Source organism: Parasteatoda tepidariorum, chromosome 2 (genome assembly GCF_982258835.1).
Source record: "Parasteatoda tepidariorum strain Cologne lab strain chromosome 2, Ptep-v5.0, whole genome shotgun sequence".
In the NCBI taxonomy this organism is placed as follows: Eukaryota; Metazoa; Arthropoda; class Arachnida; order Araneae; family Theridiidae; genus Parasteatoda; species Parasteatoda tepidariorum.
The window spans coordinates 19,643,074-19,787,252 of record NC_141756.1 but is presented as its reverse complement, the minus strand read 5'-3'; the positions used below and the strand labels follow the sequence as shown (position 1 = coordinate 19,787,252).

The 144,179-nt window shown below is 27.0% G+C and overlaps 5 protein-coding genes and 6 long non-coding RNA genes across 12 annotated transcripts in view; 3 read left to right on the top strand and 8 right to left on the bottom strand.

Annotated features, from left to right (window-relative positions):
• Positions 1 to 15,359: 15,359 nt before the first annotated feature.
• On the bottom strand, positions 15,360 to 20,151 carry LOC147814597 (uncharacterized). Of its 2 annotated transcripts, none has more exons than XR_015430742.1 (4): positions 20,081 to 20,151; positions 18,530 to 18,577; positions 17,426 to 17,494; positions 15,360 to 15,570 (listed from the first exon to the last, which is right to left on the bottom strand). It is a non-coding gene; the product is annotated as an uncharacterized LOC147814597 (long non-coding RNA). The 2 variants fall into 2 exon arrangements; XR_015430741.1 differs by lacking the exon at positions 20,081 to 20,151 and adding an exon at positions 19,587 to 19,655.
• A 10,744-nt stretch (positions 20,152 to 30,895) lies between these two features.
• LOC147814596 (uncharacterized) lies at positions 30,896 to 31,966 on the bottom strand. Its single transcript, XR_015430740.1, has 3 exons — positions 31,897 to 31,966; positions 31,398 to 31,466; positions 30,896 to 30,968 (listed from the first exon to the last, which is right to left on the bottom strand). It is a non-coding gene; the product is annotated as an uncharacterized LOC147814596 (long non-coding RNA).
• A 307-nt stretch (positions 31,967 to 32,273) lies between these two features.
• On the bottom strand, positions 32,274 to 34,669 carry LOC147814595 (uncharacterized). The gene is made up of 4 exons (XR_015430739.1): positions 34,628 to 34,669; positions 33,779 to 33,835; positions 32,908 to 32,973; positions 32,274 to 32,461 (listed from the first exon to the last, which is right to left on the bottom strand). It is a non-coding gene; the product is annotated as an uncharacterized LOC147814595 (long non-coding RNA).
• A 2,057-nt stretch (positions 34,670 to 36,726) lies between these two features.
• LOC147814594 (uncharacterized) lies at positions 36,727 to 41,564 on the bottom strand. The gene is made up of 3 exons (XR_015430734.1): positions 41,437 to 41,564; positions 38,424 to 38,483; positions 36,727 to 36,787 (listed from the first exon to the last, which is right to left on the bottom strand). It is a non-coding gene; the product is annotated as an uncharacterized LOC147814594 (long non-coding RNA).
• A 10,733-nt stretch (positions 41,565 to 52,297) lies between these two features.
• LOC147814593 (uncharacterized) lies at positions 52,298 to 61,376 on the top strand. Its single transcript, XM_087156495.1, has 7 exons — positions 52,298 to 52,446; positions 55,854 to 55,937; positions 57,055 to 57,102; positions 57,317 to 57,358; positions 58,821 to 58,868; positions 60,808 to 60,870; positions 61,359 to 61,376. Exons 1-7 carry the CDS (start codon positions 52,435 to 52,437, stop codon positions 61,374 to 61,376), a joined length of 315 nt encoding a protein of 104 aa, XP_087012621.1. The 5' UTR covers positions 52,298 to 52,434.
• A 1,433-nt stretch (positions 61,377 to 62,809) lies between these two features.
• Positions 62,810 to 69,968, top strand: LOC147814592 (uncharacterized). Its single transcript, XR_015430732.1, has 7 exons — positions 62,810 to 62,901; positions 62,996 to 63,043; positions 63,195 to 63,251; positions 64,163 to 64,228; positions 64,796 to 64,843; positions 66,946 to 67,017; positions 69,707 to 69,968. It is a non-coding gene; the product is annotated as an uncharacterized LOC147814592 (long non-coding RNA).
• Positions 69,969 to 76,976: 7,008 nt separating this feature from the next.
• On the bottom strand, positions 76,977 to 80,342 carry LOC147814591 (uncharacterized). The gene is made up of 3 exons (XR_015430743.1): positions 80,225 to 80,342; positions 79,162 to 79,230; positions 76,977 to 77,333 (listed from the first exon to the last, which is right to left on the bottom strand). It is a non-coding gene; the product is annotated as an uncharacterized LOC147814591 (long non-coding RNA).
• A 1,383-nt stretch (positions 80,343 to 81,725) lies between these two features.
• LOC147814590 (uncharacterized) lies at positions 81,726 to 95,261 on the bottom strand. Its single transcript, XM_087156494.1, has 12 exons — positions 94,954 to 95,261; positions 92,430 to 92,489; positions 91,499 to 91,546; positions 90,724 to 90,780; positions 89,130 to 89,177; positions 88,985 to 89,032; positions 88,146 to 88,202; positions 87,277 to 87,342; positions 86,774 to 86,819; positions 84,638 to 84,675; positions 83,748 to 83,816; positions 81,726 to 81,803 (listed from the first exon to the last, which is right to left on the bottom strand). The coding sequence occupies exons 1-12, from the start codon at positions 94,972 to 94,974 to the stop codon at positions 81,726 to 81,728; spliced, it is 636 nt and encodes a 211-aa protein (XP_087012620.1). The 5' UTR covers positions 94,975 to 95,261.
• A 9,621-nt stretch (positions 95,262 to 104,882) lies between these two features.
• LOC147814589 (uncharacterized) lies at positions 104,883 to 122,055 on the top strand. The gene is made up of 13 exons (XM_087156493.1): positions 104,883 to 104,947; positions 110,851 to 110,934; positions 112,007 to 112,054; positions 112,267 to 112,308; positions 113,763 to 113,810; positions 116,073 to 116,135; positions 116,620 to 116,664; positions 117,884 to 117,931; positions 118,026 to 118,073; positions 118,233 to 118,289; positions 119,196 to 119,261; positions 119,806 to 119,853; positions 121,969 to 122,055. The coding sequence occupies exons 1-13, from the start codon at positions 104,936 to 104,938 to the stop codon at positions 122,038 to 122,040; spliced, it is 681 nt and encodes a 226-aa protein (XP_087012619.1). The 5' UTR covers positions 104,883 to 104,935; the 3' UTR covers positions 122,041 to 122,055.
• Positions 122,056 to 134,604: 12,549 nt separating this feature from the next.
• LOC147814588 (uncharacterized) lies at positions 134,605 to 138,562 on the bottom strand. Its single transcript, XM_087155681.1, has 4 exons — positions 138,493 to 138,562; positions 137,862 to 137,909; positions 136,785 to 136,853; positions 134,605 to 134,944 (listed from the first exon to the last, which is right to left on the bottom strand). Exons 1-4 carry the CDS (start codon positions 138,513 to 138,515, stop codon positions 134,737 to 134,739), a joined length of 348 nt encoding a protein of 115 aa, XP_087011807.1. The 5' UTR covers positions 138,516 to 138,562; the 3' UTR covers positions 134,605 to 134,736.
• An 816-nt stretch (positions 138,563 to 139,378) lies between these two features.
• The window catches only part of LOC147814587 (uncharacterized), a 10,860-nt gene continuing 6,059 nt past the window's right edge, over positions 139,379 to 144,179 (bottom strand). Inside the window, exons 5-11 of the mRNA XM_087156492.1 lie at positions 143,785 to 143,832; positions 143,640 to 143,687; positions 142,802 to 142,858; positions 141,934 to 141,999; positions 141,401 to 141,478; positions 139,483 to 139,551; positions 139,379 to 139,414 (exon numbers count right to left, since the gene is read on the bottom strand). Coding sequence (XP_087012618.1) covers positions 139,379 to 139,414; positions 139,483 to 139,551; positions 141,401 to 141,478; positions 141,934 to 141,999; positions 142,802 to 142,858; positions 143,640 to 143,687; positions 143,785 to 143,832 — 402 coding nt within the window. The remainder of the gene's footprint in view (positions 139,415 to 139,482; positions 139,552 to 141,400; positions 141,479 to 141,933; positions 142,000 to 142,801; positions 142,859 to 143,639; positions 143,688 to 143,784; positions 143,833 to 144,179) is intronic.

Genomic DNA, 144,179 nt, shown 5'->3' with positions numbered 1-144,179 from the left:
TGAAATGGAGCAGATTTGAACTCAGAAATTATATTATTTATTTTATTGGAAGCAAAATTATTTGTTTGAAAATATCGCCTTTCAAAATAAGCTGCAGACAGCAGCTGGTAGGAAAAAAAAACACGAATGAAACATTTTAGATTTTTAAAATAATAAGAAAAAAAAATAGCAGCCGAGCTTTATGTAACGATGAACTAAACACATTCTTTAATTTATTTTTGGAATTTTAGCTGCATAGATGAAACCAATTTCGTTTCCATGACAAAATGGGTTAAAGAAAAGGAGCCAGGACGAGGATAATGTCGCAGTCACAAGTAGCAAGTCAACTGTTCAATGGGGAATCCATCGAAGTAGGCGTTTTCAAATCGAAGGGAAAGTTTCTGTCAAGGGAGGATGAGGTGGAGGGTTGAGGTAGAGGTGGTGGATGCTCAGCTCAAACTTTACGTAGCCTCGCGTTGATTGCGGTTGAAGCTCGGTCTGTAACTGCAAGTTACGGTGACTGTAGCACCCGGAGTAGATGTTCGGCTTCTACGTTGCAATGCGGTAGCATCCGTAGGGGTGGGGTGTATGCTAAGCTAAACGTTACGTAATCTCGCATCGATTGCGGTTGAAGCCTGGTCTGTAACTGTAAGTTACGGTGACTGTAGTGCCCGGAGAAGAAGCTCGGCTTGTACGTTGCAACGCTGTTGCGTCTGTGGGGGAGGGGGTGAATCCTAAGCTCAAAAGTTGCGAAGCCTCGCATTGATTGCTTGCTGTTTGCTCAGCCTGTTGAAGTCTTTGCGAGGCTACGTAATGCTTGAGTCGAGCATTCACCACCTCTACCACGGGTGTTACAGAATTGTAATGTACAAGCCGATCATCAACTCCGGGCTCCACAGTAGTCGATACGAGGCTACGCTGACTGTTGCTTCCATAGCTGAAGCTTGGCTTTTACGTTGCAATGCGGTAGCATCCGTGGGGGTGGGGTGTATGCTCAGCTAAACGTTACGTAGTCTCGCATCGATTGCGGTTGATGCCTGGTCTGTAACTGTAAGTTACGGTGACTGTAGCGCCCGGAGAAGAAGCTCGGCTTGTACGTTGCAACGCTGTTGCGTCTGTGGGGGAGGGGGTGAATGCTAAGCTCAAAAGTTGCGTAGCCTCGCATTGATTGCTTGCTGTTTGCTCAGCCTGTTGAAGTCTTTGCGAGGCTACGTAATGCTTGAGTCGAGCATCCACCGCCTCTACCACGGGTGCTACAGAATTGTAACGTACAAGCCGATCATCAACTCCGGGCTCCACAGCTCCCTTCACTTACAGTTACAGGCCGAGCTTCAACTGTAGTCGATACGAGGCTACGCTGGCTGTTGCTTCCATAGCTGAAGCTTGGCTTTTACGTTGCAATGCTGTAGCTTCCGTGGGGGGGGGGTGTATGCTCAGCTAAACGTTACGTAGTCTCCCATCGATTGCGGTTGATGCCTGGTCTGTAACTGTAAGTTACGGTGACAGTAGCGCCCGGAGAAGAAGCTCGGCTTGTAATTTGCAACGCTGTTGCGTCTGTGGGGGAGGGGGTGAATGCTAAGCTCAAACGTTGCGTAGCCTCGCATTGATTGCTTGCTGTTTGCTCAGCCTGTTGAAGTCTTTGCGAGGCTACGTAATGCTTGAGTCGAGCATTCACCACCTCTACCACGGGTGTTACAGAATTGTAATGTACAAGCCGATCATCAACTCCGGGCTCCACAGCCCCCTTCACTTACAGTTACAGGCCGAGCTTCGACAGTAGTCGATACGAGGCTACGCTGGCTGTTGCTTCCATAGCTGAAGCTTGGCTTTTACGTTGCAATGTGGTAGCATCCGTGGGGGTGGGGTGTATGCTCAGCTAAACGTTACGTAGTCTCGCATCGATTGCGGTTGATGCCTGGTCTGTAACTGTAAGTTACGGTGACTGTAGCGCCCGGAGAAGAAGCTCGGCTTGTACGTTGCAACGCTGTTGCGTCTGTGGGGGAGGGGGTGAATGCTAAGCTCAAAAGTTGTGTAGCCTCGCATTGATTGCTTGCTGTTTGATCAGCCTGTTGAAGTCTTTGCGAGGCTACGTAATGCTTGAGTCGAGCATCCACCGCCTCTACCACGGGTGTTACAGAATTGTAACGCACAAGCCGATCATCAACTCCGGGCTCCACAGCCCCCTTCACTTACAGTTACAGGCCGAGCTTCAACTGTAGTCGATACGAGGCTACGCTGGCTGTTGCTTCCATAGCTGAAGTTTGGCTTTTACGTTGCAATGCTGTAGCTTCCGTGGGGGGGGGGGGGTGTATGCTCAGCTAAACGTTACGTAGTCTCCCATCGATTGCGGTTGATGCCTGGTCTGTAACTGTAAGTTACGGTGACTGTAGCGCCCGGAGAAGAAGCTCGGCTTGTACGTTGCAACGCTGTTGCGTCTGTGGGGGAGGGGGTGAATGCTAAGCTCAAACGTTGCGTAGCCTCGCATTGATTGCTTGCTGTTTGCTCAGCCTGCTGAAGTCTTTGCGAGGCTACGTAATGCTTGAGTCGAGCATCCACCACCTCTACCACGGGTGTTACAGAATTGTAACGTACAAGCCGATCATCAACTCCGGGCTCCACAGCCCCCTTCACTTACAGTTACAGGCCGAGCTTCGACAGTAGTCGATACGAGGCTACGCTGGCTGTTGCTTCCATAGCTGAAGCTTGGCTTTTACGTTGCAATGCGGTAGCATCCGTGGGGGTGGGGTGTATGCTCAGCTAAACGTTACGTAGTCTCGCATCGATTGCGGTTGATGCCTGGTCTGTAACTGTAAGTTACGGTGACTGTAGCGCCCGGAGAAGAAGCTCGGCTTGTACGTTGCAACGCTGTTGCGTCTGTGGGGGAGGGGGTGAATGCTAAGCTCAAAAGTTGTGTAGCCTCGCATTGATTGCTTGCTGTTTGCTCAGCCTGTTGAAGTCTTTGCGAGGCTACGTAATGCTTGAGTCGAGCATCCACCGCCTCTACCACGGGTGTTACAGAATTGTAACGCACAAGCCGATCATCAACTCCGGGCTCCACAGCCCCCTTCACTTACAGTTACAGGCCGAGCTTCAACTGTAGTCGATACGAGGCTACGCTGGCTGTTGCTTCCATAGCTGAAGTTTGGCTTTTACGTTGCAATGCTGTAGCTTCCGTGGGGGGGGGTGTATGCTCAGCTAAACGTTACGTAGTCTCCCATCGATTGCGGTTGAGGCCTGGTCTGTAACTGTAAGTTACGGTGACTGTAGCGCCCGGAGAAGAAGCTCGGCTTGTACGTTGCAACGCTGTTGCGTCTGTGGGGGAGGGGGTGAATGCTAAGCTCAAACGTTGCGTAGCCTCGCATTGATTGCTTGCTGTTTGCTCAGCCTGTTGAAGTCTTTGCGAGGCTACGTAATGCTTGAGTCGAGCATCCACCACCTCTACCACGGGTGTTACAGAATTGTAACGTACAAGCCGATCATCAACTCCGGGCTCCACAGTCCCCTTCACTTACAGTTACAGGCCGAGCTTCGACAGTAGTCGATACGAGGCTACGCTGGCTGTTGCTTCCATAGCTGAAGCTTGGGTTTTACGTTGCAATGCGGTAGCATCCATGGGGGTGGGGTGTATGCTAAGCTAAACGTTACGTAGTCTCGCATCGATTGCGGTTGAAGCCTGGTCTGTAACTGTAAGTTACGGTGAGTGTAGCGCCCGGAGAAGAAGCTCGGCTTGTGCGTTGCAACGCTGTTGCGTCTGTGGGGGAGGGGGTGAATGCTAAGCTCAAGCGTTGCGTAGCCTCGCATTGATTGCTTGCTGTTTGCTCAGCCTGTTGAAGTCTTTGCGAGGCTACGTAACGCTTGAGTCGAGCATCCACCACCTCTACCACGGGTGTTACAGAATTGTAACGCACAAGCCGATCATCAACTCCGGGCTCCACAGTCCCCTTCACTTACAGTTACAGGCCGAGCTTCAACGGTAGTAAATACGAGGCTACGCTGGCTGTTGCTTCCATAGCTGAAGCTTGGCTTTTACGTTGCAATGCTGTAGCATCCGTGGGGGGGAGTATGCTCAGCTAAACATTACGTAATCTCGCAACGATTGCGGTTGATGCCTGGTCTGTAACTGTAAGTTACGGTGACTGTAGCGCCCGGAGAAGAAGCTCGGCTTGTACGTTGCAACGCTGTTGCGTCTGTGGGGGAGGGGGTGAATGCTAAGCTCAAACGTTGCGTAGCCTCGCATTGATTGCTTGCTGTTTCTCAGCCTGTTGAAGTCTTTGCGAGGCTACGTAAGGCTTGAGTCGAGCATCCACCACCTCTACCACGGGTGTTACAGAATTGTTACGTACAAGCCGATCATCAACTCCGGGCTCCACAGCTCCTTCACTTGCAGTTATATGCTGAGCTTCAACCGCAGTCGGTATGAGGCTTCACAGGCTGTAGCTTCCAGGGGTGAAGCTTGGCTTTTACGTTTCAATGCGGTAGAATCTGTGGGGGTGGGGTATATGCTAAGCTAAACGTTACGTAGTCTCGCATCGATTGCGGTTGAAGCCTGGTCTGTAACTGTAAGTTACGGTGACTGTAGCGCCCGGTGAAGAAGCTCGGCTTGTGCGTTGCAACGCTGTTGCGTCTGTGGGGGAGGGGGTGAATGCTAAGCTTAAGCGTTGCGTAGCCTCGCATTGATTGCTTGCTGTTTCTCAGCCTGTTGAAGTCTTTGCGAGGCTACGTAAGGCTTGAGTCGAGCATCCACCACCTCTACCACGGGTGTTACAGAATTGTTACGTGCAAGCCGATCACACTGGTATCCACAGCGAAGTCTGTTGAGCTAATGCTTCCTGAAGAGTTTAAAGTTTTACAAGTGCCCAGTACCCAAGTGAATTATGAAACCCAAGTGTTGGATATAACTCAAGGGAATGACAAACCTCAAGGGGATGAGGAACTTCAAGTGTTGAATGAAGTCCAAGTGCCTTATGATGAAACAGAAGTGTTGGATATGCCTCAAGTGTTGGTTGAATCAGAAGTGTTGAATATGCCTCAAGTGTTGGTTGAATCAATAGTCTTTGATATGCCTCAAGTGTTGGTTGAATCTCAAGAGCCCCTAGGCGTGTGTTTTAACGTGGAATTTTTCACTCATTGCACCAAAGGAGGATAAAGAATGGGATACATTTGATACTTTTTAAGCAATTTTTCGGAATCTTTGAAGGCATTGGATTTACGAGTAGTTGTGAAACACTGTAGGAAAAGACAGTATCCATTTAATCCAGAAACACCATTGGATTTATCAGCAAAAAACAATCAAACCAACAAAGGAAACGCATATGTAATGTAAATGTTGTATAGTATTGATGGTATTATATTGTATTGTAAATTTGAATGTATTGTATCATAATATAAGTAAATAAAATCCTCTGGGGTAAATTTTTTTCACAACTGTTTGTTATTCTTTAAGATTTCATTTCTTGTGACATGGCCAAACAGAATGTCATAACACTTTGTGGACAATCAGAATGCCGCACGCCTTAACACTTCCTCCTTTTTCGCGTACAAAAGGGGATTCAGAGCCAATCCATTTCATATTCCCCATGAGGAGTTTTTTATTAAAATCTACTGAGATTTTTTTCCCCTTCAAGATCGCAGAAATACAATAGCGATAGCTGTGTGAAACATAAGGTTTATTTTTTAACCGTCGTTGAACAGCAGACCCAATTTTATTGGTTTATGATCATATATGGCAACGTTACTTTAAAAAAGTAACGAGTAAAAGTACAAGTATTTTTAAAAAAAGGAATGAGTAAAACAGTTCTTATTTTAAAAAGTAACGAGTAAAGAGTACAAGCAAAAGTACAAGTACTAAACAAAAAAAGTAACTATTTAAAAGTGCATTTCTAGGAAATCGAAGATTCAAAGTAACCTATAATTTTATTGAATATTATTCTTATGCTCTTTAATGTTTTTGCAAAATTGTTGTTATTTATTTAATTATTTTTAATTTTGAAAGTTGTGGACATTAATTTATTTTGAAATTCGGACGAATATTATAATATAATTTTTTAATATAATCGTATAGTATAATTTTAAAATCAAATATAATTTTATTATCAAATTTTTTTGGATTTGCACGAAAAAGAAATTTTAACTATTGATTTTAATTTTTAGTTTATTATTTTTATTTATTCAAATTACCATTGATTTAAAATTGTTTTACTCTATAGAAACGCGTTTTAAAAGCACAAACATAAACAAAGCAAACATGGGATTTCATATAGCTTTGTGATCTTTGAGCTAGTAAAAAATAATTGCATGTGCAGTATAAGTTGAAACAGAACAGTCTACAATTTTATTTGTAACAATGACTAATGCTGAAGTCATGCGAGAAAATCATTTTCCGAACATTTCTGCCTAACGGAATAATTAAAATTTGTAAACGAATTTTAGTATCAGCGGCTAAATTAATACCTTCGAGTTTTCAAGAGTTGAAATAGTAATTATAATAGTTTTCAATAGCACAAATAGTTCTGAAGTTCTTAGAGATTTGACTGGGCTTTGTTTGACAATGTCGGGCATAAACATAATTTTAGTAAAAAATGTACTAGGTAAAAACGTATTTAGTAAAAAATGCATTAAGACAAAAATGCATTATTAGTGAGTTCAAACGAAAATTGAAAAACGTAATAACAAAGTCCAACATTTTTTATTTAAAATGTATTAAATAAATGCATAAAACTCGAAAATGAATGAAAATGGCTTGCTAATTAATATTTTTATTCATTTTGCAAAATAATTGCATTTCGAAAGTGGTGTCACTGAGTCTGCTGCGAGAATTTCTCAGAACGTGCTTAGCCACGCTGAATAAGCGCTCCACGGGAGCACTAGAAGGTACTGTAGTATTATACTTCACATATAATTTTTTTGCGATCGGATATCGATTCAAAATTGATATGCTTTCCGTTTCGACATTTGAGCTCATGTATGCCATAAATTCTTCTGTCGCTGGTGATTGGCATGATGTTTTCAGCTTTAGAAAATTTGAATTCCCTGGTTTTTTTTTCCTGTTACGTTATTAGTTATAGCAGGGTGTTCAGCTTGGACAATTCTTTCCAATTTTTTTTGTAGCCTCCTCCCTAGCTTATTCTTCCGACCAATTAAATTTGATGCAAAGTACCAGTCCTGCAGCGACCAATAAATCGTACTGCGATTTCACATCGCGAAACCTTTCGCAGTTCAAAAGAGCCGTCTTTTCCCCTTCAGGAGTGACAATTTTCAAAGGTCAAGGTATTTAAACACGAAGTTAGCAGTGAATACATATATATTGCACATTAATTTTATAAATTAAAAAAAACATAATCATTTATTTTTAATTTAATCTTTTTTTTATTTTTAGAAAGCTTACCGAGTTTTAGAAAAAAGTAACGATTTCATTGGACATTTCCGTTACATATACTTGTACTTTTTCCTTAAAAAAGTAACGAAAGTACAAGTAAAAGTACTAAATTTAAAAAGTAACGAAGTACAAGTAAAAGTAAGTACTTTTTACTTGTTCCGGCGGTACAAGTAACGAAAGTAAAAGTACTGCCATATATGCTTAGGAGTCACCATTGATAAAAATGAGACAGCAGGCGATTTTCAATTTTCTAATATTTTAATGATTTTATTAGCGATATTTATTAGCGATATTTATTAACTTTTCTCATTAAAAAGAAGTTTTTTGCACTGAATTTTATGCTTAATTGTTTTTTATTTTTTATGTCTTACAAACTCATTGCTCAGCATTGTCACGATAGAATTGGTCAATTACGGAACAAATTTTGGCACATCTAGCATTATGGTAATTGGTGCAGTTTTAACAGGTACCAAATATAGCAATATAGATATAATGAATAATATTAGTACACTTGATGACTATTAAAACTGCAAAAATATTATGAAGCTTTATTATAGATAGTGTGAAAAGAGGTTTTTAACGGGTTTTCTTTTAAAGGGTTAAGTACCAGAGGAAATCGCTAAAAATGTTCTTTTTTTAATCAAAGTTTATTTTCAACTTAAAGGTTTTAACTTCGATTGCTCAAAGGTGTCATTTATGTTTCTTAATATTTTAGCTGATTCTTGATATTTTTTTAAAAATAATTTTTATTCAATGCTTATATTTTCATTTCAAAGATAAAAATTAACGTTTCAGAATTAAAAGAATTGTGTTTAAAAAAAGAAAGAAAAAAGAGAAAAAAAGTTTAAAAATTTAGTAAAAAAAAAAGTCTTTTATTAGAGCTGATTAAAATAAATGTCTTGAAATCAAATTTTTGTTTGAATAATAAGAATAAGAATAAACATATTTATTATTAAAAATACGAGTAACTGCTAACTGTAATTTCTCCAATATTTGATAACTAAGGCCTTCAAGTTGGTAATTAATATTTTTCTACGAGATTTGATATGCAATTATCTTTTTTAAAATTATAAATATGCATGCATAATGAATAAATAAAGCATTTAAAAGTGAACAATTTAACGTTGAGAAAAGCAAAACATTTTAAAACGTTAAAGTAAGTAAATAGTAGTTAATAAAGAAAGTGTCCTGAGTGAGTCAGTAAAGCTGCTCAAAATATATTAGAGTAAGTTTAATCAGCAAGAATGGGGTTTCCACTATGGATTTTTATTTAATCAATATAACGCGCTATCTACTATTCATAGGAAAGTGGTGATTACTCTAAAGCCACAGCAAAAAAATTTGTAAATTGCTGAAAAAGAAGTATTAATATGTGAACAATTTAACGTTGAGAAAAATAAGACATTGCAAAGCTTTAAAATAAATAAAAAGCAATTAGAAATTAGAGTGTCCAGTGTGAATCAGTGAAGCTACATAAAATATATTGGATTAAGATTAATCAGGACGAATGAGGTTTTGGATTTTTATGGAAAAAGAAGCATTAATATGAAAACAATTTAACGTTGAGAAAAATGAGACATTGCAAAGCTTTAAAATAAATAAAAAGCAATTAGAAATTAGAGTGTCCAGTGTGAATCAGTGAAGCTAAATAAAATATATTGGATTAAGATTAATCAGCAAGGATGAGGTTTTCGATTTTTATTTGATCGATATTATTTGCTTTCTTCTATTCATAGGAGAGTGGTGATTACTCTAAGGCCACAGCATAAAAATTTGTTAATTGCGGAAAAAGAAGCATTAATATGTAAACAATTTAACGTTGAGAAAACTAAGACATTGGAGAGCTTTAAAATAAATAAAAAGCAATTACAAATTAGAGTGTCCAGTGTGAATCAGTGAAGCTACATAAAATATATTGGATTAAGATTAATTAGCAAGAATGAGGTTTTGGATTTTTATTTGATCGATATTATTTGTTTTCTACTATTCATAGGAGAGTGGTGATTACTCTAAAGCCACAGCATAAAAATTTGTAAATTCCGGAAAAAGAAGCATTAATATGTAAGCAATTTAACGTTGAGAAAAATAAGACATTCCAAAGCTTTAAAATAAATAAAAAGCAATTAGAAATTAGAATGTCCAGTGTGAATCAGTGAAGCTACATAAAATATATTTAATTAAGATTAATCAGCACGAATGAGGTTTTGGATTTTTATGGAGAAAGAAGCATTAATATGTAAACAATTTAACATTGAGAAAAATAAGACATTGCGAAGCTTTAAAATAAATAAAAAGCAATTACAAATTAGAGTGTCCAGTGTGAATCAGTGAAGCTACATAAAATATATTGGATTAAGATTAATCAGCAAGAATGAGGTTTTGGATTTTTAATTGATCGATATTATTTGTTTTCTACTATTCATAGGAGAGTGGTGATTACTCTAAAGCCACAGCATAAAAATTTGTAAATTCCGGAAAAAGAAGCGTTAATATGCAAACAATTTAACGTTGAGAAAAATAGGACATTGCAAAGCTTTAAAATAAATAAAAAGCAATTAGAAATTAGAATGTCCAGTGTGAATCAGTGAAGCTAAATAAAATATATTGGATTAAGATTAATCAGCAAGAATGAGGTTTTGGATTTTTATTTGATCGATATTATTTACTTTCTTCTATTCATAGGAGAGTGGTGATTACTCTAAAGCCACAGCATAAAAATTTGTAAATTGCGGAAAAAGAAACATTAATATGTAAACAATTTAACGTTGAGAAAAATAAGACATTGCAAATCTTTAAAATAAATATAAAGCAATTGGAAATTAGAGTGACCAGTGTGAATTAGTTAAGCTACATAAAATATATTGGATTATTCCAATATATTTCGATAATCGATATTCGATAATCGATATTCGATATTCGATAATCGATATTCGATAATCGATATTCGATAATCGATAATCGATAATCGATATTCGATATTCGATAATCGATATTCGATAATCGATATTCGATAATCGATATTCGATAATCGATATTCGATAATCGATATTCGATAATCGATATTCGATATTCGATAATCGATAATCGATAATCGATATTCGATAATCGATATTCGATAATCGATATTCGATAATCGATATTCGATAATCGATGTTCGATAATCGATATTATTTGCTATCTATAATTTATAGGCGAGTGGTAATTACTCAAAAACCACTTCATGAAAATTTGTAAAAAATTTTGGAAAAAATTTGTAAAAGCAAAAATTGCAAAACGTTAAAATAAATAAATAGCAATTACAAATGAAAGCGTGTCCAATGTGAACTATAATATATTTATTTACTCATTAATATTTTTTTCTTCCTAAAATCGCATTTAACTTAAAATATTTTTTCTTCTTTTTTTAATCTAACTATTAAATGAAATAAAGATGTATTCTAACTTAAATAGTTTCCCAGAAATACAAAATCCATGCAAATAACATATTTGATTCAAAACATCTTGATCTTTTACATTTAATTTTTCAATTATATTTATAGTAAGAATAACAATTTATAATAAGAATTTATAATAATGCAATTGCTCAGTTTAATCAGTTAAAAATTTTGAAAGTAGGTTCTGAAAATGCATGAGGGAAGGAAGTCCTTAACAAACCTTTTCCCACAAATTTCAATTCCTTTTTTTTATTTATTTATTTTTATTTATTTATCTCTACGTATTGTTGTCATTTTATAATTATATTTATTTTTTAAAATAGTAGAGCATAGTTCGGAGAAGGGAGAATAAACTAATTAATTTCATAAATTTAGATTTTTCAATTTTTTTGCGAATTTTACTTATTATTTTTTTCTTTTTTTTTAATTCAAGAACAAAATGGTTCCTCGTGCACCACTTAAAAAGCACAACACGAGGTTTACAGACGTAAGTATGGTAGCAAACAATGCAGGATATTTAAACAGAAATACATACTCATGTAAAATTTAGAAACGAAAAATAATAATAAAAAATAAATAAAAACATTTACAAAAAGGATGAGAAAAACGAAAAATTTAAAATAGTACGCAAAACAAAGTGATTTATAAATTTGCATTAAAAACTGAATCAATGAATTCGCAGAAAAGTTTGAAAGCGGTTTTGCTTCCCACAAAAGTGCGAAGAGGGGGAGGAAAGTTAATATTGTGTGACCTTAAGGCAATTATTAAGTTTTTTCTATTTTTCTCAAACTGTGAGCATTTTACAATAAAATGCTCAACGTCTTATGTTCCTCCAATATTGCAATCACACAGATCACTGGAAGTTAAGCCAAATCTTTTTAAATATGCCTTGAAGTTGCCGTGTCCAGTGAGAAATTGCGTCACATGAAAGTTGCAGAAAAATGTTGGTTTTCAAGTCTTTGATTAACAGATGGATTTTATTTGGCTAGTTTACTTCCTAGTAAAATTTGTTTATTAATTTTATTTGGCTAGTTTGCATCATAGTAAAATTCATCAAAATAAATAGAAATATTTAGGAAAGAAACAGAATATTTTTGAAGTAAGAATTATTTTACGTTGAAATAAGTTTATGTCCGTAGAAAGTATGTGTATGAACTGGACTACCCCCCCCCCCCACCTCAAATATCCTCCTTCACAAATTTAAAAATTGTTTGCAAATTTAAACTGGTTGCAAATTTAAAAGTTCACACGCACTTCCTTTGTTCATTTTGTGCATGAACACTTATTAGCTTCGTTATCAGTTCTTATTCAAATTCTTAAAATGTTTTGCTATTCATTAAATCAATTTGGTGTTTTGAAGAGCTAAATATTTTATCATGAGTATATATTTTTAAAGTATTATTATTATCATTATTTAAACGAAGTGGGGTTTATTCATTAAGTCTATTGTTTGGTTCTAAAACACAAAACAACTTGAATTTCTGGTTCTCCTGCAGTTACCTGCCACTAATCAAAAATAATTAATATAATAATAAAAAAGAGAATAGGTGCTTAGGTATTTTATAAATTTATTTCAAGGATATTCATAAAGTTAAAACATTAAGTTCTATTATTCGTAAAGTAAAGTAAACCATTCATAAAGCTTCATGCAAAAATCTATTTAAGAGAGGATTAATCAGGGAGGAAGGGATTATCTGCAAGGATTAATCTTCTCTTATCAAAAGATTAAAAGTATCTCTTTTGACTGGCTTATGATTTTATTTTCATTGATTTTATGATGATTTGTTGCATAAATTAATGATAACAATAAATTTATAAGAAATTAATTTCATAAATTACATTATTTATTGAAATGCTATTTAATTAATTATTTTCTATGTTTACTATCAAATTATATTGATAATTTCAGTTGGTGTTGATATTGTTTTGTAATAGTATTGACGCAATTACACTAAGAGGATTGTTAACGCATATATTTCTTTAATACACCATAAGCTCGCTGGTTTTGTGCCGTTTCATTTTTTTTTCCTTTCCCTCTTTTTTTATCCTTTATTATTTTCTTTTTCTTTTCTTTTTGTAGCTTTTTAAGTCATGAATTGCTATTTTTCACTTTCTAAAACCTTCGTAAGCTTACAGAATTAACATTTATAATATATAATTATATTTAAAAGAGGAAAAAAATATCTGTTCGTGAAAGATTGTTTTTATCTGCCCGATATCCTCTCATGAAGAAAATCCTCATATGAAGGGTTTTTTCTACTGAAGAGATAATATATTCTCTAATTAAATGTTTATTAAAACTATCAATTATAGAGACAAAAAAAATTAATTCTAATAATTTTTTTCACGCATTAGATTTTTCTCTTCCTAGTATTTTTTTCAAAGAGAAAATTTTTTTATTTTTATGAAAGGATTTTTCTAGATAACTGAAGAGCTTTTACTTACTTTTCCTGAGGGATTTTTTATTCAATTTGCTAAGAAAACGCATTTCTTCTAGTTTCATAATTGTGTGAAGTATGTAATGAAAAAAAAAGTTAACAAAATTGCTAATATATATATATATATATATATATATATATATATATATATATATATATATATATATATATATATATATATATATATATATATATATATATATATATATATATATATATATATATATATATATATATATATATATATATATATATATATATATATATATATATATATAAATATATATATATATACTATTTTTTATTTATTTATTTATTTTTTTGAGAGAGAAAAAGTTAACTTAAAATTTAACCCTGCAGAAATACTTTGATTTTTGAATTTTTGACGGCAATGAATATTTTTTAAAAATTCTGATACCTGAAAGTTTTTTTTTTCGTGAAGCTGATTAATTTTTGCTTGCAATGGATTTAATTTAACTGATTTAATTGATTCTAAAATTTCGGAAAGGGAAAAAATCAATGATTGAGATTACAATCCTCATTAAAAAAATATCTATTATAACTATAAAATAACACGTTTTTATGATTATAATATCACTCGTTTTTTTATGGTTTTCGTTTCTCTATCATGAGTGTTAAAGCTGAAATATGTCGTGTAAAAGTAACACACGTAACAATAGAGTTGCCCTATTATTTTTTATATATTGATTGTATGTTAAGATTGTAATTTTTATTCACTCAATTTAATTGTGCTTCTAGCATAAGAAAAGTTTTGCAAACAGATAATTTTTTTTCTTAAAATTTTAGTTGGTAATTACATTTTTTCGGAAGTGAAGATGTGACATAAAATGCTTGAATTAATCTTTTCATGTTATTTCCTTTCTGTAAACTTTTTCTTAATTTATTATTCTTAACAAAACGCTCTTTCTCACACTTTAGTATTCAAATCCAATCTTTTAATCTATTTTTGACTTCAAGTTATCTATTAATTAACACTTTAGCTATATTTCCTTTATTGACTCGAGAGAAAGACTTTTTGTTTTGACCTATTTAGTAGACTAATTATAATTATTAAGATTTCTCTTATACCTTAAAACGAAATATTTTACGGATTTATTTGGCAAATTTTTACCTAACTTTTGTTGAGGAGCACCTCGACTTTTTGTCACTGGAATAATTCTTCTCTGTTTTTATCCTTCCTCTGGGCAATCTCTCTCTCTCTCTCTCTCTTTATATATATATATATATATATATATATATATATATATATATATATATATATATATATATATATATATATATATATATATATATATTGTTTGCTTGGGTTTTAGACGCAAGAGTCAGTCTATATCGCGCCTCCAACTAGGTAGATATTTTACAGCTAGGTTCACAATTCTGCTTAATAAACAATATCAAGTAAATTTTATTATATAAATATATATATAATGAAATTTATTTGATACTGTTTCTGTTAAGGTGAACTGAAATATCGCATTCAATTTTCGGAAGTACAATAATATGGTTCAAATTACTGTCAAAGATTGCATCAATTTTTAATTCTATCAACAATGAATCAACAAGATTCTAATTTAGCAGTACAATATTATTAGAGTTAAAAATAATAGCCCAACTAAAGCAAAAGATAATTTTAATTTTCCCACTTTAATTATAGTAAGTTTGGATCATAGATAAGTTTCATAAGATTTAAAATTCTAGGGTGATACTTGTATGAAATACTATGGTGATGTTTGTATTCTTAAATTGATAACTATAATTATACAGAGTATCTTAAATGAAAATCTAAACACGCCATTTTTAGAGAGTTGTAGATTTGTTACGTTTGCCAATTTTTTAGTATTTCAAATAAAATTTATAATGATTTTTAACAAAAATCTGAATCTAAGTGAGACAAAAAAGAAAAAAAAAGTATGACACAAGCAAGGCAAGCAATAAAATACAAAAAATTTTATTAAAATTAATTTCAAAACTCCTTCAAATTGACATATAATTTTCGTCGTTTTCATCTCACTCTAATTGTGATTAAATTGAACATTGAATAGGATGAGCATGAAAAATATTAAAAGTGAAATAATGAAGTCATTTTAATTATAATAATAACATAAAATCATTTACAAATAAACTGCATAGTGTATAATTCAGTGACATGTTCACTAAAGATCTTGTCCACGAAATTAAAAAACATAATAGTGTTTTTACTGAATCCAAAGATCGAAATTTCTTTTTCTATCTTAATCCTTCTTTTTCCATTTTTTTGTCTATGATGTAAGTATGATCTCGATCAGACATTTACTGATCTCGCATAAAAGATCTCAATCAAAATCTGAAAATAAACAAATAAAAAATTAGAAATGAAAATTAAATACAACTTGTCACCTCAACATTTAGAGAGGTTTATTTCAGCAATTAGAGAGGTTTTAGGAACAAGTTTTAATTTATTTGCGCAATAAATAATGTAGAAAAATATTTAAATCTTGCGTGATCAACAATATTTTATACACATAAGTTTTGTAAAAAAGAATTTCAGAAACTTATCTGGCACAAAGTTTCTGAACAGAAACCTTTTCCCACCCTTTAACTATCAATTGGAGGACCATCTCATAAATCGAGATACTGTTTTGGTATGAACGCCATTCCCAGATTGGAATAGATGCTCATAAATTAAATTATTTCGAAAAGTCCTTTAAATTATTTTCGAAAATTAATGCGAATTAATAAAAGTAATTTTTGCAATTAAATAGTAATTTTTGTCTTGAGCGAAAAATTCGCGCTGACAGATAAGAAATTTTTCCTTGTTAAAAAACTCAGAAAAAGATACTGAGAACGCCGTGCATCAAACAAGATTTAAACAGAACATGGTTTGAACAGTACAAATAAAAAAGAGGAAGAAAATTATACAGCTTTTAATGTGTTATTCAGATTTTCGAGTATTAATATGTAATTCACTAGCATTACGATATTTAAAGTTAAGAGTATCAGTCCCAAAAATGTAATTCATTTGAATAAAAATGCCTTTTTTCCCGCCCAATTTTGATTTCAGGAATTCGGTTAGATGACAGGTCAACTTTTTGGACCCCTTAACATTAATATTACACGGTCGTTAAGAGGTCGTACTTTAAGTTTTAGTTCTCAAGCACCATTCGACTAACTTTTTTCAAATTTTCGACTTTGTCATAAAAGAGTTCAAAAAGTTTTTGACGTAATTTTTTCAGTACAAATGTCTTTTGTTAAACAAATTTTACGTTCATGTGGAAAATATTTGAAAATCATATTGCTAATTCTAGAGAGATGGTGAAATAAGCAAAAAGATAAGTTAACAATCAGTCTCCTAGCCAAACTAGTGAGAAGACCATATATTTTCAAATTGCTGAACTCCCCCCCCCCCCTCTTATATATTTTTGTAGGTTCTAAAATCCAAAGATTTCAACAAAAAAGAAGCCTATTGATTAAGATAAAGTGCTTTTTTGTGTTACATTTCATTTTCTTCACCAAATTATTCACCAAATTTAATTCGAGTAACCAATGAATCTTTTAATCCATTTACATTGTTTTTCGCGAAAATTCAATCACTGGAACAAGGGTTTTCTGGGTGTCCTGTTACTAATTTTACGAATTGTACATAGAATAAGGGAGCAAAGCAGTAATTTATTTAAAGCTTTGATGAAAACATTTTGCTGTCTTCGTACTTGACATTATACACACTTAATTACGCAGAAATCTGTACCTGTGAGCTGTTCAGCAACACGTTTGGCGCAAGAGGAATATGCTTGCACAATTGGCACCCAACCATTCACCTGTTTGACTAAATTTAAGACTTAAGAGAAAATATTTTGCAGCATTATTTATGTTTCATAAATTTTTAAATTTTTATTTTAAAAATGGTGTATTGTCACTTAAGACTCACTACCATACTTTTTTTTATTGATAGATATCTCTGAATAAATTTTATTCTAAAATAGCTTTTTTTTTATTCAAATATATTCTACTCAAAATTAACTTTTTGTAATTTTTTCAGAATGCTCTTGCGTAAAATGTGTCTTAAAATTTATTTTGTTTATAATTTATCAATTAGTACTTATATGGCTCATAGTTTGACATGAAATGTCTTGATTACAAAAAATATGAAAAAAGAAAAAAAAAAGAATAGTATTAATGCATGAAACATAAAACCAACTTACTCATTTTCGGCAACTTCTTTTGTGAGATTTAGTCCGCTCGGAAATAGAGATAAAATATGATGCAAAATCCTAAAAAAAAAATACAAAAATTCCATTATTTATTTTCAGAATCACTCAAAGTAGAGAATTATTTTCGTTAATCTGATCATACAAAAAAAGAAAAATAATAAATAAATAAATAAATAAAAATAACTATTGGTATACTCTTTTTTTCTTCTTTTTCTTTCTGTAAACAAGAAAATTAAAAACTTTCAATTTTTTTCAATTATTGAATTTTTATTTGTTAAAAGTAATCATAATAGTTCAAAAGGGTGATCTCAACGTAATAATCAATTAACAATAAATATTGATTTAGTAATAGTATTAGACCAAAATTTTATTTTCCTAACTATTAAGACAGAGAAATGCGGTGTTGTTTGGTGTTGTTTTTGTAATTGATTATGTGCTTATATGCTTTATAGTAAACAAAACGTATAATTGAACTAAATTCAGATAATCTAGAAAAAAAAAATTAAGAAAAGAATATGTAAAAATTATGATTTTTTTAAAAATTGTTTTTATCATTGCTGATTTTTTTCCCTTTCTTTATGGAAAACTTCCTGATGAGTTTCTATTTAATGACAGTGAAAAAATAATTTATACATAACTAAATATTTTGTATGCATAATTATCCTTTCGATTTTACTTTATCCATTAATTTGGGAATAAAAAATACTTCTGTAATAAAATCTGAGTAATAAATTTACAAGTTCTCTTATAAAAATACTCAAGAAAAAAGTTGTTAAAGTTGTTTTTAGAAGGAAAGCATCATCTATTTCGTACTAAAGGCCTATTTATTTCGAGAACGAGTTGTGCTAATTTAGTACTAAAAGACACTTTCAAATACAAATGAATGTCTGGTCATTCTCATAAAACTAAGAAAATTTATAAACAATCCTCTTCATTGTTTGAAAACTTTAATTTATTCCCGGAACTGTCAAGTACAGGCAAAACTATTTTAAAATTAAAGTTAATATAACGAAACAAGCTAAATAACTGGGGCAATTGAATGTGTCGTTGATTTAATAAAATAATTAACTAATTGATTAAAAAATAATGTCTTACGTTTTCTTTTTCATCTGCCCGTTTTCGTTTACGTTGACGTTTACTAGCCTGAAAGAAAAACAAATGTTAAGTTGCAATTACACAAGATTTTTTTCAAAGAATAAGTAATTTTAAATATAAAGCACTTTTTTTTCCAAATATTTTCAAGGTATTATTGAAACTGGTTTTTAAAAAATAGGATCAAAAGTATATATATTTATTTAAAAAGGTATTATAATTATTTTTTGAAATTATTTCAATTTTTATGTGTAAAATATTTTAATATATTTTCAAGAAAGAAGTTTTAAATGAATTACACTAGGGAACTAATTTTTTGTACCATTTAAACAAATACTTCATCTTTACTGATTTTGGTGTGGGGTTTCCTAATTTGAAACTTGATTTGCTTTTAAAGCAAAATTTTTAATGACATTTTCAGCCTACTTTTGTCGACGTGTACAAAATTGAAAACGTTACAATTAACGTGGGGTAACATCAATGTTCAGCAAACTTCCGGGAGTGTTATCAGGGTAAAAACTGAATAAAAGTCCATTCCTGAAAAAGGTCATGGTATGCTGCTAGAGGCTCATCCCCTATAATTATCTGTTCAGGAGCATACGATGAAACAGTACTTATTAGAGAAACCGCCCCTAGCAGCACATGATGACATTTCCGGGCATGTGTTTGTATTATGTAATTTTAATCCTGATAATGGGCCCTAAACCTCCTAGAAATTCATATAAACCCTTGTTACATATAGCGCTTTAAAACTTGAACGCTGTGACAGATGTTCTTAAAGTATGTAATAAAGATCAAGGACTATCTTGCATGTAAAAACAAAATGGATAAGTCTTTTCTATCATTATTATTTGAAATGCATGTCTTAATTGCTGAATTGTACTTTCCAAACACAATCAGATTCTCTTTAAATTTATGTACAGTAATGTTATCATTTTAAATTCAGTTCTATACAGTTATCTTTTGACAATTCTTACAAAACCAAAACCTAACTATAAAAAATTATATAATCATCTCATGCACTTACATTAAAAAATATGAAATAATTTTTTTAACTTACCGATTTAGTCGACTCTTCAGCATTTGGTTGGCTGGTCAGCTCAAATACTTCCGGTTTTTCAGCAAATTTTTAAAAAAAAAAAAGTTAATACACATTATTAACATATTTATATTATTTTATGTACATATTTACATTTTATCATCAGTATTAAAGCACTTTTTTTTTTAATTTATGACTTCAATGCGTCTTTAACGCTGTGACAGATGTTCTTAAACTATGTAGTAAAGATCAAGGACTATCTTGCATGTAAAAACAAAATGGATAAGTCTTTTCTATCATTATTATTTGAAATGCATGTCTTAATTGCTGAATTGTACTTTCCAAACACAATCAGATTCTCTTTAAATTTATGTACAGTAATGTTATCATTTTAAATTCAGTTCTATACAGTTATCTTTTGACAATTCTTACAAAACCAAAACCTAACTATAAAAAATTATATAATCATCTCATGCACTTACATTAAAAAATATGAAATAATTTTTTTAACTTACCGATTTAGTCGACTCTTCAGCATTTGGTTGGCTGGTCAGCTCAAATACTTCCGGTTTTTCAGCAAATTTCTAAAAAAAAAAGTTAATACACATTATTAACATATTTATATTATTTTATGTACATATTTACATTTTATCATCAGTATTAAAGCACATTTTTTTTAAATTTGTGACTTCAATGCGTCTTTAACGCTGTGACAGATGTTCTTAAAGTATGTAATAAAGATCAAGGACTATCTTGCATGTAAAAACAAAATGGATAAGTCTTTTCTATCATTATTATTTGAAATGCATGTGTTAATTGCTGAATTGTACTTTCCAAACACAATCAGATTCTCTTTAAATTTATGTACAGTAATGTTATCATTTTAAATTCAGTTCTATACAGTTATCGTTTGACAATTCTTACAAAACCAAAATATAACTATAAAAAATTATATAATCATCTCATGCACTTACATCAAAAATATGAAATAATTTTTTTAACTTACCGATTTAGTCGACTCTTCAGCATTTGGTTGGCTGGTCAGCTCAAATACTTCCGGTTTTTCAGCAAATTTCTAAAAAAAAAAGTTAATACACATTATTAACATATTTATATTATTTTATGTACATATTTACATTTTATCATCAGTATTAAAGCACATTTTTTTTAAATTTGTGACTTCAATGCGTCTTTAACGCTGTGACAGATGTTCCTAAAGTATGTAATAAAGATCAAGGACTATCTTTCATGTAAAAACAAAATGGATAAGTCTTTTCTATCATTATTATTTGAAATGCATGTCTTAATTGCTGAATTGTACTTTCCAAACACAATCAGATTCTCTTTAAATTTATGTACAGTAATGTTATCATTTTAAATTCAGTTCTATACAGTTATCTTTTGACAATTCTTACAAAACCAAAACCTAACTATAAAAAATTATATAATCATCTCATGCACTTACATTAAAAAATATGAAATAATTTTTTTAACTTACCGATTTAGTCGACTCTTCAGCATTTGGTTGGCTGGTCAGCTCAAATACTTCCGGTTTTTCAGCAAATTTCTAAAAAAAAAGTTAATGCACATTATTAACATATTTATATTATTTTATGTACATATTTACATTTTATCATCAGTATTAAAGCACTTTTTTTTAAATTTATGACTTCAATGCGTTTTTAACGCTGTGACAGATGTTCTTAAACTATGTAGTAAAGATCAAGGACTATCTTGCATGTAAAAACAAAATGGATAAGTCTTTTCTATCATTATTATTTGAAATGCATGTCTTAATTGCTGAATTGTACTTTCCAAACACAATCAGATTCTCTTTAAATTTATGTACAGTAATGTTATCATTTTAAATTCAGTTCTATACAGTTATCTTTTGACAATTCTTACAAAACCAAAACCTAACTATAAAAAATTATATAATCATCTCATGCACTTACATTAAAAAATATGAAATAATTTTTTTAACTTACCGATTTAGTCGACTCTTCAGCATTTGGTTGGCTGGTCAGCTCAAATACTTCCGGTTTTTCAGCAAATTTCTAAAAAAAAAAAGTTAATACACATTATTAACATATTTATATTATTTTATGTACATATTTACATTTTATCATCAGTATTAAAGCACATTTTTTTTAAATTTGTGACTTCAATGCGTCTTTAACGCTGTGACAGATGTTCTTAAAGTATGTAATAAAGATCAAGGACTATCTTGCATGTAAAAACAAAATGGATAAGTCTTTTCTATCATTATTATTTGAAATGCATGTGTTAATTGCTGAATTGTACTTTCCAAACACAATCAGATTCTCTTTAAATTTATGTACAGTAATGTTATCATTTTAAATTCAGTTCTATACAGTTATCGTTTGACAATTCTTACAAAACCAAAATATAACTATAAAAAATTATATAATTATCTCATGCACTTACATCAAAAATATGAAATAATTTTTTTAACTTACCGATTTAGTCGACTCTTCAGCATTTGGTTGGCTGGTCAGCTCAAATACTTCCGGTTTTTCAGCAAATTTCTAAAAAAAAAAGTTAATACACATTATTAACATATTTATATTATTTTATGTACATATTTACATTTTATCATCAGTATTAAAGCACATTTTTTTTAAATTTGTGACTTCAATGCGTCTTTAACGCTGTGACAGATGTTCCTAAAGTATGTAATAAAGATCAAGGACTATCTTTCATGTAAAAACAAAATGGATAAGTCTTTTCTATCATTATTATTTGAAATGCATGTCTTAATTGCTGAATTGTACTTTCCAAACACAATCAGATTCTCTTTAAATTTATGTACAGTAATGTTATCATTTTAAATTCAGTTCTATACAGTTATCTTTTGACAATTCTTACAAAACCAAAACCTAACTATAAAAAATTATATAATCATCTCATGCACTTACATTAAAAAATATGAAATAATTTTTTTAACTTACCGATTTAGTCGACTCTTCAGCATTTGGTTGGCTGGTCAGCTCAAATACTTCCGGTTTTTCAGCAAATTTCTAAAAAAAAAAGTTAATACACATTATTAACATATTTATATTATTTTATGTACATATTTACATTTTATCATCAGTATTAAGGCACATTTTTTTTAAATTTGTGACTTCAATGCGTCTTTAACGCTGTGACAGATGTTCTTAAAGTATGTAATAAAGATCAAGGACTATCTTGCATGTAAAAACAAAATGGATAAGTCTTTTCTATCATTATTATTTGAAATGCATGTGTTAATTGCTGAATTGTACTTTCCAAACACAATCAGATTCTCTTTAAATTTATGTACAGTAATGTTATCATTTTAAATTCAGTTCTATACAGTTATCGTTTGACAATTCTTACAAAACCAAAATATAACTATAAAAAATTATATAATCATCTCATGCACTTACATCAAAAATATGAAATAATTTTTTTAACTTACCGATTTAGTCGACTCTTCAGCATTTGGTTGGCTGGTCAGCTCAAATACTTCCGGTTTTTCAGCAAATTTCTAAAAAAAAAAGTTAATACACATTATTAACATATTTATATTATTTTATGTACATATTTACATTTTATCATCAGTATTAAAGCACATTTTTTTTAAATTTGTGACTTCAATGCGTCTTTAACGCTGTGACAGATGTTTCTAAAGTATGTAATAAAGATCAAGGACTATCTTTCATGTAAAAACAAAATGGATAAGTCTTTTCTATCATTATTATTTGAAATGCATGTGTTAATTGCTGAATTGTACTTTCCAAACACAATCAGATTCTCTTTAAATTTATGTACAGTAATGTTATCATTTTAAATTCAGTTCTATACAGTTATCTTTTGACAATTCTTACAAAACCAAAACCTAACTATAAAAAATTATATAATCATCTCATGCACTTACATTAAAAAATATGAAATAATTTTTTTAACTTACCGATTTAGTCGACTCTTCAGCATTTGGTTGGCTGGTCAGCTCAAATACTTCCGGTTTTTCAGCAAATTTCTAAAAAAAAAGTTAATGCACATTATTAACATATTTATATTATTTTATGTACATATTTACATTTTATCATCAGTATTAAAGCACTTTTTTTTAAATTTATGACTTCAATGCGTCTTTAACGCTGTGACAGATGTTCTTAAACTATGTAGTAAAGATCAAGGACTATCTTGCATGTAAAAACAAAATGGATAAGTCTTTTCTATCATTATTATTTGAAATGCATGTCTTAATTGCTGAATTGTACTTTCCAAACACAATCAGATTCTCTTTAAATTTATGTACAGTAATGTTATCATTTTAAATTCAGTTCTATACAGTTATCTTTTGACAATTCTTACAAAACCAAAACCTAACTATAAAAAATTATATAATCATCTCATGCACTTACATTAAAAAATATGAAATAATTTTTTTAACTTACCGATTTAGTCGACTCTTCAGCATTTGGTTGGCTGGTCAGCTCAAATACTTCCGGTTTTTCAGCAAATTTCTAAAAAAAAAAAAGTTAATACACATTATTAACATATTTATATTATTTTATGTACATATTTACATTTTATCATCAGTATTAAAGCACTTTTTTTTTTAATTTATGACTTCAATGCGTCTTTAACGCTGTGACAGATGTTCTTAAACTATGTAGTAAAGATCAAGGACTATCTTGCATGTAAAAACAAAATGGATAAGTCTTTTCTATCATTATTATTTGAAATGCATGTCTTAATTGCTGAATTGTACTTTCCAAACACAATCAGATTCTCTTTAAATTTATGTACAGTAATGTTATCATTTTAAATTCAGTTCTATACAGTTATCTTTTGACAATTCTTACAAAACCAAAACCTAACTATAAAAAATTATATAATCATCTCATGCACTTACATTAAAAAATATGAAATAATTTTTTTAACTTACCGATTTAGTCGACTCTTCAGCATTTGGTTGGCTGGTCAGCTCAAATACTTCCGGTTTTTCAGCAAATTTCTAAAAAAAAAAGTTAATACACATTATTAACATATTTATATTATTTTATGTACATATTTACATTTTATCATCAGTATTAAAGCACATTTTTTTTAAATTTGTGACTTCAATGCGTCTTTAACGCTGTGACAGATGTTCTTAAAGTATGTAATAAAGATCAAGGACTATCTTGCATGTAAAAACAAAATGGATAAGTCTTTTCTATCATTATTATTTGAAATGCATGTGTTAATTGCTGAATTGTACTTTCCAAACACAATCAGATTCTCTTTAAATTTATGTACAGTAATGTTATCATTTTAAATTCAGTTCTATACAGTTATCGTTTGACAATTCTTACAAAACCAAAATATAACTATAAAAAATTATATAATCATCTCATGCACTTACATCAAAAATATGAAATAATTTTTTTAACTTACCGATTTAGTCGACTCTTCAGCATTTGGTTGGCTGGTTAGCTCAAATACTTCCGGTTTTTCAGCAAATTTCTAAAAAAAAAAGTTAATACACATTATTAACATATTTATATTATTTTATGTACATATTTACATTTTATCATCAGTATTAAAGCACATTTTTTTTAAATTTGTGACTTCAATGCGTCTTTAACGCTGTGACAGATGTTCCTAAAGTATGTAATAAAGATCAAGGACTATCTTTCATGTAAAAACAAAATGGATAAGTCTTTTCTATCATTATTATTTGAAATGCATGTCTTAATTGCTGAATTGTACTTTCCAAACACAATCAGATTCTCTTTAAATTTATGTACAGTAATGTTATCATTTTAAATTCAGTTCTATACAGTTATCTTTTGACAATTCTTACAAAACCAAAACCTAACTATAAAAAATTATATAATCATCTCATGCACTTACATTAAAAAATATGAAATAATTTTTTTAACTTACCGATTTAGTCGACTCTTCAGCATTTGGTTGGCTGGTCAGCTCAAATACTTCCGGTTTTTCAGCAAATTTCTAAAAAAAAAGTTAATGCACATTATTAACATATTTATATTATTTTATGTACATATTTACATTTTATCATCAGTATTAAAGCACTTTTTTTTAAATTTATGACTTCAATGCGTTTTTAACGCTGTGACAGATGTTCTTAAACTATGTAGTAAAGATCAAGGACTATCTTGCATGTAAAAACAAAATGGATAAGTCTTTTCTATCATTATTATTTGAAATGCATGTCTTAATTGCTGAATTGTACTTTCCAAACACAATCAGATTCTCTTTAAATTTATGTACAGTAATGTTATCATTTTAAATTCAGTTCTATACAGTTATCTTTTGACAATTCTTACAAAACCAAAACCTAACTATAAAAAATTATATAATCATCTCATGCACTTACATTAAAAAATATGAAATAATTTTTTTAACTTACCGATTTAGTCGACTCTTCAGCATTTGGTTGGCTGGTCAGCTCAAATACTTCCGGTTTTTCAGCAAATTTCTAAAAAAAAAGTTAATACACATTATTAACATATTTATATTATTTTATGTACATATTTACATTTTATCATCAGTATTAAAGCACATTTTTTTTAAATTTGTGACTTCAATGCGTCTTTAACGCTGTGACAGATGTTCTTAAAGTATGTAATAAAGATCAAGGACTATCTTGCATGTAAAAACAAAATGGATAAGTCTTTTCTATCATTATTATTTGAAATGCATGTGTTAATTGCTGAATTGTACTTTCCAAACACAATCAGATTCTCTTTAAATTTATGTACAGTAATGTTATCATTTTAAATTCAGTTCTATACAGTTATCGTTTGACAATTCTTACAAAACCAAAATATAACTATAAAAAATTATATAATCATCTCATGCACTTACATCAAAAATATGAAATAATTTTTTTAACTTACCGATTTAGTCGACTCTTCAGCATTTGGTTGGCTGGTCAGCTCAAATACTTCCGGTTTTTCAGCAAATTTCTAAAAAAAAAAGTTAATGCACATTATTAACATATTTATATTATTTTATGTACATATTTACATTTTATCATCAGTATTAAAGCACTTTTTTTTAAATTTATGACTTCAATGCGTCTTTAACGCTGTGACAGATGTTCTTAAACTATGTAGTAAAGATCAAGGACTATCTTGCATGTAAAAACAAAATGGATAAGTCTTTTCTATCATTATTATTTGAAATGCATGTCTTAATTGCTGAATTGTACTTTCCAAACACAATCAGATTCTCTTTAAATTTATGTACAGTAATGTTATCATTTTAAATTCAGTTCTATACAGTTATCTTTTGACAATTCTTACAAAACCAAAACCTAACTATAAAAAATTATATAATCATCTCATGCACTTACATTAAAAAATATGAAATAATTTTTTTAACTTACCGATTTAGTCGACTCTTCAGCATTTGGTTGGCTGGTCAGCTCAAATACTTCCGGTTTTTCAGCAAATTTCTAAAAAAAAAAAGTTAATACACATTATTAACATATTTATATTATTTTATGTACATATTTACATTTTATCATCAGTATTAAAGCACATTTTTTTTAAATTTGTGACTTCAATGCGTCTTTAACGCTGTGACAGATGTTCTTAAAGTATGTAGTAAAGATCAAGGACTATCTTGCATGTAAAAACAAAATGGATAAGTCTTTTCTATCATTATTATTTGAAATGCATGTCTTAATTGCTGAATTGTACTTTCCAAACACAATCAGATTCTCTTTAAATTTATGTACAGTAATGTTATCATTTTAAATTGAGTTCTATACAGTTATCTTTTGACAATTCTTACAAAACCAAAACCTAACTATAAAAAATTATATAATCATCTCATGCACTTACATTAAAAAATATGAAATAATTTTTTTAACTTACCGATTTAGTCGACTCTTCAGCATTTGGTTGGCTGGTCAGCTCAAATACTTCCGGTTTTTCAGCAAATTTCTAAAAAAAAAAAGTTAATACACATTATTAACATATTTATATTATTTTATGTACATATTTACATTTTATCATCAGTATTAAAGCACATTTTTTTTAAATTTGTGACTTCAATGCGTCTTTAACGCTGTAACAGATGTTCTTAAACTATGTAGTAAAGATCAAGGACTATCTTGCATGTAAAAACAAAATGGATAAGTCTTTTCTATCATTATTATTTGAAATGCATGTCTTAATTGCTGAATTGTACTTTCCAAACACAATCAGATTCTCTTTAAATTTATGTACAGTAATGTTATCATTTTAAATTCAGTTCTATACAGTTATCTTTTGACAATTCTTACAAAACCAAAACCTAACTATAAAAAATTATATAATCATCTCATGCACTTACATTAAAAAATATGAAATAATTTTTTTAACTTACCGATTTAGTCGACTCTTCAGCATTTGGTTGGCTGGTCAGCTCAAATACTTCCGGTTTTTCAGCAAATTTCTAAAAAAAAAAGTTAATGCACATTATTAACATATTTATATTATTTTATGTACATATTTACATTTTATCATCAGTATTAAAGCACTTTTTTTTAAATTTATGACTTCAATGCGTCTTTAACGCTGTGACAGATGTTCTTAAACTATGTAGTAAAGATCAAGGACTATCTTGCATGTAAAAACAAAATGGATAAGTCTTTTCTATCATTATTATTTGAAATGCATGTGTTAATTGCTGAATTGTACTTTCCAAACCCAATCAGATTCTCTTTAAATTTATGTACAGTAATGTTATCATTTTAAATTCAGTTCTATACAGTTATCGTTTGACAATTCTTACAAAACCAAAATATAACTATAAAAAATTATATAATTATCTCATGCACTTACATCAAAAATATGAAATAATTTTTTTAACTTACCGATTTAGTCGACTCTTCAGCATTTGGTTGGCTGGTCAGCTCAAATACTTCCGGTTTTTCAGCAAATTTCTAAAAAAAAAAAGAAAAGTTAATACGCATTAGTAACATATTTATATTTTTTTATATACATATTTACATTTTATCATCAGTATTAAAACACTTTTTTTTTTAAATTTGTGACTTCAATGCGTCTTTAACACTGTGACAGGTGTTCTTAAAGTATGTAATAACGATCAAGGATTATCTTGCATGCAAAAACAAAATGGATAAGTCTTTCTATTATTATTATTTGAAATGCATGTCTTAATTGCTGAATTGTACTTTCCAAACATAATCAGATTCACTTAAAATTTATGCGCAGTAATGTTATCATTTTAAATTCAGTTCTATACAATTATCTTTTGCAATTCTTACAAAACCAAAATATAACTATAAAAAATTATATAATCATCTCATGCACGTACATAAAAAAAATATGAAATAATTTTTTTAACTTACCGATTTGGTCGACTGTTCAGCATTTGGTTGGCTGGTCCGCTCAAGTACTTCCAGTTTTTCAGCAAATTTCTAAAAAAAAAAAAAAGTTTATACATATTATTAACATATTTATATTTTTTTTATATACATATTTACATTTTATCATCAGTATTAAAGCACATTTTTTTTAAATTTGTGACTTCAATGCGTCTTTAACGCTGTGACAGATGTTCTTAAAGTATGTAATAAAGATCAAGGACTATCTTGCATGTAAAAACAAAATGGATAAGTCTTTTCTATCATTATTATTTGAAATGCATGTGTTAATTGCTGAATTGTACTTTCCAAACACAATCAGATTCTCTTTAAATTTATGTACAGTAATGTTATCATTTTAAATTCAGTTCTATACAGTTATCGTTTGACAATTCTTACAAAACCAAAATATAACTATAAAAAATTATATAATCATCTCATGCACTTACATCAAAAATATGAAATAATTTTTTTAACTTACCGATTTAGTCGACTCTTCAGCATTTGGTTGGCTGGTCAGCTCAAATACTTCCGGTTTTTCAGCAAATTTCTAAAAAAAAAAGTTAATGCACATTATTAACATATTTATATTATTTTATGTACATATTTACATTTTATCATCAGTATTAAAGCACTTTTTTTTAAATTTATGACTTCAATGCGTCTTTAACGCTGTGACAGATGTTCTTAAACTATGTAGTAAAGATCAAGGACTATCTTGCATGTAAAAACAAAATGGATAAGTCTTTTCTATCATTATTATTTGAAATGCATGTCTTAATTGCTGAATTGTACTTTCCAAACACAATCAGATTCTCTTTAAATTTATGTACAGTAATGTTATCATTTTAAATTCAGTTCTATACAGTTATCTTTTGACAATTCTTACAAAACCAAAACCTAACTATAAAAAATTATATAATCATCTCATGCACTTACATTAAAAAATATGAAATAATTTTTTTAACTTACCGATTTAGTCGACTCTTCAGCATTTGGTTGGCTGGTCAGCTCAAATACTTCCGGTTTTTCAGCAAATTTCTAAAAAAAAAAAGTTAATACACATTATTAACATATTTATATTATTTTATGTACATATTTACATTTTATCATCAGTATTAAAGCACATTTTTTTTAAATTTGTGACTTCAATGCGTCTTTAACGCTGTGACAGATGTTCTTAAAGTATGTAGTAAAGATCAAGGACTATCTTGCATGTAAAAACAAAATGGATAAGTCTTTTCTATCATTATTATTTGAAATGCATGTCTTAATTGCTGAATTGTACTTTCCAAACACAATCAGATTCTCTTTAAATTTATGTACAGTAATGTTATCATTTTAAATTCAGTTCTATACAGTTATCTTTTGACAATTCTTACAAAACCAAAACCTAACTATAAAAAATTATATAATCATCTCATGCACTTACATTAAAAAATATGAAATAATTTTTTTAACTTACCGATTTAGTCGACTCTTCAGCATTTGGTTGGCTGGTCAGCTCAAATACTTCCGGTTTTTCAGCAAATTTCTAAAAAAAAAAGTTAATGCACATTATTAACATATTTATATTATTTTATGTACATATTTACATTTTATCATCAGTATTAAAGCACTTTTTTTTAAATTTATGACTTCAATGCGTCTTTAACGCTGTGACAGATGTTCTTAAACTATGTAGTAAAGATCAAGGACTATCTTGCATGTAAAAACAAAATGGATAAGTCTTTTCTATCATTATTTGAAATGCATGTGTTAATTGCTGAATTGTACTTTCCAAACACAATCAGATTCTCTTTAAATTTATGTACAGTAATGTTATCATTTTAAATTCAGTTCTATACAGTTATCGTTTGACAATTCTTACAAAACCAAAATATAACTATAAAAAATTATATAATTATCTCATGCACTTACATCAAAAATATGAAATAATTTTTTTAACTTACCGATTTAGTCGACTCTTCAGCATTTGGTTGGCTGGTCAGCTCAAATACTTCCGGTTTTTCAGCAAATTTCTAAAAAAAAAAAGAAAAGTTAATACGCATTAGTAACATATTTATATTTTTTTATATACATATTTACATTTTATCATCAGTATTAAAACACTTTTTTTTTTAAATTTGTGACTTCAATGCGTCTTTAACACTGTGACAGGTGTTCTTAAAGTATGTAATAACGATCAAGGATTATCTTGCATGCAAAAACAAAATGGATAAGTCTTTCTATTATTATTATTTGAAATGCATGTCTTAATTGCTGAATTGTACTTTCCAAACATAATCAGATTCACTTAAAATTTATGCGCAGTAATGTTATCATTTTAAATTCAGTTCTATACAATTATCTTTTGCAATTCTTACAAAACCAAAATATAACTATAAAAAATTATATAATCATCTCATGCACGTACATAAAAAAAATATGAAATAATTTTTTTAACTTACCGATTTGGTCGACTGTTCAGCATTTGGTTGGCTGGTCCGCTCAAGTACTTCCAGTTTTTCAGCAAATTTCTAAAAAAAAAAAAAAGTTTATACATATTATTAACATATTTATATTTTTTTTTATATACATATTAACATTTTATCATCATTATTAAAACACTTTTTTTAAAAAATTTGTGACTCCAATGCGTCTTTAAAGCTGTGACAGCTGTTCTTAAAGTATGTAAAAAAGATCAAGGACTATCTTGCATGTAAAAACAAAATGGATAAGTCTTTTCTATTATTAGTATTTGAAATGCGTGTCTTGATTGCTGAATTGTACTTTCCAAACACAATCAGATTTACTTAAAATTTATGTACAGTAATGTTACCATTTTAAATTCAGTTCTATACAGATATCTTTTGACAATTCTTACAAAACCAAAACATAACTATGAAAAATTATATAATCATCTCATGCACTTACATTAAAAAATATGAAATAATTTTTTTAACTTACCGATTTGGTCGACTGTTCAGCATTTGGTCGGCTGGTCAGCTCACACACTTCCGGTTTTTCAGCAAATTTCTAAAAAAATGAAAAGTTAATACATATTATTAACATATTTATATTTTTTTATATACATATTAACATTTTATCATCAGTATTAGAACGCATTTTTTTTAAAATTTGTGACTCCAATGCGTTTTTAATGCTGTGACTGGTATTCTTAAAGTATGTAATAAAGATCAAGGACTATCTTGCATGTAAAAACAAAATGGATAAGTCTTTTCTATTATTATTATTTAAAATACACATTTCAATTGCTGAATTGTACTTTCCAAATATAATCAGATTCATTTAAAATTTGACCAGATAAAGAATAATCGCTAAAATTTCGAAACCATGTTTAGTTCATTATTCAAAATTAAAAATTCCGTGCAAGACGTCTTAAGCACAGAGGAACTTCAACAAATGCTTAAAAAGAGAGAGAAATGATGCTCACCTTCTCATTGCTGTTTACCTCGATTTCCATGCCAACATCCATGAAATTAAAAAGCACTTCGTCCGATGGAAAATCAACCTATCAAAGAGTTAAATAAAATGTATTCTTGTTTAATAAATAGACAGCTTGTTGAACCAAAGTTTTAGGCTCTAAAGGTGCATTTTGTTTTACTTTTTTAGACTTATATTAAACTTATCAAGTTTTCAATATGAGGTACAGTTTTTTTTAATGCTTGTTGACCAATTCATTGTCAGTAATGTTATCATGTTAAAATTAGTTTAAAAACTAATCTCTTGACAATTCTTATGAAACCAAACTATAAAAAGTATACCAAAATCTCATGCCTTTTTACATTATTAAATCTGAGGGATTTTTTTTCCTTCTAAATATCTCAGCGTTTAAAAATCTTTGATTAAATATGTGTTGGGAATAATTGAAAAAATCATTAGAAATACGTTTGTACCTTCGCACATTTCAATTAAATAAATAAGAGAAATTATGCCCATAATATATTTTAAACTTACCGTCTTGGTGGGCATCTCAGTATCCGTTAACTTCTTTAAAAGAGCTTCTTGTTCCGTTACTAGTTTCTAAATAAAGAAAAAATATTTATCAGATGATAATCGGCACTTTCAAAATAAAAAATAATAAAAAAATGTTCATACAAAAATTAAAATATCTCACTCAATTCAAGTAATATTGAAGTATTTAGAGTTGAATAAAAGATTCAAATTAATTCAATTCAATATTATTCTAAAAATACATTAATATTGAATTACATAGAGTTTAATAAAGGATTTAAAATGCCTTATGATTTTATTCTATTTAGAAACTTTGAATATTAAAACTAAAACATCCCCATCCATTCGAAATGTTTTGAAATATTTAGAACTTAATAGAAGATTTAAATCGCGTTAAAATATTATTTACGTTTCTATTAGAATTTTTACATGCTAATTCCAGAGAAAGACAGTAAGTATAACAATATTTAATTTTATTTCATAATCGCCGTCAAACAGCCGACCCACTTTTTAGGTTTACGACTACTAATGTTCCACTCCGAAGACTACGAGAAGCTTCCACAGTTAGCCTGACGGCAAAGAAATTCTAACCCATTCCGTCTAACACTGAGGATATTTCATGTCAGCACTGTGGTCGGTGCAAGCTGGATGCGGAATTGGTATTGACAACCATCGATGGGATTCGAACCCGTGTCACCTCATTTGAAGGCGAAAGCTCAGCCCCTCAGTAATAGTGGCTCAAGTATGACAATATTGCCAAAAATAGGGAAGAGTAAAATAATCTAATTTTATTCATTTTTAAATGAAAAGTAGAAAAATAACTAAATTTTGCTAAATAGCAGCATTGTTTTTAAAATTTATTGACTAAAGGTACCTCTCGATCATTTCGTATTCTGCACAGCTCTGAATAAAGCGGATCTTTCAAAACTTCCTATAAAAAGATAAACATATTTATAAATATAGACCAATTAATAAAAAATAAATAAAATAGCAATTTAAAAGAAATGTTTTTTTTTTTCTTTTTTAAGAAAACTAAAAAATAATTGTATTTGTGCCAGATAAAATTTTAAAACAGTAGGAAAATTCAGTTTCCTAACTTTCAAAAATAAAAAAAGTTTCTGATTGATAGTACATTCAATTGATCGGAAACAGGATATTAAAAGAAGTTTTTTCTTTCTAATGTATGTATTTTATTTAGTGATAATCATGCCGATATGTTTTCCCTGTAAGAAATTCAGGATCAAATTACGGTAAAATGTATCGATAATTAGATTACCGGTGATTTTTACCATGGCATTCATTTTTGCAGAAACAGGTTACGGAAAAAAATCTGATAATCCGTAATTACTAACAGCCATAATCATCGTAAAATAGCTGAATAACTGTAATAAAATAAAAATTACAGTAAAATTTACGATATAAATGGATCTTGTGATAGAAAAATTTTACGGATGATGTATCCAAAGTGCTGAAACTATAGCCATAGTTTCATCTCAAATATCTTACAGTGTTGCTGCAGTGGCCCGGGAAGACTAAAACTTTCATTGTCACTGGACAAGTAAAGATTTGAGAACTCTAGCTAGTTGTGAAATGTTCGAAACTTTGAGTTCTTGATTTCACTTTCCAAATAGGAATATATACAATAATAACAAAACTTTCAAACAAGACAATATATTTTAAATATTAAAATTTCGTGAAAAAAGTTTTTTGAAACAATACTTACATAATACTTGTCTGATTTCCTCATTTTCTTTTGAATTTCAGTTAGAATCTGTAAAATATGCGTTAATATTCGTATTAATAATTAATTAGGAAATAAAATAAAGTGAATAGTAAGTCTTTCAGAATATAAAATAAATAATACTTACGTAATTTTCTGTACTGTTATAAAGATCCCCTTCCATGCGATTAATTTCCTAAATAAGCACATAAAAATAAAAAATAAAGTAAATTACTCAATGTTATTGTTAATTCAAGATAATAAATATATATCATTTAACGGATAAAATTTTAAGTAAATGAATTTAGTTTGTGAAACTCATTTTTTTATAGCCTATTGAAAATCGAAATATATTCTTAACAGTCCTCTTTACCGTCGATCGAACTCAACTGTCAAAGAGGTAGAGACGGAGAGGAAAAATTCTAAACAAAAATTTAGTAAAACAATTGTTGAAAAATTGTTAAATAATAAACACTTATATATTTTAAAATTTTTTATAAATATATTTGCTTTGAACAATTTAAGTTAAAAGAATTTTTCAGCTGCAACAAGCCGCTTTTAATCTGTTTAAACTGTGAAAAAAATTAATTTTCTAAAAATCTAAAAACCGACAATTGTATAGTTTTAAGCTACAGACTAAACACCACAAATTTTATATTTTTATTGTTTTAAAGTTTTGTGGAAAGTTCTATAAAAGTTTTGAAAATTATAAAGCGCTATTTCTTCTAATCCAATAAAGCAACCCTTTCATTTTACACCGTTTTGAAAGGTCGAATAATAAGTACTATGTTAAGCACAAAAGAATGCCAAGAAAACAAAAATTAAAAATTTAGCCTAAATTTCAAGATGGCGTTGGTTTCTTAACCTCAACATCTGATTCAAAATTTATTTTTTTCTTTTGAATTAACGTTTAATTTTGAAGAAAGAGTTTAAGTTTTACACGGATATGGCTATGTCATGTTTACTGCAACATAAGGAATATTCAGAAATCTATCAAAAACTATATATATATATATATATATATATATATATATATATATATATATATATATATATATATATATATATATATATATATATATATATATATATATATATATATATATATATATATATATATATATATATATATATATATATATATATATATATATATATATATATTTCAAAACACCAGAAGTTTCATCCAACCTATGGTTAATGTTTTCAATATAGTTATAGTAATATAGTAAATAACAAGTATCTCCAGCTCTTGACTTGCTTGACTTCCGGTTAGAAAGTTAGCAGCTCCTTACTACAGCTTATTCTGTGAGACTATAATTTCAAATAGATAATTTTGTTTTCAATAAAAAGAAATGAATTATATGATTTCTGAACACAAATCAACTTTTTTTCATAAGTTATTAAAAATATTAAGTAATTCTGGAGAGTTAAATATGAAAATTTTTATTAGTTATTTACGGATATACTATTAAAAAATATGCCATGGTTGCTAGATTTGGAATGAACTCGCTTTTTTTACGGCAGTCCTGATTTGATCTTTTTTAACTACCTGTTCGCTTTTTTTTAACTGCCTGTTTCTTAACTGCCTGTGTTTTATTACTGCCTGTTCGCGTTGCAAGACGCGTACTATCTTACATTTGTGTTAGCATATCGTTCCAGATGCGAGACTAAGCTCATTTTGCAAATTATCATTTATGTTGAAATTTTTAAAGTTGGTATAATGGTGACAAGGTAATAAGTGCTTTAAAACGATTCTTTTTTTCAAATGATAATTCTTCAAATGTTAAGGTACACAGCAAGAGGCAATTCAAGTTTAAGACTTAGTACTCTCTGTAAACACAAATTATAAATTATGTAACAAGTACTATGTATGCAAGAAATACTACGCAAGAAAGTCTCAAAGCACAATGATTATGTTGTGAGCCAAATGCTCTCAAAATACACCAGGAAATTTACCCGAAAGTATAGGCAGTAAAGAGCCTGCAGCTCTCCCTAGTGTAGAAAGCACCATCCATCCCCACCTCCTTTACTGGATTAATCACTTATTAACAACAACCACCACAACATAATTACATATTTATATTTCAAAAAGTTGATGCTTACATAAGCTTCCTGAATCTTCGAAACGTTCCGAGATGAATCATTAAACACTTCGGATTTCTGAAAAAAGGCAACTAATTAGAAATCTTTAAAGGGTTAGTTTATGAAAAAAAAAAAGTCTTTTCTCAAATTAATCGATAAAAAATGTAGTTTATATAAACTAAGGAGTAGTTAAGGAGAAGAGTCATTTTTGAAAGAAAAGTTAATACTCCACGTAAGCAAACTTGTTTCGTATCTCTTAGTTAATTTGTATAAAAAGTGCGAAAGATTTAATTAATTGAATGCGATCATATTTACGTAATCTAAGAAATGCTAAAAGATACGAAAGTGCTAAAGATATACGCTGTAAGAATTTTCTTTCTGAAAATACGGTAAAATAACCGGTAGCAGTCTGTTCATCTGAATACCCATATTGTTTATAGGTAGGAACATTTTTTACCTTAGCTATTTTGAAACCGTTTGCAACTGGTACGGTTAAAAAAACATGAGTACAGAACTATATGGTTTTGTGACCATTTACTACTGGCATAGTTTCTGAACCAAAACATGAAAACCAATCGGACACTGTAGGTGCTGAGCTATTAGAATAAAATGAGGAGAGAGTAGGAATAATAAATATAAATCTAATAGTGCTTTATAGAATAATGAAAATAATAATAATAATTCGTAATAATAATAATAATTAGTAATAATAATAATTTATAATAATTAATAACTAAGCACATTAAAATGCTATGTTCTAAAATTTTACGAGTAAAATGCTTACACAATCGATTTTAGGAGATGAATCATTCGATGTAGATGATGAACTCGACTAATGAAATAAATAGAAAGAAAATATCTCTCGTTAAAAAAATTATCACAAAATGAACTGAAATGTTATGCATATAAAATAATATAATTTGACTTCGCAAATATATTTTTCAAGAAAAAATATAAAATTGAATTATTTTTCATTTATTTTAAATCGTATTTAATTCCATGAAAGAATAATACTCGCAAATTTGTTTACTGGAGATGTATCTTCCAAATAATAAAGACACTCATTTTTATTCATATTGATTCACTCATTCATACTCATATAAATTCACTTTAAAAGAATTCAAAATTAGAAAAATTTAAAAATAATAAAAAGGAAAAAATTTTAAAAAATGAAATAGCATTTTTAAGATTTTTCTCTCGAAAATGGTTAGAATTAATAAATAATTTTTTAAACTTTATATTCCAGAAGAAATATATTGAAAATTACAAAAGATCTACATCTTCTCTTTATTTCTGGACATCGAATAAGGTTTTAACAAATTAAAACCAGTTTGATTGCCTGATGAAATTTGTTGATAACTTCTGAGATTCGTGTTTCACATTCCAATCAATATTCATCGACAATCAAACAGGACTTGATGTTCCAAATATCGCATTCTACTATATCGATTCGTTAGATTCTTAAAACATGAAATGAATTTCGACTCCCTTGTTATCAATGACTCCAAATATATAATATAAAGACAATAAGAAAACCCATCTCGGATATAAAAACAATAAAAAGGAAGAAGTTCGATTAATTTAATTTAAACAAATTTTCATTATTTATGAAAAATCACATAAAATGTCTCTTGAAGGATATCCCTTGCAATGAGGAACTTTTTAATGTGTTTAGAAGGGGGGGGGGGGGAAAGATAAGTTGAAAGCAACTTACCTGTTGAGAACTGGAAATCTCTAGTTTGATGGCAAAAGTTGTTCCATCATAAGTAACTTCCTATAAAAAAAGAGTATCAATATTTATTAATGTTGTAAAATATATGACTCTCTAAATCACAGACTTATAATCTATATCAGTGTTTACCTGTCATAAAAACTCTATCACGATATTCAAGTCTTAGATAGCTTTGAAATTCATGCAACAATATTTTTTAAGATGGAAAACGATAACTAATATTTCTTTACAAGAACTGAATATCGTTTTAATTTATGAAAAAACAAAACAAAAGAAAACAACAATGTAATGATCAGCTCTTCATATATATTTTACATACATGACTTTTATCTCTTTTAGTCTTTCACTTCTTTTTAAAATTTACATTTAATTTTAAATTTGATCTCTTGAAGTTTTGATTCTTAACACTAATTGTTTTTAACGCTCATTGCTGCATTCTCTTTCGTTTGCCCGACGCCGAGGATTTATAGCCCGTGATGCGTCGAACACTGAATATATTAAGCGTCCCTGAATAATTTTCCCTGAAATAGTTTATTTAATATTTTAAATCGAAATTTAAAACACTAAATATTTTTAATGGGTTACTAAAATTAAGCTCGCCTTTTAAACGAATTTTTTTTGGCGAAAAAGTCACTACAATGATCCTATTGCGCATGCAAATATTTTTTGTTAGTAAACAAACAAAAATAATGAATAAAAAAAACTTTAACAGTGAAAAAGTAAATGAAAAATTTGACTATAATATTGCATAAAATTGACAGAATAAGAATTGTTTGAAAAAATTAGAGCGAATATATTTCTAAAATTGCGCTAGCTTTTTAAACGAAATGTTTTTGGTAAAAATCCATGATATTGGTCCTATTGCGCATGCAAATATTTGTGTTTAGTAAACGAATAAAAATAGTGAATAAATAAAATTTATGCATTGAGAAAGAAAATTGAAAATTTGATAATCGGATTTTATTTAAAGCTGACTGTAATTATTGTTTGAATGGATGAAAAGTGATCTAATGATGTTTAAAAATTCTCTAAAATTCCAGAATAACGATAAATATTTTTTACTTTCTTGTTTCGGGAAATGTCCTATAAATGAGTTAAAATATAGTGCTGATTAGAATAAATATCTAATGCAAATTTCCTGGAGAAAAAGTAATGTAAATCTATAGCAGTAAAATATATAGATAATTGTAGTACATTTAATTGTAGTTTAAGGCTATTAAATTAAAATAATTTAATAGCCTTAAACTACAATTGGCCAATACTTACCTATGGATCTGAGACCTGGAACCTAACTCAAGCTGGTGAAAATAAAATTGCCATTTTTGAGAGAAAAGTTTTGAGGGCCATCCTTGGTGGGATAAAAATAAATAATTCCTGGAGAAGACGATATAATACTGAACTGTATAAAATCTACAGAGAGCCAGATATTGTGAAATTCATTAAAATACATCGAATGAACTGGGCAGCTCACATTTTCAGAAGGAATGATGACTCAAATTTAAAAAAAATCCTGTTACACAAACCCCTAACGAACAGGAAAAGAGGTAGACCCAGGCTGAGATTGTTGGATTTAGTTAAGACTGATTTCCTTACTCTAAAGGAGAAAAACTGGCGAACAAGTGTCAAAAGTAGAGAGAAGTGGATTCGAATTCAAAGGAAGGCACTGGCCCATCCTGGGCTGTCTAGCCAGATATGATGATGATGATAAACTACAATTAAATGTACTAAAATTATCTATATATTGTTCACATTAAAAGGACTTCAATAAATAAAATGATTATAACTCTTAACTAAAAGTAGTAAAAGAAATTTTATATATTCTCGATACTACTTAAAACATATAATTTTAATATTTATTTAACCATAAACTAAAATTAAATGCAATTTTTTCTTTTATTGTTCTTATTAATTAGAGTGGAAAGAAATTTTTTGTTGCACTCATAAAACTTTTAAATTCATAACTAAAAGTAATAGAATATGACCTATCCGTTTTAGATACAAGTGGAAAATAAATAACTGAATAACCACAAAGTAAATTTCAATGCAATATTTTCGATTTTTTGTTCATATTAAATGGACTGGAATAAATAACGTTTGTCGTCATTATTGAATATTTTTAATTTATAACTAAAAATAATAGAATATGATTTATTCATTCTAGATATTATATATAATTTAAAAGATAATTAGCTATTAATTAAAGTTAAATGCAATTTTTTGATTTATTGCTGATATTAAATGGGCAGAAATAAAAAAAAATTGTTGTGTATATTAAATTTCCCTGCGTGTGATTAAAAATAGTAATCAAATTATTTTCTGAAAATATTAAAACATTTGAAAATTTTCTAATGAGTTAAGAAAATAAATTTCTGAATTTTCTGAAGAAAAATAATGCCAATAATTTCTCAATATTTAAAAAGGCAATGATTTAAGATGAAGAGATAAAATAAGATAACATAGATTTTTGTCTATAAACGAAGTTTACTTTCCCTTTTCTGCTGCAATTAACTTGTTTAAATGCACAAGTAAAAAATAAACTAATTATTATGTCTATTTTTAAAAGCAACTTTCACGCAAAAGTCCTGATTTTAGAGAAATCTTTAACAAATAGATTTCTTAATAAATTAAAACTAAAATTTTTTAGATTGTTTAATAAAAAATGATTTAAAATGTCTTTTATATTTAAGGCTTTCCTTACTATTTATCAGTAATACTTACTGAAACTATTATAAACTAATTAATAAAAATCTATGTTTCCTAGATATATGAAAAAGAAATCATGACAATTCTGATTCTATTAAAAAAAAAAGAAAAAGAAAAAAAGAGGAGCAAGAAAGAAAAAGAAATGGCGAAATAGCTAGCGTTAATAATTTTTTCATAATTATTTTTTCAATGTAAAAGCATTTTATTTTAGAAGAAATCGTGTTTTAAATACATAATTAGCACAACAAAATTATTTTTTGCTAATAAAATGAAATGAAAACATGTTATGTACCTGTTGATGCCTAGGAGCCATCTCACAATTAACTCGTTTTTTAATTATGAAAAAAATGGTTAGGAAAAAAACTAATGTAAATGAGAAGTCCAATAACGAACACGACAAAATATATCCTCTGGTGGGACTGACTACTGAACAAATACCCCTTTTCACCCACCTCTCCCCCAAACTGCCCCCTCTGGTGGCTAACTTGTCAGCATTTCGAAATAAAAAGAATATTCAGCCTTTTGAAATTTAAAATATATCATCAAACATCTGGCAATTTTTCACAAACCAAACCATATATCAACAATACCGGTTTTTTAATTCCCTCTTTCAGTTTTTGAACCTTTTTACCAGCTTTCGATTCGATTTAACGAAAATGACGTTTTCATCAATTGTTTTAGGCAAAAAATAATAATAATAATAATAATAAAAAAAATAAAAAATAAATGAATAAAAAAAATTAAAAACAGTTAAAGAAAAATTTCCTTTTTTCCAGTTTAGTATAAATTATTTTATTAAGAAAATATGTTAATTCTTTTAATGGCAATTTTGAAGGATTAACACTAAGCACGGAAATGAGCGAAAAATTTTCAATTATCATTGTTACTTATAATATTAATATTTTTTTTAAATTTCTTTTTCAAGCGAAGTGTAACTACTTAAAAAGATTTCATCCCTTCATTGATAAGAAATTTTTGAGACCCAAGAGTTGCGATTTAGCTGATATAGGTAGGATTAGTCATTTAAATTCGAGTTTAATAAAGCAATCTTTTATGTTTATCAAATGTAATACTGTCTAATTTTTTTAGTTTAACTAAAATAGCTGCACGCTTTCTGCCAGCTTCTAACTTTCTTTAACGAAATAACTTTAAATAAATAGTTAATAATTGTTAATTTCGAAAGAAAATAGAGCAAGAAAAAATACGGTCAAAACTTATGTTCTATGGGAACACTCTCGGGAAAATTCATATGAAATTTCTCAGTAATTTATAACGAAGCACTTTAGTAATGATTTTGGTAAAATTAACAATAAAATATTCTTTCATAATATATGATAAAATTTAGTAAATGTGAAAACATTTAGTAATTTTGTTATGATACCCTACGCCATGGCATAAAACTATTTATTCGGTTAAATTTACTTTTCTGTTCTGCATTTTCTACTAAATGTGTGGTAATCAGAACTTTTATTTATAAAACCAAAATTTCTAGCAAACCATTACTATGTAAATGGAGAAATACCCTGATTAATGTTTGAAATACATTTGTAGATTTTCATCATCGAAATCATTCTTTTTATTTTTTCATATATATGTCCACCATAAATGTCACTACAAAGCAGTGCAGTAATTTTTCCTGATTTTTTTCCACGTGATATTAAGTTTCAGAATTTAAAAGGATTATTCTAATGATTAAAGAGCATAAAAAATAATTAGGATTAAAATTTGCTTTTAAAAAAGTTTTAGAATTGACTAGGTTAAAACTTCGCAAAAGTGAATTGTAATCGGGATGAATAATTGGAATTACTAGTAAAGACTAAGCATTGCGTTTCTGTAACATTTGTTTACTTATGTTATGAGCTTTAAAATAGTAATTAATTATTTTTTTTCTCCTTAGTTTTAGATCTCCGCAGATTTAAACTGCAAATACCTCTTTTGAGATTTAAAAAAAAAACGTATTTAAAGCTTGCTATTGTGTCCGTAACAAGCAGGCTGAAACAATAATAAGAAAACAAATATTTTTAAAAAAATATTATATATGAAATATTTTGAATATTATATGTCCTTTGAAATTAAAAATATAGGCATTTAGTATGCATGATATTACCATAAATACCCAGTTGTGATAATGAAAGGATTTTTTTTCTATGTTACGTGTAAACAATTTAATGCAGAAAAAAAAAATTCCACATCAATAATTTCCTTATTGATGTGGAGTTTTTTTTTCCTCCTATTGGCCGGTATATGAATCACTGCAACTATTAAAAAGATATTATAGAAGATTTAATATATAACAATGGGTCTCAGATTTACATTTTTTCCGCTATCGCGCATAAATTCCGCCTTGCAGTGGTGATTACTCTAATATCACTCTGTAAAAATTTCCTAACTAGAAAAAAAAAGTGAAATAAAAACCAACACACACATTTACATTCCATGAAGTTTGCATCTTCTGTAAAATTAATCTCTCTAATTATTTGAGCTTTTAAATAATATTTAATGCAAGGATGAGAACTACATAAGATTAAAATGTACTACCCGCATTTAAAAATACCACCTTGGCATTTAAAAATACCACCTTGCTTGAAAATGGCAAATCTGTTATCAGATGTTGCAGTAAACTTTGTAAAGTAAATGATACTTTCAGTTGTTCTGTTTTCCCAGCACGTATCATTCAAGATTAAAGCAATAATAGAAGTGTCAAATCCACACTCACCACAGGTGCGCATCTCACAAATTTAAAGAACTAATTTCACTCAAAAAGTTAAACTCATTCATCAAAACCACCCACAACAGTGGCGGATCTTTGGTTTCCAGCTGTTGCGTTCGTTATCAGTTGTGAGGAGGGGCATTTAGGAAGTAAATTATGAATATCAATCCGTATTGTGTGTTATTTATTCTTCAGTACCTAGATCGAATGTGTACACTTTCATTGTTCCTCATAAAAAGAGTTTTCTGAATTCTAAGAATCATTACAAGAGAACACGTGTCTGCCAAACCCATTTAAAAAGGAAAGAACGTGCATTTCCCGCCTTTCACACGTTTTTGCACTTATTAAAATTTAGTCGAATAAATTTTTTAAAATGTGTTCAAAAATATTAAATAAAGAAGAAACAAATAATTTATTTTAGGTCTATCGAAGAATTTAAAGCAACCGTAGGGAAAATTTGTAAGCCTTTATCCATTTTGTTACTAAGATCCTAAAAAACGCGAAATTCTAAATGTTTTTTTTTTTGTTCTTTTTTTCCTGAAAAATGGTTAAAACAATTTTCCAAGAAAATAAAATTTAAAATTAGGCAATTTGTATTTTTTTTAAAAATTCGTAGGGAATAATTAGTATAAGATATAAAATATTGCGCAGTTAAAATTTTGTCTGCGTAATAAGCCGTAATCATTCGAATTTGCTACAACTATAATAAATTGCCAATTTAAACCACATTTTCGTGTAAATTTAATCATCTTATTTAATCATTCGATACAATGGTTCAATTCGAACAAAAATATGGTTTAATATATTATCTCATCTTAATATTTTAGCTGACAAAAATTGAAATCTAACAAATTACGACTAACAAAAGCTTAACAAAAAAATCTGAATTCCTTTAATTATCAAAGGAAACAGACAAGAATTGAATTATATGGAATATTCACAAGTCTAATTAGGTCATCAAACTACTTTTGACGTTTTAATTTTGATGATGCTTTATTCATTAGTGATTATAATAATTTCGCTAGTGTTTTTGCTTTTCCTCGCTTGAATACAAATTTTTTATTTCCATTGTATGCATTTTTTACTATATTTTTTGACGAGATTTCGATATATAACTTAAGAATGCTACCGAATACACCGTATTTTTTCATTAATAGTACCCAAATCGAGCCGTATTTTCAAATTTCTGTTGGCAACAGCTATTAATTATTTTTCGCATATATACGAAGTATAGATGTTGCAAATAATTATTTCTAAATTTATCTGAAACCACGAATTTATTCGGTGTATAGGATTTTTAAAATGTGTTTTTATGAAAGTAAATAATTTAAAATCACCTGTTACTAAGTTTTAAAGAAAAAAGAATGATGAAATTAATGGTAAAGCGGTAGTCGTCCCCACCGATTTGTATATCGGATAATCGAATAACCGGCTTCTATGAATAAAATTAAATGGAACCAAATCATTTTTTATGGAACTAATGCTAAACTTCCCCGTTTAAACAAACATTTGTTTTCTGTCCCCGCCTAATTTCATAAAGTAGAGGTACTGCAGTGAAAAATTTTCGTTTATTTTTGAGAAAAGTTTTACCAGCTACAACGGAATTTCCGTTTTTCAGTTAAGACAATGATACAATAGGCGGTTACTTCACTAGGGACTTCCTGTTCATTAGTTGGTCTAGACTCAAAAATTAATCAAACCTTGCTGCCAGCTTTACATTAAAGTAAACGAAAGGGGATTTTGACTTAATTCACTCACACATCATTTAGAATGTAAAAAAGGTACAGAGTGATTTGTTTTGTAGTTAAGACTTGTTTGACGCTGTTACATTTGATAAGAAAGAGTTTATAAAACCTAACACAATAGTGTACAGTATGTCTTTCTCTTAAATAGAATTATCTTTGCTTAATACAGTGAATAACTCTGAGTTGGTTGCAAATTGAGCGCGAAAAAGATTGATTTGAATTGATCGGGGAAAAAATCAATATTGAAAGCAATAAATTTAAAAAAATTCCAATCTAAAATAGCTCATTAATTTGGTATTTCTCAAGTTAAGGATAAGAAAAGAAAAAGAAAGAAAGAAAGAAGTAAAAATTAATAAAATCTGAATGTATTTGAAAGGAATACGCAAGTCATGAATGTTTAAGTTAAAACTGAAATGGAAAATCTGATTTTGATAAATTGATCAACTAAACGGGTATAAAAACAGTTTTCAATTATAGATTTTTCGGAAGGGATCAAATAATATTTTGACCTACATTATATTTTTAACTAACATTGATTTATTTTTATGTAGCTTTAAAAGTCATTTATATGTTATGATACAGACAGTTTTAATTATAATTGTTTATCTATCATAAAACTGAGTTAATTTAATCTAAATGCTATGCTAAGCATTAAATACAATTAAAAAGTAAAATTTCGCAAATATTTTGAATTTAAAATTAAATATTACTGTCTCAGAGAAATAATTATCAAGATAACGAAGCATAATTTTATAAAAACACCAACAGTTTCTTGTTGAGTTATGATTAATCAGTTCAGTTTTCTTACCTTCCAATGTTAAAATAAATTTTATAACCGAGTGGAAAAATACAACTTCAATAAGCAGTTTTACAGAAATGTTTAAATAGCAATTTATTTAATTACAATTTCATCGTATTTAATCAAAACAGTCAAGTGACCATAAAAGGTACTTAAAAAAATAAAAGTAGGTTTTGAAAATGCACGAGGAAATGAATTCGTCAACAAATCCATTTCCCCAAATTTAAATTCTTTTTATTTTATTTTATTTTATTTTATTTATTTATTTTTACATATTTTTGACATTTTTTAATTACATTAATTTTTCGAAATAGTTGAATATAGTCAGAAGAAGGGGTGAATAAACGAATTTATTTCATTCACATTTAGATTTTTTAAAAATTTTTAAGAAATTTATTGATTAATTTTTCATTTATTTCAATGTAGTAAAATCCTTTTTTTTATTTGGCTAGTTTACTTCCTAGTAAAAGTCATCAAAATGAAAGAAATATTTAGGGGAAAAAAATCGAATACTTTTGGATGTAAGAATTATTTTATGTTAAAATAAGTTGAAATAAAAATTATTTTGTGTTAAATAATGTCCGCAGAGATTATGATATGAACTGAACACTCCCCTCCCCCCCCCCCCCCCAAATATCCTCATTCACAAATTTTTTCTGAGAACTGATTGCAACTTTAAAACCACACCTTGCTTCTTTTGTCCACTTTGTACGTGAACACCTACTAGTTTCGTTATCAGTTCTTGTTCAAATTCGGAGATATCCTTGCAAGTTTTTAAACCAATTTGTTGTTTTACAGAGTTAAATATTTTTAAAGTATTATAATTATTATCATCAATTAAATGAAATGGGGTTTATTCACTAATTATATTAATAGGTTCTAAAGCACGAAATGATGTGAATGTTTCGTTCTCCTGTAGTTACTTTCTACTAAAAATGGGTGAATATATTAAAAAAAATAAATAAATAAACGCGAAAAGGTACTTTGGTATTTTATAAATTTATTTCATTCAATAAGCCATTCAAGACTATTCATAAAGTCATAACATTAAGTTAGATCATTCATAATATGAAGTAAACCTTTCATAAAGTTTCACGTGAAAGATAATAAAATTTAATTTTATTAGATTTCACAAGGTATTGCTCATAATATTTATTTGGTATATTTTTTTACAGTTTTTTTAGAAAGAAAAATTTTATCGAGAAGTATGGGACTCAAAAATAACCACCCTGAATGAACAAAGAGAATTTTATTTATTTATTTTTTTTGAAATGGTATGCTTCTTTAGATTCATAAGAAGGCAATTTAGGGCAAAAGAAAACTTTACATTGATAGCAGAAAACAGTTTCCTCTTAAAAATGAGAAAGTGGTTTCGGAAGTAGGTTTTGAAAATGCACGAGGAAATGAATTCGTCAACAAATCCATTTCTCCAAATTTTAGTTTTATTTCTTTATTTATTTATACATATTTTTGACATTTTTCAATTACATTTATTTTTTTAAGTAGTTGAATTTAGTTAGAGGAAGGGACGAAAAAAAGAAGTAATTTAATTCAAATTTAGATTTTTAAATTTTTTTTACGAAATTTATTCATTAAGTTTTTCAATGTAGCATGACCTTTTTTTATTTGGCTAGTTTAATTCCTAGTAAAATTCATCAAAATGGAAAAATTATTTAGGGAAAAAAATCGAATGCTTTTGATTTAAGAATTATTTTATGTTAAAATAAGTTGAAATATAAATTATTTTACTTTGAATAATGTCCGTAGAGATTATGATATGAACTGAGCACTCCCCCCCCCCCAAATATCCTCATTCACAAATTTCTTCTGAGAACTGGTTGCAACTTTAAAAGCACACCTTAATTCTTTTGTTCTTTTTGTGGGCGGACATCGACTAGTTTCGTTATCAGTTCTTGTTGAAATACGGAGATTGCCTCGCAAGTTATAAAATCAATTTGTTGTTTTACAGAGTTAAATATTTTATCATAAATAGATATTTTTAAAGTATTATTATTATACTCATCTATAAAATGAAATGGGGTGTATTCCTTAATTCTATTCCCAGGTTTTCATTAAAGGTTCTCTTTCGCATTAAAAATTTACGATAGGCCAGTCGTCAAATTTAGTTAATTTATTTCCTCACCTGCACTAAGTATTCATATTCATTAAAACAAAGCGGAATTAAATTGCGAAGAGGGGATCTATTTGCTGTTTTTAACACCCATTTCGTTTATTATCTCAATGATTAATAGTAAAACAATTAAAAGAAACTATTTTTTTCTTTACCATCAGTTTAAACGATTATTACAGTCATTCTTTTGCATCAAATTGCCAACATATTGATTAAGGATTACACCAAGATTTTGAGATATCGTTAAATTACGAATATTACGTAAGTTTACAGGTAAGAAGGGGGTTTGCAATTTGCTTAGGTAAGACATTAAATTTTCTTTAACTTAAAGAATTTTTTATCAAATGCAAAATTAGTTTCATATATACAAATCAATTGCAGTTTTACATAAAAATTATTATTTTTTGTATTCTTTTATGTGTGCAATTTGATTATTTCTGTTGATATGAGTAGAAAAAGTCCAGAACTTTTGAGAGATCTTATTACGCTTGATTTGAACGACCTTGAAATATAATGAATTATTAAAATTTATCAAAGGTTATAAATTGAGCAATTTTTATTCTTGCGTAAAAGTTATCCAATAGACAATTTAAAGGTATAAAAATAGATTATTATTATTATATCATTTGTGACAAAACTCGATTAAATAATAGAAATTTAAAAATGGGTGAGCTTTAAAACAATGATCATAACATTTCCCTCTTGGAACATCAGTGTTCTAATCGTGGCACCCCCTTTTTTTTTTTAAAGAGAATTTAGATGTAGAGGGGGAGGAAACAAGGTATTCCGCGATAAGTATTCTAGAGCTAGTTGGTGGTGCTTGTGTCGTCGCTGAGTCGGAATATTTTTCATAACAGCATTACTACATACGGCTACAGGTGGCTTGAGCTATGGCTTTATATTGTCATTCAAGTCATCGTATTTTCTTACTATCTCTTTTTCGAAGATATATATTATATTATATAGGATATATATATATTTTATATAATATAATATTAGAGAATCTTAAATCTCATGATAAAGAGAAGATATAAGAGAGATATTTCTCGCATTTTATTAGGTTATTTGCACAATAACGTTATTCGTATATGTGCAAATTTGTGTAGAATTCAAAGTACATTAGAAGTACGAAGAAATATTTTTCAGCTTTATTTTGTTAACTTTTGAGCACATATTTTTTCATCATTTGCTTCGATTATCCTTTCAGTATTTATAATGATCACATTTTTATATTTTCAGCAGTTATGTGCTTAATTTGTACTTTTAGTCTTAACTATTTTAAAGATATTTCCCAATTAGTAGTAAACACAATATTATATAGTTTTCGATTATAGGGATATCAGTAGTTAGAGCTAAATATTAACTTTGTGTAAATAACGTAGCATGAATATGGGTACATATTTTTAACATTATTCTGTAACATAGAAATATTAATTAAAATTCTGTTTTGATGAGTTTTTTTTAAACTTTTCCTTTTCTGAATAAGTTGTTATAGATTGTCTTTTGCAACATATTTGTGAGGTAAAAAAATGTGATTTAAGAATTTCTTAAAAGAAAAAATACTTTTATTTTAATGAACTGAAAATTAAAATATTGCTGTTAAGGTTACAAATTTTTAAATTCTTACATGACAACCCAAAGGTATTAAAATAGATCATTATTAAATCATTATTAACAAAACATGATTAAATAATGCAAAAATTAAAATGCGTAGTCTTTAAAACGGGAAAAGGAAAGAGGGCGCTATTATCATTTCCGCCCTTAGAACATCAGAGTTCTAAGCGTGCAATCCCTTTTTAAAGAGAACTTAGGGGTATGTGTGGAGGGGGGGGGGAGAAATGTGATATTACTCTTTAAGTATTTTGTACTGGTGTTTGTTGTGTCCGTGCAGAATATTTTGAGCTGTGTCTTTGCTGAATATGGCTTGTCACGTAAGTTATTGAATTTTCATACATTTTCTTTTTTTCGCGTCTCTTTAAATATATATTTCCTGTTATTTTATTCAGTTGTTTAACGTTTTTTAATCGCACGTTTCTATAATGTTTCTTAATCACACATGTGTAAATAAGCATGAAATCTAAACTATATTAGATGTAGGAAAAATATATTCCATAGCTCTATTTTGTAAATTTTAAAGCATATATGTTTTGTTATTTATCTTTATTGGGCTTTCTATGTTTATAAGGAACACGTTTTCATTATATAGTTAGTCACTTGCTAACTTTATACTTTAAAAGTTTAACTAATTTAATGATATCTCCTTATTAGTAGTAAACCTTATATTATATAGTTTTGGATTATAGACTTAACTGTAATTAGCATTAAATATTAAATTTCTTTAAGTAACGTTGCAGAAATTTGGTTTCATAATTTTAATTGTATCAGGCTGCAAAGAATTTTTAAATAAAAATTTAGTTTGGTTGATTTTTTTTTAAAGTTGTAATATTTTATTGTTTGAATTTCGGGAAGTTTTAAACATTCTATAATAACATGTTTCGGAGAAGAAAAAAAAATTATATATGAAATTTTTCGTTTAATGTATAAATTTTTTTATTTAAAAAGATTAAAATTTTTTAATTTAATTTTATTTAGCAAAAAATATTGCGTGGTAATCCTTATATCTAGTTATTTTTCTTTAACGATAAGCTATTAATTTTTGAATTCTCAATTGTATGTTAATAACTTTGTAATTTAAAAAGGGGCTATGATGTATTTTATTCAATTTCAGAAATAGTGATAATTTGTTTATAGTTAAATGTTGTAAAATTGTAATTAGATTATATTTTTATTATTTTTTAATAAATGGTGCATTTATAAAAATAAAACAATTATTGATTAGTTATAAATAATTAAAACATATTAATGATTTTTGCACTTATCGAGCAACTTAAGAATTGATTTTTATTTTATCAAATTATTATCGTCCTCTTTTTAAATATAATTATTATAATTATATGTTTTGATATTTTTAATTTTTTCAATAGCTTGTTATATATTGTAAGCACGATTTCTTTAATACACTTTTCTAAAATTTGTGACTTAAAAATTCCTCAAGAGTAAAAATATTTCTATTTAAGTAAATGTAAAATTTGTATGTGACCCAAAAATAAACCAAAGAGATATTTAACAATTCATTTTAGTATAAATAAATATTTTATTCCTTTTTAACTTTATTATTAAAGTTATTATTAAAACTTGAATATTATAATTTTAAGTATTATATCAGAAATTAGTAACAATTTCATTGAAACAACTATTTTAAAGATATTTCCTAATTAGTAGTAAACACAATAATATATAGTTTTCGATTATGGAGATATAAGTAGTTAGTGCTAAATATTAATTTTGTGTAAATAACGTAGCATGAATATGAGTACATATTTTTAACATTATTCTGTAACCTAGAAATATTAATTAAAATTCTGTTTTGATGAGTTTTTTTTAAACTTTTCTTTTTCTGAATAATTTGTTACAGATTGTCTTTTGTAACATATTTGTGAGGTAAAAAAATGTGATTTAAAAATTTCTCAAAAGAAAAAATATTTTTATTTTAGTGAACAGAAAATTAAAATATTGCTGTTAATCAAAGTTTACAAATTTTAAATATTTACATGACAATCCAAAGGTATTAAGATAGATTATTATTAAATCATAAGTAGCAAAACATGATTAAATAATACAAAAATTAAAATGCGTAATCTTTAAAACGGGAAAAAGGAAAGAGGGCGCTATTATCATTTCCGCCCTTAGAACATCAGAGTTCTAAGCGTGCAATCCCTTTTTAAAGAGAACTTAGGGGTGTGTGTGTGTGGGGGGGGGAAGAAATGTGATATTACTCTTCAAGTATTTTGTACTGGTGGTAGTTGTGTCCGTGCAGAATATTTTGAGCTGTGTCTTTGCTGAATATGGCTTGTCACGTAAGTTATAGAATTTTCATACATTTTTTTTCCCCGCGTCTCTTTAAATATATATTTCCTGTTATTTTACTCAGTTGCTTAACGTTTTTTAATCGTACGTTTCTATAATGTTTCTTAATCAAATATATGTAAATAAGCATGAAATCTAAACTATATTAAATGTAGGAAAAACATATTCCATAGCTCTATTTTGTAAATTTTAAAGCATATATTTTTTGTTATTTATATTTATTTGGCTTTCAATGTTTATAAAGAACACATTTTCATTATATAGTTAGTCATTTGCATACCTTATACTTTAAAAGTTTAACTAATTTAAGGATATCTCCTTATTAGTAGTAAGCCTTATATTATATAGTTTTGGATTATAGACTTAACTTTAATTAGCATTAAATATTAAATTTCTTTAAGTAACGTTGCAGAAATTTGGGTTCATAATGTTAATTGTATCCGGTTACAAAGAATTTTTAAATAAAAATTTCGTTTGGTGGAATTTTTTTTTTCTTCGCAATATTTATTGTTTGAATTTCGGGAAGTTTTAAAATATTCCATAATAACATGTTTCGGAGAAGAAAATTTTTTTTCTTTTAATGTATAAATGTTTTTACTTAAAAAAATTCAAAAATTAAAAATTTTTAATTTAATTTTATTTAGTAAAACATATTGCTTGGTAATATTTATCTCTTTAACGATAAACTATATTTTTTGAATTCTCAATTGTATGTTAATAACTTTATAATTTAAAAAGAGGCTATGATGTATTTTATTCAATTTCAGGAGTAGTGATAATTTGTTTATAGCTAAATATTATAAAATTGTAATTAGATTATATTTTTATTATTTGTTATAAATGGTGCTTTTATAAAATTAAAACAATTATTAATTGGTTATAAAGTAGCAACTTAGAATTGATTTTTGTTTTTATCAAATTATTATCGCCGTTTTTTAAATATAATTATTTTTTTAAAAATATTTTTAATTTTTTCAATAGCTTGTTACATGTTGTAAGCACGATTTCTTTAATACACTTTTCTAAAATTTGTGATTTAAAAATTTCTCAAGAGTAAAAATATTTCTATTTAAATAAACGTAAAAATAGTATGTGACCCAAAAATAAACCACAGAGATATTTAACAATTTATTTTAGTAAAAATAAATATTTTATTCCTTTTAACTTTATAATTAAAGTTTGTATTAAAACTTGAATATCATAATTTTAAGTATTATATCAGAAATCAGTAATAATTTTATTGAAATAGCTACTAGTTAAATCTTTCATTCATAAAAAATTAGAGGGTTTACTTATACAAGCATAAAATCAGTTTCCGATTCAAAACAAAATATAAAAATAATTAGTATATGATTTATATATATATATATATATATATATATATATATATATATATATATATATATATATATATATATATATATATATATATATATATATATATATATATATATATATATATATATATATATATATATATATATATATATATATATATATATATATATATATATATATATATATATATATATATATATATATATATATATATATATATATATATATATATATATATATATATATATATATATATATATATATATATATATATATATATATAAATCATTTACTAATTATTTTTTTATTTTGTTTTGAATCGGAAACTGATTTTATGCTTGTATAAGTAAACCCTCTAATTTTTTATGAATGAAAGATTTAACTAGTAGCTATTTCAGTAAAATTATTACTGATTTCTGATATAATACTTAAAATTATAATATTCAAGTTTTAATACAAACTTTATTTATAAAGTTAAAAGGAATAAAATATTTATTTTTTTGACAATTTTTTTGAAGAATTGGCCCGTTCATTTATTTATTTTTTCGACTCAAATCACTCCAGCTTTCGATTAAATCCTATGAGCAGCAAGTCTTGAATTTTAAAAGTTTATCGTCATCCTGATTACGCATATCCCTTAAGAGTGTGAGTCAGAACGCAAGCTGAGCTGAATCGTTTTTGAAATCGTTGTTTTGCTAGAAAACTGCAGCAATTCAATGTGGAAGATTTAAATTTTAAAGTACATAGTCAGTGATAACAAATTTTTATGCAAAGCTGTGAATTCTAATACTCTCTGTCAATCACCAGATATAACCCAATAAAAGTCTTGCTGATTTCATGAAATAGTTGATTATTAGCTAAAGCAATCCGCCAAATCAAAAATTTTTTTTAGTCTAATGTACCAGTACTCTTCCCACCTAAAAATAAAAATACCAATCTTTAGGTACTGTAGAGACCATCATTAACAAGTTCAGTGTCGGGGCTCGCCCATGGGATGTTCGTCAGACAGTAGTTGTTGTTTTTATAGGGTTTGCTTCTTTTATAATTTAATTAGTGAACAGGGTGATCAAAAAAAGTAAATAAATTGTTGAGTTTTTTTTTCTTAAATAAAATAGTTTTAAAAATTATATTTTATTTTTTGTTAAACAGTTTTAAAATATTCAGCTTTCTCTGCATTATAATTCTCATTTTAATTACTTGTGAAAGAATTTTGATCGATTGATTTTAAATGACAATAGACCTGATGTTTTTCAAGTAAATTGAAATATTTACTTACATCTGTGCTACTAAGAACAGTTCTTCCTCCAGCTTGGAGGAAATAAATGAATTATTTAAACGCAGCACTTTCTTCCATCTGCCTTACTTTTTTATGTTTTTGACTAAAGGGAAGAGAGATTGCGAACTATTAATACAAAATTCTCTCTTAGAATAAAATTCCTATAAGAATCGGAAAATAGTTTCCTTCTTTATTTTTGCTTACGAGAAATTTGAATGTTTATTGGCTAAACGGTAGGAAGGCGCGGTTTTGACGCAATGTCGGAATGGATTATTTTTGTAGAAGGCGGAGCAAAGAGTTCTCTTGTCCTGCCTACTAGTGGAAGCGAAATATAGATGGACCTTTCCTTTTTTTTTTCCTTTCCATTAATGAACTTTAAATAAGCCGACAGTCTGTTTTCATTAAACAAAGCATTGCATTTTGAAATATTCAAGACAAGCAATTGCTTAAGCATGCGAAATAAAATTTGAGTTTTATTTATATGCATTAGTAGGTATTTTTTTTTAATAAAAAAATATTGCAAAATATTGACTATTTTAAAAAACTTACATTTTCTTATGGGAAAAAAAATAAGTGTCGCTTTAAAGAAAAAAATAAAATACTTAAGTAAAAAATATAAAATAATGTTACATGGACCCTGATGTTCCCTAAAACTTGAATATTTTAATAAGTGTTTCGCATTGGCAAAAATATTGGGGAAAACTGTTATAGAGAATAAGGCAAAGGCTGTATAGGTCATTTATTTTATGCACAAGAAAAAAATGTAATTTATCTCTTTGATAGATTGATATTCCAACCATTGATCCCTATTATGATGCGACCGGAATTGCTGCGGAAATCGAGTTGCTATCAAGTGATGAACAGCAGGTGAGTAATAGATATTTGATACTAAATTATTATTATTAGTCATATTATTATTGACAAGAATTTAAATTTTTCCTTACGTTTTGGTGAAATATTTTAATGATTAATGTTAACATAACCAGTTTTTGTGTCAATGTGCTTATGTCTAAATAGCACTATTCAATTAAAACGAAGTGCATTTCAAGTAATAAAAAATTTCCTTTTTAAAATCACCGCTTCTGTTATATATTTTAAGAATATCTATCATAGTTTAAAATGATGCATAAGTTTATGTTCAAGTTCTCACAGTTAAAATTCAATTTATCTTCAAATAAAAATACAAAAATGTTATATAATTATTATTATTATTGACAAGCATTTCAAAGTTTCTTTACGTGTAAGATGTTTTGCAGCAACTGTCCAATTTTAAATAATGGACGAAATTCGGTTTATTAATAAATAATGCTTAAAAGATTTTAATGATAAATGCTAAAGTGATCAAATTTCGCCTTAATTTGATTAAGTCTAAGTAGTAGTATTATATAAAAGAAATGCATTTCAAGTAATTAAAAAAATAATTCATTTTTGCTTTAAAATGCAAGGTGTTTTGTAAGCACCGCTTTTAATTTTAAGAATCTCTTTCACACATCATGAAATGATGCGCAAATGTTTGTTCAAGTTAAAAAAAAGGAGAAAAAAAACACAAAAATGTTTTGATATAGAACCTGATTTTGCTGTTTTTAATTTAGCTTTATTGAATAATGATTCGTTAGATTTGAAACACTTCTTTGTTTTTCTCGTCTTAAACATTAATTTAAGCCTACTATTGTGTAGATAATTTGAATTTTTTTTTAGACCGAGATTTTAGAATTATATGTTTAAGTTGATGTTAATCAGGGTTTTCTGAGATATAAATTGTTATTAGCATTAAATTATTATGGAAAAACTTACCAGGTTTCACTTTTTCTATTTGTAAAAATGGGTCTTTGGTTTGTAACAATCTTCCTTTCAATGAAAAATTTTGTCATAACTTTCATTTTTTCTGGAATTTGACGTATAAATAAATATATACTATATTATAAATTTTTTATTTTGTGAAAATTTTTAAAAACACCGTTTTATTTTTTAAAATTCTTTTTAGTCAAGTCCATCGTATTCTTCGGATGACTCGTCGAAAGAAAAAATCTCAGTAAGTAATAAATTTTTGAAGTATCGAAAATGATACAATTGTTTAAATAATAATTTTGGTTCCAAATTTTTTTCTCAGTGTAAAAGCAGAATGTTGTTAAATTCTGTTGTTTCATTTGAATATTGTTTGAGTTTCACATGTATCTTGAGTAAATTTTTTAAAAGATATAAGCGTTTCAATTTCTGGTAATTTAAATTTTATTTCTCTTTATTAGTTGACTCCTGATACTGATGAATCGTCGGGAGAAGAGAAGATTGTAAGTATTGAGTAAAGAATCTAATTAAAATTTTAATTGAATATGATTTCAGACTTTTTAAAAAACTTTTTCGATATAATTATTTTCAAAAACTCAAATTTTATTATTTAATTTAAATATAGTAAAATTGGTAGCGTTTAAAATTTTTTCTCAGATTTCATATTTGGAATGGATGAGTACATTACTTTTCAGGTGATCCCTTTGTATTATTCAGAACCTACTGATAGATTTTTCCTTCTGAAATTACGGTAAAATAACCGACAGCAGTCTGTCCATCAGATTAACTATAAAGTTTATGGTTAGAGACATTTCTTTACCGTTACCGGTTTAAAACTGTTTACGACTGCTACTGTTAAAAATCCATGAATGCAAAACTATACGGTTTTGTAACCATTTACAACCAGCATAGATTCTAAAATTAAACTTGAACGGAAATTGGAGCTCTGCTGCTGTTGAGCCATTTATGTGGGAATGGTTCAATATATATAATGCATGATCACTGAAGAGTGGAGGACTCTGGAAACTATTTATGTACTGTAGAAATGGGAGCAATATTGTACTATCAACACTGGGATTCGAACCCCTTTTTAGTCGGTCATGTGATGGACCGTTTAGCCAAAGCCTCCTACTCTAGGTGGCTTTGGTTTAGCCCTCTCATCTATAGTATGTATTACGGAGCAAAATGGCTCCCATTTGAAGCGGGTGGAATTCTGGTTATTTAATCATATCAGGAAAAAACGATCGATAAAGCTTTTTTTCACGCTTAACAGCTTGAATATTATTTTTTATGGTAATTTAACCATTTTGGTTGAATAGGGTGAAACAACAATTGAATAAATCGCTAGTTAACCATTTTTACCCAGAAATTTCTAACAGTGCACTAACTGATATTATGGTTTTTTAAAATCTAAACTTTTACCACATAAATTTAGTACCACTGATTTAAATGCGTATGATTCGTGACAGCCTTCTAAAAAAACTATGTTGATTTTTGCTTTTTAAAAGATTTTTTTTTTTAATGTGCTAAGTAATTAAAAATATAGGGCTTTTATTTTTTGTTTAAAAGAAAAGCGCAATTTTCGTAAGAGAATCTTGAAAAACAGAATAAAATGTTATGTCCATGTCACTGAAGAGTTAAAAACATTTCCTTAATTAGTTATTTCCCTTTACCGCATTTTCAACAACCATTTTTTTAATATATTTTTTAAGCTAAGTTTATTTTCTTAATACGTATTTTGAGTTGCCCATTTTCGTAAAAACGCATTTTGAGCTGAGTCCATTTCTTTAAACACGTATTTTGAGCTATGTTTGAAAAAAAAAATTCTCCGGGTGTGTATTAAATTGTAATATAACGTTTAAGGAAATTATGTACTTACATTTATTTTGCTGTTTAAATTATCAAAATGATAGAAAATAAAAATGTGAAAAAAGTTATTTATTCATTTATTTTTTAAAAAATTAGAAAGAAGCACCTGATAACTCGTCTCCTGTACCTGAAGATGATTTGGAAGTAAGAATAATTTTGTTATTATCAGGTTTTTATTTCTCTCTTTAGTGACAAAATGTCCAATTCAATTATCATTTCAGTGACTATTTAGTGACAAAATATTTTAAAAGTATAAATTTTGTCACATTTGCTCAACGATAATTTTAATTAAAATTACAAATAAATTTTGAATATCACATTTCAAATTATACGTATATAGTTAATCTTTCTTTTGGCGAGTTAAACTTCTAGCTCATAGTAAATCTAATAGAATAAAACCGCACCAGAATATACAACATATAATTAAGAGTTAAAGATTGTGTATTAGGTGCGCACAGTATGGTATCCGTGTTGGAGGATGATAAAAAAATTAATACCACAGTGCCTATATTAAACATTATACCACTAATACTTAGAACGGCAATACCAGTAGTATTTAAGGCTATATTTAATTCTTAAATAAAAGGCGTCATAAAAACTGGTATCTTAGGTTAAATATTAAAGGCGTCGGTAAGACTCGGGCGAACTTTAAAATGAACACCGATTCAAAAATAATTACATAAATATTAGTATCTTTACTAATAATATTCGATAACTGCAATTGACTAACTTGTGCCGTGGTAGCTCAGGGGATAGAGCGTTCACCTTCCAATGAGTTAAACCAAGCTCGAATCCCAGCGATGGCTTATTGATAGGAATTCTGCACCCGGCACGCACACATCACAGTGATGACGTAAGATACCCTCAATGGTAGACGGATCCTGAATGGTAGAGGGATCCGCTTTGCCGTCAGGATAAGCATGAGAGGTTTTCGTGGTTTTCTTTCCATCCAACGCAAATGCGATTTAGTTCCATCAAAAAGTTTTCGATGGCGATTTTCTCCCAATACTAGATTCACGAGTTTCTTTGTTATCTGGATTGGGTTTGAAATTACAAGGCTATGGAGTTGAACATTAGTAGTCCTAAACCCGAAAATTGCGTCGGTTGTTCAACGACGGATATAAAATAAAATAATACTGATTAATTTAATTAATAGGTTAAATTAATAGGTTAATTAGGGTCGTTAAAAGTCTAAATTATTGGAGAATAGAAATTGATTCATCGAGGAAAAAGCATAAAAAATTACCTCATTATTATTGTCACTAATGATGCTTAATTAATTTCAGCAATAATTATTAGTCTCAATAATGTTAATTGAAGCTTTTAAATAGTACACCTACTATTGGTACTGTAGAAATAGGCTTTGAAACAGATAACTAAGGTTGAAATTGTTGATTGTGGTGATTTTTTGACTATCAGGTGTTGAAGTCAAACAATAGCTATCTGCCAAATTAATTGTTATATGCCAATAGTTATATTTCAATTTGACTCAATCTAATTAATCTTTATTTTGATTATGCGAACTTCTAAAAACATGCCATGCTTAATCTGATAACATAAAATTACAGGGAAGGGTAATAATTAATACTAATAATAACAAAAACTGCAACTATTTTAGTTAAATTAATTGCATCACCAGATGTCTGTCAGTTGGTAACTTTGTCAGTAAGTCTTTCAGCTGTTTGTATAACTTCGTAGTGTTGATTGACACAGATTCTTATTGATGATTATTTCGTTTCTTACTGATGACTATTCGATTCAGCTAGTCATAAAAATAATTAGTTGTATAAATTTTTTTTTGTTAAACTAAGTATTATTATTGAACATTCTTTTTTGTTTTTCGTTTTAAGCATATCGTAATGAATATTATTTTTGTTGGTATTATTATTCGCCATTGCTGTGAGATTTTAATTTAGATAATAATCCAAAAACTGAAAATTTACAATTACAATTTTATGTATTGAAAGCAATATTTTTTAAGAAATGTAATTTATAGAGTTTTTTTTTTTAAAATTAAGATTTATTTGAATTGCTAAAATAATGAACATTGCATAATTAATCGTTTTTACTTTTTTCAAAACAGGTTCTGGCTATTTTCATTGATAAGCTTTTAGCAAAAGACGAGAAGGAAAAATCTGCGTCTATGGTAAGATCTTTTGTTTTTAATTAAATTATAATTAAATTATAATTAAATTCTAATTAAGAAGATGAATTCTACTTCCTTAGATTTTTTTCCATAAATTCTGAATGTCTTTTTAATTATATCATACATACTTGTAAATATTAATACAATAATGTAATATTAATACAATAATTAATACAATAAGTAAATATAAATACAATACTTTTAATATTTTTTCTTTGCAAAATCAATAATAACTAAGTGCATTTTTTTATTAGCAGAAAATTGATGAGTAAATTATGAATAAATTATAATAAATTATAATTTTTTTATTAAATTGTAATTAAGAAGATGAATTTCATTTCCTTATACTTTTTTTTTTTCATAAATTCTTAAGTCTATTTTATTGTAACGTACATACTTGTAAATATTAATACAATAATGTTTTTAATCGAGTGCCTTTAATTTTTTTTTCTTTGCAAAATCAATAACTAATTGCATTTTTTTATTAGCAGAAAACTGATGAGTAAATTATGAATAAATTATGATTAATTTTAATTATTTTATTAAATTGTAATTAAGTAGATGATCCTTAGACTTTTTTTTCATTAATTCTTAAAGTCTATTTTATTATAACGTACATACTTGTAAATATTAATACAATAATGTTTTTAATCGAGTGCTTTTAATTTTTTTTTCTTCGCAAAATCAATAACAACTAATAGCATTTTTTTATTAGCAGAAAACTGATGAGTATAAGGAAATTTTGAAGATAAACGAAGATTATGTAAGTATAGTATGATTGAAATTTAAAACAAAACATTGATTATTGATTTATTGTTAAGGGAAAATAGGTTACCTGCATCTTCTAAAAAAATGTTTTAAATTTCTGAATAAGAAGTTATATATTTATTGTTGTGAATCATTTAATTTTACAATAAACTTTCTGAAGTGCATGTGACGAAAAGATATTTCAAGACGCGAAAATAAATGACGCAAAATTTATGATATGTAAAAGTAAATGACTGCTCACATGACCAACGTAAGTTCCGATTTTCATTCATTGTTGTAAAAAATAGTTACTTATAATGTATTTGGCACAACAATGCCAAAAAAATTTCGAATCAAAAGTTATATCTAAAAGCCACATCTTTTCTCAGAATTTTTTTTTTTTTTTTTTTTACTGAAATATTCGTAAAAAAGATTAATGTGATAAGTCTATTGCTGAAATATGTTCTTTATTTACAATTAATTACGTTATATGTTACAAATATTTTTACAACAGTTAGTAAAGTTATTAATGTACGTGATACGACAAAAAAGGCACACAATATTTACCAGAGTTTATTTTTTATTTTACTTGTTATAAAAATGTTAAATAACGTAAATGTCAAGCAGGCATTGTCATAAGCCTATTATATGATGTCTGTTTTTTCTTTCTTTATTAATATTCTTGATTTCTTTTTCTTTTTTGAATTTTAACTTGTAAAACCATGGCTGGCCACTCCTACTGCGTGAAAGAGGGTATTAGGGCATCTTTTCTTGATATTTTAATTTATTTGTAAATTTAATATTTTAATATTAACCATCAAATTTGCATGTAAGTGAATGCAAGCCTGTCTATAATTCTACGACTTAGAATATTGTAACCATAAAAATATGTTTGAATTATTATTATTTTTTAAAATGAACCCTTCTGTTTTAATCTCTCCATTTTATTAACCAATTAAATGTATGAAAGAAAAATAATCATGCGAAAAAATTAATCCTGGTAAAAATTTGGAGAAATCTACACGTTAATTTTTAGTTGGTTATAGAAATCATTTTCGCCTTTTTTTTAAAATTTTACATTTGTGTCTTCGATACATAAATTTTGTTCTTCAACTGCATATTTTTTTACGAAAAGATTAAACTACGAATTGAATCATGTCTGATAAAATGTTATTATATTTTCTGTTTAAATTGAAAAATTAGCTTCTTTTTCATTCTTTTAAATTTTTTTTTCAGGAAATAGACTGTATAAAGGCTGATCTATTCAGAAGTTCTGAGAATTATGTAAGAATGGTTTTTAATTTCTTATTAAATACAAATATTTTTTGATGATTATTAATTACGTATTTTTAATAATTTTTCTTCTTTTTTTTTGCAGATGATTTCGAAAAAAGAAACAAATATTACGAATCTCGAAAAAGAATGTGTAAGTATTTCGTGTTCTCTATTAATAATTTCGTGTTTGACTATTAAAATTGATATTAAAAATAATTTTTTAGCTGTGAAAGTTCAGATGCATCTTTCATTTCATTCACTGTATTTACATGTTAGTAATTGCTCATCTTTATCTTTTACAGAAGGCTTCGGAAGATAATATATTTGAAAAGGCTAGCCATGTCGAAGAGGAACTGAAGGTGAATATCTTGAAAGCATTTACCTAAAAAGAAATGCTGATATTAATTCGAATATTATTTTTTTACCTTCTTTAGACATTTAAACTATTATTTTTATATTTTCACTATTTTTCTTCCTTTATTTTTAAGAAAATTATTATTATACTCAATGTCGCTCTCATTAATAGCTCCCATTAATAGTAGGTCAAATGATGCACTTATTTCAACTTCTAGAGACCATAACACACATACTTGTAGACTAAAATTCTAAAAATTAAATTCTTATTCGATATTTGAATATTTTAAAATTCTGAGTTAATTTTTTTGAATACATAATCAAACAAATATTTTCATGCGTTTTTATAGAAACAATTTAATATATAATGATAAAATTTACAACTATTAATGAAATTCAAAAAAAAAAAAACATTTTTTTTTTGTTTTTTATTGAGTTTAGAAAAAACTTCATGTTTAACCAGAAAATTACTTTCATGTTATTTATCAACTTGCTTAGAAATATGTTTTATCATTGAGAATTCTTTTATTTTTCAAGGCTTTTGTTGCAGATAAAAACAACAAACTGATACGCAATATTAAAAACTTAAAAAAAAAAAAAAATGGTTTCATTCAGTTGATCAAATTATACATTTTATTTTTTTAATAATTAATATTTAATGTCTGAGATGCCATCTTATAATAAAACAGCTTTAATTTCCCAAAAAGTTTTAATTAAAAATCAAGCAATTTCGGGTATTTTTTAAAACTCAAATAATTTTTCACTTGATTTTTTTAATTTTAATTTTAAAATTATGCTAGTAAGCTTTAGGTTTCAAATATTTATCGTTATCTTATTTTATTTTCATGAACAAGAATTCATTTGATCTCATAAATATTTATTTTTTCCTCTTGAAAATTATTAATTATGATTTTAGAAACTAGTAGAAGAGGAAGAAGCTTTAATACTGAAATTGACGAAAGCAAAGAAAGTTACTGAATCTGTAAGTCGTAATTCCCTTTAATTCTTTTATTTTCTTACATTTAAAATTACATTTTCCAATAAATATATACATATTAAGAGAACAAAGAGTTTATCTTAGAAATCATCCTTTAAAAATCATACGAATTGTGTTTTTTTTTTTTTTTAAATTCATGCTTTTAAACATTATTTGATAAAGAGGACAGTGTTTTATTTTTATTTTATTACTACATTTGTAAACTTTATTTACAGAATTTTATTTTTGCAAGATTTTATATGTTTTGAATGAGTACTACTTGAGTACTATGAGTACTTACTCTACAAATGTATTGTATATGTAAATATTAAAGAGTTTTACAGATGAATATTAAAATACATTGCAAAATAAAAGATAATAAGAAAAAAAAAAAGCTTTTCATTTTTCCGAAACTTGCTTTACTCATCAAATAAAACAATTAAAACAAAAACTGTATTTTACAATTGGAATATTTTTGGTTCGTTAAGAAATAAAACTTTATTTTTAAATGTCCCACAAGATGTAAGATCAAATTAAGATGATTTTATCAAGATGTTTAAATGTTTCTTTCAGGATCATAAGCCACGAAGAAAAAGGAAAAGAAAAAATGATAAGGAAAATGTAAGTTATTATTTTTCTTTTCTGTGTAAAATAAATAATGAAAATAATTTTACAGCATTATTTTTGTTTAGTTACTCTAATTTTAATTAAAAATAATTTATAATTTTTTAGCACTATTATAACTGTATTGCAATTTTCAAACAGTGAATTTAAAAAAAAATTTTAGACTGTTTTTTTTTTTTACTAAATCGGTCTCTGATGGGCCCGTTTTCTGTAAAATAAGCCTTTTGATGTAAAATAGACCTTTTGTAGCAAATCGTATAAGCTTTACATAGGCAAACAATTTTACATTTATTAATTTTTATCTCGCATATTTTTACCAGGTAAAGCAAAGAAACTCGCAACTTCAATACATTATTTTTATTACTAAATTATTTTTACTTTTAGAGAGGATTATTATGTAAGTAATATTTACTTAAACATTCTTTTTTTTAAAACTGAACTTAAAACCAATTCCAGAAAATTTTCTTAGGAAAAAAGAAAATATTAATTAGACGGTAAAATCTTCTAAGCGTGTAAAACTAAATATCAATTTTTCTACGACATCTTCATATTTTCTTTTTTTTTAAATTTATTTATGTATGAAATATATTATTTTAATTTATTTATGTATAAATATTCATCGACACTTTATTTGATTATTAGGATTTGAGTTTTAAAAATTCACCTTCTTCAATTTTTTTTTTCAAAGCATGTGTTAATATTTGATTCCGTTATTTAATTAATATTTAGCATTAATTCAACTGTCACATTTGAGATCACCTTGTAGAACTTCGGAGATTGCTTTTAAATTCGATCATGAAATTTGATCATTAGAAAAACTATTGAGGGTAAAATCTTTTCTTTTTATGGATTAATGTGCAATGAGCAAAATAAATAAATTAATTAATTAATAAAAATTAATAAATAAATAAATAAATAAGCAAGTGGACTGCTCTAAAAAACTTTCGATTCAATGATCGGATCTTCACGTTCTAGGACTCAATCTTAATGGTTTAAGGGAATAACTTTATATATGCTAATTAGTTAGTTAAGAGGATATTTTAAGTTACGAAATCAGATACAGAAACACATTTGTTCAAAGTGGTTCGAAAGTAGGTTGATTTTAAATATATATTCTAATTAATTTACTATGTATTATTAATTTTAATATTATTTATAACCATAACTATAATTAGTTGAAAGTTAATAAATTAGTTAATATAATTAATTTATAATTATTAATTTTAATATTATTCATATTCATTATTTATATTCATAATTAGTTAATTAAATTAATAAATTAGTTGATATAATTAATTTACAATTATTAATTTAAATATGTCGATAGTTCATATTTTAACTTACAAATCAGTGAAAGATGATTTCAGATATAGAAATATACCTTCTCTGAATTAACATACTTTTTTGACGACAGATTAAGGAAAGGGATAGCAGCTATCTGGGAAATGCGGTTTCAATAGTCTGGACAGGAGAGAGCTCCAAAGCTTGAACCCCTTAATGTTAATTTTACTTTTTTTGGATATTTCACAATGTCTCAAGAACATTTTAAGTGGATTGAAGAATGTTTGTACACAATTATAAAATATATTTTTCTAAAGCAAAATATAACTTTTAATAAATATTGATTATTTTTTATTATTTTATTTAAAAACAGTCGAAATTTTTTTTTAAATTTTAAGGTATGCAATTTTTTATATCATTTTAAAAAATACAATTTTAAATAGCAAAAGTAAATTTTTTCTTTTTAACGAAGTCAGTTGAATAGCTCCTGATAAATCAAATTTTGAAAAAGTCATATTTTTAAAATTAAAAAGACATGTGAATTCAGAAGAAAGTGTCTTTTTGTGTCTGATTTTATAACTTAAATCATCCTATTAATTAGTTTAAGCGAGGTCACTCCCTCGAGCCGTTAAGATTGAGTCCCAAAACGCGAAAATCCGATATTTAAAATAAAAGTTATTTAGGGGTTCATTTTTTATTTTGTGTACTGAACACATAATGCAGTAGTATTACTATCTGCCTCAAGTTTTTCGTTGTACATTTTATATGATCAGTTTTATTAAAATGCCTAAAAATAATAGTCGGAAATTTTTTTTTAGGAGTGCTCAGATGGTTTTTACGTTTCCATCTCTGAGCGTGCGAAGAATAATAAAAGAAGCTGTCGAAAATGAGTAAGTTTTTTTCTTCTTTTTTTTCTTACTATTACTTGCATTATTTTTAAGTTTTTCACACATTCGCCTTCAAAACATTTCATGTTTAGCTTTAAACGGTTATAGGAATCGATTGATTAAATATAAATTTTCCTGATTATACAATTCATACACTCCAAAAATGTACAAAAAGGAAGGAAAAAAAATAGTCGACATGAGCAAAAAAAAAGAAGGTGGTATTCATTTTCAATATGTTCACTTCAATATGTCGGTACCAACTGAAATATGTTGACTGTTTTTTCTTATTTATATTTTCTTCTTATATATTTTTTAAACTAAAAAAGTTTTTAATCGGGTAAGATCTTACCACTTTAGTTTTTAAGGATTATTTGTTTGATTATTATAACTTTATTAAAAAGATAACCAATGACACATTTTACATAAGAGTATTCTCGTTCATTTTAAGAAAAGGTATTTTTGAATAAAATACAGTGGAACCTGTCTAAATTGACCACCCTCGGGACCAAGTCAAATGGCCGCTATATAGGGGTGGTCACTTTATGAAGACTCTTTAAAAAGGACTCTTTAAATACCTTACTCAAGGTGCTCACTTTACCCAGGTGGTCACTTTTACTGGCTCCACTGTATAATCAGAGATATTCTGTAATACAAAGAGGGGTGGGTGTAGCTACTGAGTGTTCAATGTGTCCATGCATGCGTAAAGATTTAGGCGTTCTTTTTCTTTTCTTTATTACCTTCGCATAGCAGATTGAAATATCTATCGCTGTTTATGGGCAAATAACTTTTTAAATGTTTTACACTTAAAAAAATGAATTTTTTGAATTTTTCTTTACTTTTTGGATAAAAACACTTCAGGCGGTAGGTATGTACTTTATTTATGTCGCCCTAGAGCTTCACAATGAGATTTTGATAAAGATCTGGGAAACATCCTTCAGTGATGCTTCAGGGAACCGTGTCTTTTACAATCAGTCCACTGCGGGACCATTTGAGACGAACAGAAAATGTCTGGGAATGCCTCTCGGGGGGAAAAAATACAGTGTTATTTTTTGAAATTTTCTAATATTCTTATTAACTATTTTTCTTCCGATTTTGGAATAAAATTTTTTATTCTTTCTTTAGTTTGGATTGGACGTTCTTTTTACTTCGCATTCTTCCTCATAAAACCTTGTATGACATTATTTTGCTTTCTAATCTCTCCATTTCATTTCATTTTATTTTATTTTGTAACTGGCCCTGAACAGCTGAACCAATTCTGAGTTTAAGACTATTAATGTTCAGCACCGTAGTGTTGCAATTTTAAACCCAACCCTGAAGACAAGGGAACTCTTTGATCAAGCATTGGGGTAAACTTCGTAGAGGACCGTTTGATGGAACTAACACGTATTTTCGTTCCACGGTGATAAAAACCTCCAATGGTAGTTAGAGGACAAAACTATTCTAACCCATGATCCGTCTACTACTGAGATTATTTAATGTTAGCACTGTTGTCGGTTTGAACTGGAAGCAGAATTCGTATCAACCAGCTATCGTTGGGATTTCAAACTGGGTCACCTCACTGGGAAGCGAGCGTTTAAGCACCTTAGCCACTTTGGCTCTACGTATATTAAATAGAAAGTATTATGCATCTTTAAAAATTATCTTAGCGAGAAATTCGATTACTAAATCAAAAGTTATAACAAGGTATTCTCTTTTTAAAATGGCGCCCATAAAGAGCTTGTTTTAATGAATTACATTTAATTTTAGTTCATGAAATGCACTGGCAAGCCATGAACTTCTTCTGGCAGAGTTTTTTAAAGTTAAAGTATTTAACTTTCTTTTTTGTTGATTTTATCGTGTAAATAAACAATATTCTATAACTATTTATGTAAATAAATGAACATTGATTTCAGAATTCATCAGGGAAATATACTATATGCGTCTTTTCAAATCTGCGAATTTGAGTTAATGCCAAATCACGGTCTTTGTTTTTGATGTGTTTTGTAATCACTAGCCGGTTAATACGATTTATATTTTTTATTAACAAGGTTTTTTAAAGCTAAGGAAAGTAATAAAAAAAAAAGAAAAAAAAACGTAGTTTAAGTGCCTTACGCTTGAAGCAAATCTATAATTTTAAACTGTATATACCATCTTGCTGTAAAGAATTATCTCTGCTTTATAACGGACAAATAATAAAAAAATATTTGAAACGTTTTTAACCATTTTTAAAAATCACCAATTTTTTTGAATTTTTTTTCACTCAGATAAAGATTATCAAAATCAGTGCCTTATTCTTATTTTTTAGAAATTTTTATGAGCACAGAAAATGCAGCTTCGGAGTAAATTTCAAAATATTTAAAAATGAGACCACAAACGGCTTTCATTTTCTTCAAAATGCAGCTTTTCTCCATTTTGCACCATTTTCATAACGAACATGAAGGCGCTTGTGAAAAATAGGCTAAGCTTGATCAAGCGGTCATGAGTAACAAAAAAAGCATCATTTCATGCAACGTCGAACAAAATAGCCCTTAAAATTCTTTTTCATAAGCTTTAGTAAATAAAAATGTTTATTTAAATATTTTCTAAGCTGATTTCTGTTACAATTAATAAAGCTAGTGGTGAAATGAACCTGACTGAGATAACACCAAAACAGTATTTAAAGATGCATGCAATTTTTTTAAATTATTAATTTTGTTAATTTATTTATTTTTAGATTTTGAGAAAAATCCTGTTTGAGAGATTGGATATAAGAAATGGAAAATAGAATATCAACATGAGAAGAAAAAAAAAGAAATAAAAATAGAAAAAAAGAAGAAAAAGAAATTTTTTTTTCACATCATTAGAACTGAAATGAATATATTGTCCTGAATGAAATGTATTGTGTATGTCTTTATATGCATGTTTAATTGATGTAAATGTTCAAATTATTCATTATCATACTATTAAATATTCATCGATTCACAGTTATAGTACAACACAAATGACGATAATCATGTAAATTTGAAAGATTTTTGTAAATAAGTTTAATAAACACTTTTGTTTTTGTATTATACAGATTATTAAGCGAATCATTCCAATTCGAATTGAAAATCCTGATAATTTTCATAAGGACTATAAGATAAAGGAAAATGGTGCAATTCGAAAAGTTTAATTAGTTCCTAGATATTTATTCAGGATGCTTTTTTGTACTAGTCTTTATCAATTTAAACAGATAAACATACATTTCCTTATATGATTTGAGATCTTATAATACGTATCCAAATTCCAAGTTCGTTTTTGTTAAAAAAAAAAAAAAAAAAAAAAAACAGAATAAATTTATAAATTAATAAAAAATTGTGTGAAAATATGGTCGCAATTAAGAATTCAATTAAGGCTGTCAAAAGTTTGCACAGTATTATGGTTTAATAATTAGATTCAGTTCTAAGTTGAACAAAATTTTCTTAGAGTAAAGGAACTTAATAAATTTCACAATAATTTTGTTCCTAGTGTGTATTTTTATTATTAAAATTATTGTTAAGCTCTCAATATAAGAAATTTAGTGGGAGTCACGGTTTTTAGGGCAAAGAAAATTCTAACAAGTTTTTCTTTTTTCAACTGAGTTAGTGAAAATACGGGTACTGTTTCCTCTAAAAGGATTTTTTAAGAAATAAAGCCTTTCTTTTAAATATGTAATTTCAAAATTCAATTTTGCTATTTGTAAAATATAAGTTATGATATATAAAATATAGTTAAAATACGAAATTAAATTTATAATAAGCATTTCTAAAAAAGAAATTTTTTTTTTGTTCTTTAAAATGAGTGAACAGAAAAAAAATGCTATAAAATAATCAAAAGCTTTGAAATGTTCCAAACGTACCTATTTCTAAACTATTAAAATGAAGAGTTAATCTGCGTGTGAGTTTCTCTTAGTACTATATCGATTTTCAGAATTAATAGAACTCTGTTCCTCCTATTGTCTTGATATTCGAACTGCGGCTGCGATCCTAAGACTCATTCGAAATTTTTAATTAGTTTGCTCGATTTAGCCAAACGAAAAATGAAATTTTTTCATAGGCTTAGGAGTCACCATTGATAAAAATGAGACAGCAGGCGATTTTCAATTTTCTAATATTTTAAAGATTTTATTAGCGATATTTATTAGCTTTTCTCATTAAAAAGAAGTTTTTTGCACTGAATTTTATGCTTAATTGGTTTTTATTTTTTATGTCTTACAAACTCATTGCTCAGCATTGTCACGATAGAATTGGTCAATTACGGAACAAATTTTGGCACATCTAGCATTATGGTAATTGGTGCAGTTTTAACAGGTACCAAATATAGCAATATAGATATAATGAATAATATTAGTACACTTGATGACTATTAAAACTGCAAAAATATTATGAAGCTTTATTATAGATAGTGTGAAAAGAGGTTTTTAACGGGTTTTCTTTTAAAGGGTTAAGTACCAGAGGAAATCGCTAAAAATGTTCTTTTTTTAATCAAAGTTTATTTTCAACTTAAAGGTTTTAACTTCGATTGCTCAAAGGTGTCATTTATGTTTCTTAATATTTTAGCTGATTCTTGATATTTTTTTAAAAATGATTTTTATTCAATGTTTATATTTTCATTTCAAAGATAAAAATTAACGTTTCAGAATTAAAGGAATTGTGTTTAAAAAAAGAAAGAAAAAAGAGAAAAAAAGTTTAAAAATTTAGTAAAAAAAAAAGTCTTTTATTAGAGCTGATTAAAATAAATGTCTTGAAATCAAATTTTTGTTTGAATAATGACAATAAGAATAAACATATTTATTATTAAAATTACGAGTAACTGCTAACTGTAATTTCTCCAATATTTGATAACTATGGGCTTCAAGTTGGTAATTAATATTTTTCTACGAGATTTGATATGCAATTATCTTTTTTAAAATTATAAATATGCATGCATAATGAATAAATAAAGCATTTAAAAGTGAACAATTTAACGTTGAGAAAAAGCAAAACATTTTAAAACGTTAAAGTAAGTAAATAGTAGTTAATAATGAAAGTGTCCTGAGTGAGTCAGTAAAGCTGCTCAAAATATATTAGAGTAAGTTTAATCAGCAAGAATGGGATTTCCACTATGGATTTTTATTTAATCAATAAAACGCGCTATCTACTATTCATAGGAAAGTGGTGATTACTCTAAAGTCACAGCAAAAAAATTTGTAAATTGCGGAAAAAGAAGCAATAATATGCAAACAATTTAACGTTAAGAAAAATAAGACATTGCAAGGCTTTAAAATAAATAAAAAGCAATTAGAAATTAGAGTGTCCAGTGTGAATCAGTGAAGCTACATAAAATATATTGGATTACGATTAATCAGTACGAATGAGGTTTTGGATTTTTATGGAAAAAGAAGCATTAATATGTAAGCAATTTAACGTTGAGAAAAATAAGACATTGCAAAGCTTTAAAATAAATAAAAAGCAATTAGAAATTAGAGTGTCCAGTGTGAATCAGTGAAGCTAAATAAAATATATTGGATTAAGATTAATCAGCAAGAATGAGGTTTTGGATTTTTATTTGATCGATATTATTTGCTTTCTTCTATTCATAGGTGAGTGGTGATTACTCTAAAGCCACAGCATAAAAATTTGTTAATTGCGGAAAAAGAAGCATTAATATGTAAACAATTTAACATTGAGAAAAATAAGACATTGGAGTGCTTTAAAATAAATAAAAAGCAATTAGAAATTAGAGTGTCCAGTGTGAATCAGTGAAGCTACATAAAATATATTGGATTAAGATTAATCAGCAAGAATGAGGTTTTGGATTTTTATTTGATCGATATTATTTGCTTTCTACTATTCATAGGAGAGTGGTGATTACTCTGAAGCCACAGCATAAAAATTTGTAAATTGCGGAAAAAGAAGAATTAATATGTAAACAATTTAACGTTGAGAAAAATAAGACATTGCAAAGCTTTAAAATAAATAAAAAGCAATTAGAAATTAGAATGTCCAGTGTGAATCAGTGAAGCTACATAAAATATATTGGATTAAGATTAATCAGCACGAATGAGGTTTTGGATTTTTATGGAAAAAGAAGCATTAATATGTAAACAATTTAACGTTGAGAAAAATAAGACATTGAAAAGCTTTAAAATAAATAAAAAGCAATTAGAAATTAGAGTGTCCAGTGTGAATCAGTGAAGCTAAATAAAATATATTGGATTAAGATTAATCAGCAAGAATGAGGTTTTGGATTTTTATTTGATCGATATTATTTGCTTTCTTCTATTCATAGGAGAGTGGTGATTACTCTAAAGCCACAGCATAAAAATTTGTAAATTGCGGAAAAAGAAACATTAATATGTAAACAATTTAACGGTGAGAAAAATAAGACATTGCAGAGCTTTAAAATAAATATAAAGCAATTAGAAATTAGAGTGACCAGTGTGAATCAGTTAAGCTACATAAAATATATTGGATTAAGATTAATCAGCAGGAATGAGGTTCTGATTTTAATTTGATCGATATCATTTGCTTTCTACTATTCATAGGAGAGTGGTGATTACTCTAAAGCTACGGCATAAAAATTTGTAAATTGCTGAAAAAAAAAGCATTAATATGTAAACTATTTAACATTGAGAAAAACAAAACATTGCACATCTTTAAAATAAATAAAAAGCAATTAGAAATGAAAGTGTCCAGTATGAGTCTGTGAAGCTACATCAAATACATTAGAGTAAGTTTAATCAGCAAGAATGGGGTTTTGGATTTTTATTTAATCGATATTATTTGCTATCTATAATTTATAGGCGAGTGGTAATTACTCAAAAACTACTTCATGAAAATTTGTAAAAAATTTTGCAAAAAATTTGTAAAAGTAAAACATTGCAAAACGTTAAAATAAATAAATAGCAATTACAAATGAAAGCGTGTCCAATGTGAACTATAATATATTTATTTACTCATTAATATTTTTTTCTTCCTAAAATCGCATTTAACTTAAAATATTTTTTCTTCTCTTTTTAATCTAACTTTTAAATGAAATAAAGGTGTATTCTAACTTAAATAGTTTCCCAGAAATACAAAATCCATGCAAATAACATATTTGATTCAAAACATCTTGATCTTTTACATTTAATTTTTCAATTATATTTATAGTAAGAATAACAATTTATAATAAAAATTTATAATAATGCAATTGCTCAGTTTAAAAAATTTTGAAAGTAGGTTCTGAAAATGCATGAGGGAAGGAAGTCCTTAACAAACCCTTTCCCCCCAAATTTCAATTCCTTTTTTTTATTATTTTTTTTTATTTATTTATCTTTACGTATTGTTGTCATTTTGTAATTACATTAATTTTTCAAAATAGTAGAACATAGTTCGGAGAAGGGTGAATAAACTAATTAATTTCATAAATTTAGATTTTTCAATTTTTTTGCGAACTTTATTCATTAATTTTATTTTTTTTTTTAAATTCAAGAACAAAATGGTTCCTCGTGCACCACTTAAGAAGCACAACACGAGGTTTACAGACGTAAGTATGGTAGCAAACAATGCAGGATATTTAAACAGAATTGCATACTCATGTAAAATTTAGAAACGAAAAATAATAATAAAAAATAAATAAAAACATTTACAAAAAGGATGAGAAAAACGAAAAATTTAAAATAGTATGCAAAACAAAGTGATTTATAAATTTACATTAAAAACTGAATCAATGAATTCGCAGAAAAGTTTGAAAGCGGTTTTGTTTCCCACAAAAGTGCGAAGAGGGGGAGGAAAGTTAATATTGTGTGACTTTAAGGCAATTATTAAGTTTTTTTCATTTTTCTCAAACTGTGAGCATTTTACAATAAAATGCTCAACGTCTTATGTTCCTCCAATATTGCAATCACACAGATCACTGAAACTTAAGCCAAATCTTTTTAAATATGCCTTGAAGATGCCGTGTCCAGTGAGAAATTGCGTCACATGAAAGTTGCAGAAAAAATGTTGGTTTTCAAGTCAATTTTATTTGGCTAGTTTACTTCCTAGTAAAATTTGGTTTTCAAGTCAATTTTATTTGGCTAGTTTACTTCCTAGTAAAATTTGTTTATTAATTTTATTTGGCTAGTTTGCATCATAGTAAAATTCATCAAAATAAATAGAAATATTTAGAAAAGAAACAGAATATTTTTGAAGTAAGAATTATTTTACGTTGAAATAAGTTTATGTCCGCAGAAAGTATGCGTATGAACTGGACTACCCCCCCCCCTCAAATATCCTCCTTCACAAATTTAAAAATTGTTTGCAAATTTAAACTGGTTGCAAATTTAAAAGTTCACACGCACTTCCTTTGTTCATTTTGTGCATGAACACCTATTAGCTTCGTTACCAGTTCTTAGTCAAATTCTTAAAATGTTTTGATATTCATTAAATCAATTTGGTGTTTTGAAGAGCTAAATATTTTATCTTGAGTAGATATTTTTAAAGTATTATTATCATCATTATTTAAACGAAGTGGGGTTTATTCATTAAGTCTATTGTTTGGCTCTAAAACACAAAACAACTTGAGTTTCTGGTTCTCCTGCAGTTACCTACCACTAATCAAAAATAATTAATATAATAATAAAAAAGAGAATAGATACTTAGGTATTTTATAAATTTATTTCAAGGCTATTCATAAAGTTAAAACATTAAGTTCTATTATTCGTAAAGTAAAGTAAACCATTCATGAAGTTTCATGTAAAAATCTATTTAAGAAAGGATTTACCAGGGAGGAAGGGATTATCTGCAAGGCTTAATCTTTTCTTATCAAGAGATTAAAAGTATCTCTTTTGACTGGCTTATGATTTTATTTTCATTGATTTTATGATGATTTGTTGTATAAATTAATGATAACTATAAATTTATAAGAAATTAATTTCATAAATTACATTATTTATTGAAATGCTATTTAATTAATTATTTTCTATGTTTACTATCAAATTATATTGATAATTTCAGTTGGTGTTGATATTGTTTTGCAATAGTATTGACGCAACTACACTAAGAGGATTGCTAACGAATATATTTCTTTAATACACCAATAAGCTCGCTCGTTTTGTGCCGTTTCATTTTTTTTTCCTTTCCCTCTTTTTTTATCCTTTATTATTTTTATATATATATATATATATATATATATATATATATATATATATATATATATATATATATATATATATATATATATATATATATATATATATATATATATATATATATATATATATATATATATATATATATATATATATATATATATATATATATATATATATATATATATATATATATATATATATATATATATATATATATATTGTTTGTTTGTTTGGATTTTTGGCGCAAGAGCCAGTCTTGGCTATATCGCGCCTCCAACTAGGTAGATATTTTACAGCTAGGTTCACAATTCTGCTTAATAAACATTATCAAAAAAATTTTATTATATAAATATAAATACAATAAAATTTATTTGATATTGTTTCTGTTAAAGTGAGCTACAATATCACATTCAATTTTTGGAAATACAATAATATGGTTCAAATTACTATCAAAGATTGCATCAAATTTTAATTCTATCAACAATGAATCAACAAGATTCTAATCTAGTAGTACAATATTATTAGAGTTAAAAATAATAGCCCAACTAAAGCAAAAGATAATTTTAATTTCCCCCCTTTAATTATAGTAAGTTTGGATCGTAGTAAGTTTTATAGGATTTAAAATTCTAGGGAGATGCTTGTATAAAATGCTAAGGTGATGTTTGTATTCTTAAATTGACAACTATAATTATGCAGAGTATCTAAAATGAAAATCTAAACACGCCATTTTTAGAGAGTTTTAGATTTGTTACGTTTGCCAATTTTTTAGTATTTCAAATAAAATTTATAAGGATTTTTAACAAAAATCTGAATCTAAGTGAGACAAAAAAGAAAAAAAAGTATGACACACGCAAGGCAAGTAATAAAATACAAAAAATTTTATTAAAATCAATTTCAAAACTCCTTCAAATTGACAGATAATTTTCGTCGTTTTCATCTCACTCTAATTGTGATTAAATTGAACATTGAATAGGATGAGCATGAAAAATATTAAAAGTGAAATAATGAAATCATTTTAATAATAATAATAGCATATAATCATTTACAAATAAACTGCTTAGTGTATAATTCAGTAACATGTTCACTAAAGATCTTGTCCACAAAATTAAAAAACAAAATAGTGTTTTCACTGAATCCAAAGATCGAAATTTCTTTTTCTATCTTAATCCTTCTTTTTCCATTTTTTTGTCTATGATGTCAGTATTTTGTTACTGATCTCGCATGTTGCTGATCTTGCAATCAAAATCTGAAAATAAACAAATAAAAAATTAGAAATAAAAATTAAATACAACTTGTCACCTCAATTTTTAGAGAGGTTTATTTCAACAATTAGCGAGGTTTTAGGAGCAAGTTTTAATTTATTTGTGCAATAAATAATGTAGAAAAATATAAAAATCTTGCGTGATCAACAATATTTTATACACGTGAGTTTTGTAAAAAAGAATTTCAGAAACTTATCTGGCACAAAGTTTCTGAACAGAAACCTTTTCCCACCCTTTAACTTTCAATTGGAGGACCATCTCATAAATCGAGATACTGTTTAGGTATCGACGCCATTCCCAGATTGGAATAGATGCTCATAAATTAAACTATTTCGAAAAGTCCTTTAAATTATTTTCGAAAATTAATGCGAATTAATATAAGTAATTTTTGTAATTAAATATTAATTTTTGTCTTGAGCGAAAAATTCGCGCTGACAGATAAGAAATTTTTCCCTGTTAAAAAACTCAGAATAAGATACTGAGAACGCCGTACATCAAACAAGAGTTAAGCAGAACATGGATTGAACAGTACAAATAAAAAAGAAGAAGAAAATTATATAGCTTTTAATGTGTTAGTCAGATTTTCGAGTATTAATACGTAATTCATTAGCATAACGATATTTAAAGTTAAGAGTATTAGTCCCAAAAATGTAATTCATTTGAATAAAAATGCCTTTTTTTTTCGTCCAATTTTGATTTCAGGAATTTGGTTAGATGACAGGTCAAATTTTTGGACCCCTTAACATTAATATTACATTTTCAGAATTTCACCTTCATTAACAGGGCGTACTATAAGTTTTAGTTCTCAAGGACCATTCGACCAACTTCTTTCATATTTTCGACTTTGTCATTAAAGAGTTCAAAAAGTTTTTGACGTAATTTTTTCAGTACAAATGTCTTTGGTTAAGCAAATTTTACGTTCGTGTGGAAAATATTCGAAAATCATATTACTAATTCTAGAGAGATGGTGAAATAAGCAAAACGATAAGTTAACAATCAGTCTCCTAGCAAACTAGTGAGAAGACCATATATTTACAAATTGCTGATCTCTCACCCCTCTTATATTTTTGTCTGTTCTAATATCCAAAGATTTCAACAAAAAATAAGCCTATTTATTAAGATAAAGAAAGTTTTTGTGTTAAAAAATTTGTGAGCCTTTTAATTCATTTGCATTGCTTTTCGCGAAAAGTCAATCACTGGAACAAAGGTTTTCTGGGTGTCCTGTTACTAATTTTACGAACTGTACATAGAATAATGGAGCAAAACAGTAATTTATTTATAACTTTGATGAAAACATTTTGCTGTCTTCGTACTTGACATTATACACACTTAATTATGCAGAAATATATGCATGTGAGTTGGCTAGCAATGCGTTTGGCACAAGCGGAATATGTTTGCACAATTGGCACCCAACCATGTACTTGTTTGTCTAAATTTAAGACTTAGGAGAAAATATTTTGCAGCATTCTTAATTTTTATTTTATACCTCATAACTTTTAAAATTTTTATTTTAAAAATGGTGTTTTAACACTTAAGAGTCACTACCATATTTTTTTATTACCAGATATCTCTGAATATATTTTATTCTAAAATAGCTTTCTTTTTTATTCAATAATATTCTACTCAAAATTAACTTTTTGTAATTTTTTTAGAATTTTCTTATGTAAAATGTGTCTTAAAATTTATTTTGTTTATAATTTATTAAATAGTACTTAGATGGCTTAAAGTTTAACATGAAATGTCTTGATTACAAAAATATGAAAAAGGAAAAAAAAGAGTAGTATTAATACATTAAACATAAAACCAACTTACTCATTTTCGGCAACTTCTTTTGTGAAATTTAGTCCGCTCGGAAATAGAGACAAAATATGATGCAAAATCCTAAATAAAAAATAAAAAATCCATTATTTATTTTCAGAATTACTCAAAGTAAAGAATTACTTTTTTTAATTTGATCAAAAAAAAAAAAAAATTGTTATACTCTTTCTCTTTTTTCTTCTTCTTTAAACAAGAAAATTAAAAACTTTAAATTTTTTTTCAATTATTGAATTTTTATTTGTTAAAAGTAATCATAATAGTTCAAAAGGAAGATATCAATGTAATAATTAATTAGTAATAAATATTGATTTAGTAATAGTATTTGACCAAGATTTTATTTTCCTAACTATTAAGATAGAGAGATGCGGTGATTGAAAAATATTGATGCTGTTTTTGTAGTTGAAACTATGTGGTTACATGCTTTATAGTAAACAAACCGTATAATTGAACTAAATTCAGATAATCTAGAAAAATAAAAATGAAAATTAAGAAAAGAATATATAAAAATCATGATTTTTTTTAATTGTTTACATCGTTGCGGATTTTTTCCCTCTCTTTATGGAAAACTTCCCGTTGAGTTTTTAGTTAATATCATTGAATAAATAATTTATGCATAACTAAATATTTTGTATGCATAAGTATCCTTCCGATTTTACTTTCTCCATTAATTTGGGAATAAAAAATGAGTAATAAATTTACAAGTTCCCTTATAAAAATATTCGAGATAAAAGTTGTTAAAGTTGTTTTAAAAAGGAAAGCATCATCTATTTCGTACTGTAGGCCTATTTATTTCGAGAACGAGTTGTGCTAATTTAGTACGAAAGGACACTTTTAAGTACAAATGAATGTCTGGTCATTCTCATAAAACTAAGAAAATTTATAAACAATCCTCTTCATTGTTTGAAAATTTTAATTTATCCCAGAAACTGTCAAGTAGATGCAAAACTATTTAAAAATTAAAGTTAAAGTAACTAAATAAACTAAATAACTGAAGCAATTGAATGCGTTGTTGATTTCATAAAATAATTAACTAATTAATTAAAAAATAATATCTTACGTTTTCTTTTTCATCTGCGCGCTTTCTTTTACGTTGACGTTTACTAGCCTGAAAGAAAAACAAGTGTTAAGTGACAATTATACAAGATTTTTTTCAAAGAAAAAGTAATTTTAAATGTAAAATATTTTTTTTCCAAATATCTTCAAGGTATTATTGAAACTGATTTTTAAAAAATAAGATCAAAAGTATATATATTTATTTAAAAAAGTATTATAATTATTTTTTTAAAAGTATTTCAATTTTTATGTGTAAAATTTATTTTCAAGAAAGCAGTTTTAAATGAATTACACAAGGGAACTAATTCTTTGAACCATTTAAACAAATACTTCATCTTTACTGATTTTGGTGTGGGGTTTCCTAATTTGAAACTTGATTTGATTTTAAACCTATATTTTTAATGACATTTTCAGCCTACTTTTGTCGGCTTTGTACAAAATTGAAAACGTTACAATTAACATGGGGTCACATAAATGTTCAGCAAACTTCCGGGAGTGTTATCAGGATAAAAACTGAATAAAAGCCCATTCCCGAAAACGGTCACGGTATGCGGCGAAAGGAGCAACCCCTATTATTATCTGTTCATAAGCATACGAGGAAACAGTACATATTAGAGAAACCGCCCCTAGCCGCACATGATGACATTTCCAGACAATGTCATCATGTGCGAGTAATGTAATTTCATTTTCTAATTTTATGTGTTATGTAATTTTAATCCTGATCATGGGCCCTAAACCTGCTAGAAATTCATATAAACCCTTGTTACATATAACGCGTTAAAACTTGAACATTACGACAAAACATAGACTAAAATGTAGTTAAGAAAAAAAATGAACCGATTGCCGATTTAAAATAAGCTAGGTGAAGGAATACAAAATCTGTTTAATAAATCTCCCGCAACTGAAAAAACGAAACATTTGTTTCCGATTATAATTAAGAAAAAAGTTTGCTAGAGTATCTTAACAAAATTATTTATTATTTGATAGAAAGTCAGTATTAAATTATCAAAAACAAGAAAATCGAGTGTATATGTTGTGTAAGAATGATTTTTTTAAAAAATAAACTGTAGCTTAATGATAGGTATAGGTATTTACCATAGCATCAATAAAGTAAAATATAGATTTTGAATTTTCTATGCACACACATATATTCATATACACTTAAATATATACAATGGTGAAACACTGCTGCTTGAAATTATCTATATTTCACCTAAATCAGTGAAAAATGTATGTTTTTCAATATGAGGGGAAAATTTTTTTAATACTTGTTGAGCTAATAACAAGTACTAAAACTTTTTTATTAATCATTGATTTTTTAATATTTATCACGCTATAAATATATTTGCTAATCTACTAAACCAATTCATTGTCAGTAATGTTATCATTTTAAATTCAGTTCTATACAGTTATCTTTTGACAATTCTTACAAAACCAAAGCATAATTATAAAAAATTTTATAATCATGTCGCGCACTTACATTAAAAAAATATGAAATAATTTTTTTAACTTACCGATTTGGTCGACTGTTCAGCATTTGGTTGGCTGGTCAGCTCAAATACTTCCGGTTTCTCAACTAATTTCTAAAAAAAAAACAAAAAAAAAAAAAAAAAAAAAAAAAAAAAAACGTGAATACATATTATTAACATATTTATATATTTTTATATACATATTTATATTTTATCATCAGTATCAAAGCACTTTTTTAAAAAATATTTGTGACTCCAAAGCGTCTTTAGCGCTGTGACAGGTGTTCTTAAAGTATGTATTAAAGATCAAGGACTATCTTGCATGTGAAAGCAAAATGGATAAGTCTTTTCTATTATTATTTGAAATGCATGTCTTCATTGCTGAATTATACTGTCCAAACACAATCAAATTCACTTAAAATTTATGTACAGTGATGTTACCATTTTAAATTCAGTTCTATACAGATATCTTTTGACAATTCTTACAAAACTAAAACATAACTATAAAAAAATATATAATCATCTCATGCACTTACATTAAAAAATATGAAATAATTTTTTTAACTTACCGATTTGGTCGACTGTTCAGCATTTGGTTGGCTGGTCAGCTCAACTACTTCCGGTTTTTCAGCAAATTTCTAAAAAAATAAGTTAATACATATTATTAACATATTTATATTTTTTTATATACCTATTTATATTTTATCATCAGTACGAAAACACTTTTTTTAAAAAATTCGTCACTCCAATGCGTCTTTAACGCTGTGACAGAGGCGTTCTTAAAGTATGTAATAAAGATCAAGGACTACCTTGCATGTAAAAAAAAATGGATAAGTTTTTTCTATTATTATTATTTGAAATGCATGTCTTAATTGCTGAATTGTACTTTCCAAAACATAATCAGATTCACTTAAAATTTATGCACAGCAATGTCATCATTTTAAATTCAGTTCTATACAGTTATCTTTTGACAATTCTTACAAAACCAAAGCATAACTATAAAAAATTATATAATCATCTCATGCACTTACATTAAAAAATATGAAATAATTTTTTTAACTTACCGATTTGGTCGACTGTTCAGCATTTGGTTGGCTGGTCAGCTCAACTACTTCCGGTTTTTCAGCAAATTTCTAAAAAAAAAAGTTAATACATATTATTAACATATTTATATTTTTTTATATACCTATTTATATTTTATCATCAGTACGAAAACACTATTTTTTAAAAATTCGTGACTCCAATGCGTCTTTTACGCTGTGACAGAGGCGTTCTTAAAGTATGTAATAAAGATCAAGGACTATCTTGCATGTAAAAAAAAAAATGGATAAGTTTTTTCTGTTATTATTATTTGAAATGCATGTCTTAATTGCTGAATTGTACTTTCCAAAACATAATCAGATTCACTTAAAATTTATGCACAGTAATGTCATCATTTTAAATTCAGTTCTATACAGTTATCTTTTGACAATTCTTACAAAACCAAAGCATAACTATAAAAAATAATATAATCATCTCATGCACTTACATTAAAAAATATGAAATAATTTTTTTAACTTACCGATTTGGTCGACTGTTCAGCATTTGGTTGGCTGGTCAGCTCAACTACTTCCGGTTTTTCAGCAAATTTCTAAAAAAAAAAAAGTTAATACATATTATTAACATATTTATATTTTTTTATATACCTATTTATATTTTATCATCAGTACGAAAACACTTTTTTTTAAAAATTCGTGACTCCAGTGCGTCTTTAACGCTGTGACAGAGGCGTTCTTAAAGTATGTAATAAAGATCAAGTACTATCTTGCATGTAAAAAAAAATGGATAAGTTTTTTCTATTATTATTATTTGAAATGCATGTCTTAATTGCTGAATTGTACTTTCCAAAACATAATCAGATTCACTTAAAATTTATGCACAGTAATGTCATCATTTTAAATTCAGTTCTATACAGTTATCTTTTGACAATTCTTACAAAACCAAAGCATAACTATAAAAAATTATATAATCATCTCATGCACTTACATTAAAAAATATGAAATAATTTTTTTAACTTACCGATTTGGTCGACTGTTCAGCATTTGGTTGACTGGTCAGCTCAACTACTTCCGGTTTTTCAGCAAATTTCTAAAAAAAAAAAGTTAATACATATTATTAACATATTTATATTTTTTTATATACCTATTTATATTTTATCATCAGTACGAAAACACTTTTTTTTAAAAATTCGTGACTCCAATGCGTCATTTACGCTGTGACAGAGGCGTTCTTAAAGTATGTAATAAAGATCAAGGACTATCTTGCATGTAAAAAAAAAAAATGGATAAGTTTTTTCTGTTATTATTATTTGAAATGCATGTCTTAATTGCTGAATTGTACTTTCCAAAACATAATCAGATTCACTTAAAATTTATGCACAGTAATGTCATCATTTTAAATTCAGTTCTATACAGTTATCTTTTGACAATTCTAACAAAACCAAAGCATAACTATAAAAAATAATATAATCATCTCATGCACTTACATTAAAAAATATGAAATAATTTTTTTAACTTACCGATTTGGTCGACTGTTCAGCATTTGGTTGGCTGGTCAGCTCAACTACTTCCGGTTTTTCAGCAAATTTCTAAAAAAAAAAGTTAATACATATTATTAACATATTTATATTTTTTTATATACCTATTTATATTTTATCATCAGTACGAAAACACTATTTTTTAAAAATTCGTGACTCCAATGCGTCTTTTACGCTGTGACAGAGGCGTTCTTAAAGTATGTAATAAAGATCAAGGACTATCTTGCATGTAAAAAAAAAAATTGGTAAGTTTTTTCTGTTATTATTATTTGAAATGCATGTCTTAATTGCTGAATTGTACTTTCCAAAACATAATCAGATTCACTTAAAATTTATGCACAGTAATGTCATCATTTTAAATTCAGTTCTATACAGTTATCTTTCGACAATTCTTACAAAACCAAAGCATAACTATAAAAAAGAATATAATCATCTCATGCACTTACATTAAAAAATATGAAATAATTTTTTTAACTTACCGATTTGGTCGACTGTTCAGCATTTGGTTGGCTGGTCAGCTCAACTACTTCCGGTTTTTCAGCAAATTTCTAAAAAAAAAAAAGTTAATACATATTATTAACATATTTATATTTTTTTATATACCTATTTATATTTTATCATCAGTACGAAAACACTTTTTTTTAAAAATTCGTGACTCCAATGCGTCTTTTACGTTGTGACAGAGGCGTTCTTAAAGTATGTAATAAAGATCAAGGACTATCTTGCATGTAAAAAAAAAATGGATAAGTTTTTTCTATTATTATTATTTGAAATGCATGTCTTAATTGCTGAATTGTACTTTCCAAAACATAATCAGATTCACTTAAAATTTATGCACAGTAATGTCATCATTTTAAATTCAGTTCTATACAGTTATCTTTTGACAATTCTTACAAAACCAAAGCATAACTATAAAAAATAATATAATCATCTCATGCACTTACATTAAAAAATATGAAATAATTTTTTTAACTTACCGATTTGGTCGACTGTTCAGCATTTGGTTGGCTGGTCAGCTCAACTACTTCCGGTTTTTCAGCAAATTTCTAAAAAAAATAGTTAATACATATTATTAACATATTTATATTTTTTTATATACCTATTTATATTTTACCATCAGTACGAAAACACCTTTTTTAAAAAATTCGTGACTCCAATGCGTCTTTAACGCTGTGACAGAGGCGTTCTTAAAGTATGTAATAAAGATCAAGGACTATCTTGCATGTAAAAAAAAATGGATAAGTTTTTTCTATTATTATTATTTGAAATGCATGTCTTAATTGCTGAATTGTACTTTCCAAAACATAATCAGATTCACTTAAAATTTATGCACAGTAATGTCATCATTTTAAATTCAGTTCTATACAGTTATCTTTTGACAATTCTTACAAAACCAAAGCATAACTATAAAAATAATATAATCATCTCATGCACTTACATTAAAAAATATGAAATAATTTTTTTAACTTACCGATTTGGTCGACTGTTCAGCATTTGGTTGGCTGGTCAGCTCAACTACTTCCGGTTTTTCAGCAAATTTCTAAAAAAAAAAAAAGTTAATACATATTATTAACATATTTATATTTTTTTATATACCTATTTATATTTTATCATCAGTACGAAAACACTTTTTTTAAAAAAATTCGTGACTCCAATGCGTCTTTAACGCTGTGACAGAGGCGTTCTTAATGTATGTAATAAAGATCAAGGACTATCTTGCATGTAAAAAAAAATGGATAAGTTTTTTCTATTATTATTATTTGAAATGCATGTATTAATTGCTGAATTGTACTTTCCAAAACATAATCAGATTCACTTAAAATTTATGCACAGTAATGTCACCATTTTAAATTCAGTTCTATACAGTTATCTTTTGACAATTCTTACAAAACCAAAGCATAACTATAAAAAATAATATAATCATCTAATGCACTTACATTAAAAAATATGAAATAATTTTTTTAACTTACCGATTTGGTCGACTGTTCAGCATTTGGTTGGCTGGTCAGCTCAACTACTTCCGGTTTTTCAGCAAATTTCTAAAAATAAAAATAAAAAGCGTTAATACATACTATTAACATATTTATATATTTTTATTTACATATTTATATTTTATCATCTGTATTAAAACACTTTTCTTTTAAAATTTGTGACTCAAATGCGTCTTTAACGCTGTGAGAGGTGTTCTTAATGTATGTAATAAAGATCAAAGACTATCTTGCATGCTAAAAAAATGGATAAGTCATTTGTATTATTATTATTTGAAAGCATGTCTTAATTGCTGAATAGTACTTTCTAAACATAATCACATTTACTTAAAATTTGATCAGATAAAGAATAAACGCTAAATTCTTTAAATAGTAATTGTTCTGAAACAGCTTTTAGTTCATTATTTAAAATTAAACATTCCGAGCAAGATATCTTAAGCACAAAGGAACTTTAAAAAATGCTTAAAAAGAGAGAGAAATGAAGCTCACCTTCTCATTGCTGGTTACCTCGATTTACATACCAACATCCATAAAATTAAAAAGCACTTCGTCCAAAGGAAAATCAACCTATCAAAGAGTTGAATAAAATGTATTCTTGTTTAATAAATAGACATCTTGTTGAACCTAAGTTTTAGTCTCTAAAGGTGCATTTTGTTTTAGTTTTTTAGACTTATATTAAACTTATCAAGTTTTCAATATGAGGTACAGTTTTTTTTTAATGCTTGTTGACCAATTCATTGTCAGTAATGTCATCATGTTAAAATTAGTTTAAAAACTAATCTCTTGACAATTCATGTAAAACCAAACTATAAAAAGTATAGAAAAATCTCATGCTTTTTTACGTTATTAAATCTGAGGGATTTTTTTTTCTTCTAAATATCACAGCTTTTAAAAATCTTTGATTAAATATGTGTTCGGAATAATTGAAAAAATCATTAGAAATACGTTTGAACCTTCTCACTTGGGGCTCATTTCAATTAAATAAATAAGAGAAAATTATGTCAATAATATATTTTAAACTTACCGACTTGGTGGGCATCTCAGTATCCGTTAACTTCTTTAAAAGAGTTCCTTGTTCCGTTACAACTTTCTAAATAAAGAAAAAATATTTATCAGATGATAATCAGCACTTTCAAAATGAAAAAATAATTAAAAAATGTTCATACAAAAATTAAAATATCTCGCTCAATTCAAGAAATATTGAAATATTTAGAGTTGAATAAAAGATTCAAATTAATTCAATTCAATATTATTTCAAAAATATATTAATATTGAATTACTTAGAGTTAAATAAAGGATTTAAAATGCTTTATGATTTTGCTCTATTTAGAAACTTTGAATATTAAAACTAAATCATAACTATCCATTCGAAAAGTTTTGAAATGTTTAGAACATAATAGAAGATTTAAATCGCGTTAAAATATTATTTATGTTTCTATTAGAATTTTTACAAGCTAATTCCAGAGAAAGACAGTAAGTATAACAATATTTTATTTTATAACCGTCTTTAAACAGCCGATCCACTTTTTAGGTTTACGACTACTAATGTTCAACTCCGAAGACTACGAGAAGCTTCCACAGTTAGCCTGACGGCAAAGAAATTCTAACCCATGATCCGTCTACCACTGAGGCTATTTCATGTCAATATTGTGGTCGGTGCAAGCTGGATGCGGAATTTGTGTTGACAGCCATCGATGGGATTCGAACCCGTGTCACCTCATTTGAAGGCGAACGCTCTGCCCCTCAGTAATAGTGGCTCAAGTATGACAATATTGCCAAAAATAGGGAAAAGTAAAATAATATAATTTTATTCATTTTTAAATGAAAAGTAGAAAAATAACTAAATTTTGCTAAATAGCAGCATTGTTTTTAAAATTTATTGACTAAAGATACCTCTCGATCATTTCGTATTCTGCACAGCTCTGAATAAAGCGGGTCTTTCAAAACTTCCTATAAAAAGATAAACATTTATATAAATATAGATCAATAAATAGAAAATAAATAAAATAACAATTTAAAAAAAAAGTTTTTTTTTTCTTTTTTAAGAAAATTAAAAAATAATTGTATTTGTGCCAGATAAAATTTTAAAACAGTAGGAAGATTCAGTTTCCTAACTTTCAAAAATAAAAAAGTTTCTGATTGATAGTTCATTCAATTGATCGGAAACATGATATTAAAAGAAGTTTTTTTTTATAATGTATGTATTTTATTTAGTGATAATCATGCCGATATGTTTTCCCTGTAAGAAATTCAGGATCAAATTACGGTAAAATGTATTGGATTAAAGGTGCTTTTTAACGTAACATTCATTTTCGCGAAAACAGGTTATGGAAGAAAATCTGATAACCCGTAATTACTAACAGCCATAATCATCGTAAAATAGCTGAATAACTGTAATAAAATAAAAATTACAGTAAAATTTACGATATAAATGGATCTTGTGATAGAAAAATTTTACGGATGATGTATCCAAAAAGCTGAAACTATAGCCATAGTTTCATCTCAAATATCTTACAGTGTTGTTGCAGTGGCCCGGGAAGACTAAAACTTTCATTGTCACTGGACAAGTAAAGATTTGAGAAATCTAGCTAGTTGTGAAATGTTCGAAACTTTGAGTTCTTGATTTCACTTTCCAAATAGGAATATATACAATAATAACAAAACTTTCAAACAAGACAATATATTTTAAATATTAAAATTTCGTGAAAAAAGTTTTTTGAAACAATACTTACATAATACTTGTCTGATTTCCTCATTTTCTTTTGAATTTCTGTTAGAATCTGTAAAATATGCGTTAATATTCGTATTAATAATTAATTAGGAAATAAAATAAAGTGAATAGTCAGTCTTTCAGAATATAAAATAAATAATACTTACGTAATTTTCTGTACTGTTATAAAGATCCACTTCCATGCGATTAATTTCCTAAATAAGCACATAAAAATAAAAAATAAAGTAAATTACTCAATGTTATTGTTAATTCAAGATAATAAATATATATCATTTAACGGATAAAATTTTAAGTAAATGAATTTAGTTTGTGAAACTCATACTGTTTAACATACTATATTGAAAAAAATTTTTTTATAGCCTATTGAAAATCGAAATATATTCTTAACAGTCCTCTTTACCGTCGATCGAACTCAACTGTCAAAGAGGTAGAGACGGAGAGGAAAAATTCTAAACAAAAATTTAGTAAAACAATTGTTGAAAAATTGTTAAATAATAAACACTTATATATTTTTAAATTTTTTATAAATATCTTTGCTTTGAACAATTTAAGTTAAAAGAATTTTTCAGCTGCAACAAACCGCTTTTAATCTGTTTAAACTGTGAAAAAAATTAATTTTCTAAAAATCTAAAAACCGACAATTGTATAGTTTTAAGCTACAGACTAAACACCACAAATTTTATATTTTTATTGTTTTAAAGTTTTGTGGAAAGTTCTATAAAAGTTTTGAAAATTATAAAGCGCTATTTCTTCCAATCTTCTAATATATATATTTCAAATATATATATATATATATATTTCAAAACACCAGAAGTTTCATCCAACCTATGGTTAATGTTTTCAATATAGTTATAGTAATATAGTAAATAACAAGTATCTCCAGCTCTTGACTTGCTTGACTTCCGGTTAGAAAGTTAGCAGCTGCTTACTACAGCTTATTCTGTGAGACTATAATTTCAAATAGATAATTTTGTTTTCAATAAAAAGAAATGAATTATATGATTTCTGAGCACAAATCAACTTTTTTTCATAAGTTATTAAAAATATTAAGTAATTCTGGAGAGTTAAATATGAAAATTTTTATTAGTTATTTACGGATATACTATTAAAAAATATGCCGTGGTTGCTAGATTTGGAATGAACTCGCTTTTTTTACGGCAGTCCTGATTTGATCTTTTTTAACTACCTGTTCGCTTTTTTTTAACTGCCTGTTTCTTAACTGCCTGTGTTTTATTACTGCCTGTTCGCGTTGCAAGACGCGTACTATCTTACATTTGTGTTAGCATATCGTTCCAGATGCGAGACTAAGCTCATTTTGCAAATTATCATTTATGTTGAAATTTTTAAAGTTGGTATAGTGGTGACAAGGTAATAAGTGCTTTAAAACGATTCTTTTTTTCAAATGATAATTCTTCAAATGTTAAGGTACACAGCAAGAGGCAATTCAAGTTTAAGACTTAGTACTCTCTGTAAACACAAATTATAAATTATGTAACAAGTACTATGTATGCAAGAAATACTACGCAAGAAAGTCTCAAAGCACAATGATTATGTTGTGAGCCAAATGCTCTCAAAATACACCAGGAAATTTACCCGAAAGTATAGGCAGTAAAGAGCCTGCAGCTCTCTCTAGTGTAGAAAGCACCATCCATCCCCACCTCCTTTACTGGATTAATCACTTATTAACAACAACCACCACAACATAATTACATATTTATATTTCAAAAAGTTGATACTTACATAAGCTTCCTGAATCTTCGAAACGTTCCGAGATGAATCATTAAACACTTCGGATTTCTGAAAAAAGGCAACTAATTAGAAATCTTTAAAGGGTTAGTTTATGAAAAAAAAAAAGTCTTTTCCCAAATTAATCGATAAAAAATGTAGTTTATATAAACTAAGGAGTAGTTAAGGAGAAGAGTCATTTTTGAAAGAAAAGTTAATACTCCACGTAAGCAAACTTGTTTCGTATCTCTTAGTTAATTTGTATAAAAAGTGCGAAAGATTTAATTAATTGAATACGATCATATTTACGTAATCTAAGAAATGTTAAAAGATACGAAAGTACTAAAGATATACGCTGTAAGAATTTTCTTTCTGAAAATACGGTAAAATAACCGGTAGCAGTCTGTTCATCTGAATACCCATATTGTTTATAGGTAGGAACATTTTTTACCTTAGCTATTTTGAAACCGTTTGCAACTGGTATGGTTAAAAAAGCATGAGTACAGAACTATATGGTTTTGTGACCATTCACTACTGGTATAGTTTCCGAACCAAAAAATGAAAACAAAGCGGATACTGTAGGTGCTGCGCTATTAGAATAAAATGAGGAAACAGTAGGAATAATAAAAATAAATCTAATACTGCTTTATAGAATAATAAAAAAAATAATTAATAGAATCAGATTAATAATAATTCGTAATAATAATAAGTAATAATAATAATTTACAATAATTAATAACTAAGCACTTTAAAATGCTATGATCTAAAATTTTACGAGTAAAATGCTTACACAATCGATTTCAGGAGATGAATCATTCAATGTAGATGTTGAACTCGACTAATGAAATAAATAGAAAGAAAAATATCTCTCGTTAAAAACATTATCACAAAATGAACTGAAATGTTATTCATATAAAATAATATAATTTGACTTCCTTCGCAAATATATTTTTCAAGAAAAAATATAAAATTAAAATTATTTTTCATTTATTTTAAATCGTATTTAATTCCATGAAAGAATAATACTCGCAAATTTCTTTACTGGAGATGTATCTTCCAAATAATAAAGACACTCATTTTTACTCATATTGATTCACTCATTCACACTCATATAAATTCACTTTAAAAGAATTCAAAATTAGAAAAATTTAAAAATAATAAAAAGGAAAAAATTTTAAAAAATAAAATAACATTTTTAAGATTTTTCTCTAGAAAAGGGTCAGAATTAATCAATAATTTTTTAAATTTTATATTCCCCAAGAAATATATTGAAAATTACAAAAGATCTTCATCTTCTCTATATTCCTGGACATTGAATAAGGTTTTAACAAATTAAAACCAGTTTGATTGCCTGATGAAATTTGTTGATAATTTCTGAGATTCGTGTTTCCCATTCCAATCAATATTCATCGAGAATCAAACATGACTTTTTGTTCCAAATATCGCATTCTACTATATCGATTCGTTAGATTCTTAAAACATGGAATGAATTTCGACTCCCTTGTTATCAATGACTCCAAATATATAATATAAAAACAATAGGAAAACCCATCTCGGATATAAAAACAATAAAAAGGAAGAAGTTCTATTAATTTAATTTAAACAAATTTTCATTATTTATGTAAAATCACATAAAATGTTTCTTGAAGGATATCCCTTGCAATGAGGAACTTTCTTAATGTTTAGAAGGGGAAAAAAAAGATAAGTTGAAAGCAACTTACCTGTTGAGAACTGGAAATCTCTAGTTTGATGGCAAAAGTTGTTCCATCATAAGTAACTTCCTATAAAAAAGAGTATCAATATTTATTAATGCTGTAAAATATATGACTCTCTAAATCACAGACTTATAATCTATATCAGTGTTTACCTGTCATAAAAACTCTATCACGATATTCAAGTCTTAGATAGCTTTGAAATTCATGCAACAATATTTTTAAAGATGGAAAACGATAACTAATATTTGTTTACAAGAGCTGAATATTGTTTTAATTTATGAAAAAACAAAACAAAAGGAAACAACAACAATATAATGATCAGCTCTTCATATATATTTTACGGACATGACTTTTATCTCTTTTAGTCTTTCACTTCTTTTTAAAATTTACATTTAATTTTAAATTTGATCTCTTGACGCTTTGATACTTAACACTAATTGTTTTAAACGTTCATTGCTGCATTCTCTTTCGTTTGCCCGACTCTGAGGATTTATAACCCACGATGCGCTGAACACTGAATATATTAAGCGTCCCTGAATAATTTTCCCTGAAATAGTTTATTTAATATTTTAAATAGAAATTTAAAGCACTAAATATTTTTAATGGGTTACTAAAATTAAGCTCGCCTTTAAAACAAATTTTTTTTTTTGCGAAAAAGTCACTAAAATGATCCTATTGCGCATGCAAATATTTTTTGTTAGTAAACAAAAAAAAATAATGAATAAAAAAACTTTAACAGTGAAAAAGTAAATGAAAAATTTGACTATAATATTGCATAAAATTGACAAAATAAGAATTGTTTGAAAAAATTAGAGCGAATATATTTCTGAAATTGCGCTAGCTTTTCAAACGAAATGTTTTTGGGATAAATCCATGATATTGGTCCTATTGCGCATGCAAATATTTGTCTTTAGTTAACGAATAAAAATAGTGAATAAATAAAATTTATGCATTGAGAAAGAAAATTGAAAATTTGATAATCGGATTTTATTGAAAGCTGACTGTAATTATTGTTTGAATGGATGAAAAGCGATCTCAATGATGCTAAAAAATTCTCTAAAATTCCAGAATAACAATAACTATATTTTACTTTCTTGTTACGGGAAATGATGCATGAGTTAAAATATAGTGCTGATTAGAATAAATATCTAATGCAAAGTTCCTGGAGAAAAAGTAATGTAAATCTATAACAGTACAATATATAGATAATTGTAGTACATTTAATTGTAGTTTAAGGCTATTAAATTAAAATAATTTAATAGCCTTAAACTACAATTAAATGTACTACAATTATCTATATATTGTCCACATTAAAAGGACTTCAATAAATAAAACAATAATTCTTCAATAAATTTTATATATTCTCGATACTACTTAAAACATATAATTTCAATATTTATTTAACCATAAACTAAAATTAAATGCAATTTTTTCTTTTATTGTTCTTATTAATTAGAGAGGAAAGAAATTTTTTGTTGCGCTTATAAAACTTTTAAATTCATAACTAAAAGTAATAGAATATGACCTATCCATTTTAGATACTAGTGGAAAATAAATAACTAAATAACCATAAAGTAAATTTCAATGCAATATTTTCGATTTTTTGTTCATATTAAATGGACTGGAATAAATAATGTTTGTCGTGATTATTGAATATTTTTAATTTATAACTAAAAATAATAGAATATGATTTATTCATTCTAGATATTATATATAATTTAAAAAATATTTAGCTATTAATTGAAGTTAAATGCAGTTTTTTGATTTATCGTTGATATTAAATGGACAGAAATAAAATAAAAAAATTTGTGTGTATTAAATTTCCCTGCTTGTAATTAAAAATAGTAATCGAATTATTTTCTGAAAATATTAAAACATTTGAAAATTTTCTAATGAGTTAAAAAAATAAATTTCTGCATTTTTGGATGAAAAAAAATGCCAATAATTTCTCAATATTTAAAAAGGCAATGATTTAAGATGAAGAGATAGAATAAGATAACATAGATTTTTGTCTATAAACGAAGTTTACTCTTCCTTTTTAGCTGTAATTAATTTGTTTAAATGCACAAGCAAAGAATAAACTAATTATTATGTCTATTTTTAAAAGCAACTTTCACGCAAAAGTCCTGATTTAGAGAAATCTTTAACAAATGGATTTCTTAATAAATTAAAACTAAAATTTTTTAGAATGTTTAATAAAAAATGATTTAAAATGTCTTTTATATTTAAGGCTTTCCTTACTATTTATCAGTAATACTTACTGAAACTATTATGAACTAATTAATAAAAATCTATGTTTCCTAGAAATATGAAAAAGAAATCATGACAATTCTGATTCCATTAAAAAAAAGAAAAAAAGAGGAGCAGGAAAGAAAAAGAAATGGCGAAATAGCTAACGTTAATAATTTTTTCATAATTATTTTTTCAACGTAAAAGCATTTTATTTTAGAAGAAATAGTGGTTTAAATACATAATTAACAAAACAAAATTATTTTTTGCTAATAAAGTAAAATAAAAACATGTTATGTACCTGTTGATGCCTAGGAGCCATCTCACAATTAACGCGTGTTTTAATTATGGATAAAATGGTTAGGAAAAAAACTAATGTAAATGAGAAGTCTAATAACGAACACGACAAAATATATCCTCTGGTGGGACTGACTACTGAACAAATACCCCTTTTCACCCACCTCTCCCCCAAACTGCCCCCTCTGGTGGCTAACTTGTCAGCATTTCGAAATAAAAAGAATATTCAGCATTTTGAAATTTAAAATATATCATCAAACATCTGGCAATTTTTCACAAACCAAACCATATTTCAACAATACCGGTTTTTTAATTCCCTCTTTCAGTTTTTAAACCTTTTTACCAGCTTTCGATTCGATTTAACGAAAATGACGTTTTCATCAATTGTTTTAGACAAAAAAAAAAAAAATTAATAATAATAATAATAATAATAAAAAATAAAAAATAAATGAATAAAAAAAAATAAAAAACAGTTAAAAAAAATTTTTTTTTTTTCAGTTTAGTATAAATTATTTTATTAAGAAAATATGTTAATTCTTTTAATGGCAATTTTGAAGGATTAACACTAAGCACGGAAATGAGCGAAAAATTTTCAATTATCATTGTTAATTACAATATTAATATTTTTTTTAATTTCTTTTTCAAACGAAGTGTAACTACTTTAAAAAGATTTCTTCCCTTCATTGATAAGAAATTTTTTATACCCAAGAGTTGCGATTTAGCTGATATAGGTAGAATTAGTCATTTAAATTCGAGTTTAATAAAACAATCTTTTATACAGTGAATTCGCGATAACTCGAATCTGATAGGACTGACGAAAAACTTCAACGTATCGGAAGTTCGACTTACCGTTAGTTTCGGTTTTGAACTTTCAAAATATTGTCGGATTATTTAATTAATGCTTATTAATTACAAATCTTTTAATTGCTTACAATATTTAAGATCATTTTTCTGACAAGCCATTTACGATAAGACTGTTTGAAGCACTTTATGATACCCTGGTCCATCGGCTGCAACTTTGCTGTTGTGTTTGGCGGGAGAAACTGCAAGTTTACTGCTTTCAAATTAGATAGATCACTATATGCTGTGCATTTATTCATAAAGAGTATCACTTTCTTTTTTTAGCGAAGAATTTCCGATCCAATTTTCTTACATAGTCTTCAAATAAAACTGATGTCATCCAAAACTTTTTGTTAGACTTGTAATCCAAAGGATACGTTTTTACATTCTTGAAACATCGGGGATTTCGTTTTTTTCCGATAACAAGTAAGGGCAATTTCTCTGTCCCAGACGCATTTCCTCCAACTAGGACAGTCAAACGTTCCTTGCTCATTTTACCCCCTGAGCAGTTTTCATCCTTAAACATCATAGTCTTATTTGGAAGACATTTAAAAAATAAACCCATTTCATCAATATTGAAAATATCATTTTTACTGTATCCTTGAAGTAAATTTGGTAACGTTTCATTTAACCACTGTTCACATACTTCAAAAGGGACAGCTTTAGCTTCTCCATGAAGAGTGCGAAAGACATTGTGCGTGTGTTGCAAAGGAAGGGGCAAGATATCAGCTCCTAGGTTTTTTTTCTTGCTTTAAGAGATCCAAAAAAAAAAAAATCGAGTTAAAGGGAGTAAAACTCGAGTAATCGAGAATAATTAACATGAAATTGAAGATAAAAGGGTCGGGGCCTCATAAAAAAATCGAGTTATTGTAATATTCGAGTTATCGTATTTCGAGTTATAGCGAATTGACTGTATTTATCAAATGTAATACTGTCTAATTTTTTTAGTTTAACTAAAATAGCTGCACACTTTCTGCCAGCTTCTAACTTTCTTTAACGAAATAATGTTAAATAAACTTTATAATTGTTAATTTCGAAAGAAAATAGAGCGAGAAAAAATACGGCCAAAACTTATGCTCTATGGGAACACTCTCGGGAAAATTCATATGAAATTTCTCAGTAATTTTTAACGAAGCACTTTAATGATTTTGGTAAAATTAACAATAAAATATTCTTTCATAATATATGATAAAATTTAGTAAATGTGATAACATTCAGTAATTTTATTATGATACCCTACGGCATGGCATTAAACTATTTATTCGGTTAAATTTACTTTTCTGTTTTGCATTTTCTACTAAATGTGTGGTAATCAGAACTTTTATTTATAAAACCAAAATTTCTAGCAAAACCATTACTATGTAAATGGAGAAATACCCTAATTAATGGTTTAAATACATTTGTTGATTTTCCTCATCGAAATTATTCTTTTCATTTATTCATACATATGTCCACCATAAATGCCACTACAAAATAGTGCGGTAATTTTACCTGATTTTTTTCCACGTAATATTAAGTTTCAGAATTTAAAAGGATTATTCTAATGGTTAAAGAGCATAAAAAATAATTAGGATTAAAATTTGTTTTTAAAAAAAGTTTTAGAATTGACTAGGTTAAAACTTCACAAAAGTGAATTGTAATCGGGATGAATAATTGGAATTACTAGTAAAGACTAAGTATTGCGCTTCTGTAACATTTGTTTACTTATGTTATGAGCTTTAAAATAGTAATTAATTATTTTTTTTCTCCTTAGTTTCAGATCTCCGCAGATTTAGACCGCAAATACCTCTTTTGAGATTTAAAAAAAACGTATTTAAAGCTTGCTATTATGTCCGTAACAAGCAGGCTGAAACAATAGTAAGAAAACAAATATTTTTAAAAAAATATTATATATGAAATATTTTGAATATTATATGTCCTTTGAAATTAAAAATATAGGCATTTAGTATGCATGATATTACCATAAATACCCAGTTGTGATAATGAAAGGATTTTTTTTCTATGTTACGTGTAAACAATTTAATGCAGAAAAAAAAAATTCCACATCAATAATTTCCTTATTGATGTGGAGTTTTTTTTTTCTCCTATTGGCCGGTATATGAATCACTGAAACTATTAAAAAGATATTATAGAAGATTTAATATATAACAATGGGTCTCAGATTTACATTTTTTCCGCTATCGCGCATAAATTCCGTCTGGCAGTGGTGATTACTCTAATATCACTCTGTAAAAATTTCCTAACTAGAAAAAAAAGTGAAATAAAAACCAACGCACACATTTTACATTCCATGAAGTTTGCATCTTCTGTAAAATTAATCTCTCTAATTATTTGAGCTTTTAAATAATATTTAATGCAAGGATGAGAACTACACAAGATTAAAATGTACTACCCGCATTTAAAAATACCACCCTGGCATTTAAAAATACCACCTTGCTTGAAAATGGCAAATCTGTTATCAGATGTTGCAGTAAACTTTGTAAAGTAAATGATTCTTTCAGTTGTTCTGTTTTCCCAGCACGTATCATTCAAGATTAAAGCAAAAATAGAAGTGTCAAATCCACATTCACCACAGGTGCGCATCTCACAAATTTAAAGTACTAATTTCACTCAAAAAGTTAAACTCATTCATCATAACCACCCACAACAGTGGCGGATCTTTGGTTTCCAGCTGCTGCGTTCGTTATCAGTTGTGAGGAAGGGTATTTAGGAAGTAAATTATGAATATCAATCCGCATTGTGTGTTATTTATTCTTCAGTACCTAGATCGAATGTGTACACTTTCATTGTTCCTCATAAAAAGAGTTTTCTGAATTCTAAGAATCATTACAAGAGAACACGTGTCTGCCAAACCCATTTAAAAAGGAAAGAACGTGCATTTCCCGCCTTTCACACGTTTTTGCACTTATTAAAATTTAGTCGAATAAATTTTTTAAAATATGTTCAAAAATATTAAATAAAGAAGAAACAAATAATTTATATTAGGTCTATCGAAGAATTTAAAGCAACCGTAGGGAAAATTTGTAAGCCTTTATCCATTTTATTACTAAGATCCTAAAAAACGCGGAACTCTAAATGTTTTTTTTTTTTTTTTTTTGTTCTTTTTTTCCTGAAAAATGGTTAAAACAATTTTCCAAGAAAATAAAATTTAAAATTAGGCAATTTGTATTTTTTTTTAAAATTCGTAGGGAATAATTAGTATAAGTTATAAAATATTGCGCAGTTAAAATTTTGTCCGCGTAATAAGCCGTAATCATTCGAATTTGCTACAACTATAATAAATTGCCAATTTAAACCACATTTTCGTGTAAATTTAATCATTCGATACAATGGTTCAATTCGAACAAAAATATGGTTTAATCTATTATCTCATCTTAATATTTTAGCTGACAAAAATTGAAATCTAACAAATTACGACTAACAAAAGCTTAACAAAAAAATCTGAATTCCTTTAATTATCAAAGGAAACAGACAAGAATTGAATTATATGGAATATTCACAAGTCTAATTAGGTCATCAAACTACTTTTGACGTTTTAATTTTGATGATGCTTTATTCATTAGTGATTATAATAATTTCGCTAGTGTTTTTGCTTTTCCTCGCTTGAATACAAATTTTTTATTTCCATTGTATGCATTTTTTACTATATTTTTTGACGAGATTTCGATATATAAGTTAAGAATGCTACCGAATACACCGTATTTTTTCAGTAATAGTACCTAAATCGAGCCGTATTTTCAAATTTCTGTTGGCAACAGCTATTAATTATTTTTCGCATATATACGAAGTATAGATGTTGCAAATAATTATTTCTAAATTTATCTGAAACCACGAATTTATTCGGTGTATAGGATTTTTAAAATGTGTTTTTATGAAAGTAAATAATTTAAAATCACCTGTTACTAAGTTTTAAAAAAAAAGAATGATGAAATTAATGGTAAAGTGGTAGTCGTCCCCACCGATTTGTATATCGGATAATCGAATAACCGGCTTCTATGAATAAAATTAAATGGAACCAAATCATTTTTTATGGAACTAATGCTAAACTTCCCCGTTTAAACAAACATTTGTTTTTTGTCCCCGCCTAATTTCATAAAGTAGAGGTACTGCAGTGAAAAATTTTCGTTTATTTTTGAGAAAAGTTTTACCAGCTACAACGGAATTTCCGTTTTTCAGTTAAGACAATGATACAATAGGCGGTTACTTCAATAGGGACTTCCTGTTCATTAGTTGGTCTAGACTCAAAAATTAATCAAACCTTGCTGCCAGCTTTACATTAAAGTAAACGAAAGGGGATTTTGACTTAATTCACTCACACATCATTTAGAATGTAAAAAAGGTACAGAGTGATTTGTTTTGTAGTTAAGACTTGTTTGGCGCTGTTACATTTGATAAGAAAGAGTTTATAAAACCTAACACAATAGTGTACAGTATGTCTTTCTCTTAAGTAGAATTATCTTTGCTTAATACAGTGAATAACTCTGAGTTGGTTGCAAATTGAGCGCGAAAAAGATTGATTTGAATTGATCGGGGAAAAAATCGATATTGAAAGCAATGAATTTAAAAAAATTCCAATCTAAAATAGCTCATTAATTTGGTATTTCTCAAGTTAAGGATAAGAAAAGAAAAAGAAAGAAAGAAATAAGTAAAAATTAATAAAATCTGAATGTATTTGAAAGGAATACGCAAGTCATGAAAGTTTAAGTAAAAACTGAAATGGAAAATCTGATTTTGATAAATTGATCAACAAAACGGGTATAAAAACAGTTTTGAATTATAGATTTTTCGGAAGGGATCAAATAATATTTTGACCTACATTATATTTTTAACTAACATTGATTTATTTTTATGTAGCTTTAAAAGTCATTTATATTTTATGATACAGACAGTTTTAATTATAATTGTTTATCTATCATAAAACTGAGTTAATTTAATCTAAACGCTATACTAAGCATTAAATACAATTAAAAAGTAAAATTTCGCAAATATTTTGAATTTAAGATTAAATATTACTGTCTCAGAGAAATAATTATCAAGAATATCGAAGCATAATTTTATGAAAACACCAACAGTTTCTTGTTGAGTTATAATTAATCAGTTCAGTTTTCTTACCATCCAATGTTAAAATAAATTATATAATAGAGTGGAAAAATACAACTTCAATAAGCAGTTTTACAGAAATGTTTAAATAGCAATTTATTTAATTACAATTTCATCGTATTCAATCAAACCAGTCAAGTGACCATAAAAGGTATTTAAAAAAAAATAAAAGTAGGTTTTGAAAATGCACGAGGAAATGAATTCGTCAACAAATCCGTTTTCCCAAATTTAAATTCTTTTTATTTTATTTTATTTATTTATTTTTACATATTTTTGACATTTTTTAATTACATTAATTTTTCGAAATAGTTGAATATAGTTAGAAGAAGGGGTGAATAAACGAATTTATTTCATTCACATTTAGATTTTTTTAAAAATTTTAAGAAATTTATTGATTAATTTTTCATTTATTTCAATGTAGTAAGACCTTTTTTTTATTTGGCTAGTTTACTTCCTAGTAAAAGTCATCAAAATGAAAGAAATATTTAGGAAGAGAAAAAAATCGAATACTTTTGGATGTAAGAATTATTTTATGTTAAAATAAGTTGAAATAAAAATTATTTTGCGTTGAATAATGTCCGCAGAGATTATGATATGAACTGAACACTCCCCCCCCCCAAACATCCTCATTCACAAATTTTTTCTGAGAACTGATTGCAACTTTAAAACCACACCTTGCTTCTTTTGTCCACTTTGTGCGTGACCACCTACTAGTTTCGTTATCAGTTCTTGTTCAAATTTGGAGATATACTTGCAAGTCTTTAAACCAATTTGTTGTTTTACAGAGTTAAATATTTTTAAAGTATTATTATTATTATCATCAATTAAATGAAATGGGGTTTATTCACTAAATATATTAATAGATTCTAAAGCACGAAATGATGTGAATGTTTCGTTCTCCTGTAGTTACTTTCTACTAAAAATGGGTGAATATATTAAAAAAATAAATAAATAAACGCGAAAAGGTACTTTGGTATTTTATAAATTTATTTCATTCAATAAGCCATTCAAGACTATTCATAAAGTCATAACATTAAGTTAGATCATTCATAATATGAAGTAAACCTTTCATAAAGTTTCACGTCAAAGATAATAAAATTTAATTTTATTAGATTTCACAAGATCTTGCTCATAATATTTATTTGGTATATTTTTTTTACAGTTTTTTTTAAAAAGAAAAATTTTATAGAGAAGTATGTGACTCAAAAATAACCACCCTGATTAAACATAGATAATTTGATTTTCTTTTGAAATGGTATGCTTCTTTAGATTCATAAGAAGACAATTTAGGGCAAAAGAAAACTTTACATTGATAGCAGAAAACAGTTTCCTCTTAAAAATGAGAAAGTGGTTTCGGAAGTAGGTTTTGAAAATGCACGAGAAAATTAATTCGTCAACAAATCCATTTCTCCAAATTTTAGTTTTATTTCTTTATTTATTTATACATATTTTTGACATTTTTCAATTACATTAATTTTTTTAAGTAGTTGAATTTAGTTAGAGGAAAGGACGAAAAAAAGAAGTCATTTAATTCAAATTTAGATTTTTAAATTTTTTTTACAAAATTTATTTATTAAGTTTTTCAATGCAGCATGACCTTTTTTTATTTTTTTTTTATTTGGCTAGTTTACTTCCTAGTAAAATTCATCAAAATGGAAAAATTATTTAGGGAAAAAAATCGAATGCTTTTGATTTAAGAATTATTTTATGTTAAAATAAGTTGAAATATAAATTATTTTACTTTGAATAATGTCCGAGAGATTATGATATGAACTGAGCACTCCCCCCTCCCCCAAATATCCTCATTCACAAATTTCTTCTGAGAACTGGTTGCAACTTTAAAAGCACACCTTAATTCTTTTGTTCTTTTTGTAGGCGGACATCGACTAGTTTCGTTATCAGTTCTTGTTGAAATTCGGAGATTGCCTCGCAAGTTATGAAATCAATTTGTTGTTTTACAGAGTTAAATATTTTATCATCAATAGATATTTTTAAAGTATTATTATTATACTCATCTATAAAATGAAATGGGGTGTATTCCTTAATTCTATTGCCAGGTTTTCATTAAAGGTTCTCTTTCGCATTAAAAATTTACGATAGGCCAGTCGTCAAATTTAGTTAATTTATTTCCTCACCTGTACTAAGTATTCATATTCATTAAAACAAATCGGAATTAAATTGCGGAGAGGGGATCTATTTGCTGTTTTTAACACCTATTTCGTTTATTATCTCAATGATTAATAGTAAAACAATTAAAAGAAACTGTTTTTTTCTTTACCATCAGTTGAAATGATTATTACAGTCATTCTTTTGCATCAAATTGCCATCATATTGATTAAGGATTACACCAAGATTTTGAGATATCCTTAAATTACGAATATTACGTAAGTTTACAGGTAAGAAGGGGGTTTGCAATTTGCTTAGGTAAGACATTAAATTTTCTTTAACTTAAAGAATTTTTTATCAAATGCAAAATTAGTTTCATATATACAAATCAATTGCAGTTTTACATAAAAATTATTATTTTTTGTATTCTTTTATGTGTGCAATTTGATTATTTTTGTTGATATGAGTAGGTAAAGTCCAGAACTTTTAAGAAATCTTATTACGCTTGATTTGAACGACCTTGAAATTTAATGAATTATTAAAATTTATCAAAGGTTATAAATTGAGCAATTTTTATTCTTGCGTAAAAGTTATCCAATAGACAATTTAAAGGTATAAAAATAGATTATTATTATTATATCATTTGTGACAAAACTCGATTAAATAATAGAAATTTAAAAATGGGTGAGCTTTAAAACAATGATCATAACATTTCCCTCTTGGAACATCAGTGTTCTAATCGTGGCACCCCCTTTTTTTTTTAAAGAGAATTTAGATGTAGAGGGGGAGGAAACAAGGTATTCCGCGATAAGTATTCTAGAGCTAGTTGGTGGTGCTTGTGTCATCGCTGAGTCGGAATATTTTTCATAACAGCATTACTACATACGGCTACAGGTGGCTTGAGCTATGGCTTTATATTGTCATTCAAGTCATCGTATTTTCTTACTATCTCTTTTTCGAAGATATATATTATATTATATAAGATATATATATATTTTATATAATATAATATTAGAGAATCTTAAATCTCATGATAAAGAGAAGATATAAGAGAGATATTTCTCGCATTTTATTAGGCTATTTGCGCAATAACGTTATTCGTATATGTGTAAATTTGTGTAGAATTCAAAGTACATTAGAAGTACGAAGAAATATTTTTCAGCTTTATTTTGTTAACTTTTGAGCACATATTTTTTCATCATTTGCTTCGATTATCCTCTCAGTATTTATAATGATCACATTTTTATATTTTCAGCAGTTATGTGCTTAATTTGTACTTTTAGTCTTAACTATTTTAAAGATATTTCCCAATTAGTAGTAAACACAATATTATATAGTTTTCGATTATAGGGATATCAGTAGTTAGAGCTAAATATTAACTTTGTGTAAATAACGTAGCATGAATATGGGTGCATATTTTTAACATTATTCTGTAACATAGAAATATTAATTAAAATTCTGTTTTGATGAGTTTTTTTTTTAAACTTTTCCTTTTCTGAATAATTTGTTATAGATTGTCTTTTGTAACATATTTGTGAGGTAAAAAAATGTGATTTAAAAATTTCTTAAAAGAAAAAATACTTTTATTTTAATGAACTGAAAATTAAAATATTGCTGTTAAGGTTACAAATTTTTAAATTTTTACATGACAACCCAAAGGTATTAAAATAGATCATTATTAAATCATAATTAACAAAACATGATTAAATAATGCAAAAATTAAAATGTGTAATCTTTAAGACGGGAAAAGGGAAAGAGGACGCTATTATCATTTCCGCCCTTAGAACATCAGAGTTCTAAGCGTGCAATCCCTTTTTATAGAGAACTTAGGGGTGTGTGTGGAGGGGGGGGGGAAAGAAATGTGATATTACTCTTCAAGTATTTTGCACTGGTGTTTGTTGTGTCCGTGCAGAATATTTTGAGCTGTGTCTTTGCTGAATATGGCTTGTCACGTAAGTTATTGAATTTTCATATATTTTTGCTTTCGCGTCTCTTTAAATATATATTTCCTGTTATTTTATTCAGTTGTTTAACGTTTTTTAATCGCACGTTTCTATAATGTTTCTTAATCACACATATGCAAATAAGCATGAAATCTAAACTATATTAGATGTAGGAAAAATATATTCCATAGCTCTATTTTTTAAATTTTAAAGCATTTATTTTTTGTTATTTATCTTTGTTGGGCTTTCAATGTTTATAAGGAACACGTTTTCATTATATAATTAGTCACTTGCTAACTTTATACTTTAAAAGTTTAACTAATTTAAGGATATCTCTTTATTAGTAGTAAACCCTATATTATATAGTTTTGGATTATAGACTTAACTGTAATTAGCATTAAATATTAAATTTCTTTAAGTAACGTTGCAGAAATTTGGTTTCATAATTTTAATTGTATCAGGCTTCAAAGAATTTTTAAATAAAAATTTAGTTTGGTTGATTTTTTTTTTTTTTTGCAATATTTATTGTTTGAATTTCGGGAAGTTTTGAACATTCTATAATAACATGTTTCGGAGAAGAAAAAAAAATTATATATGAAATTTTTCGTTTAATGTATAAATTTTTTTATTTAAAAAGATTAAAATTTTTTAATTTAATTTTATTTAGCGAAAAATATTGCCTGGTAATCCTTATATCTAGTTATTTTTCTTTAACGATAAGCTATTAATTTTTGAATTCTCAATTGTATGTTAATAACTTTGTAATTTAAAAAGGGGCTATGATGTATTTTATTCAATTTCAGGAATAGTGATAATTTGTTTATAGCTAAATGTTGTAAAATTGTAATTAGATTATATTTTTATTATTTTTTAATAAATGGTGTATTTATAAAAATAAAACAATTATTGATTAGTTATAAATAATTAAAACATAATAATGATTTTTGCATTTATGGGGCAACTTAAGAATTGATTTTTATTTTATCAAATTATTATCGCCCTTTTTTTAAATATAATTATTATAATTATATGTTTTGATATTTTTAATTTTTTCAATAGCTTGTTACATATTGTAAGCACGATTTCTTTAATACACTTTTCTAAAATTTGTGATTTAAAAATTCCTCAAGAGTAAAATTATTTCTATTTAAGTAAACGTAAAATTTGTATGTCACCCAAAAATAAACCAAAGAGATATTTAACAATTCATTTTAGTATAGATAAATATTTTATTCCTTTTTAACTTTATAATTAAAGTTATTATTAAAACTTGAATATTATAATTTTAAGTATTATATCAGAAATTAGTAACAATTTCATTGAAACAACTATTTTAAAGATATTTCCTAATTAGTAGTAAACACAATAATATATAGTTTTCGATTATAGAGATATCAGTAGTTAGTGCTAAATATTAATTTTGTGTAAATAACGTAGCATGAATATGAGTACATATTTTTAACATTATTCTGTAACCTAGAAATATTAATTAAAATTCTGTTTTGATGAGTATTTTTTAAACTTTTCTTTTTCTGAATAAGTTGTTACAGATTGTCTTTTGTAACATATTTGTGAGGTAAGAAAATGTGATTTAAAAATTTCTTAGAAGAAAAAAATACTTTTATTTTAATGAACTGAAAATTAAAATGTTGCTGTTAAGGTTACAAATTTTTAAATTTTTACATGACAATCCAAAGGTATTAAGATAGATCATTATTAAATAATAAATAACAAAACATGATTAAATAATACAAAAATTCAAATGCGTAATCTTTAAAACGGTAAAAGGGAAAGAGGGCGCTATTATCATTTCCGCCCTTAGAACATCAGAGTTCTAAGCGTGCAATCCCTTTTTAAAGAGAACTTAGGGGTGTGTGAGGGGGGGGGGGAAAGAAATGTGATATTACTCTTCAAGTATTTTGTACTGGTGGTAGTTGTGTCCGTGCAGAATATTTTGAGCTGTGTCTTTGCTGAATATGGCTTGTCACGTAAGTTATAGAATTTTCATACATTTTTTTTCTCCCGCGTCTCTTTAAATATATATTTCCTGTTATTCTACTCAGTTGCTTAACGTTTTTTAATCGCACGTTTGTATAATGTTTCTTAATCACACATATGTAAATAAGCATGAAATCTAAACTATATTAAATGTAGGAAAAATATATTCCATAGCTCTATTTTGTAAATTTTAAAGCATATATTTTTTGTTATTTATATTTATTGGGCTTTCAATGTTTATAAAGAACACATTTTCATTATATAGTTAGTCATTTGCATACCTTATACTTTAAAAGTTTAACTAATTTAAGGATATCTCCTTATTAGTAGTAAACCTTATACTATATAGTTTTGGATTATAGACTTAACTGTAATTAGCATTAAATATTAAATTTCTTTAAGTAACGTTGCAGACATTTGGGTTCATAATGTTAATTGTATCCGGTCACAAAGAATTTTTAAATAAAAATTTAGTTTGGTTGATTTATTTATTTATTTATTTTTTTTTTGCAATATTTATTGTTTGAATTTCGGAAAGTTTTAAAATATTCCATAATAACATGTTTCGGAGAAGAAAATTTTTTTTCTTTTAATGTATAAATGTTTTTACTTAAAAAAATTCAAAAATTCAAATTTTTAATTTAATTTTATTTAGTAAAACATATTGCTTGGTAATATTTATCTCTTTAACGATAAACTATATTTTTTGAATTCTCAATTGTATGTTAATAACTTTATAATTTAAAAAGAGGCTATGATGTATTTTATTCAATTTTAGGAATAGTGATAATTTGTTTATAGCTAAATATTATAAAATTGTAATTAGATTATATTTTTATTATTTGTTAATAAATGGTGCTTTTATAAAATTAAAACAATTATTAATTGGTTATAAAGTAGCAACTTAGAATTGATTTTTGTTTTTATCAAATTATTATCGTAGTTTTTTAAATATAATTATTTTTTTAAAAATATTTTTAACTTTTTCAATAGCTTGTTATATATTGTAAGCACGATTTCTTTAATACACTTTTCTAAAATTTGTGATTTAAAATTTCTCAAGAGTAAAAATATTTCTATTTAAATAAACGTAAAAATAGTATGTGACCCAAAAATAAACCACAGAGATATTTAACAATTTATTTTAGTAAAAATAAATATTTTATTCCTTTTAACTTTATAATTAAAGTTAGTATTAAAACTTGAATATTATAATTTTAAGTATTATATCAGAAATTAGTAATAATTTTACTGAAATAGCTACTAGTTAAATCTTTCATTCATAAAAAATTAGAGGGTTTACTTATACAATCATAAAATCAGTTTCCGATTCAAAACAAAATAAAAAAATAATTAGTAAATGAAGTATAGTAAATGAATTAGTATAACATATATATATATGTTGTAGAATACATATATATATATATACATTCTCATTCACGAAAATATATAAATATATGGATTTATACTATCCTTAAAGATTAAAAAAAAAAATTCAGGAAAAAAGTTTTTTTTAGTGGTTTAGAATTTGTGCATTAGAATACTTTTTGACAATTTTTTTGAAGAATTGGCCCGTTCATTTATTCATTTTTTCGATTCAAATCACTCCAGCTTTCGATTAAATCCTATGAGCAGCAAGTCTTGTATTTTAAAAGTTTATCGTCATCCTGATTACGCATATCCCTTAAGAGTGTGAGTCAGAACGCAAGCTGAGTTTTTTTGAAATCGTTGTTTTGCTAGAAAACTGCAGCAATTCAATGTGGAAGATTTAAATTTTAAAGTACATAGTCAGTGATAACAAATTTTTTTGCAGAACTGTGAATTCTAATAGGGGAGAGTGGGGTCAATTGTAACAGGGTACGATTGTAACAGAGCAAAAATTTCGAGTGTCGAGTTCTAGATTTGGTTCCTAGGTGGCACACAAGGTGCATTTAATAAATCTACTTGTACACCGCTGCTGGCAACCATTTTTATGTACTTTTGAAAGAGTAACATCACAAAAGATATTTTCACGCTACGTAAGTACTTTTTTTGGTATTGGAATATTATATTGTAACAAAGTAATTTTGTTTAAACAAATAAAAATTACTAACCGAATAAGTAAGTGGGCACCTAAATTAACATTTCAAAATGAAAAGATTAGTTTGGTTAATTAACTAGCAATGTTTTTAACAAATGAAGCTGAAATGGCGTCTTGAGGACGATTGTAACAATAAGTAAAGGGACGATTGTAACAGCTGAAAATAAAATTCATAATTACAATTGCAATTGTTTAACCCCTTAAGTCCCATTTCTTATGTTTACAAACCATTACTTAACTCTTTAAGAGCCACCAATAGTTTCCTATATCATTTATATTATGTTGCATGTGCATTATTGTCACCTTTTACAGCATAAATAAAAAATTTTAACCCCTTAAAGTTAAAAGTTTAACCCTTTAGGTCTCTGCTCATTATTATATTTACTCCTAATCACTACTATTTTGATCAATAAAAAAATATATCACAACTATGATAATATGAATAATTAACAATGTTTTAGTTGAATTTATGAACTGTTACAATTGATCCCGTAAGTGGGGGCAATTGTAACAAGTGCACGACTGTCAAAAAATTTTAATAACTAATATAATAACATTTAAAATAAGGTATTTATTTTTTTTCTAGTAGAGGATAGTCTACTTTACGCGTCTGTCAATTAATACTAATAATATATTGGATCTTTTGTTAGTTAAAAATAGTTAAGTAAAAAATACTATACTGTAATGTTAAGTAAAAAATACTATATAAAATACTTTACTGTAGAGACCATCATTAACAAGTTCAGTGTCGGGGTTCGCTCATGGGATGTTCGTCAGACAGTAGTTGTTGTTTTTATAGGGTTTGCTTCTTTTATAATTTAATTAGTGAACAGGGTGATCAAAAAAAGTAAATAAATTGGTGAGTTTTTTTTTTTTTTAAATAAAATAGTTTTAAAAATTATATTTTATTTTTTGTTAAACAGTTTTAAAATATTCAGCTTTCTCTGCATTATAATTCTCATTTTAATTACTTGTGAAAGAATTTTGATTGATTGATTTTAAATGACAATAGACCTGATGTTCTTCAAGTAAATTGAAATATTTACTTACATCTGTGCTACTAGTTCTTCCTCCAACTTGGAGGAAATAAATGAATTATTTAAACGCAGCACTTTCTTCCACCTGCCTTACTTTTATATGTTTTGGACTAAAAGGAAGAGAGATTGCGAACTATTAATACAAAATTCTCTCTTAGAATAAAATTCCTACAAGAATCGGAAAATACTTTCCCTTTTTTTTTCTTTCTTACGAGAAATCTGAATGTTTATTGGCTAAACGGTTGGAAGGCGCGGTTTTGACGCAATGTCGGAATGGATTATTTTTGTAAAAGGCGGAGCAAAGAGTTCTCTTGTCCCGCCTACTAGTGGAAGCGAAATATAGATGGAACTTTCCTTTTTTTTCCTATCTATTAATGAACTTTAAATAAGCCGAAAGCATTTTTCATTAAACAAATGCGATTAAGCATTGAATTTTGAAATATTCAAGACAAGCAATTGCTTAAGCATGCGAAATAAAATTTGAGTTTTATTTATATGCATTAGTAGGTATTTTTTTTAATAAAAAAATATTGCAAAATATTGACTATTTTAAAAAACTTACATTTTCTTATGGGAAAAAAAAATAATTGTCGCTTTAAAGAAAAAAATAAAATACTTAAGCAAAAAATATAAAATAATGTTACATGGACCCTGATGTTCCCTAAAACTTGAATATTTTAATAAGTGTTTCGCATAGGCAAAAAGATTGGAAAAAACTGTTATAGAGAATAAGGCAAAGGCTGTATAGGTCATTTATTTTATGCACAAGAAAAAAATGTAATTTATCTCTTTGATAGATTGATATTCCAACCATTGATCCCTATTATGATGCGACCGGAATTGCTGCGGAAATCGAGTTGCTATCAAGTGATGAACAGCAGGTGAGTAATAGATATTTGATACTCAATTATTATTATCAGTCATATTATTATTGGCAAGAATTTAAATTTTTCCTTACGTTTTGGTGAAATATTTTAATGATTAATGTTAACGTAATCAGTTTTTGTGTGCATTTCAAGTAATAAAAAATTTCCTTTTTAAAATCACCGCTTCTGTTATATATTTTAAGAATATCTATTATAGTATAAAATGATGAACAAGTTTAAGTTCAAGTTCTCACAGTTTAAGTTCAGATTATCTTCAAAAGAAAATACAAAAATTTTATTTATTTATTATTATTGATAAGCATTTCAAAGTTTCTTTACGTGTAACATGTTTTGTAGCAACCGTCTTTTAAATAATGGACGAAATTCGGTTTATTAATAAATAATGCTTAAAAGATTTTAATGACAAATGCTAAAGTGATCAAATTTTGTGTTAATTTGATTTTGTCTACGTAGTAGTATTATTTAAAAGAAATGCATTTCAAGTGATTTAAAAAAAATTCATTTTTACTTTAAAATGCAAGGTGTTTTGTAAGCACCGCTTTTCATTTTAAGAATCTCTTTCACACATCATGAAATGATGCGCAAATATTTGTTCAAGCGGAAAAAAAGAGAAAAAAGAAGAAAAACACAAAAATGTTTTGATATAGAACCTGGTTTTGCTGCTTTTAATTCCGCTTTATTGAATAATGATTCGTTAGATTTGAAACACTTCTTTGTTTTTCTCGTCTTAAACATTAATTTAAGCCTACTATTGTGTAGATAATTTGAATTTTTTTTTAGACCGAGATTTTAGAATTATATATTTAAGTTGATGTTAATCAGGGTTTTCTGAGATATAAATTGTTATTAGCATTAAATTATTATGGAAAAACTTACCAGGTTTCACTTTTTCTATTTGTAAAAATGGGTCTTTGGTTTGTAACAATCTTCCTTTCAATGAAAAATTTTGTCATAACTTTCATTTTTTCTGGAATTTGACGTATAAATAAATATATACTATATTATAAATTTTTTATTCTGTGAAAATTTTTAAAAACACAGTTTTATTTTTTAAAATTCTTTTTAGTCAAGTCCATCGTATTCTTCGGATGACTCGTCGAAAGAAAAAATCTCAGTAAGTATTAAATTTTTGAAGTGTCGAAAATGATACAATTGTTTAAATAATAATTTTGGTTCCAAATTTTTTTCTCTATAAAAGCAGAATGTTGTTAAATTCTGTTGTTTCACTTGAATATTGTTTGAGTTTCACATGTATCTTGAGTAAATTTTTTAAAAGATATAAGCGTTTCAATTTCTGGTAATTTAATTTTTATTTCTCTTTATTAGTTGACTCCTGATACTGATGAATCGTCGGGAGAAGAAAAGATTGTAAGTATTGAGTAAACAATCTAATTAAATTTTAATTGAATATGATTTCATATTTTTTAAAAAAGTTTTTCGATATAATTATTTTTAAAAACTCAAATTTTATTATTTAATTTAAATCTCGTAAAATTGGTAGCGTTTAAAAATTTTTCTTAGATTTCATATTTGGAATGGATGAGTACATTACTTTTCAGGTGATCCCTTCGTATTATTCAGAACCTACTGATAGATTTTTCCTTCTGAAATTACTGTAAAATAACCGACAGCAGTCTGTCCATCCGATTAACTATAAAGTTTATGGTTAGAGACATTTCTTTACCGTTACCGGTTTAAAACTGTTTACGACTGCTACTGTTAAAAATCCATGAATACAAAACTACACGGTTTTGTAACCATTTACAACCAGCATAGATTCTAAAATTAAGCTTGAACGGAAATTGGAGCTCTGCTGCTGCTGAGCCATTTATGAGGGAATAGTTCAATATATATAATGCATGATCACTGAAGAGTGGAGGACACTGGAAACTATTTATGTACTGTAGGAATGGGAGCAATATTGTACTATCAACACTGGGATTCGAACCTCTTTTTAGTCGGTCATGTGATGGATCGTTTAGCCAAAGCCTCCTACTCTAGGAGGCTTTGGTTTAGCCCTCTAATTTATAGTATGTATCCAGTATTACGGAGCAAAATGGCTCCCATTTGAAGCGGGTGGAATTCTGGTCATTTAATCATATGAGGAAAAAACGATCGATAAAGCTTTTTCTCACGCTTAATAGTTTGAATATTATTTTTCATGGTAATTTAACCATTTTGGTTGAATAGGGTGAAACAACAATTGAATAAATCGCTAGTTAACCATTTTTACCAAGAAATTTCTAACAGTGCACCAACTGATATTATGGTTTTTTAAAATCTAAACTTTTTCCACATAAATTTAGTACCACTGATTTAAATGCGTATGATTCGTGACAGCCTTCTAAAAAACTATGTTGGTTTTTGCTTTTTAAAAAATATTTCTTTTTTAATGTGCCAAGTAATTAAAAATATAAGGCTTTTATTTTTTTTAAAGAAAGGCGCAATTTTCGTAAGAGAAGCTTGAAAAACAAAATAAAATGTTATGTCCATGTCACTGAAGAGTTAAAAACATTTCCTTAATTAGTTATTTCCCTTTACCGCATTTTCAACAACTATTTTTTTAAATATATTTTTTCAGCTAAGTTTATTTTCTTAATACGTATTTTGAATTGCCCATTTTCGTAAAGACGCATTTTGAGCTGAATCTATTTCTTTAAACACGTATTTTGAGCTATGTTTGAAAAAAAAGTCTCCGGATGAGTATTAAATTGTAATATAACGTTTAAGGAAATTATGTACTTACATTTAATTTGCTGTTTAAATTATCAAAATGATAGAAATTAAGAAATTATTTATTCATTTATTTTTTAAAAAATTAGAATGAAGCACCTGATAACTCGTCTCCTGTACCTGAAGATGATTTGGAAGTAAGAATAATTTTGTTATTATCAGGTTTTTATTTCTCTCTTTAGTGACAAAATGTCCAATTCAATTCTCTTTTTAGTGACTATTTAGTGACAAAATATTTTAAAAGTATAAATTTTGTCACATTTGCTCAACGATAATTTTAATTAAAATTACAAATAAATTTTGAATATCACATTTCAAATTATATGTATATAGTTAATCTTTCTTTTGGCGAGTTAAACTTCTAGCTCATAGTAAATCTAATAGAATAAAACCGCACCAGAATATACAACATATAATTAAGAGTTAAAGATTGTGTATTAGGTGCGCACAGTATGGTATGCGTGTTGGAGGATGATAAAAAAATTAATACCACAGTGCCTATATTAAACATTATACCACTAATACTTATAACGGCAATACCAGTAGTATTTAAGGCTATATTTAATTCTTAAATAAAAGGCGTCATAAAAACTGGTATCTTCGGTTAAATATTAAAGGTGTCAGTAAGACTCGGGCGAATTTTTGCGAACTTTAAAATGAACACCAATTCAAAAATAATTACATAAATATTAGTATCTTTACTAATAATATTCGATTACTGCAATTAATTAACTTAAAAGGCCGGGATAGCCTGGTCGGTAGGGTGCTGGGCCCATGTCCAAGAGGTCGTGGGTTCGATCCTCGCCGGCCGAAGACTCCCCGTGTAGTAAATGGTGACTGATGCACGTTAAATCTGCCGAGTCTCAAAGTCCTCCATGTTCCCATAAGAAATCAATACCTCTGGGGGTACTGATCCAGGAGTTTCCTTGTCTTCTGGATTGGTTCAAAATTACAAGGCTACGGAGTTGAACATTAGTAGTCTGAAACCCATGAAATTGGGTCGGCTGATCAACGACGGTTATAAAATAAAATAAAATTGATTAACTTGTGCCGTGGTAGCTCAGGGGATAGAGCGTTCACCTTCCAATGAGTTAAACCGAGCTCGAATCCCAGCGATGGCTTATTGATAGGAATTCTGCACCCGGCTCGCACCGATCACAGTGATGACGTAAGATACCCTCAATGGTAGGCGGATCCTGAATGGTAGAGGGATCCGCTTTGCCGTCAGGATAAGCATGAGAGGTTTTCGTGGTTTCCTTTCCATGCAACGCAAATGCGATTTAGTTCCATCAAAAAGTTTTCGATGGCGATTTTCTCCCAATGCTAGATTCACGAGTTTCTTTGTCTTCTGAATTGGATTTGAAATTACAAGGCTATGGAGTTGAACATTAGTAGTCCTAAACCCGATAATTGCGTCGGTTGTTCAACGACGGATATAAAATAAAATAATACTGATTAATTTAATTAATAGGTTAAATTAATAGGTTAATTAGGGTCGTTAAAAAACTAAATTATTAGAGAATAGAAATTGATTCATCGAGGAAAAAGCATAAAAAATTACCTCATTATTATTGTCACTAATGATGCTTAATTAATTTCAGCAATAATTATTAGTCTCAATAATGTTAATTGAAGCTTTTAAATAGTACACCTACTATTGGTACTGTAGAAATAGGCTTTGAAACAGATAACTAAGGTTGAAATTGTTGATTGTGGTGATTTTTTGACTATCAGGTGCTGAAGTCAAACAATAGCTATCTGCCAAATTAATTGTTATATGCCAATAGTTACATTTCAATTTGACTTAATCTAATTAATCTTTATTTTGATTATGCGAACTTCTAAAAACATGCCATGCTTAATCTGATAACATAAAATTACAGGGAAGGGCAATAAATAATAGTAATAATAACAAAAACTGCAACTATTTTAGTTAAATTAATTGCATCACCAGATGTCTGTCAGTTGGTAACTTTGTCAGTAAGTCTTTCAGCTGTTTGTATAACTTCGTAGTGTTGATTGACACCGATTCTTATTGATGATTATTTCGTTTCTTACTGATGACTATTCGATTCAGCTAGTCATAATAATAATTAGTTGTATAAATTTTTTTTTGTTAAACTAAGTATTATTATTGAACATTCTTTTTTGTTTTTCCTTTTAAGCATATCGTAATGAATATTATTTTTGTTGGTATTATTATTCGCCATTGCTGTGAGATTTTAATTTAGATAATAATCCAAAAACTGAAAATTTACAATTACAATTTTATGTATTGAAAGCAATATTTTTTAAGAAATGTAATTAATAGAGTTTTTTTTTTTTTAAATTAAGATTTATTTGAATTGCTAAAATAATGAACATTGCATAATTAATCGCTTTTACTTTTTTCAAAACAGGTTCTGGCTGTTTTCATTGATAAGCTTTTAGCAAAAGACGAGAAGGAAAAATCTGCGTCTATGGTAAGATCTTTTGTTTTTAATTAAATTATCAATAAATTATAATTAAATTCTAATTAAGAAGATGAATTCGACTTCCTTAGATTTTTTTCCATAAATTCTGAATGTCTTTTTAATTATATCATACATACTTGTAAATATTAATACAATAATGTAATATTAATACAATAATTAATACAATAAGTAAATATAAATACAATACTTTTAATATTTTTTCTTTGCAAAATCAATAATAACTAATTGCATTTTTTTATTAGCAGAAAATTGATGAGTAAATTATGAATAAATTATGATTAATTTTAATTATTTTATTAAATTGTAATTAAGTAGATGATCCTTAGACTTTTTTTTCATTAATTCTTAAAGTCTATTTTATTATAACGTACATACTTGTAAATATTAATACAATAATGTTTTTAATCGAGTGCTTTTAATTTTTTTTTCTTCGCAAAATCAATAACAACTAATAGCATTTTTTTATTAGCAGAAAACTGATGAGTATAAGGAAATTTTGAAGATAAACGAAGTTTATGTAAGTATAGTATGATTGAAATTTAAAACAAAACATTGATTATTGATTTATTGTTAAGGGAAAATAGGTTACCTGCATCTTCTAAAAAAATGTTTTAAATTTCTGAATAAGAAGTTATATATTTATTGTTGTGAATCATTTAATTTTACAATAAACTTTCTGAAGTGCATGTGACGAAAAGATATTTCAAGACGCGAAAATAAATGACGCAAAATTTATGATATGTAAAAGTAAATGACTGCTCACATGACCAACGTAAGTTCCGATTTTCATTCATTGTTGTAAAAAATAGTTACTTATAATGTATTTGGCACAACAATGCCAAAAAAATTTCGAATCAAAAGTTATATCTAAAAGCCACATCTTTTCTCAGAATTTCTTTTTTTTTTTGCTGAAATATTCGTAAAAAAGATTAATGTGATAAGTCTATCGCTGAAGTATGTTCTTCATTTACAATTAATTACGTTATATGTTACAAATATTTTTACATCAGTTAGTAAAGTTATTAATGCACGTGATACGACAAAAAAGGCACACAATATTTACCAGAGTTTATTTTTTATTTTACTTGTTATAAAAATGTTAAATAACGTAAATGTCAAGCAGGCATTGTCATAAGCCTATTATATGATGTCTGTTTTTTCTTTCTTTATTAATATTCTTGATTTCTTTTTCTTTTTTGAATTTTAACTTGTAAAACCATGGCTGGCCACTCCTACTGCGTGAAAGAGGGTATTAGGGCATCTTTTCTTGATATTTTAATTTATTTGTAAATTTAATATTTTAATATTAACCATCAAATTTGCATGTAAGTGAATGCAAGCCTGTTTATAATTCTACGACTTAGAATATTGTAACAATAAAAATATGTTTGAATTATTATTATTTTTTAAAATGAACCCTTCTGTTTTAATCTCTCCATTTTATTAAGCAATTAAATGTATGAAAGAAAAATAATCATGCGAAAAAATTAATCTTGGTAAAAATTTGGAGAAATATACACGTTAATTTTTAGTTGTTTATAAAAATCGTTTTCATCTTTTTTTTTTTAAAAAATTTTATATTTGTGTTTCCTATATATAAATTTTGTTCTTGAACTGCATATTTTTTATGGAAAGATTAAACTACGAATTGAATCCTGTCTGATAAAATGTTATTATATTTTCTGTTTAAATTGAAAAATTAGCTTCTTTTTCATTCTTTTAAATTTTTTTTTCAGGAAATAGACTGTATAAAGGCTGATCTATTCAGAAGTTCTGAGAATTATGTAAGAATGGTTTTTAATTTCTTATTAAATACAAATATTTTTTGATGATTATTAATTACGTATTTTTAATAATTTTTCTTCTTTTTTTTTGCAGATGATTTCGAAAAAAGAAACAAATATTACGAATCTCGAAAAAGAATGTGTAAGTATTTCGTGTTTTCTATTAATAATTTCGTGTTTGACTATTAAAATTGATATTAAAAATAATTTTTTAGCTGTGAAAGTTCAGATGCATCTTTCATTTCATTCACTGTATTCACTGTATTGTATGTTAGTAATTGCTCATCTTTATCTTTTGCAGAAGGCTTCGGAAGATAATATATTTGAAAAGGCTAGCCATGTCGAAGAGGAACTGAAGGTGAATATCTTGAAAGCATTTACCTAAAAAGAAATGCTGATATTAATTCGAATATTATTTTTTTACCTTCTTTAGACATTTAAACTATTATTTTTATGTTTTCACTATTTTTCTTCCTTTATTTTTAAGAAAATTATTATTTCACTCAATGTCGCTCTCATTAATAGCTCCCATTAATAGTAGGTCAAATGATGCACTTATTTCAACTTTTAGAGACCATAACACACATACTTGTAGACTAAAATTCTGAAAATTAAATTCTTATTCGATATTTGAATATTTTAAAATTCTGAGTTAATTTTTTTGAATACGTAATCAAACAAATATTTTCATGCGTTTTTATAGAAACAATTTAATGTATAATGATAAAATTTACAACTATTAATGAAATTCAAAAAAAAAAATTTTTTTTTGTTTTTTATTGAGTTTAGAAAAAACTTCATGTTTAACCAGAAAATTACTTTCATGTTATTTATCAACTTGCTTAGAAATATGTGTTATCATTGAGAATTCTTTTATTTTTCAAGGCTTTTGTTGCAGATAAAAACAACAAACTGATACGCAATATTAAAAACTTAAAAAAAAAAAAAAATGGTTTCATTCAGTTGATCAAATTATAAATTTTATTTTTTTAATAATTAATATTTAATGTCTGAGATGCCATCTTATAATAAAACAGCTTTAATTTCCCAAAAAGTTTTAATTAAAAATCAAGCAATTTCGGGTATTTTTTAAAACTCAAATAATTTTTCACTTGATTTTTTTAATTTTAATTTTAAAATTATGCTAGTAAGCTTTAGGTTTCAAATATTTATCGTTATTTTATTTTGTTTTCATGAACAAGAATTCATTTGATCTCATAAATATTTATTTTTTCCTCTTGAAAATTATTAATTATGATTTTAGAAACTAGTAGAAGAGGAAGAAGCTTTAATACTGAAATTGACGAAAGCAAAGAAAGTTACTGAATCTGTAAGTCGTAATTCCCTTTAATTCTTTTATTTTCTTACATTTAAAATTACATTTTCCAATAAATATATACATATTAAGAGAACAAAGAGTTTATCTTAGAAATCATCCTTTAAAAATCATACGAATTGGGTTTTTTTTTTTTAAATTCATGCTTTTAAACATTATTTGATAAAGAGGACAGTGTTTTATTTTTATTTTATTACTACATTTTTAAACTTTATTTAAAGAATTTTATTTTTGCAAGATTTTACAGGTTTTGAATGAGTAATATACTCTACAAATGTATTGTATGTGTAAATATTAAAGAGTTTTACAGATGAATATTAAAATACATTGCAAAATAAAAGATAATAAGAAAAAAAAAAGCTTTTCATTTTTCCGAAACTTGCTTTACTCATCAAATAAAACAATTAAAACAAAAACTGTATTTTACAATTGGAATATTTTTGGTTCGTTAAGAAATAAAATTTTATTTTTAAATGTCCCACAAGATGTAAGATCAAATTAAGATGATTTTATCAAGATGTTTAAATGTTTCTTTCAGGATCATAAGCCACGAAGAAAAAGGAAAAGAAAAAATGATAAGGAAAATGTAAGTTATTATTTTTCTTTTCTGTGTAAAATAAGTAATGAAAATAATTTTACAGCATTATTTTTGTTTAGTTACTCTAATTTTAATTAAAAATAATTTATAATTTTTTAGCACTATTATAACTGTATTGCAATTTTCAAACAGTGAATTTAAAAAAAAATTTGAGACTGTTTTTTTCTACTAAATCGGTCTCTGATGGGCCCGTTTTCTGTAAAATAAGCCTTTTGATGTAAAATAGACCTTTTGTAGCAAATCGTATAAGCTTTACATAGGCAAACAATTTTACATTTATTAATTTTTATCTCGCAAATTTTTACCAGGTAAAGCAAAGAAACTCGCAACTTCAATACATTATTTTTATTACTAAATTATTTTTACTTTTAGAGAGGATTATTATGTAAGTAATATTTACTTAAACATTCTTTTTTTTAAAACTGAACTGAAAACCAATTCCAGAAAATTTTCTTAGGAAGAAAGAAAATATTAATTAGACGGTAAAATCTTCTAAGCGTGCAAAACTAAATATCAATTTTTCTACGACATCTTCATATTTTCTTTTTTTTAAATTTATTTATGTATGAAATATATGGAAAAAAATTAGAATAATTTCTCGTTCATCGACACTTTATTTGATTATTAGGATTTGAGTTTTAAAAATTCACCTTCTTCAATTTTTTTTTCAAAGCATGTGTTAATATTTGATTCCGTTATTTAATTAATATTTAGCATTAATTCAACTGTCACATTTGAGATCACCTTGTAGAACTTCGGAGATTGCTTTTAAATTCGATCATGAAATTTGATCATTAGAAAAACTATTGAGGGTAAAATCTTTTCTTTTTTATGGATTAATGTGCAATGAGCAAAATAAATAAATTATTTAATTAATAAAAATTAATAAATAAATAAATAAATAAGCAAGTGGACTGCTCTAAAAAACTTTCGATTCAATGATCGGATCTTCACGTTCTAGGACTCAATCTTAATGGTTTAAGGGAATAACTTTATATATGCTAATTAGTTAGTTAAGAGGATATTTTAAGTTACGAAATCAGATACAGAAACACATTTGTTCAAAGTGGTTCGAAAGTAGGTTGATTTTAAATATATATTCGAATTAATTTACTATGTATTATTAATTTTAATATTATTTATAATCATAACTATAATTAGTTGAAAGTTAATAAATTAGTTAATATAATTAATTTATAATTATTAATTTTAATATTATTTATATTCATTATTTATATTTATATTCATAATTAGTTAATTAAATTAATAAATTAGTTACTATAATTAATTTACAATTATTAATTTAAATATGTCGATAATTCATATTTTAACTTACAAATCAGTGAAAGATGATTTCAGATATAGAAGTAGACCTTCTCTGAATTAACATACTTTTTTGACGACAGATTAAGGAAGGGGGTAGCAGCTATCTGGGAAATGCGGTTTCAATAGTCTGGACAGGAGAGAGGTCCAAAGCTTGAACCCCTTAATGTTAATTTTACTTTTTTTGGATATTTCACGATGTCTCAAGAACATTTTAAGTGGATTGAAGAATGTTTGTACACAATTATAAAATATATTTTTCTAAAGATAATTTCATGCAAAATATAACTTTTAATAAATATTGATTATTTTTTATTATTTTATTTAAAAACAGTCGAAATTTTTTTTAAATTGTAAGGTATGCAATTTTTTATATTATTTTAAAAAACACAATTTTAAATAGCAAAAGTAAATTTTTTCTTTTTAACGAAGTCAGTTGAATAGCTTCTGATAAATCAAATTTTGAAAAAGTCATATTTTTAAAATTAAAAAGGCATGTGAATTCAGAAGAAAGTGTCTTTTTGTGTCTGATTTTATAACTTAAATCATCCTATTAATTAGTTTAAGTGAGGTCATTCCCTCGAGCCATTAAGATTGAGTCCCAAAACGCGAAAATCCGATATTTAAAATAAAAGTTATTTAGGGAGGTTCATTTTTTATTTTGTGTACTGAACACATAATGCAGTAGTATAACTATCTGCCTCAAGTTTTTCGTTGCACATTTTATATGATCAGTTTTATTAAAATGCCTGAAAATAATTGTCGGAATTTTTTTCTTAGGAGTGCTCAGATGGTTTCTACGTTTCCATCTCTGAGCGTGCGAAGAATAATAAAAGAAGCTGTCGAAAATAAGTAAGTTTTTTTTTCTTTTTTTTCTTACTATTACTTGCATTATTTTTAAGTTTTTCACACATTCGCCTTCGAAACATTTCATGTTTAGCTTTAAACGGTTATAGGAATCGATTGATTAAATATAAATTTTCCTGATTATACAATTCATACACTCCGAAAATGTACAAAAAGGAAGGAAAAAAAATAGTCGACATGAGCAAAAAAAAAAGGCGGTATTCATTTTCAATATGTTCACTTCAATATGTCGGTACCAACTGAAATATGTTGACTGTTTTTTCTTATATATTTTTTAAACTAAAAAAGTTTTTAATCGGGTAAGATCTTACCACTTTAGTTTTCAAGGACTATTTGTTTGATTATTATAACTTTATTAAAAAGATAACCAATGACACATTTTACATAAGAGTATTCTCGTTCATTTTAAGAAAAGGTATTTTTGAATAAAATACAGTGGAACCTGTCTAAATTGACCACCCTCGGGACCAAGTCAAATGGCCGCTATATAGGGGTGGTCACTTTATGAAGACTCTTTAAAAAGGACTCTTTAAATACCTTACTCAAGGTGCTCACTTTACCCAGGTGGTCACTTTTACTGGCTCCACTGTATAATCAGAGATATTCTGTAATACAAAGAGGGGTGGGTGTAGCTACTGAGTGTTCAATGTGTCCATGCATGCGTAAAGATTTAGGCGTTCTTTTTCTTTTCTTTATTACCTTCGCATAGCAGATTGAAATATCTATCGCTGTTTATGGGCAAATAACTTTTTAAATGTTTTACACTTAAAAAAATGAATTTTTTGAATTTTTCTTTACTTTTTGGATGAAAACACTTCAGGCGGTAGGTATGTACTTTATTTATGTCGCCCTAAAGCTTCACAATGAGCTTTTGATAAAGATCTGGGAAACATCCTTCAGTGATGCTTCAGGGAACCGTGTCTTTTACAATCAGTCCACTGCGGGACCATTTCAGACGAACAGAAAATGTCTGACTGAATGTTCCCAGAACATTCCTCTCGGGGGGAAAAAATACAGTGTTATTTTTTGAAATTTTCTAATATTCTTATTAACTATTTTTCTTCCGATTTTGGAATAAAAATTTTTATTCTTTTTTTAGTTTGGATTGGACGTTCTTTTTACTTCGCATTCTTCCTCATAAAACCTTGTATGACATTATTTTGCTTTCTAATCTCTCCATTTCATTTCATTTTATTTTATTTTGTAACTGGCCCTCAACAGCTGAACCAATTCTGAGTTTAAGACTATTAATGTTCAGCACCATAGTGTTGCACTTTTAAACCCAACCCTGAAGACAAGGGAACTCTTTGATCAAGCATTGGGGTAAACTTCGTAGAGGACCGTTTGATGAAACTAACACGTATTTTCGTTCCACGGTGATAAAAGCCTCCAATGGTAGTTAGAGGACAAAATTCTAACCCATGATCCGTCTACTACTGAGATTATTTAATGTTAGCGCTGTTGTCGGTTTGAACTGGAAGCAGAATTCGTATCAACCAGCTATCGTTGGGATTTCAAACTGGGTCACCTCACTGGGAAGCGAGCGTTTAAGCACCTTAGCTACTTTGGCTCTACGTATATTAAATAGAAAGTATTATGCATCTTTAAAGATTATCTTAACGAGAAATTCGATTACTAAATCAAAAGCTATAACAAGTTATTCTCTTTTTAAAATGGCGCCCATAAAGAGCTTGTTTTAATGAATTACATTTAATTTTAGTTCATGAAATGCACTGGCAAGCCATGAACTTCTTCTGGCAGAGTTTTTTAAAGTTAAAGTATTTAACTTTCTTTTTTGTTGATTTTATCGTGTAAATAAACAATATTCTATAATTATTTATGTAAATAAATGAACATTGATTTCAGAATTCATCAGGGAAATATACTATATGCGTCTTTTCAAATCTGCGAATATGAGTTAATGCCAAATCACGGTCTTTGTTTTTGATGTGTTTTGAAATCATTAGCCGGTTAATACGATTTATATTTTTTATTAACAAGGTTTTTTAAAGCTATGGAAAGTAATAAAAAAAAAGAAAAAAAAACGCAGTTTATGTGCCTTACACTTGAAGCAAATCTATAATTTTAAACTGTATATACCATCTTGCTGTAAAGAATAATCTCTGCTTTATAACGGACAAATAATAAAAAAATATTTTAAAAGTTTTTAACCATTTTTAAAAATCACCAATTTTTTCGAATTTTTTTTCACTCAGATAAAGATTATCAAAATCAATGCCTAATTCTTATTTTTTAGAAATTTTTATGAGCACAGAAAATGCAGCTTCGGAGTAAATTTCAAAATATTTAAAAATGAGACCACAAACGGCTTTCATTTTCTCAAAACTGCGGCTTTTCTCCATTTTGCACCATTTTCATAACGAACATGAAGGCGCTTGTGAAAAATAGGCTAAACTTGATCAAGCTGTCATGAGTAACAAAAAAAGCATCATTTCATGCAACTTCGAACAAAATAGCCCTTAAAATTCTTTTTCATAAATTTTAGTAAATAAAAATGTTTATTTAAATATGTTTATTTAAATATTTTCTAAGCTGATTTCTGTTACAATTAATAAGGCTAGTGGTGAAATGAACCTGACTGAGATTTTTTTTTTCACATCATTAGAACTGGAATGAATATATCGTCCTGAATGAAATGTATTATGTATGTCTTTATATACATGTTTTATTGATGTAAATGTTCAAATTATTCATTATCATACTATTAAATATTCATCGATTCACAGTTATAGTGCAACACAAATGACGATAATTATGTAAATTTGAAAGATTTTTGTAAATAAGTTTAATAAACACTTTTGTTTTTGTATTATCTAGATTATTAAGTGAATCATTCCAATTCGAATTGAAAATCCTGATTATTTTCATAAGGACTATAAGATAAAGGAAAATGGTGCAATTCGAAAAGTTTAATTAGTTCTTAGATATTTATTCAGGATGCTTTTCTGCAATAGTCGTTATCAATTCAAACAGATAAACATACATTTCCTTATATGATTTCAGATCTTATAATACGTATCCAAATTCCAAGTTCGTTTTAGTTAAAAAAAAAACAGAATAAATTTATAAGTTAATAAAAAATTGTGTGAAAATATAGTCGCAATTAAGAATTCAATTAAGGCTGTCAAAAATTTGCACAGTATTATGGTTCAATAATTAGATTCAGTTCAAAGTTGAACAAAATTTTCTTAGAGTAAAGGAACTTAATAAATTTCACAATAATTTTGTTCCTAGTGTGTACTTTTATCATTAAAATTATTGTTAAGCTCTCAATATAAGAAATTTAGGGGGAGTCACGGTTTTTTATGGCAAAGAAAATTCTAACAAGTTTAATTCACAAAAGTTTTTCTTTTTTCAACTGAGTTAGTGAAAATACAGGTACTGTTTTCTCTAAAAGGATTTTTTAAGAAATAAAGCCTTTCTTTTAAATATGTAATTTCAAAATTCAATTTTGCTATTAGAAAAATATAAGTTATGATATATAAAATATAGTTAAAATACGAAATTAAATTTATGATAAACATTTCTAAAAAAGAATTTTTTTTTGTTCTTTATAATGAGTGAACAGAAAAAAAAATGCTATAAAATAATCAAAAGCTTTGAAATGTTCCAAACGTATTTCTAAAATATTAAAATGAAGAGTTAATCTGCGTGTGAGTTTCTCTTAGAACTATATCGATTTTCAGAATTAAATAGAACTCTGTTCCTCCTATTATCTTGATATTCGAACTGCGGCTGCGATCCTAAGACTCATTCGAAATTTTTAATTAGTTTGCTCGATTTAGCCAAACGAAAAATGAAATTTTTTCATTGGCTTAGGAGTTACCAGTGATAAAAATGAGGCAGCAGGTAATTTTCTATTTTCTAATATTTTAAAGATTTTATTAGAGATATTTATTAGCTTTTCTCATTAAAAAGAAGTTTTTTGCACTTTATTTCATTTTTAATTGTTTTTTATTTTTTATGTCTTACAAACTCATTGCTCAGCATTGTCATGATAGAATTGGTCAATTACGGAACAAATTTGTATTTCAAACGTTTTCTGAAATAACATATATATTTTGCTTATAGTCCTTCTTCTAAAACGTAAATCAGTGAAACTAAATAATTTAAAATTAACTTCAATGGGACAAAAAAATAAGTTATAAAATGATATGAAGAAAAATTGGTGAAATAGTACTGATACGCAAAGTAGAATTGTAAACAACTATTGACGCCAATAATCATTGATTAAATTTGTTATAATGTAATAATTTAATTAAAGCAAATAGCTATGTTCTAAATATCAAAATTAAGTAAGAAAAGCTATTTATTCCTTCAAGGAAACGGTGAAAATGCTCCAATATTTTATTGAACGCAATTGAAGCTGAATTAGCTTTGGAAATGTGTACCAATTGAAATGAAAAACTAATGTAAAATGAAAAAATTTCGTTTAAGAGAAACGCAAAAAATTAAACTTTTATGTAAGTCCATGGTGCTTAATTGATTTTGATAATACGTGCTAGAAGAAATGAAAAAATAGGCTTTGTACTATGAAGCAAAATAAATTGACAAGTGGTTCTAGGTTATTTAAGAAAAACGCTAAAAATCGCCATAATATCATTGACGTTATTGATACTTTGAAGAAATGGTAATGAGAGAAACGCAAAAAATGGTCTAACTTTTATTGACGACAATGATAGTTAGTAATTGATGATACTTTGATGAACAATAGTGAACAATGATACTTTGGTAAAAAGTACTAACTGAAATAAAAAAAAAGCTATATACTAAGTTCTATAAAACAAAATTAATAGAGAAATGGCACTAATTCGCTTAGGAAAAATGCAAAATATCGCCACTGACACCAGTGAGGCTTAATTAATTTTGGCACAACTAGCATTATGGTAATTGGTGCAGTTTTAACAGGTACCAAATATAGTAATATAGATATAATGAATAATATTAGTACACTTGATGACTATTAAAACTGCATAAATATTATGAAGCTTTATTATAGATAGTGTGAAAAGAGGTTTTTAACGGGTTTCCTTTTAAAGGGTTAAGTACCAGAGGAAATTGCTAAAAATGTTCTTTTTTTAATCAAAGTTCATTTTCAACTTAAAGGTTTTAACTTCGATTGCTCAAACGTGTCATTTATGCTTCTTAATATTTTAGCTGATTCTTGATATTTTTTTTAAATAATTTTTATTCAATGTTTCTTTTTATTTTAAAGATAAAAATTAAAGTTTGAGAATTAAAAGAATTGCGTCTAAAACAAGAAAGAAGAAAGAGAAAACAAGTTTAAAATTTTAGTAAAAAAATGTCTTTTATTAGAGCTGATTAAAATAAATGTTATGAAATCAAATTTTTGTTTGAATAATGACAATAAGAATAAACATATTTATTATTAAAATTACGAGTAACTGCTAACTGTAATTTCTCCAATATTTGATAACTATGGGCTTCAAGTTGGTAATTAATATTTTTCTACGAGATTTGATATGCAATTATCTTTTTTAAAATTATAAATATGCATGCATAATGAATAAATAAAGCATTTAAAAGTGAACAATTTAACGTTGAGAAAAGCAAAACACTTTAAAACGTTAAAGTAAGTAAATAGTAGTTAAGAATGAAAGTGTCCTGAGTGAGTCAGTAAAGCTGCTCAAAATATATTAGAGTAAGTTTAATCAGCAAGAATTGGGTTTCCACTATGGATTTTTATTTAATCAATATAATGCGCTATCTACTATTCATAGGAAAGTGGTGATTACTCTAAAGCCACAGCAAAAAAATTTGTAAATTGCGGAAAAAGAAGCATTAATATGTAAACAATTTAACGTTGAGAAAAATAAGACATTGGAGAGCTTTAAAATAAATAAAAAGCAATTAGAAATTAGAGAGTCCAGTGTGAATCAGTGAAGCTACATAAAATATATTGGATTAAGATTAATTAGCAAAAATGAGGCTTTGGATTTTTATTTGATCGATATTATTTGCTGTTGTTGTTGATTTACGTCGCACTAGAGCTGCACAATGGGCTATATGCGACGGTCTGGGAAACATCCCTGAGGATAATCCGAAGACATGCCATCACAATTTTGATCCTCTGCAGAAGGGATGGCACCCCCACTTCGGTAGCCCAACGACCTGCACGCGAAGTCGAGCACTTTACGGTAGCACAGTTTAACGAGGACCAATACCGCACACCCTCGGTCCCTACGCTGACTGATCCAAGTGGGTCACCCACCCGCACACTGACCGCAGCCAGTGATGCTTGACTTCGGTGATCTGATGAGAACCGTGTCTTAACGATCAGTCCACTGCGGGACTGATATTATTTGCTTTCTACTATTCATAGGAGAGTGGTGGTTACTGTAAAGCCACGGCATAAAAATTTGTAAATTGCTGGAAAAAAAAGTATTAATATGTAAACTATTTAACATTGAGAAAAACAAAACATTGCACAACTTTAAAATAAATAAAAAACAATTAGAAATGAAAGTGTTCAGTATGAGTCTGTGAAGCTACATCAGATACATTAGAGTAAGTTTAATCAGCAAGAATGGGATTTTGGATTTTTATTTAATCGACATTATTTGCTATCTATAATTTATAGGCGAGAGGTGATTACTCAAAAACCACTTCATGAAAATTTGTAAAAAATTTGGCGAAAAATTTGTAAAAGCAAAACATTAAAATAAATAAATAGCAATTACAAATGAAAGCGTGTCGAATGTGAACTATGATATATTTATTTACTCATTAATATTTTTTTCTTCCTAAAATCGCATTTAACTTAAAATAATTTTTCTTCTCTTGTTAATTTTACTTTTAAATGAAATAAAAGAGTATTCTAACTTAAATAGTTTCCTAGAAATACAAAATCCATGCAAATAACATATTTGATTCAAAACATCTTGATATTTTACATTTAATTTTTCAATTATATTTATAGTAAGAATAAGAATTTATAATAAGAATTTATAATAATGCAATTGCTCAGTTTAAAAAATTCTGAAAGTAGGTTCTGAAAATGCATGAGGGAAGGAAGTTAACAAACCATTTTCCCCAAATTTCAATTCTTTTTTTTTATTTATTTATTTTTATTTATTTATCTTTACGTATTGATGTCATTTTGTAATTATATTTATTTTTTCAAAATAGTAGAATATAGTTCGGAGAAGGGTGAATAAACTAATTAATTTCATGAATTTAGATTTTTAAATTTTTTTGCGAATTTTATTCATTAATTTTATTTTTTTTTTAAATTCAAGAACAAAATGATTCCTCGTGCACCACTTAAAAAGCACAACACGAGGTTTACAGACGTAAGTATGGTAGCAAACAATGCAGGATATTTAAACAGAATTGCATACTCATGTAAAATTTAGAAACGAAAAATAATTATAATAAAATAAATAAAAACATTTACAAAAAGGATGAGAAAAATGAAAAATTTAAAATAGTACGTAAAACAAAGTGATTTATAAATTTGCATTAAAAACTGAATCAATGAATTCGCAGAAAAGTTTGAAGGTGGTTTTGCTTCCCACAAAAGTGCGAAGAGAGGGAGGAAAGTTAATAATGAGCGACTTTAAGGCAATTATTAAGATTTTTCTATTTTTCTCAAACTGTGAGCATTTTACAATAAAATGCTCAACGTCTTGTGTTCCTCCAATATTGCAATCACACAGATCACTGCAACTTAAGCCAAATCTTTTTAAATATGCCTTGAAGTTGCCGTGTCCAGTGAGAAATTGCGTCACATGAAAGTTGCAGAAAAAATGTTGGTTTTCAAGTCTTTCATTAACAGATGGATTTTATTTGGCTAGTTTACTTCCTAGTAAACTTTGTTTATTAATTTTACTTGGCTAGTTTACTTCATAGTAAAATTCATCAAAATAAATGGAAAATATTTAGGAAAGAAACAAAATATTTTTGAAGTAAGAATTATTTAACGTTGAAATAAGTTTATGTCCGTAGAAAGTATGTGTATGAACTGGACTCCCCCCCCCTCAAATATCCTCCTTCACAAATTTCTTCTGAGAACTGGTTGCAAATTTAAAAAGTTCACACGCACTTCCTTTGTTCATTTTGTGCGTGAACACCAATTAGCTTCGTTATCAGTTCTTAGTCAAATTCTTAAAATGTTTCGATATTCATTAAATCAATTAGGTGTTTTGAAGAGCTACATATTTTATCATGAGTAGATATTTTTAAAGTATTATTATTATTATCAACATTTAAACGAAGTGGGGTTTATTCATTAAGTCTATTGTTTGGTTCTAAAACACAAAATAACGTGAATTTCAGGTTCACCTGTAGTCACCTACCACTAATCAAAAATAATTAATATAATAATAAAAAAGAGAATAGGTACTTAGGTATTTTATAAATTAATTTCAAGGCTATTCATAAAGTTAAAACATTAAGTTCTATAATTCGTAAAATAAAGTAAACCATTCATAAAGTTTTATGTAAAAATCCATTTAAGAGAGGATTAATCAGGGAGGAAGGGATTATCTGCAATGCTTAATATTCTCTTATCAAGAGTTTAAAAGTATCTCTTTTGACTGGCGTATGATTTTATTTTCATTGATTTTATGATGATTTGTTATATAAAATAATGAGAACTATAAATGTATAAGAAATTAATTTCATAAATTACAATATTTATTGAAATGCTATTTAATTAATTATTTTCTACGTTTACTATCTACCGTATATTCCGGCGTATAACGCGCACTTTTAATACAAAAATTAACATTGGAATTTACGGGTGCGCGGTATACGCCGAATATAAAAAATTATAGATTAAAAAAATTTTAATATAGAAAAATACTTTTATTTTAAAGAAATAACATACCTTTACCTATATACTTTATTGATTTTCGTTATTACATAAATAGTTCATTATATTCGTCTTCCGTTATTTCTTCAGGCACGTCATCACAATCTGTTTCGTCTTCATCATCTGCGTTACCCTCATCCATAAATAAACAGTCATCTTCTGATCCGTCCAAATTATTTGAAATGGTGCATTTTTTGAGTGATTTTCTAACCATCTCAGACTTAATTTCATCCCATACTTTTAATATCCATTCGCACATTGTTTCCAAACTTGCATGACGCATATGCCCTCCTTTCGCAAATGTTTTCTCGCCCTCCAACATCCAAGTGTTCCACTGTTTTTTTAAATTGGCTTTAAATGATTTGTTTAAGCAGACGTCCAATGGCTGAACTAATGGTGTCAATCCGCCCGGAATAACTGCCATATCTGTGTTACATTCCTTCAACAATTTTTTTGTATTATCTGTAAGGTGGGACCTAAACATGTCCCACAATAAAAGGCTTTCTGGTTTTCTATTGATACTAGACGAGATATTGCACATGTACAATCCAAATATTCGTGCGCATTATACGAAGAGTATATCTTAAAATTTAAAAAAAGTTATTAGAAATTACGGGTGCGCGTTATACGCCGGGGCGCGTTATGCTCCAGAATATACGTAATTATATTGATGATTTTAGTTAGTGTTGATATTGTTTTGCAATAGTATTGACACAACTACACTAAGAGGATTGTTAACGCACATATTTCTTTAATACACCAATAAACTCTCTTGTTTTGTGCCGTTTCATTTTTTTTTTCTTTCCTTCTTTTTTTCATCTTTTATTATTTTCTTTTTTTTTCTTTTTGTAGCTTTTTAAGTCATGAATTGCAATACTTCACTTTCTAAAACCCTCGTAAGCTTACAGAATTAACATTTATAATATATAATTATAGTTAAAAGAGGAAAAAAATATCTGTTTATATATATATATATATATATATATATATATATATATATATATATATATATATATATATATATATATATATATATATATATATATATATATATATATATATATATATATATATATATATATATATATATATATATATATATATACATACAATTTTTTATTTATTTATTTACTTTTTTGAGAGAGAAAAAGTTAACTTAAAACTTAAAAGTGCAGAAATACTTTGATTTTGGAATTTTTGACGGCAATGAATATTTTTTAAAAATTCCGATACCTGAAAGTTTTTTTTTTCGTGAAGCTGATTAATTTTTGCTTGCAATGGATTTAATTTAACTGATTTAATTGATTCTTAAATTTCGGACAGGGAAAAAATCAATGATTGAGATTACAATCCCCATTCTAAAAATAACTACAGTCAGACCCCGCTATAGTGAACCTTCAAGGGACCGAAATTTCTGTTCACTGTAACCGGGAGTTCACTATATCCGTTACGCAGGCAATTTAACTAATGGTTCCCAAACTCCTTCCTTTTATTACACATTGTTCAAATAAATGACTGAAAAATATTACATAGTAGCAAAAAATGTGTTATTTTCCATTACTCTTTGTCTTGCGTACAAAAAAAAAATAGTAATCTTTAGCTAATGAGCAATCCTCAACATTAGATATGGAAAAAACTTTCCGACTCTCAGATAATTTTCCTGAATTTCTGTTATTCTGCTTTTTAAATCTGTCTAACCTGCCATTCGAGCACATAAAAGTAGTCTCATAAAATCGCTTAGCAAATTCATCGACATTTGTGTTGTCCAGATACTTCGATTGGTGAACCACTTCAGTAATGCTTCTTCAACATCCTTGTGATCTGCTTTTCTCAACTTTTTTCTGCCATCTAATTTTTTTTTCATGAGCAGAAACTATTAATTGCCTATTTTTCCATATGTTACAAACTGCAGATTTGGATAGTTTATATTCCCTGCAAATATCAGCTTGATTGCGAATTGAAATGAGGGCCTTATCAACACATATTAGTTTCCAACTCTTTGACCAATAATGAATAATTGCTCATTACCTCTGACATAAAATGCATATTGATCTGACTGACATCGTCTGCCTGGGTTGGAAACATCTGCTTTGTTTTTTTAGGGATGGGAAAGTGAGATAAAAGAAGCAAACAAGAAAAAATGCTTATCGCTACATTCCCTTCCATAGATGGTTTTGAAAATCGGTATATGTATTTTTTTTGAAGTAGAAATTTCAAAATTATTGCAAAAAAATCAGTTGAAGACAGAAAAAAGTTCATTATATCCAACTTCCTAACTTTTTTGGTTCACTATATCCATAAAAAATAACATTATCCGCGTATAGCAAGTCACGGGACCGAACATTTCGTTGACTATATCCGGGAGTTCACTATAAGCCCTGTTCACTATAGCAGGGATTGACTGTATTATAACCATAAAATAGCACGTTTTTATGATTAAAATATCACTCGTTTTTTTATGGTTTTCGTTTTTCTATCATGAGTGTTAAATTTGAAATATGTCGTGTAAAAGTAACACACGTAACAATAGAGTTGCCCTATTATTTTTTATATATTGATTGTATGTTAAGATTGTAATTTTTATTCTTCTCATTTTAATTATGCTTCTAGCATAAGGAAAGTTTTGCAAACAGATAATTTTTTTCCTAAAATTTTAATTGGTGATTGCATTTTTTCGGGAGTGAAGATGTAACATAAAAAGCTTGAATTAATCTTTTCATGCTATTTCTTTTCTGTAAACTTTTTCTTATACCTTAAAACGAAATATTTTACGGATTTATTTTGTAAATTTCTAGCTAACTTTTGTTGAGGAGGAGCACCTCGACTTTTTGTCACTTGAATATATATATATATATATATATATATATATATATATATATATATATATATATATATATATATATATATATATATATATATATATATATATATATATATATATATATATATATATATATATATATATATATATATATATATATATATATATATATGTATATATATATATATGTATATGTATATATATATATATATATATATATATATATATATATATATATATATATATATATATATATATATATATATATATATATATATATATATATATATATATATATATATATATATATATATATATATATATATATATATATATATATATATAACTAAATATATGTAACGAAAATATCGCATTCAATTTTCGAAAATTCAATAATATGGTTCAAATTACTATCAAAGATTGCATCAAATTTTAATTCTATCAACAATGAATCAACAAGATTCTAATTTAGTAGTACAATATTAGTAGAGTTAAAAATAATTGCCCAAATACAGCAAAAGATAATTTTAGTTTCCCTCCTTTAATTACAGTAAGTTTGGATCATGGATAAGTTTTATAAGATTTAAAATTCTAGGGAGATGCTTATATGAAATGCTAAGGTCATGTTTGTATTCTTAAATTGATAACTACAATTATACAGAGTATCTTAAACGAAAATCTAAACGTACCATTTTTAGAGAGTTACAGATTTGTTACGTTTACCAATTTTTTAGTATTTCAAATAAAATTTATAAGGATTTTTAATAAAAATTTGAATCTAAGTGAGACAAAAAAGATAAAAAAGTATGACACATGCAAGGTAAGCAATAAAATACAAAAAATTTTATTAAAATTAATTTCAAAACTCTTTCAAATTGACAGATAATTTTCGTCGTTTTCATCTCACCCTAATTGTGATTAAATTGAACATTGAATAGGATGAGCATGAAAAATATTAAAAATGAAATAATGAAACCATTTTAATAATAATAATAACATATAATCATTTACAAATAAACTGCTTAGTATATAATTCAGTAACATGTTCACTAAAGATCTTGTCCACAAAATTAAAAAACAAAATAGTGTTTTCACTGAATCCAAAGATCGAAATTTCTTTTTCTATCTTAATCCTTCTTTCTCCATTTTTTTGTCTATGATGTAAGTATTTTGTTGCTGATCTTGCATGTTGCTGATCTTGCAACCAAAATCTGAAAATAAACAAATAAAAAATTAGAAATAAAAATTAAATAAAATTTTTATTTTTAGAGCGGTTTATTTCAACAATTAGGGAGGTTTTATGAACAAGTTTTAATTCATTTGTGCAATAAATAATGTAGAAAAATATTTAAATCTTGCGTGATCAACAATATTTTATACACCTGAGTTTTGTGAAAAAGAATTTTAGAAACTTATCTGGCACAAAATTTTTGAACAGAAACTTTTTCCCACCCTTCAACATTTAATTGGAGGACCATCTTATAAATCGAGATACTGTTTTGGTATGGACACCATTCTCAGATTGAAATAGATGCACATAAATTAAACTATTTCGAAAAGTCCTTTAAATTACTTTCAAAAATTAATTTGAATTAATATAAGTAATTTATGTAATTAAATATTAATTATTGTCTTGCGCAAAAAATTCGCGCAGACAGAAAAGAAATTTTTCCTTTTTAAAATACTCAGAAAAAGATACTGAGAACGTCGTGCATCAGACAAGAGTTGAACAGAACATGGATTAAATAGCACAAATAAAAAAGAAGAAAATTATACAGCTTTTAATGTGTTGTTCAGATTTTCGAGTATCAATACGTAATTCGTTACGATATTTAAAGTTAAGAGTATTAGCCCAAAAATGTAATTCATTTGAATAAAAAGTCTTTTTTTCGTCCAATTTTGATTTAAGGAATTTGGTCAGATGACAGGTCAAATTTTTGGACCCCTTAACATTAATATTACATTTTGAGAATTTCACCTTCATTGAGAGGGCGTACTTTAAGTTTTAGTTCTCGAGAACAATTCGACTAATTTCTTTCAGATTTTCGACTTTGTCATTAAAGAATTCAATAAGTTTTTGACCTAATTTTTTCAGTGCAATTGTCTTTGGTTAAACAAATTTTACGTTCGTGTGGAAAACACTTGAAAAACATATTACTAATTCTAGAGAGATGGTGAAATAAGCAAAAAGATAAGTTAACAATCAGTCTCCTAGCCATACTAGTGAGAAGACCATATATTTTCAAATTGCTGATCTCTCCCCCCTTATTTTTGTCGGTTCTAAAATCCAAGGATTTCACCAAAAAAGAAGCATATTTAATAAGATCAAGAGCGTTTTTGTGTTATATTTCATTTTCTTCACCAAATTATTCACCAAATTTAATTCGCGTAACTAATGTGAACCTTTTAATCCATTTACATTGCTTTTCGCGAAAATTCAATCACTGGAACAAAGGTTTTCTGGGTGTCCTGATACTAATTTTACGAATTGTACATAGAATAAGGGAGCAAAACAGTAATTTATTTAAAACTTTGATGAAAACATTTTGCTGTCTTCGTACTTGACATTATACACACTTAATTACTCACAAATATATACGTGTGAGTTGGCTAGCAACGCATTTGGTGCAAGAGGAATATGCTTGTACAATTGGCACCTAACCATTCACCTGTTTGACTAAATTTAAGACTTAAGAGAAAATATTATGCAGCATTATTTATGTTTCATAACTTTTTAAGTTTTTATTTTAAAAATGGTGTATTGTCACTTAAGACTCACTTCCATATTTTTTTCATTACTAGATATCTGCAAATATATTTTATTCTAAAATAGCTTTTTTTTTATTCAAATATATTCTTCTCAAAATTAACATTTTGTAATTTTTCAGAGTGCTCTTACGTAAAATGTGTCTTAAAATTTATTTTGTTTATAATTTATTAATTAGTAGTTATATGGCTTATAGTTTGGCATGAAATGTCTTGATTACAAAAAATATAAAAAAAGAAGAAAAAAAGAATAGTATTAATACATTAAACATAAAATCAACTTACTCATTTTCGGCAACTTCTTTTGTGAAATTTTGTCCGCTCGGAAATAGACACAAAATATGATTCAAAATCCTAAAAATTAAAAAAAAAATCCATTATTCATTTTCAGAATTACTCAAAGTAAAGAATTATTTTCTCTAACTTGATCATACACAAAAAAAACTTTTGGTATACTCTTTCTCTTTTCTTTTCTGTAAACAAGGAAATTAAAAACTTTCAATTTTTTTTCAATTATTGAATTTTTATTGATAGAAAGTAATCATAATAGTTCAAAAGGGTGATCTCAATGTAATAATCAATTAACAATAAATATTGATATAGTAATAGTATTAGACCGAAATTTTATTTTCCTAACTATTAAGATGGAGAAATGCGGTGATTGAAAAATATTGGCGCTGATTTTGTAGTTGAAATTATGTGGTTATATGCATTGTAGTAAACAAAACGTATAATTGGACTAAATTCAGATTATCTGGAAAAATGAAAATAGAGAAAAGAATATATAAAAATTATGATTTTTTTTTTAATTGTTTATAACGTTGCGGATTTTCTTTCCTTTTTTTTATGGAAAACTTCCTGATGAATTTTTATTTAATAACATTGAATAAATAATTTATGTATAACTAAATATTTTGTATGCGCACATGCATAATTATTCTTTCGATTCTACTTTCTCCATTAATTTGGGAACAAAAAATACTTTTGTAATAAAAATTGAGTATTAAATTTACAAGTTCCCTTATAAAAATATTCGAGAAAAAAGTTGTTAAAGTTGTTTTTAGAAGGAAAACATCATCTATTTCGTACTAAAGGCCTATTTATTTTCGAGAACGAGTTGTGCTAATTTAGTACGAAAAGACACTTTTAAGTACAAATAAATGTCTGGTCATTCTCATAAAACTAAGAAAATTTATAAACAATCCTATTCATTGTTTGAAAACTTTAATTACTGTCAAGTAGATTCAAAACTATTTTAAAATTAAAGTTAATGTAACTAAATAAACTATATAACTGAAACAATTGAATGTGTTGTTGATTTTATAAAATAATTAACTAATTAATTAAAAAATAATGTCTTACGTTTTCTTTTTCATCTGCCCGCTTTCTTTTACGCTGACGTTTACTAGCCTGAAAGAAAAACAAATGTTAAATGACAATTATACAGGATTTTTTTAAAAGAATAAATAATTTTAAATATAAAAGATTTTTTTTTTCAAATACTTTCAAGGTATTATTGAAACGGGTTTTTAAGAAATAAGATCAGAAGTGTATATATTTATTTAAAAAAGTGTTAGAATTATTTTGTATTTAGATTTTTATTTAGATTTAGTATTTAGATTTTTGTGTGTAAAATATTTTAATATATTTTCAAGAAAGAAGTTTTAAATGAATTACACTAGGGAACTAATTTTTTCTACCATTTAAACAAATACTTTATCTTGACTAATTTTGGTGTGGGATTTTCTAATTTGAAATTAGATTTGCCTCTAAGCGTATACTTTTTAATGACATTTTTAGCTTACTTTTGTCGACGTATACAAAATTGAAAACATTACAGTTAACATGGGGTCACATAAGTGTTCAGCAAACTTCCGGGAGTGTTATCAGGACAAAAACTGAATAAAAGTCCATTCCCGAAAAAGATCATCTTATTTATATAATCATCTCATGCACTTACATTAAAAAATATGAAATAATTTTTTTAACTTACCGATTTGGTCGACTGTTCAGCATTTGGTTGGCTGGTCAGCTCAACTACTTCCGGTTTTTCAGCAAATTTCTAAAAAAAAAAAGTTAATACATATTATTAACATAATTATATTTTTTTATATACCTATTTATATTTTATCATCAGTACGAAAACACTTTTTTTTAAAAATTCGTGACTCCAATGCGTCTTTAACGCTGTGACAGAGGCGTTCTTAAAGTATGTAATAAAGATCAAGGACTATCTTGCGTGTAAAAAAAAATTGATAAGTTTTTTCTATTATTATTATTTGAAATGCATGTCTTAATTGCTGAATTGTACTTTCCAAAACATAATCGGATTCACTTAAAATTTATGCACAGTAATGTCATCATTTTAAATTCAGTTCTATACAGTTATCTTTTGACAATTCTTTCAAAACCAAAGCATAACTATAAAAAATAATATAATCATCTCATGCACTTAATTAAAAAATATGAAATAATTTTTTTAACTTACCGATTTGGTCGACTGTTCAGCATTTGGTTGGCTGGTCAGCTCAACTACTTCCGGTTTTTCAGCAAATTTCTAAAAAAAAAAGTTAATACATATTATTAACATATTTATATTTTTTTATATACCTATTTATATTTTATCATCATTACGAAAACACTTTTTTTAAAAAATTCGTGACTCCAATGCGTCTTTAACGCTGTGACAGAGGCGTTCTTAAAGTATGTAATAAAGATCAAGGACTATCTTGCATGTAAAAAAAAATGGATAAGTTTTTTCTATTATTATTATTTGAAATGCATGTCTTAATTGCTGAATTGTACTTTCCAAAACATAATCAGATTCACTTAAAATTTATGCACAGTAATGTCATCATTTTAAATTCAGTTCTATACAGTTATCTTTTGACAATTCTTTCAAAACCAAAGCATAACTATAAAAAATAATATAATCATCTCATGCACTTACATTAAAAAATATGAAATAATTTTTTTAACTTACCGATTTGGTCGACTGTTCAGCATTTGTTTGGCTGGTCAGCTCAACTACTTCCGGTTTTTCAGCAAATTTCTATAAAAAAAAGTTAATACATATTATTAACATATTTATATTTTTTTATATACCTATTTATATTTTATCATCAGTACGAAAACACTTTTTTTAAAAAATTCGTGACTCCAATGCGTCTTTAACGCTGTGACAGAGGCGTTCTTAATGTATGTAATAAAGATCAAGGACTATCTTGCATGTAAAAAAAAAATGGATAAGTTTTTTCTATTATTATTATTTGAAATGCATGTCTTAATTGCTGAATTGTACTTTCCAAAACATAATCAGATTCACTTAAAATTTATGCACAGTAATGTCATCATTTTAAATTCAGTTCTATACAGTTATCTTTTGACAATTCTTACAAAACCAAAATATTGCTATGTAAAAAATTATATAATCATCTCATGCACTTACATTAAAAAATATGAAATAATTTTTTTAACTTACCGATTTGGTCGACTGTTCAGCATTTGGTTGGCTGGTCAGCTCAACTACTTCCGGTTTTTCAGCAAATTTCTATAAAAAAAAGTTAATACATATTATTAACATATTTATATTTTTTTATATACCTATTTATATTTTATCATCAGTACGAAAACACTTTTTTTAAAAAATTCGTGACTCCAATGCGTCTTTAACGCTGTGACAGAGGCGTTCTTAATGTATGTAATAAAGATCAAGGACTATCTTGCATGTAAAAAAAAAATGGATAAGTTTTTTCTATTATTATTATTTGAAATGCATGTCTTAATTGCTGAATTGTACTTTCCAAAACATAATCAGATTCACTTAAAATTTATGCACAGTAATGTCATCATTTTAAATTCAGTTCTATACAGTTATCTTTTGACAATTCTTACAAAACCAAAATATTGCTATGTAAAAAATTATATAATCATCTCATGCACTTACATTAAAAAATATGAAATAATTTTTTTAACTTACCGATTTGGTCGACTGTTCAGCATTTGGTTGGCTGGTCAGCTCAACTACTTCCGGTTTTTCAGCAAATTTCTATAAAAAAAAGTTAATACATATTATTAACATATTTATATTTTTTTATATACCTATTTATATTTTATCATCAGTACGAAAACACTTTTTTTAAAAAATTCGTGACTCCAATGCGTCTTTAACGCTGTGACAGAGGCGTTCTTAATGTATGTAATAAAGATCAAGGACTATCTTGCATGTAAAAAAAAAATGGATAAGTTTTTTCTATTATTATTATTTGAAATGCATGTCTTAATTGCTGAATTGTACTTTCCAAAACATAATCAGATTCACTTAAAATTTATGCACAGTAATGTCATCATTTTAAATTCAGTTCTATACAGTTATCTTTTGACAATTCTTACAAAACCAAAATATTGCTATGTAAAAAATTATATAATCATCTCATGCACTTACATTAAAAAATATGAAATAATTTTTTTAACTTACCGATTTGGTCGACTGTTCAGCATTTGGTTGGCTGGTCAGCTCAACTACTTCCGGTTTTTCAGCAAATTTCTAAAAATAAAAAAAAAGCGTTAATACATACTATTAACATATTTATATATTTTTATTTACATATTTATATTTTATCATCTGTATTAAAACACTTTTCTTTTAAAATTTGTGACTCAAATGCGTCTTTAACGCTGTGAAAGGTGTTCTTAATGTATGTAATAAAGATCAAAGACTATCTTGCATGTTAAAAAAATGGATAAGTCTTTTGTATTATTATTATTTGCTAAATCTTTAAATAGTAATTGTTCTGAAACAGCTTTTAGTTCATTATTTAAAATTAAACATTCCGAGCAAGATATCTTAAGCACAAAGGAATTTTAAAAAATGCTTAAAAAGAGAGAGAAATGATGCTCACCTTCTTATTGCTGGTTATCTCGATTTCCATACCAACATCCATAAAATTAAAAAGCACTTCGTCCAAAGGAAAATCAACCTATCAAAGAGTAGAATAAAATGTATTCTTGTTTAATAAATAGACAGCTTGTTGAACCTAAGTTTTAGTCTCTAAAGGTGCATTTTGTTTTAGTTTTTTAGACTTATATTAAACTTATCAAGTTTTCAATATGAGGTACAGTTTTTTTTAATGCTTGTTGACCAATTCATTATCAGTAATGTCATCATGTTAAAATTAGTTTAAAAACTAATCTCTTGACAATTCTTGTAAAACCAAACTATAAAAAGTATACAAAAATCTCATGCTTTTTCACATTATTAAATCTGAGGGATTTTTTTTTCTTCTAAATATCACAGCTTTTAAAAATCTTTGATTAAATATGTATTCGGAATAATTGAAAAAATCATTAGAAATACGTTTGAACCTTCTCACTTGGGCTCATTTCAATTAAATAAATAAGAGAAAATTATGTCAATAATATATTTTAAACTTACCGACTTGGTGGGCATCTCAGTATCCGTTAACTTCTTTAAAAGAGTTCCTTGTTCCGTTACAAGTTTCTAAATAAAGAAAAAATATTTATCAGATGATAATCAGCACTTTCAAAATAAAAAATAATAAAGAAAATGTTCATACAAAAATTAAAATATCTCGCTCAATTCAAGAAATATTGAAATATTTAGAGTTGAATAAAAGATTCAAATTAATTCAATTCAATATTATTCTAAAAATATATTAATATTGAATTACATAGAGTTAAATAAAGGATTTAAAATGCTTTATGATTTTGTTCTATTTAGAAACTTTGAATATTAAAACTAAAACATAACTATCCATTCGAAAAGTCTTGAAATGTTTAGAATTTAATAGAAGATTTAAATCGCGTTAAAATATTATTTATGTTTCTATTAGAATTTTTACAAGCTAATTCCAGAGAAACACAGTAAGTATAACAATATTTTATTTTATAACCGTCTTTAAGCAGCCGACCCACTTTTTAGGTTTACGACTACTAATGTTCAACTCCGAAGACTACGAGAAGCTTCCACAGTTAGCCTGACGGCAATGAAATTCTAACCCATGATCCGTCTACCACTGAGGCTATTTCATGTCAAACTGTGGTCGGTGCAAGCTGGATGCGGAATTTGTATTGACAGCCATCGATGGGATTCGAACCCGTGTCACCTCATTTGAAGGCGTACGCTCTGCCCCTCAGTAATAGTGGCTCAAGTATGACAATATTGCCAAAAATAGGGAAAAGTAATATAATATAATTTTATTCATTTTTAAATGAAAAGTAGAAAAATAACTAAATTTTGCTAAATAGCAGCATTGTTTTTAAAATTTATTGACTAAAGATACCTCTCGATCATTTCGTATTCTGCACAGCTCTGAATAAAGCGGGTCTTTCAAAACTTCCTATAAAAAGATAAACATTTATCTAAATATAGATCAATAAATAGAAAATAAATAAAATAACAATTTAAAAAAAAAGTTTTTTTTTCTTTTTTAAGAAAATTAAAAAATAATTGTATTTGTGCCAGATAAAATTTTAAAACAGTAGGAAGATTCAGTTTCCTAACTTTCAAAAATAAAAAAGTTTCTGATTGATAGTTCATTCAATTGATCGGAAACATGATATTAAAAGAAGTTTTTTTTTATAATGTATGTATTTTATTTAGTGATAATCATGCCGATATGTTTTCCCTGTAAGAAATTAAGGATCAAATTACGGTAAAATGTATTGGATTAAAGGTGCTTTTTAACGTAACATTCATTTTTGCGAAAACAGGTTATGGAAGAAAATCTGATAACCCGTAATTACTAACGGCCATAATCATCGTAAAATAGCTGAATAACTGTAATAAAATAAAAATTACAGTAAAATTTACGATATAAATGGATCTTGTGATAGAAAAATTTTACGGATGATGTATCCAAAGTGCTGAAACTATAGCCATAGTTTCATCTCAAATATCTTACAGTGCTGTTGCAGTGGCCCGGGAAGACTAAAAATTTCATTGTCACTGGACAAGTAAAGATTTGAGAACTCTAGCTAGTTGTGAAATGTTCGAAACTTTGAGTTCTTGATTTCACTTTCCAAATAGGAATATATACAATAATAACAAAACTTTCAAACAAGACAATATATTTTAAATATTAAAATTTCGTGAAAAAAGTTTTTTGAAACAATACTTACATAATACTTGTCTGATTTCCTCATTTTCTTTTGAATTTCAGTTAGAATCTGTAAAATATGCGTTAATATTCGTATTAATAATTAATTAGGAAATAAAATAAAGTGAATAGTAAGTCTTTCAGAATATAAAATAAATAATACTTACGTAATTTTCTGTACTGTTATAAAGATCCACTTCCATGCGATTAATTTCCTAAATAAGCACATAAAAATAAAAAATAAAGTAAATTACTCAATGTTATTGTTAATTCAAGATAATAAATATATATCATTTAACGGATAAAATTTTAAGTAAATGAATTTAGTTTGTGAAACTCGTACTGTTTAACATACTATATTGGAAAAATTTTTTTATAGCCTATTGAAAATCGAAATATATTCTTAACAGTCCTCTTTACCATCGATCGAACTCAACTGTCAAAGAGGTAGAGACGGAGAGGAAAAATTCTAAACAAAAATTTAGTAAAACAATTGTTGAAAAATTGTTAAATAATAAACACTTACATATTTTTAAATTTTTTATAAATATCTTTGCTTTGA

Excerpts from the sequence above, each read along its gene's own strand:
- LOC147814593 (XM_087156495.1), top strand. Across the intron at positions 55,938-57,054 it reads TATCAAGTGATGAACAGCAG|TCAAGTCCATCGTATTCTTC; the intron begins GTGAGTAATAGA and ends AATTCTTTTTAG. Across the intron at positions 58,869-60,807 it reads TACCTGAAGATGATTTGGAA|GTTCTGGCTATTTTCATTGA; the intron begins GTAAGAATAATT and ends TTTTCAAAACAG.
- LOC147814590 (XM_087156494.1), bottom strand. The coding sequence starts at position 94,974 with ATGGCTCCTAGGCATCAACAG. Across the intron at positions 86,820-87,276 it reads CTGAGATGCCCACCAAGTCG|GTTGATTTTCCTTTGGACGA; the intron begins GTAAGTTTAAAA and ends ACTCTTTGATAG. Across the intron at positions 81,804-83,747 it reads CTGAACAGTCGACCAAATCG|AAATTAGTTGAGAAACCGGA; the intron begins GTAAGTTAAAAA and ends TTTTTTTTTTAG.
- LOC147814589 (XM_087156493.1), top strand. Across the intron at positions 113,811-116,072 it reads TACCTGAAGATGATTTGGAA|GTTCTGGCTGTTTTCATTGA; the intron begins GTAAGAATAATT and ends TTTTCAAAACAG. Across the intron at positions 119,262-119,805 it reads CAAAGAAAGTTACTGAATCT|GATCATAAGCCACGAAGAAA; the intron begins GTAAGTCGTAAT and ends TGTTTCTTTCAG.
- LOC147814588 (XM_087155681.1), bottom strand. The coding sequence starts at position 138,515 with ATGCTGAACAGTCGACCAAATCG. Across the intron at positions 137,910-138,492 it reads CTGAACAGTCGACCAAATCG|GCTAGTAAACGTCAGCGTAA; the intron begins GTAAGTTAAAAA and ends TTTTTCTTTCAG. Across the intron at positions 134,945-136,784 it reads AAAGAAGTTGCCGAAAATGA|ATTTTGGTTGCAAGATCAGC; the intron begins GTAAGTTGATTT and ends GTTTATTTTCAG.